Raw genomic sequence first — 144,179 nt, 5'->3', positions numbered from 1 at the left:
CCTCTTCCAGGCCAGCTCTCTGCTATGGCCCGGGAAGGCAGTGGAGGATGGCCCAAGTGCTTGGGCCCTGCACCCCATGGGAGACCAGGAGAAGCACCTGGCTCCTGGCTTCAGATCAGTGCAGTGGGGTGAACCAATGGAAAAAGGAAGACCTTTCTCTCTGTCTCTCTCTCTCTCACTATCCACTCTGCCTGTCAAAAAAAAAAAAAAAAGAAGTAAATACAGCACCATTTAAAAAGAATTATATACCATGACCAAGTGGAATTTATCCCAGGAATGCAAGGTTGGTTCAATATAGAAAAGTCAATCAATATAGCATAAAAGTTAATAGAATAGCTTATAAAAATCACAGGAACATCTAAATGAATACAAAATTTAAAAAGTATTTCACAAAATCCATCGCAAGTACTTGGCAAAACACTTAACCAACCAAGACTAGAAAGGAAATGCTTAAATTAAATAAACCCAGAGTTATTGCTATACCAAGTGTTAAAATACCAAATGCTAACCTCATAACATGAGAACAAAATAAGAATATCTGTTCTTGTCACTTCTGGTCAACAGTGCATGGAGTTTTTACTGAGGGTCATTTAGCAACAAACAAATAGAAGTCACTCATATTGGAAATTAAGAAGTGAAACTGTCTCTGTTTGCATATGGCACAATCTGATAAATAGGATTTCCAAAGACTCTGGAACAAAACCATTTGCACTAGTACATTAGTTTGTGACATTGTAGGATACAAGGTAAATGTACAAAAGCCAGTTGTGTTTCTATATATTAGTAACCAACAAACTGAAAATGAAGGTAGGGAAATATTTACATGCACAACAGTGTCAAAAATAATAAGATACTTAAGGAAAAAACCCAACCAAAGACCTGTAAGGCTTTTACCAGAAAACTACAAAATATTCTCAAAAGAAAGCAGATCTAAATAAGTAGATGTTCAGTGTTCATGAACTGAAAAGTTAAAATTGTGAAGATGGAAATACCTGGTTCCTAAATTGATCTATAGATTGAATGCAATCTTTATCAAAATTCCAATTGCTTTGTGCATAAGTGGGTAAATTGGTCCTAAAATTCAGATGGAAATCCAAGGGACTCCAAATATCCAAAAGCAATTCTTTTTTCTTTTTTTTTAAATTCATTTATTTATTTGAAGGCAGAGTTAGAGAGAGGCAGAGGCAGGGAGAGAGGGAGAAAGGTCTTCCATCTGCTAGTTCACTCCTCTGATGGCCACAACGGCCGGAGCTGCGCTGATCCGAAGCCAGGAGCCTGCTCTAGGTCTCCCACTCAGGTGCAGGGGCCCGAGGACTTGGGCCATCTTGAACTGCTTTCCCAGACCATAGCAGAGAGCTGGATGGGAAGTGGAGCAGCCGGGACTGAAACTGGTGCCCATATGGGATGCCGGCACTGTAGGCAGAGGCTCAGCCCACCACACCATAGAGCAGGCTGTCCTAAAAGCAATTCTTAAAAAAAAAAAAATCAAGGCCAGAGGATTCAAATTTACCAATTTCAACAGTTACTATAAAGTTACAGTAATTAAGACAGCGTAGGACTAGCATAAGGACATATAGCCCAATGGGATAAAAATGAGTGCCCTGACATATATCCGTGTGTGTGTGTATGTGCCCTAGATGTGTGTGTCCCACGTGTGTGTGTGTGGTCAATTGATTTTGGACAAGAGTGCCAAGGTCATTCAGTGGGAAAAGATGTCTTTTCAACAAACATTGCTGGGGCAACTGGATATCTAAATGAAAAATCATACATTGAATCCTCACCTCGTAGAGTATACAAAAGTTCACTCATGATGGATTGAGAACTTCAAAATAAACGAACTAAAACAATAAAACTCTTAGAAAAAAAATAAGGGTAACTCATCATGGCCTTGATAAAGTAACAGTATCTTAGCTATGACACCAAAGCGTGAGAACCTACAAAACAATGTAGATAAATTTGGAGCTGTGGACGGAATTGTTTTCCCCACAGTTTGTATGTTAAAGCTTTACCCTCAATGGGATGGGATTCCGAGAGGGGCCCGTGTGAGATTCCTGGGTTTAGATGTCGTCTTGGGAGTGTGGCTCTCAGGACTGGATTAGGGCCCTTATAGGAAGAGACACTCCCAGGGCCGGTGCTGTGGTGTAGCAGGTAAAATCACCGCCTGCAGTCCTGGCATCCCATATGGACGCCAGTTCGAATCCTGGCTGCTCCACTTCTGATCCAGCTCTCTGCTATGGCCTGGGAAAGCAGTGGAGGATGGCCCAAGTCCTTGGGTCCCTGAGTCCACATGGGAGACCCAGAGGAAGCTCCTGGCTCCTGGCTTTGGACTGGCCCAGCTCCAGCCATTGCTGCCAATTGGGGAGTGAACCAATGGATGGAAGACCTCTCTGTATCTCTCTCTCTCTGCCTCTCTGTAACTCTTTCAAGTAAACAAACAAACAAACAAACAAAGACACTGCCACATGTGGACCCAGCAGGATGGCCTTGTCATCAGTAACCCAGAAAGTGAGCATCTCAGTCTGAGACTCCCAGCCTCGGGAACAGCGAGATTTAAATGTAAAGCTGCCCAGTGTGTGGCAGCTCAGGGAGATGAAGTATAATCTACAGAATGAAAAGGAAGACTTTTAAATCATGTATCTGATAATATATAAGGAAAGGCAAGGCTATGTTTCCCATTGTAAAAATGGACAAAGAATTCGAGTAGATATTTTTCTAAAAGAGATGCACAAATAGCCAATATGCACATGACGAGATGCTCACTAGGGGATGCAGGTTAAATTACCATGAGCTATGAATTCACACCTGGTAGGAGGGCTGTTATTTAAAAAAAAAAAGAAAACAAGTATTGGCAATATGAACAAGTGAGAACTTTCCCGTGCTGCTTTGGGGAGGGTAAAAATGATGCAAATGTGGAAAACAGCTAAACACTGAGTAAGCATATGGCCCAGCTGTTCCTGCTCTTAGACCGCATTTATCCATAAACTTGGACACCAATGCTTATTAGGGAAATATTTTCTTTCTTTTTTTTAAGATTTATTTATTTTACTTGAAAGTCAAAGTTACACAGAGAGAGGAGAGGCAGAGAGAGAGAGAGGTCTTCCATCCACTGGTTCACTCCCCAATTGGCCCCAATGGCCAGAGCTGCACCAATCTGAAGCCAGGAGCCTGGAGCTCCTTCCGGGCCTCCCACGTTGGTGCAGGGGCCCAAGGGCTTGGACCATCCTCCACTGCTTTCCCAGGCCACAGCAGAGAGCTGGATCAGAAGTGGAATGCCGGCCCCAGGGTAATATTTTCTAGTAGCCAAAGAGTGGAAAAACCTCAAATGCCCATTAACTGATGAGAGGGTAAATGAAAGTGGTATATTGATACAAAAGCCATGAAAATGAATGAAATACTAATATGTGTACTACAATGAGGATTAATCTGGAAGATACCCTGTGAAGAAACCCAACACAAAAGGCCAATTTGTGTAATCCATTTAATATGAAATGTCTTCTTGCGTAGGCAAATCTGTATAGACACAATGTAGGTTAGTGGCTGCTAGGGGTTGGCATAGGGTGGGGGTGGGGGAGATGGAGAGTAACTATAAACGGGTACAGAGTTTTCTGAAAGGTGATGAAAATGTTCTGGAATTAAGAGTGGTGATGACTGTACAGTCTTGTATACATCTTCAGTAAGTCAATGAACTGTAGACATTAAGATGGTGACTCTAAGAAAAGTGTAGAAGCAGGAAGTTAGGCCAGGATAACACTGTGGTGGTCTTTCTGATGTGACAACCGGCTGGCTACCCATAGTCACTGGTTATTCACTCAAACATGAATCTAGGTTTCCTTTTTTTTTTTTTTTTTTTTTGACAGGCAGAGTGGACAGTGAGAGAGAGAGAGAGAGAGAGAGACAGAGAGAAAGGTCTTCCTTTGCCGTTGGTTCATCCTCCAATGGCCGCTGCGGCCGGTGCGCTGCGGCTGCTGCACCGCGCTGATCCAAAGGCAGAAGCCAGGTGCTTCTCCTGGTCTCCCATGAGGTGCAGGGCCCAGGGACTTGGGCCATCCTCCACTGCCTTCCCAGGCCATAGCAGAGAGCTGGCCTGGAAGAGGGGCAACCGGGACAGAATCCGGCACTCCAACCGGGACTAGAACCCGTGTGCCGGCGCCACAAGGCGGAGGATTAGCCAATTGAGCCGCGGCGCCGGTCTAGGTTTCCTTTGAAGGTGCATCCTAGATGTGATTAAATTCCACAATCAGCTGGCCGATTATCTAAGGAGATGGGTCTGGACGGCCTGGCTGAGCCTGGCTCAAACAGCCGAAGGGCGCACCAGCAAAGGCTCGTCTTCCCTGAAGAAGAAACTCCTCCTCAGGAAGCAGCCTGAGCTCCTGGCCGGGGTCCCCACCTGCCCTTCCCAGTAGCCTGCCTTACGGACTGGAGATTTGCCGAGCTGGTTCCCACAATCACATCTTGCTGGCAATGAATGAAGTTCCTTGCAACAAATCCCTTCATAGGTCTCCTATTGGTTCTGCTTGTCTAATTCAACCCTGATTGACATACACTAATATCCAAACATGATGAGATCTTACCGAAAAATAAATACTATTACAGGCCTATATCCATTGTAAACATAGACACAAAAATTCTTAGCAAAACAAATAAAGAAATAATAAAAAAAAAAAGGATAAAAATTAGCATTCAGCCAAGAATGCAAGACTGGTTAATCATTCTAAAATCAAGCCATATGATGCCCTTCATTTAAAAAAAAGAGAGAGAGAGACTGAAAAAAAAATCTCTCTGATAGAAACCAAAACCCAAAAGGCATGGATAAAACTCAACGTTTATTCATGATTTAGAAAAACATCAACTTTCAGCAAACTAGGAAGAACTGCCTCTATCTGATGAAAGACAGCAGTGAAAAAGTCTTAAAGTTGCCACTGATGATAAAAAGTTGAAGCTTTTTCTAAGGAATAAGATAAGGATTTCTACTCCACTGCATCCATTCAACATTGAAGGGGCTAAGACAAAGTAGGAAGAAAAACACGAGGAGTGGAAAGAAGGCAATACTGTCTTTCTCCACTATTGTTGGCACGACTGTATCTGGAGAAAACCCCAGGGAATCTACCAAAAATTTAGTTAGACTAACAACCACATTTAGTAATGCTAAGGTAACAATCAAATTAAGTAATGCTAATTTAGTAATTGCTAAGCTTGTTGGAGCAAATTTAGTCATGATATGCAGTTAATATACAAAAGTAAATTGTATTTTATATCCTAACAATATCATTTGAAAAATGAAATATAATAAAACAATTTTTAAAAAGATCTTTTAAATGTATTTGAAAGTCACAGTTACAGAGAGAGAGAGAGAGAGAGAGAGAGAGAGAGAGAGATCTTCCATCTGCTGATGCACTCCCCAGATGACTGAAATGGCTAGGGCTGGGCCAGGCTAAAGCCAGGAACCAGGAGCTTCTTCCAGGTGGGTAGCAGGGGACCAAGCACTGTGGCCATCTTCCACTGTTTTTCTTAGGCTCATGAGCAGGGAGCTCGATTGGAAATGGAGTAGCTGAGACACGAACCAGCACCCTCTATGGGATGAGGGCATCGTAGGTGGTGGCTTTATCCGCTATACCACAAGGTCAGCCCCCAAACACTGTAATTCATATTACCTCAAAAATAAAAATATCTAGAGGTGAATTTAACAGGTACAGTCGTTAGTATACAATACTAAGTACATACATTTCTGAGAAGGATTTCAGAAGATCCAAATACATGAAAAGCTGCACATGTGATGTTTACAGATTGGAAGGTGATACTGTCAAGATGCCATTTCTCTTCATCTCCATCTACATGTTCAGTGCAACATAATTCAAAATCTAAGAAGGCTTTTCTTGCAGAAATTGACAAGCTGATTCTAAAATTTATATGGTAGTGAAAAGGATTTAGAGAAGCCAAAAAATTTTGAACAAGATTCAAAGCTTACTGTAAGTTAACTTTATAAAGTCATAAGAGTTTTGAACAAGGATTTCGAGAGGTACTGTAATGGAACATTAATCAACAAAGAATGATACTGGCATAAAAATATCAGTCTAGATCAACAGAATGGAATAGAAAATCCATAAACAGACCCATAATTATATATGATCAATTTCTTTTTATTTTATTTTTTAGAAGATTTATTTATTTATTTGAAAGTCAAAGTTACACACAGAGAGGAGAGGCAGAGAGAGAGAGAAGAGAGAAGCCTTCCACCCACTGGTTCATTCCCCAGATGACCACAACGGCCCCTGAACCGACCCAAAGCCAGGAGCCAGGAGCTTCTTCTGGGTCTCCCACGTGGGTGCAGGGGCCCAAGCACTTGAGCCTTCTTCTATGCTTTCCCAGGCCATAGTGGAGAGCTGGATCAAAAGTGGAGCAACAGGGACTTGAATCGGTGCCTATATGGGATGCCGGCACTGCAGGCGGCAGATTTACCCGCCCTAGCCCCTATATGATCAATTTAAATTCAGTACACTTGTCAAAGAAATTCAATAAGGGAAAGGAAAATCTTTTCAACAAATAGTGTGGAACAACTAGATGTCCACAAAGGGAAAAGTGAATCTGGATCCTTACCTCACATCCTACACTAAAATTCATTATAGATAGACAGTAAACCTAAATGTGAGAGCCAGCACCAAAAAGCTTCTAGCAGTCTGCATACCAAAATATCTTTGGAAGCTCAGAGTAGGAAAAATTTACTTGGATAACAGAGAAAACTAACCAGAAAAGAAAGCATTAATAAATTGGAACTTATAAAACTAAAGTTTTGCCTAAGAAAGAACATTGTTGGGACCGGCACTGTGGCATAGTAGGCTAGGCCTCCTCCTGCAGCACCAGCATTCCTTATGGGTGTCGGTTCAAGTCCCAACTGCTTCACTTCTGATCCAGCTCCATGCTAATGTGCCTGGGAAAGCAGCAGAGGATGGCCCAAATGCTTGGGCCCCTGCATCCAAGTGGGAGACCAGGGGAAGCTCCTGGCTTCAGATTGGCTCAGCCCCAGCTGTTGCAGCAATTTGGGGAGTGAACCAGTGGATGGAAGACTTCTCTCTCTGTCTCTCCATCTATCTGTCTATAAATCTGCCTTTCAAATAAATAAATAAAATCTTTGAAAAAAGCAATGTGAAGAAAATTAATAAAGTTAATAGATAAATAATAGAAAAATGTTATTTATATATACATGCACATACATATGCAGAGTTTTAAAAATTTCAGGGAAAATGCATATATTAAGAAAAAACTATGCAAGAATTTCAAATTTCTTGCAACAAAATAAATTTATGTTTTAATTCTATTTTTCCATGAGCTTTGTGAAGTACACGAGGGTATGTGTGTGTGTGTGTGACAAAAGATCTTCAGAACATTTCAAGAACTGTACAAGTCAATAATGCAATGATTACAAACCCAATTAGTGAATGAGCGAGCATCACTAAGATGCTGGGTGCAGAGTTCATCTCATGCCTCCGGGGCTAAAACTAAGGAGCCCCGTAAGAAAATCCACTTGATCATCAGGAAGGTTCATTAGGGCTTTTGAAAGAAAATAGCCCTGTGAATTGAAAGCGCACTATGACTTAGTCCAATAATCTTCCGTACATTCTGTACAGAGGCTCTCCAAATAACTTGGGAAAGATGGACCGGATAATCCTCACACTTTGCATAGCAGACAGGTGAGGGAGCGAACAGTTCAGCCCAACCCCACACGGGATGGCCTGCCGCTGGCGAAAGCTAACAGCAGAGCCAAGAACCCAGGGCCCCTGGCTGCTGGCAGTTGGACAAGTGCACGCTGCGAGTGAGGCCAGGGCCGTCCCGTGTGATTCACTGGCCCCTCACTCTCAGGGAAAGTCAGGGCTTGTAGCTTTGCAGGGGGCTCTCGCTTGGGAGGGTGGACTGCCCAGCCGCCTCTGGGAAGCTCCGTGACTCACTTCCTGCTCCACCAGCTTGCAGCCATGAGCCCGGGGCCTCTCCTCCTCCACCAAGCCCTTCCCTGGCCGCTCCCTGGCTTCCAGAGCTCCACCCAAACCCTGTTGAGCGCATTCCTCACTCTGGTCTCCACCACTGAGCAGCACTGGACATCCCAGAGCGATGTAGCTGTCAGTTCTCGGCGGCCAAGCCCCCGTCTGAATCTCGGTGCTGACAAAGTCTCACCATCAGTCCTGGTCTCAGAGCCTTCATTTCTGCCAATACCCAGGCTTCTTCAGCTCTCCAAGCCACAGCCATCACCGGGCACCACCGCGGCCGTGGCGTTCCCCCCACCTCTCCCTCCTCCAAGCTTTCTTTGTCCTCTACTCTTGGGGGACTTAATGTGGGCCACTTATCAGGGGGGTATTAACCCAACAGCACAGCCTCTGAGGAGGTGACATCCCAGGTGAGACTTGAGTGACAAGAGGGACACAGCCGCGTGAAGATCTGAGCGGAAGGCATGAAGCAGTGTTCAAACAGTCCACGGGCAGGGCCAGCACTGGGGCACAGAGGGGTTCAGCCACTGCTTGTGACGCCCACAACCCCATCAGAGCACAGGTTCAGATCCTGGCTAATACGCCCCTGCAGCCCATATGGGAGACTCAACTGGAGCTCCTGGCTCCTGGCTTTGGCCTGGTCCAGACCTGGCTGTTTTGGACATTGAGGAGTGAACCAATGGATGAGGGAAAGTCTCTCTCTCTCTCTCTCTCTCTCCCTCCCTCCCTCCCTCCCTCCCTCCCTCCTTCCTTCCTTCCTTCCCTCTCTCTCCCACCCCTCTGTTTGTCCTTCTCTGTCATTCTGCCTTTAATAGACAGAAATACATAAATAGATCTCTTTAAAAAAACAATCATACTAACCTTCACAACAACTATGGACACACTGTGAGCCAGGTGTACACGCGCAGTTTACAAGAAAGCGGGTTCAGTCTTCACAGCGGTTTTCAGATAAGGCTCAGCAAGGCGTAGGAACTACCCACCAGCACGTGTTTGGCCAGGGGTAGAACTAGAATTAAACCTGATCAGAGGGGCTAGCACCATGGTGCCATAGGTTAATCCTCTGCCTGTGGCGCCAGCATCCCATATGGACACCGGTTCTAGTCCCGGCTGCTCCTCTTCTGATCCAGCTCTCCGCTATGGCCTGGAGAAGCAGTAGAAGATGGCCCAAGTGCTTGGGCCCCTGCACCCGCATGGGAGACCTGGAAGAAGCACCTGGATCCTGGCTTTGGATCGGCACAGCTCTGGCCATTGAGGCCATCTGGGGAGTGAACCAACGAACGGAAGACTTCTCTCTCTCTCTCTCTCCCTCTCCTTGTCTGTAACTCTACCTCTCAAATAAATAAATAAAATTAAAAATTTTAAAAAAACCCTGATCGGAGTCAACATCGCAGGCTGAGCCATGGGCATCCTGCCAGCAAGAGGCTGGGTCGCTCTCATTACTGCTCCCAGAAACCCGGACACTCATAGCAATCAATGGCTGTGTCTGAACTTCTCCCAGGGCGGCAGCTCGCTCCAAGGTTGGGACCTGTACGGGCAGGAGTGGCCGTCCCTTGCAGTGCCATCCTGTTTGTTAGAACAAAAGCCGATGCAGAAGGCAAAGGCAGGATCGGCAGAGCTGGGCCAAACCCTTTGTTTATGTCCCCCTTGGGGGGAAAAGGCGAGGAAAGTGCATTTTTCATGAACCAGTTGAGCTGGGCCTCTTTTTGACTTTATGCCCAAGGACACCACCCTTCTCTGGAAGCTTCTGTGGAGGTGGTTGTGAGCTGCTAGCGGGGGGGGGGCGGGGGGAGCACTTTCCCACATGCATTCCCACTGAAGTTGGCCCTGTCTGCCGGTGGGTGTTCCTGGAGTGGAAGTCCGGGCTCCCCAGGGCCCAGCCCAGCACGACAGGCCTGGGACCTCCATGTGGGCCGTCGTTGTAGTGGGCTGAATCATGATCCGCAAAAGGTATGGCCACCTAACCCTTGGAACCTGTCGATGTGACCTTATTTGGAAAAACAAGATGTCTTTGCAGACATAAAGATCTTGAGATGAAATCATCCTGGATTTACGGTGGATCCTAAAGCTAGTAAGAGAAAAAGGGGGGAGATACAAAACATTGACACACAAGGGATAGGACCACGTGGAGGTACAAGCAGAAATTGGATGTCTGGAGGCCCCAGGAACTGGGAGAAGCAGGCAAGACTCCTACCCTATGGAAGCCTGGCCCCGTTAGCACCTTGACGTCGGCGGCTGACTCCGGAACTCGTGATGGTTCAGGCTGCCAGGTCTGTGGCCATTTATCATGCAGCCCAGGATACTACCAGACAGGCTCCTCGTCTGGGGCCTGCTTTACCTGGTACCTCCCCATCCCCAGGTGTTCACAGAGCGCAGTGCACTTGCTGGGGAGGCTGCCACCTGCTGGGCGCACTCTGACTCTGCAGGCAGAGCCCCAGGGCGGAGAATGAGATGCTGGTGAAGATGGTTCATCTTCAGGAGGTTCTCCCGGCTCAGGCTCTGGGAGGCACCGACTCCCCGCGCCCACCGAGGATGCCTTTGTCGGCCTGGAGGCGGGGCCAGCACCCTCCCTTCCTGCAGGAATCCTCTCTGCTTTCCTCCAGCGCCTTCCCAGGGGGTTCCCGGTGCCCTTCTCTAAACAGGTCCTAGTCGGGACCTCACGTGCTTTGTTAGTGTCACAGACCATTTTCTTCTTCAAGGCACCTGGAGCTTGAGACAATTCCAGTCATTGTGGTCACCTGTTTGCCAACCATTCCTTTCGGTTCATCCCCATGGCTGGCTGGGACCAGGGTGTATGTTTGGATTTTTCTAGTTTCACTTGGAGGACAATTTCCGAGTTCTCGAGGGATGGCGGAGGCGCCTCGTGGTTGGGACTCCAAGTTCAAGGGCAGCATGGCTGTCAGGGCAGGGGGGGAGGGGGTCTGCTGCTGTGGAGCAGAGCTGATGCTCCCGAAGACGTGAGCTACGGAGCGGCACACAAGATGCAAAAGTAACATCCTTTGGTTGGTGTTTGACCTTGGACAGGTTTGTCCTATGCTGCTTTTTCCTCCGTACAAGTGTGAGTGTGAGTGTGTGTGTGTGAGTGTGACTGTGTGTGTGTGTGAGTGTGTTGGGGTGGGAGACAGTCCCTCGCTCCAGAGTGTTTGCCTTTGTTCAACCATAACCATAAGGGAGGGACTTTGAAGTTCTTACTCACCTCCCCCTCAGCTCTAAAGTTCTAAGATTCTAGGAAGCTAATCCCAGGAAAATTTAAGACAAAGCATTCGGGCAGCTTGAGCTAGGAGAGAGCTCCAGGACCCCAGGAAAATGGAAACTTTCATCCCCCGCCAGACCCACTGCTGCCACCAGGGCCTCACAGCAGCATCACAAGCTTTTCTGGTTTATTCCTACGCTCGTCCTGGAGCGGCCTTCCAGGAGGCGCGGGGCTGGGGGCATTGGAAGGTGGGGGTTTGTGTTCCCTATGACGAACTGCACTCAGTTCACTGATTGCTGTGCGACCCCTTTTTGTTTTTTCTCTTTTGCAGATTTCCTTGGAGAAACAGTAAAGCCAAGGACCCGCAATAAAGGCCGGAACATGCATTTGAATATGAAAAAGCAGACAGCAACGCACTGAGTCCCGAACTCGCCTCCAGCTCAGCAGCCCCCATCCCAGGCTCCATCAGACGCACAGCCTGGCGTGCAGACCCCGTGGTCGGATGACCTGTCGACCTTCTGGGGCGGGACTTCCATCCGGGGTGGGAGTTCTGCACTATTCCTCTGTTGTTTTGTCTACGCCGTACTCATGGACTTGGTTTGGAGCGTGAGGCCTGTGAAACGTTCCTCTCTGCAAAGCCGATTCGCTTCCCCCACTTGAGCCTTGTGAGTGCTCAGCTGACTCCAGTGGACAGAGCAGCCCAGGGACAGAGCCCACGGGGTGACTTACAGGAATCTGTGCTTGATGCTCGTTTCCAAGACAACGGCAAAGGCAGAGAGACAGCCTAGGGCCAGTGCGGTCCAGCTCCGGTCTGGTTTCCCTGGCATCGTTCAGTTTCCTGCACGGCCTCTGGGTGCCAGCCACCGCGCTGCAGATAGACTGACGGACTAAACCGAGAGGAATTCTGTCCTTGACCCACTCAAATGGCTGTTTCCTTTCCTAACGGGGGAAACGCCAGGCAGGGAGCCACTCTGCCTCCCCGCTTCCCAGAATGTGCAGATTCTGGGGGTCAGCAGATGCAGCATCCCTGCCCGAGTCTGCGGTGAGCAGAGCCTCCATCCCTCTGGTCCTGGGGCTGAGCCTGGTTCCTCCAGGTGTGGGGCGCCCTCTGTTGGTGGCCTGGACCCAATGCCCTGGGCCTGGGGCCCTGAAGCCAGGATGCGTGAGGAGCCTTGGCTGTTTCGTGCGGGTTGTCAGTCCGTCCATCCCAAGGCCCCCTGCGTACTTATGCGTGCACAGGGGAAACTGTTGGTCTTCTGGCAGGTTCCAAGCTCAACTAACTCCCCGCCTTTGAAGGAGGATCCCACCGATGGTAAATGGATTGGGAATGGGGCTCATTCTAGACCTGAGTCCTCTCCCAAGGACCTGGGTTGAGGGGTTCAGGCCCTGCGCGGGCCCTTGGCAGCCGCTCTCTGTCTCCCAGAGTTCCCGTCCCGAGTGGGCAGACCCGACCCCGCGCTGCGTGTGAATGTCTCTGGGGAGACGCCCGCTCCTGTGCCCGCTACTCAGGTACCTCTTCTCCCCCTCCCCAGGTGAAGGAAGACCAGGGAAGGACTAGGCCCCAGCTGAAGCCTCTGACACCTTCCTTCCGGCCAGACCTCGGCTGCGGGGCCCGTCGCGCCTCTGCTGCCACCGCCCCCCCCCCCCCCCGCCCTCCATTTAAAAGCCAACTCGTGCGCGGGGCTTCTTGGTCACACGGGTGCAGGCCCTTTCTGGGCTTCGGCCGAGAGCGGTGCCAGTCCCGGAGCTGCGCGCATGGCGCCCTCCAGAGGCCAGCCCGTGTCACCGCAGCCTCGTGGGGCTCAGCAGGCAGAGCGCGTGGTTCTGGCCTAAGTTTAACTTTTTTTTTTTTTTTAAACTTTTGTTTTAACACAACGGCTTTATTGGGCTATCATTAGTCTACCGTACAATTGCTCCTGTAAAATACACAATCCAGATGGCTTTTGGCATATTTGCATTCCTGCAGCCATCACTGCAGAACTACCTTAGCGCATTTCACCCCAGAAAGAATCCCGACCCATTAGCTGTCACTCCGCGTCCCCATTCTCCTTCCCAGGCGACCTCAGCCCTGGCCAGCCCTGACCTAGTGCTGTCTCTACTGGATGTGCCTCTTCTGGGCGTCTCCTGTGAATGGAATCGCACACTACGTGACCTTTTGTCTGGCTTCTTTCACAAAACAAGCCCTTGCTCCTAATTTCATTTGCAGATTGACCGTGCAATTTATCCGCCCAACTGGGACACTTTTAGGGAGAGAGAAATAATTACGATGTGACAAGCGGATGCACCGGGGCCGCCCCCATGCGTAGCAACAGGTGTGGCTACCGCGCCTACCGAAACGGTTAAATAATGCACCTCTCCCGCCCACTCTGAAGCGCCCGCCCTCTCCGCGCTCAATCACCTGCGCTAACCTCCAGCCTCACCGGGACGGAAGTTAATTTACTTCCCGAATCGCTACCGTTCTGCTTACAGCTAGAGCGTCCGGATGATTTATGGGAGGAATAAGACGAATTTCCCCCGAAGAGATGAGAACTGGCAGTTTTATTTTTCGTTTAGGAAGTATGAAATTTGACTGCACCGGGTGCAAACTGCAAAAGCAACGCAGACGCAGAAAGCAAAACTGTTGTGACAAATGGCGAGGGCTGTGGGGCACCGGGGCGTCAGAACGAGGTGGTGCGGGCTTAATTGGCTGGGTCACGCCCGGCGGCTCTGAAAAGGGCGAGGTAATTATTTATTGTTGTGCTGTTAAGCGCACCTGGTCCGCCTCATCGCTCACTGCGCAGTCTCTCCCCGGGTCTTTTTTGGAGGGATGGGGGTGGAATTCGTGGATGTTTGTAAGCAAACGAAAAATACATTATTTTTCAATTGTAAGTATGTGTTGGGTAGAGATGGAAATTAAGCCTGATGTGCAAAACTGGCCCTCAACTGCTGACCAATGAGCAGGGGAGGCAGTTCAAAGATAGACATTTTGTAAAAGTTTTGTTTGTTTGAAAAAGAGCAAAAGAGAGAGAGAGAGAGAGAGTCCTCTTCTATCCACTGTGTCTCTTCCCAAGTGTCCACAACAGCTGGGTCTGGGCCAGACCACAGCAGGAGCCTGGCGCTGCCTTTGGGTCTCCCACATGGTGGGCAGGGACCCAAGAACCGCTGGACGCTGGATGGGAAGCGAGCCAGGACTCAAACCCCAGCTCCGTGATGTGGAACGTGGGCATCCCGAGTAGCATCTTAAACTCCAACCCCAGCGCGAGACATTTGTAATCCTGGAATCCCTCCTTAGGCAATCAACCTCGATCAAATAAGGAATTCTCTCTGTCACCAGACACAGCATCCGGGCCCAGTGCATGCAAGACGCTCTGCCACACTCCCTCCGCACTGAGAGCAGAATATATGGAGGCTGCCTTGGGATGCTGCCAGGCGAAAGGAAAAAGTATATACAGTAACCAAGAAATCATCTCCCCCTGCCCCGTCCTTGGCTCTGATCAGGCCCTGGCGTCAGCCTTAAGCCTAAATTCTCCAAGGCACCGAAGGATTTGTCTCCGAGTTGTGTTCCACAGTCACCGGCAAGGCCGATTTGGGCCACCTGTCACAGCGTGGTCAGGGGTCACCCCAGGGCCTGCTGGTTTGGTGCAGGCTCTGTCCCGGAAGCCAGATGTCGGGTCTAGATGCCTCCAAGCTGAGCAGGCCCCTCGTGCCAGTCCAAGTGCTGGCCCTGGATGCAAATGTGCCCCCCTGGGATCCCCAGCAGCCTTTGTCTGAGCGTGTTTTGTGTGTGAGCTCCTCCATCTGGCACCCCTTCTGCCACCTTGTCTTCTGTTTCCACCCCCCTCCCTTCACAATTTCTCTTCCAGCTCTTTCTGAACCAATTATGCTACAGACAGATTCAGTGGGTTTCTAGGCCAGATGCTCTACAACATCGTCTTTGGAGTTGAAGAAGGGTAGGCTCCCAGGCAGCCAGGGCGCTCAGAGACCCTCGGCATGCTAGGACAGAGGGGCGCAGACCCCTTTCTGATTCCGGCACACTCCCCAGATGCGTTCATCAGGAATCAGGCATTGCTGCTGTAAGAGCACGGAACACACTTTAAATGTCTGGCCAAGACCACCTGCAGCAGGTCTTTCCTGGATCACTATGCCTCGTGGACTTGGCCACCGGCCACTTCTAGGAGAGAAGAGCTGATTTGGAGGGCGTCCATCTCCCAGCCACGGACCAGATCCCCCCTCAAGCCTTGTCTGCACCGTCCCCTGCCTTGTTGCTCCCTCCCTGCTGTAGTGCACACTCTTCTGTATTCTCAAGGTGTCTGCTGTGTTTAAGATAGGACCATCTGGGGCTGGCGCTGTGGCATGGCGGGTAATTCCTCCACCTGTGGCACCAGCATCCCATATGGGTGTCGGTTTGAGTCCCAGCTGCTCCACTTCCAATCCAGCTCTCTGCTATGGCCTGGGAAAGCAGTGGAAGATGGCCCAAGTCCTTGGGCCCCTCACCTGTGTGGGAGATCCAGGAGAAGCTCCTGGCTCTTGGCTTCCTATTGGCTCAGCTCCAGCCATTATGGCTATCTGGGGAGTGAACCAATGGATGGAAGACCTCTCTCTCTCTCTCTCTCTCTCTCTGGCTCAGCCTCTCTGTAACTCTGCCTTTCAAATAAAATTAATAAATCTTAAAAAAAAAAAAGATAGGACCATCATCTCTTTCTTCTTCTCTGAGGACCAGAGAAGGGTGTACAAGGGATTGATTTCAGGACTTTTCATAGGCATCAAACTCCACTGGCTCTCAAGTCTCTTCTATCAAGCGGTGTAGTGTTTGCACAAACCCCACGCACAGCCTCCTGCATACGTTAAATCCTCTCTAGATCACTTAGAATACCTGATATGGTGACAACGCTGTGTGCGTCATTGGAATGTGCTGTTTAGGACATAATGCCACAGACAGCCTGCACGTGATCGGCACTGAAGCCCGTTTTTCAGAATATTTTGGATCTGTGGTTTGTTGACTCTGTGTATGTGGAATCCATGGCTACCTGGAAGGTTAACCGTATATATTAAAAGTTGGATGTTATTCGGGCCGGTGCCGCGGCTCACTAGGCTAATCCTCCACCTTGCGGCACTGGCACACCGGGTTCTAGTCCCAGTCGGGGCGCCGGATCCTGTCCCGGTTGCCCCTCTTCCAGGCCAGCTCTCTGCTGTGGCCAGGGAGTGCAGTGGAGGATGGCCCAAGTGCTTGAGCCCTGCACCCCATGGGAGACCAGGAGAAGCACCTGGCTCCTGCCATCGGATCATCGTGGTGCGCCGGCCACAGCGCGCCTACCGCGGCGGCCATTGGAGGGTGAACCAATGGCAAAGGAAGACCTTTCTCTCTGTCTCTCTCTCTCACTGTCCACTCTGCCTGTCAAAAAAAAAAAAAAAGTTGGATGTTATTTAACGAACACTCAGGCTAAGCTGCAAACTAGGGGCCCTTCTGGTGGGAGGGAGCGGCATTTGGGCAGGCCCTGCAGAAGACAGAGCTCGGGTTGTTCACTCCTGAGGTTGGGGGTCTCCAGAGTGGCAGCGTCCACATCTCCAGGAAGTGTGTGCAAAATGCAGACTCCCAGGCTCTACCCCAGACCTCCCGAGTCACCGCCTTTCTGAAAATGTGTTTTTGTTTTACTTGAAAGGCAGGGAGACACAGAGAGACAGATACAGAGAAATCTTCCAGTCCCTGGTTCACTCCTCAAATTCCCACTAACTACTAGGCCTGAGCCCGGCTGAAGCCAGGAGCTCCCCCTGGGTGTCCTCCGTGGTGGCAGAGGAACCCAAGTACTTCTGCCGTTTACTGCTGCCTCCCAGAGTGTGCATTAGCAGGAGCGGGGTGGGAATGGAGTAGCTGAGATTCGAACCAGGAGCTTCACTGACGGGTGCAGGTGTCCAGGCGGTGACTTTGCCGTGGCACCCAACGCCTGTCCCTGGGTCAGAGGCTTTCAACCAGACATCCTGATGATTTGCTCGCACATTAAAAACTGAGAGCGCCGCTCGGCTCCACACCAAGCTCTATGAGCTGGGATTCATAGGGACCTGAAGGCTTGAAGCTCCTGCCTGGTTCTCACTGCTCGTGGCAGCAGCTGGACTTGAACCGAGGTCTGCTTCCTCAATCAGTGGGCTTCTGGTTTTGGCCTTCCCGAGGGACCTGCTTCAGCCCTTGCCTTTCTCTTTTCTCTTAAAGACACAGCGCCGATTTCTAGCTATACGTGATCCCCATGTAGAATGGCAGGGCTTTGCTCTGCCATAGTGGGCAAGGGCAGGAATTGTGGACAAGTGCTGACGTCTGACAAGTCAGAGGGGATGGCTCAGACACAAGGCCTCTGAAAATCATAAGCACACCGCTCACACCTCTCACCCCCAATGCCCAATCTCTGTCTGGGTTAATAAAGCGACTTGAAGACCTCAGCTGCTTGTTGAAAGAGCATCATCATGGTTGGTGTTTCTTCCAGCAGTCTTGGAGCCGAGCACTGGGATCTGCGCTCTCAGTGAGACCAGAAACATCTCAGGCAGGGTGCACCTGCTGCCCAGGGCTCTCAGCTTCATAGCACCACCAGAACCAGCGGCCACCATGTTTTCCCACCATAGTGGCAAAGGCCAAAGAAGGAAGAAGGTCCTGCCCCACTGCCTGCTCGGGGCTGAAGTGAGGACGGCCACTCAGGCAGCCCGAGGGGCCCCCTCAGAGGCTCTCTGGCATCTCTTATGCCCAGCCCCGGGCCCCGGCCACCCCTGCCTTACTGGCGGCCGGAAGCAGCGTCTCCGGAGCCCAGGGGCTCTGATCTCCTGGTGTTCTGCTCCCTGACGCAGCTGAGTTGCCCTTGGGGGAGGCGGGTATCCCTCCTGACTTCTGTCCTCGGCTCATCTATGATGGCAGAAGATGGGTGATGCACAAAATCTCAGAGATGCATTTCACAAAACGGGCTGCTCTATGCCCTGATTAAACGGCTGCCACCCACATCCATGGCTGCAGGCGGAGCCCCAGCGACAACCAGAGCCGCAGGACCCAGCTCTGGACGCTGCTGTCCACCTCTGTGCCTTTCTAGCCAGAGGGTTTGAGACTGGGAGGAGGGCGGGGGGGGGGGGGGGCGAGCTCCCAGGACGGAGCCAGCCGCCGAGCCGCGACAGGAGTCCAGCCGTCCGGATGCCGGTCCAACATCTGATCCAGGAGACAGCACGTGTGAGTGTTTGCCCAGCGAGAGGCACATTCAGTGTGACTAATGGGCGGAAGTGCCGACCGCAAGCTGCCACGGGGCGGAAGCCACTGCGCCAGCGCCATCTGCTCACGCTGGTGGCCCTCTCTGGCCGCCCCCGCGGTTCTGTCCAGGAATAAAGCACCGGCCGGCCTTGCTCATCCTGGCCGCAGGATTGCAAGCATTCAAGGAGTGGCCTCAGGTCCTCGCCTCGGGCCTCTGGCTGGCTCTGGGTTCCCGTGGCTGAGAGCAGTCACTACAGAGAGGTGAGAGGGCGGAAGGAGGCTTTTGGGAAAAACGAGCGGCCTCTGAGCTGTGAGGGTCAAAGACCAGCTTGGAGTCTTGGCTCTCCACCTCGTCCTTGGACAGAGTCTGTGCAGTCCTCGGTTTTCCTTGTCTGCGAAATGGTCACAACGTTAAGGATCTCACGGGCTCTCTCAATGAGAAAATACAAATGTAATTCCCTCGTGCTTATTAGGTACCTGGTAAATGTTTGCAGGCTCTGGAACCTTGCTCTTTGTCACTGTGCGGGACAGGAACAGGGAGCACCCGTTCAGGTCTTCCATTAGGAAGAGCTGTCGGCTACTTGGGGAGCTAATACTTAAGAGATTTCCTGGCGCACCAGTGGGCACCATTTGATGGCAACTGGGCCCCAAAAAGTTGTGTTCATGGCAGCGCGCTGCTGTGTTTACAGGGACCCTAGTGCTGGGCTCGCTCGGATGGGAACTTGAACATGGAATTCCTTTCTACCACGGCGGAGTTTGAACACTGAAAGCATTGCCCCGGGTGGGGGAGGGGGGGGAAGGGTTGGTTCACATAAACCAGTACCGGGCCACCTGCTGGTCAGGCACAGCTCTGGGGCTGGTATGCTCTCGGTACATTCTCCAAGTTCACCTGCTGGAAGCTTGATCCCCAAGGAGTGCTGTGGGAGGTGGAGCCTAAGGAGAGGTGGCTGGGCCGGGGGAGCAGAGACCCTGGGAGTGGATGACTGTCAAAATCACAGCGGTGGGGCAGCTCCTGCAAGGGGCAGGGGTGATCGTAGAAGCGGATTCGCCCCTCGTGCCTCCTCTTTGGCGGGCGCTTCCAGGGGAGGCCCTCGCCAGGTACTGGCGCCATGCTCCTGGACTTTCCAGGCTGCAGAACTGTAATAAATAAACCTCTGTTCTTTATAAATTACCCAGACTCCGGCATTCTGTCATGTTAGCAGAAAATGAGCTAAGACAAGGTATTTTTGGGTAGATGTTGATGGGCAAAACTTAGAACTCCCTCTAACCTTGCTATCAGGTTTTCGTGACGATGATTTATTTTCTTTATTTGAAAGACAGACTTAGAGAGAGAGGGCGGGAGAGACAAAGAGAGACATCTGTCGTTTGCTGATTCACTTCCCAAATGGCCCTAATTCCCCGGGGCTGGATCAGGCTGAAGCCAGGAGCCAGGAGCTTCTTCTAGGTCTTCCACAGGGGTGCAGAGGCCCAAGGACTTGGGTCATCCTCTGCTGCTCTCCCATGCGCATTAGCAGGAGCTGGATCGGAACTGGAGCCCCTATGAGACGCCAGCATCACAGGGAGTGCTTTATCCGCTGGCCACAATGCCGGCCCTGCTATCGAGTTTTATTGCAAGCAAATGTCACTTCAAATCCTGACACATTTGTTTTAAAAGAAACTAGCTATTTATTAACAAAAGGGCACACATATCACATCGTATTATCTGTTTGGTGAGGTTGCTGGTATCCTAGCTCCCTGTGTGTAGATCCAAAGGCACACACAACAACACTCTGAGGCAGGCTCCGTTGCTTCCACGGTCAATGTCAGACACAAGGGCTCTTCCAATGTTAGACACAGGGGGCTGCTTATGCATTGAGCCTGAGCATCGGCCTTTTAAATCCAGGGTATCGATGTTTTGGTTGACTCACACGTCTTAAACGCCTTGATCGTCTTCATTCAAGCCTGTTTCTAGCATGCATCACGTTAAATATTCAGCACCCACTCTCAGCGTGCAATATCCTTTCAGACATTCGCCATCCTAAGCACTGTTCCAGATGTGGCCGCCAGAAGCGTTTGTTGCGCCTTTTTCTGGAGAATATCATTTCCGGGGTGCGGATTCTCAAAGCTGGTAGTTGACGTCCCTTGTCAGCCACTTGTCAACCCTGTGTACGTACTAGCCTGTGGGAAGAGGTTGAACATGAGTCGTGGATACCCAAACAAAGGGGGCAGTCCCGTGGCTCAGCATGGACCCCACACAAATGAGCATTGGGGGCCGCTTGTCCCATGAGGCCAGCTCTGTGATAAACACCATGGAGCCTCATTTGTCTTTAAGTCATGTATGAGGTAGTACAAGGGTGTGTGTGTGTGTGTGTGTCTGTGTTTAACCTTCTAAAAGTTCATGGAAAAGGCATATTATGAATAAAAAGCTATGGATTTCAATTTTTTTTTTCACCAGAATGAGTTTATCTTTTACTTCCATTTGTGGTGAGCTTTTTGAAGTTCCCTTGGACATGTGGACACTTAGATATGGCAGAGGGAGAGAGAGAGAGAGAGAGCGAGAGAGAAAGAGAGAGAGAGGAGAGACTGTATCCCCAAGTTCAGGGATGGCACCATTACTGGAAGCCAGAGCACTCAACAGAGGGGCTGGATTGTTTCGGGTGGTGGACAAGCAGAGGGTGAGGAGTAGGGGACGCCCCAGTCTGATGTGGGGCCAGGCCTGGGGGGCCACTCCCCTCGTCTTCCTGCCCAAAGGCACAGCCCAGGGCAGGGGCGGCTGACCCTTGAGTTGGAATTCCCTGCGGTCAGGTTCGTCCTACGCCCTTGGTCACCCAGGCCAGTTCTCCTGCATCCTGTGGGGACCGGCTGCCCCCGTTGCCCACGCTCTCGGCACGCAGCATGGGGATGGCTCCGTCCTTACCCGCCAGGTTCTGTGGGGTAAACGGATGCTGCCACTGGCCCTCTGTGATGGAACTCAACCCCTGCTTCATGTGCCACATGGTTCACGATTTTTCAAGCGTTATTGAAGTATTTGGGGAAATTTTATTTGGACAACTAAAGTGATTGAAAAGAAAATTAAGCACATTTTAATTATAAAATATATATACAATATATAATTTGAATGTTCCAGGACAGTTGATTAAGTTTTTTAAAGATTTACTTATTTATTTATTTGAAAGTCAGAGTTACACAGAGAGAAAGGAGAGGCAGAGAGAGAGAGAGAGAGGTCTTCCATCCACTGGTTCACGCCCCAATTGGCCGCAATGGCTGGAGCTGCGCTGATCTGAAGCAGAGAGCCGGAGCTTCTTCTGGGTCTCCCACGTGGGCGCATGGGCCCAAGGACTTGGGCCATCTTCTACTGCTTTCCCAGGCCATAGCAGAGAGCTGGATGGGAAGTGGAGCAGCCAGGTCTTGAACCGGCGCCCATATGGGATACCGGCACTTCAGGCCAGGGCATTAACCCACTGCGCCACAGCGCCAGTCCCAGTTGATTAAGTTTTGAAGTACTCTGGTCTGGGCTGGTGCTGTGGCATAGCAGGTAAAGCCACGGCCTGTGTTGCCGGCATTCCATGTGGGCACCAGTTCGAGTCCCGGCTGCTCCACTTCCCATCCAACTCTCTGCTATAGCCTGGGAAAGCAGTAGAAGATGGCCCAGGTCCTTAGGCCTCTGCACCTGCATGGGAGACCCTGAAGAAACTCCTGGCTCCTGGCTCCTGGCTTCAGATTGGTGCAGCTCCAGCCATTGCGGCCAACTGGGGAGTGAATCAGTGGATGGAAGACCTCTCTCTCTCTCTCTGTGCCTCTACTTTCTCTCTGTGTAACTCTGACTTTCAAATAAATAAATAAATAAATAAATAAATAAATCTTTTTTTAAAAAAGTCCTCTGGTCAACATCTACATGAATTTCAGCAGAATAATTATTAAATAATAAGACTTGTATAATACAGTAACTCTAAACTTGAGAAAACCTGAATTTTAGATGAAGGATTTTCAAAAAGTTTGTGGAAAGTGAATATTATAAAAAAGCAAACGATTTCAATTTATTCATAGCAAATAAATTTATCTTTTAATTTCATTTCATGCAAATGTCTTTCCCTTTTATTTTCTAATTATTTATTTTTCAAATTTATTTGTAAGGCAGGAAAAGAGAGAGGGAGAGAGAGAGTCTCCCACCCGTGATTCACTCCCAAATGTCTACAACAGCCAGGGTCCTGCCATGGCTGAGGTCAAGAGCCAGGGCCTCCACCCACGGCTCCTAAATGGGTGACAGGGACCCAGCTACCTGCACAGTCACAGCTGCCTCTCAGTCGCGTCAGCAAGAAGCTGGAGGCAGGCAGGAGAGCCTGGCACTCCCGTGTGGGACACACACACTTTTTTTTTTTTTTTAAGATTTATTTATTTATTTGAAAGAGTTACACAGAGAGGAGGCGTGGCAGAGAGAGAGAGAGAGAGAGAGAGAGAGAGAGAGAAAGAGGTCTTCCATCCATTGGTTCACTCCCCAATTGGCCACATCAGCCAGAGCTGCACCGGTCCAAAGCCAGGAACCAGGAGCTTCTTCCGAGTTCTTTCACACAGGTGCAGGGACCCAAGGACTTGGGCCATCTTCTACTGCCTTCCCAGGCTGTAGCAGAGAGCAGGGTCGGAAGTGGAGCAGCTGGAACTCAAACCCACACCCATATGGGATGCTGGCACCGCAGGCGGCAGCTTTACCTGCTACACCACAGCACCAGCCCCAACACACACATCTTGACCACCAGGCTGGAGATCCCTTCCTTCCAGGAACTTCTGGAAGTGCCTTTGTGTGTTACTTTTTAAATTCCAACTGTTTCACGGCTCTCAAGACAATGAAACCCCGACAAGAACCCAGGCAGAGAAGGGGAAGCAGGCAGCAGAGATTTCCAGGGAGCATTTTTTCCTCACGCTGTCCTCTGAGTCGTGCTCTGAACTGAGCTTCACTCTTCGAAGGAGAGAAGAGACCTTGTGAATTCTGTGTCTGATGGGAAAGGCCCAATTGCCCGGGCTGAGCTCCGGATTGCTGATCGAGGTGAGTCGCTGCCAGCCTCTCTCCTGATGAGTGACCTTCTGTCTCGATCCCGTCTCCCCTGGAGAGCTCATCTCCCCCTGGAGCCCAGGCCCCCCACATCTCTCCCTGATTCCTGGCTCCCATCTTGCCCCACCCCAGCCACGCCCTCCGGAGGTTCCCGGGAGAGTCAGACTGTACCCCTCCGTCGTCCTCTGCCCCTGGGCTTCCTCCTGCAGCAGGCCTCTCCCAGGTCTTGGCCATTGCTCCCGCCTTCACTGAACACATCCGCTCTGAAATCCAAGGTCATCACAGGGCTGCCTTCCCAGATGCACGAGAAAGTGGCCGCAACAGCACGGTACCTGGCTGTGTTAAGAGGTCTGTAACTCTGGCCTGGAGCCATATCCAGGACGTGCCACCCAGGAGACCATGAGCCCAGCTGCAGGGGGCCCCAGCTCCTGGGCAGGGGAGGGCGTGGTCAGAGCAAAGCAGAGCGGAGCTGTGAGGCCGCCAGGGCTTGGGACCCAGCTGAGCCCCGTGTCCACCGGGGCGGGCTCCCCAACCCCTGTGCGGAATGCACTTCACTGCCTTCGGGGAGACGCCCTGCCCCCACCTGGCCGTGTGCACGAGGGAAATGCTCCGTGGCTGTTAGTGCATCGGCTGGGTCTTGGCAAGCAACATGCTCCAGCGGTGAAGAAGGCATTGCTGGGTGAGCCAAGCGGGCTCTGCTGGAGGGAGCCCTGCCTGCCAGCTGTGCCAGCCCTGGCAAGGCTCCTACCTCGCCAAGACTCAGCTTCCTCCTTCGAATTGGGACTGTGACTTGAGTGAGATGCTCGGGTCCTAGGTGTTGCGTGCAGTAAAATAACAGGAGCTGGGGCCGGCGCTGTGGCACAGCGGGTTAAAGCCCTGGCCTACAGCGCGGGCATCCCGTATGGGCACTGGTTCTAGTCCCGGCTGCCCCTCTTCTGATCCAGCTCTCTGCTATGGCCTGGAAAAGCAGTGGAAGATGGCCCAAGTCCTTGGGCCCCTGCACCACTTGTGTGGATGGCAGGCAGCGAGCAAGTGGCAGGAGGCCATGTGGGAGGGAGGGTAGGAGGGAGGGGGGTGCGAGCCATCTTTGTGTCAGTGCCTTGCCGGAGACTTGTGGTGACAATCCCATGTCCCAGTGGCACCTGTCTTTCCATATAGTCCCTACCGGGGCAGCACTGACCAGCCCACAAATTATTCCAAGAGCCTCCCCATCCTCGCAGAGCAGGGAGACGGGCCAGTCAAACACACAGCCCGACCAGGGTGGCAGGTGCCGCAGCAGGAGCATTCCCAGGGGCCACAGAGCACGTGCTGAGGACAAGTGACATCCCTGCAGGACAAGGGAGCATGGGGTAAGTGAAGAGGTAAAGCGATGGTGCCTCATTCCCGAAGCCCTGTGCCCGCGGTGCTCCTACCTGCCTGGGCAGCACCTAAGGGAGGCGCCAGCAGCCTGGATGTCTCCATTTGCTGGATGCTGGCACAGGGGCGCACATTTGCGAGCTTCCGGTCACTGCTCAGCAGGAACAGGACCCACAGTGGCAGCTGCCCAGGCCGACTGGGGCGTCTGACTCCTCCCCTAGCTCTGCAACCATGAAGCCCAACTCCAGGCCTTCCGTGGTCCACAATGGTGGTAGCCACTGGTGATGCAAAAATAAATAAGTAAATAAAAAAAGGAAGTCACACCTTAGCAGGGGCTAAGAGACAAGCAGTTGCCAAACAGTGATGGGGGGGTGGGTGGCGACCAACAGGGTGCCGTGGCAGCATCCCCTACGGTTAGGGCTTAGGAAAGTCCCCTGGGAGAAGATGACCTCAAGCAGTGCACAAGGAGGCATCACGGGCTGCACACCTGGGGTTGGGCCCCCAGCTCCCATCTCCACCTGCACGGGCAGCTGCCCTGTGGTATTTGCATACAAAGTCCCCATGCACCTGCTCCTCAGTCAACACCGGAAGACTTTTCTGCAGATTCTGCAGCTGGTTTGTGCTCAGTGGGCATCCGGTGTGTGTGTGTGGGGGGGTGGCTCTGCAGGGAAAGACCCTCAAGACCAAGTGGGGACGGCTGCAGAGCCTCAGTCTCCCACCACCCCGGGATGGAGCTGTGGGTCTCCCCGGGGTGCTGGCCTGGGCCTTTGGAGTCTCTGGGTGGCCAGGGCACACGTGGGGGCAAGACCATTGCATACTCCAGCAGGATTTCTGCGGCGTCTTGCATCCTAACCTGACTCTCGTTCCCTCGAAAAGACGGGAATTTTTTAAAATGCAGCTGAGGCACCGTACTTAGCTCCTCCATCCTCTGTTGCTGTGAGCTCGAGACCACATCCAGTCCCATTCTGCCCCAAATGGAACAGTTCCATTCTGCAAATGGAACCCCCATCTTGCTCCTGTTTTGAGTGAAGCTTCCGGGGGCGGGGAGGAGAAGTTTGGGTAGTCTAAGATTATGTCAATCATTTAGCGCCTGGTTTTATGAATAAGCATGAGATGCTCTTTTGTCCCATAAGGTATGAGAAATCTGCTGGAGGTCTCTTGGAAAGGTGTCATGGTTCCTAAAAAGGGTACAGAGAAGTAATCTTCCCTCTCCTTAAATGGGACATGATAAATTGATGTGATGATTGGAGCTGCAGTAGCCATTTCATAGCCATGAGGGACCTATCCTGAGGATAAAACCCACAAAATTGAGGATGACCAAGCAAAGAGTGGAAATAACTCATGTTCATGCTGATAATGTTTGTCCACTGAATTAACCACCCCTATGTTTTGTCCCTTCATCGTTTAAGCCAGGAGTCAGCAAACTATGACACATAGGCCAAATGTGCCTGTTGCCTGTATCATTTTATAAAGTTTTATTGGACACAGCCATGTGCATTTGTTTCTGTTTTGGCTATAGCTGACTATGTGCTCTAGTGGCAGAGTGATGCAGTTTCAAGAGAAGCCAAGGTGAAATATTTCCTACCTGGTACTTCCTTGAAAAAGGTTGCCATCCCCTAACTTAAGCCTTTAAGGGTAGTTCCTCTATGACGTGAAACCCAGAGCATCAAAAACCCAGAACCCTGCAAGTTGGCCTATGCTAAAGCTCTCCTTCTTGTTTAGTTTTCGCTGTAAGAATCCCGAGCTAGTGGGTGGGTGTTTGGTGTAATGGATGAGAACCCTCTTGGGAGGCCTGGATTCAAGTCCCGGCTCTGCTTCTGGTCCATCTGCCTAATTATGCACAGCCTGGGAGGTGACAGATGAGGGCTCAAGTGCATGCATCCCTGCCACCCACGTGGAAGACCGAGGTGGAGTTCTGGCTCCTGGCTTCAACTTGACCCAGCCCTGGCCGTGGTGGGTGTTTGCACAAATGAACCAGAAGATGGAAGATATCTTTTTCTTTCTCTTTCAAGGCATAAAACTTTTTTTAAAGTTTTATTTTAGGCCGGGGCCGTGGCTCACTAGGCTAATCCTCCGCCTTGCGGCGCCGGCACACCGGGTTCTAGTCCCGGTCAGGGCACCGATCCTGTCCCGGTTGCCCCTCTTCCAGGCCAGCTCTCTGCTGTGGCCAGGGAGTGCAGTGGAGGATGGCCCAAGTGCTTGGGCCCTGCACCCCATGGGAGACCAGGAGAAGCACCTGGCTCCTGCCATCGGATCTGCGCGGTGCGCCGGCCGCAGCGCGCCAGCCGCGGTGGCCATTGGAGGGTGAACCAATGGCAAAGGAAGACCTTTCTCTCTGTCTCTCTCTCTCACTGTCCACTCTGCCTGTCAAAAAAAAAAAAAGTTCTATTTTAAAAAAATGAATTATTGGGGCCGGCACTGTGGTGCAGCAGGTTAAAGCCCTGCCTGAAGTGCCAGCATCCCATATGGGAGTTGGTTCAAGTCCCTGCTGCTCCACTTCTATTTATTTATTTATATATTTGACAGGCAGAGTTAGACAGTGAGACAGAGAGACAGAGAGAAAGGTCTTCCTTCTGTTGGTTTACCCCCCAAGTGGCCGCTACGGCTGGTGCACTGCACCGATCCGAAGCCAGGAGCCGCTTCCTCCTGGTCTCCCACGCGGGTGCAGGGGCCCAAGCACTTGGGCCATCCTCCACTGCACTCCCGGGCCACAGCAGAGAGCTGGACTGGAAGAGGAGCAACTGGGACAGAATCCAGCACCCTGACTGGGACTAAAACCTGGGGTGCCGGTGCCGCAGGCGGAGGATTAGCCTAGTGAGCCATGGCACCGGCCAGCTCCACTTATGATCCAGCTCTCTGCTATGGCCTGGGAAAGCAGTAGAAGATGACCCAAGTCCTTGGACCCCTGCACCCGCATAGGAGACCGGAAAGAAGCTCCTGGCTCCTGGCTTCGGATCGGCGCAGCTCCAGCCATTGTGCCATTTGGGGTGTGAACCAGTGGATGGAAGACCTCTCTCTCTGCCTCTGTCTTTATCTCTCTCTGTAACTCTGTCTTTAAAATAAATAAAACAAATCTTTAAAAAAAGCCAAAAAAATTAAAAAAGAATTGTTCATTGTACAGAATTCAGTCACAAATTCAACAAAGTTGTCAGTATGGCTCTCATCTTTGTCCCCTCCTCCTTGACACACACCGTTCCCCTCATGTCCACGCCGTCCCATTCTGGCTTTTTTTCCGCCATTCTATTTACAGTCTGTCTCTTGGTATATGTGTCTTCTGTACTTAGTCATCACACACTTGGCTCCTCAAAGTCCAGTCCTACCCTCACCTCCCTCCTTGCCCCTTACCTCATACTCCATTCTTAGAAACCTTACTCTAAACTCAATGGGCTGCAGTATTTCTCCATTCCTGTGGTTCTTGCAATAGTAAGGACTATATTTGCAGAGATTGGAAAACCCTAAAACCACTCTCTCAAATTCGATAAAAGCATGTGTCTTACACAGACATCGGTAATCCTGGTCGGGTGTGGCGGCATGAGGATGACCAGAGAACAGGGCTCCTTCTGTCTTGTCTCTCTGCAAATGTCAGCACGGTCTGCCATTGTCATGACCCCACGTGACTTCTTGGGCTGCAGTCATCAAAACTACATTTCTACCAGCAGGAAAGATTGAGGCAGGAGACTGGATACATGCTTTCTTTTAGGGAGACTTTAAGGAAGTCATACAAGATACCTATCGTTCACTGATTAAAATTTAGTTGAGTGATCACCTGAGCTTAAGGGAAGACGTGATGGGCCAGCTAAAAATTACGTGTCTAACACTAACCAAGAAGGGTAACTGGGTGGACATTAGGAGACAACTGGTAGCCTTTGCTACAACTCCCCAGTCTACACCTCCAAGCCAGACTTGTCCGTTGCTCCTGCCACGTTGGAATCCAAAGGTCCCAAACCCAAATGTCCGAGGCCAAACCTGTTCCACTCCTGGCAGTCGCTTCCCCAGTGAAAGTTGCCATAATCTATGCAGCTGCACAAGCCAGAAACTTAGAAGCCATCGCTGACTCCTTGGGTAGATAGTCTGTCCACACCGCGTCTTCACTGGGGTACAATGTGATTCCCTGCCCCACGGTCTTTGGCCTCCTGTGGCACATTTAGGCCTTGTCCTTCCAAGGCTTGGAAGGTACCTTGTGTTTTGGCCTAGCCTCTTGCCCGTCTACCATTCAACGTGGGAGGGCTTGCCCCTTGCAGCTGCAGGTCCCACTCCATTAAATCCCATGATTGTATCTCAACCAATCTTGTAATCCAGTCCTTGTCTCCATCTCCAGTGTCATTGTCATCTTAGCTAAAGCTGCTGTCGCTTTTTGCCTGGGCCACTGGAACAACTTCCTGTCTGTTCTCACAGCTCTGCTCTGATTGCTAGCATTCAGTTCTCTTCCCAGCGGCCAGAGCGCCCTTCGCAAAAGGCCGATCTCATTTATACCAGGGCTGGGTCTCACCATCGTCCTGGCCGCGGGTGGTTCTGCTATTCCCACCCATGAGCAGAGCGTAACCCCAGCCACAGCAGCGGATCTCCCCCACCTGCGTATAGCCACGTTACTACAATCTCTCAGGGCAGGGCTCCCAGCCCGTGTGGGGCTCCCTCTTCTGGAATGTGTCTCCTTTGATCCAAGCTGTTTCTCTCCCCCTTGAGTATATAAACTGTTGGAGGTGGTGCTCTGGCCTTCAGTGAAGGAGGGCATGGAGCAGACAGATGGACGGTAGCAGGAGAGGCAGGTCGGTGACTCAGACAATGCTGCAGCACGGGGTCCCCCACTATGGCCCATCAAAGTGGCCAGTGGACAGTTACTGTCTTCTGAATGGCCAGGGTACAGAACTGCCTTGTCCTCGGAACCTCCTACCAAAATTCAAACAATTCTCAGTGGGCTTCTTCCTCGTGAACCACATGTTAGGCAGCTGAGTTGACTGCTGATCCCTGGGTTCTAGGAGAGTAGGGTTGGGGAGGCAAAGGAGATGAGGGGAAAAGGAGGAACAGAGGGGTGGGGGGGGGCAGAAGCGGTGGCAGACCCCTGAGAGGGCAGCCACACCACCCAAGGTGTCACCAGCATCACACTCTTGCCAGGCTCCCATCCAGCAAAGATCATGTCTCAGCTTTGATCTCGCCCCACCCCCACTCCCACCACCACCCAAGGAGCAGAGATACAAAAGCAGGAGAAACTTCTCTGGAGGTGAATACGAGCAGAGAGACAGATGTTTTGTATTGGACATTTCCTCTTGGAACACTTCTCTCATTTATCCATTCATGCGATGCCGGTGAGCACCGACGGGGTGCCAGGCACTAGCAACACACAACGAACAAAACAGACACGGTTTTTACCCCATAGAAAAATGGGTGGGAGCTTCTCCCAAGGGCTCTTAGAGATCCGGCAGGGGTTGTCCTGGGTCTGCCTGGACAGACCTGTCTGCCTGAGGTTATAACTTCTAGGAGGGGTGGGGGATGGGAGCTTGGGCGACAGGGAGGAAAGCGCCAGCTTGCTGGGAGGCGAGGGGAGCCTCGGTGGGAAAGGAAACAGCACTAACCCGATCCTTGTGTTTTCCGTTGGGGGTGACAGGGCACGGGGCGGCGTGGATGCTACACTCCTGCAAACGTCTCCTCTGCAGTGAGGGGTCCGCGGCCAGCCTGATGCTGGCCTGAGGCTTCCAGGCTTTGCTGGAGACAGAACACACGGCCGTCCTGCAAAGCGGAGTTGAAGTGCTGGTGACACGAGAAGCACTTCCACTTGCTACATCTTGCTTCACTGGGCTCACCTCCTTTGGGTCCTCAGCTCCAACGCCTACCCATTTGCAGGAGTGTAAGGACGAGATGAAATTTCTTTTCCTACGTTTGTCCCACATCCTCCCTCCCAGGGCCCTGACAGGGGCCAGGTACAAAATAAAGCCCCCTACGACTTCAAATACAAACTATGGAATCTCTGTCAAACACTGCTCCGCGGTGGAAAGTCACTGTTTGTCCCTTAGCCTTTTCCCATAACCTGGTCAGTTGTACAAAATAAAATCTACAAAATCAGAACACCGAGACGACAGTTGTATCCTTTTTTTAAGATTTATTTTATTTATTTGAAAGGCAGAGTTAGAGAGAGAGGTAGAGACAGAGAGAGAGGTCTTCCATCTGCTGGTTCACTCCCCAGATGGCCACAATGGCTGGAGCTGTGCTGATCCAAAGCCAGGAGTCAGAAGCTTCTTCCAGGCCTCCCATGTGGGTGCAGGGGCCCAAGGACTTGGGCCATCTTCCACTGCTTTCCCAGGCCATAGCAGAGAGCTGGATTGGAAGAGGAGCAGCTGGGACTTCAACCAGCACCCATATGGGATGCTAGCACTACAGGCCAAGGCTTTAACCCGCTGCAGCACAGCACCGACCCCAACAGTTGCATTCTTTTTTTTTCTTTAAGATTTATTTATTTATTTGAAAGTCAGAGTTACACAGAGAGAGAAGGAGAGTCAGAGAGAGAGAGAGAGAGGTCTTCCATCTGCTGGTTCAGTCCCCAGTTGGCTGCAACGGCCAGAGCTGCACCAATTTGAAGCCAGGAGCCAGGAGCTTCTTCTGGGTCTCCCACACGGGTGCAGGGGCCCAAGCACCTGGGCCATCTTCCACTGCTTTCCCAGGCCATAGCAGGAAGCTGGATCAGAAGTGGAATAGCCAGGACTTGAACTGGCACCCATATGGAATGCTGGCACTGCAGGTGGCACCTTTACCCACTATGCCACAGCACCAGCCCCAACAGTTGCATTCTTAAAAGTTCTCTTTAATTTATGACTCTCCCTTATTTCTCAGACTTTTGTGGCCCATGGCATTGCTGGCTAAGCAGGAAAAACAAAAAACAAAAAACAAAACAAAACAAAAAACACACAGAAACACTGGTCTTGAACACTTTGAGAAGAAAAGGTGAATAGTTAAGGTCTCTTGGTCTCAAAAAGGGTGTGGAGCAAGGGCTTGGAATTCTCAGCAGGATGAGGGCAATCCTGGGAGCCCGGTTAACAATGTCTGCCACAGAGGTCAAGAGCAAGTTCTTCCCTCCCTCCTCCACCCCCACCCAGACTATGGGAGAAGGGCAGCGCTGGTATGGAGCCGGAGGAAGTGCCGGCTAGTCAGGCAAGGCACCCGGGCTGAGGTTGAGAGCAGCCAACTGGAGAAAATTAACATCTTTCTCCATGGTATGGGGCTCTGCCCTGCATGCTCCCTGGTTGGCACTAAAGAAAAGCTTTCGAAAGAGCTGTGTGCCAAGCGGTGTGTACTTCCTCCGCCATCCAGGTCCCTTCCTTGCGCTGAAGCCCTAGCTCAGATCACCCGTACCCTCTTACCCTCTCTACCGCCAGCTCCAGGGGATGTTTTGTCTTGTAGATGCTCTACTGGACAAACAAGGGCACTCCAAAAAGTTCACGGGAAATGGAGTTCAAAGATAAATTTATTTTGGTGCAAAAACTTTTTAAAAATGCGTGCATACTGTGCTCATTTTCCTTGGGCTTTTTGAAGACCTGGCCTATGAATGGATTTCAACATTCTTTGCATCAAAATAAACTTGTCTTGTGATTTCCTTTTCCATGAACTCCTAGAAGCACCCTTGGCCTTGGCCTCTCCTTCGGCAACACACTTCTCTTGTGAACGGCTGAGCCTCTCTCTCAGAGGCGAAGATGCCGCTCCATCCCTGTCTTGCTCTTGTCTCCTTGACTTAAGTCTTGCGTTCTGCCATCCCCCACATGTTGGACTTCCTCAAGCCTGATCCCAGGCCCTCTGCTACTCTCTACATTTGCCCTTCAGATGGTTTCATTCAGCAACATTGCCACTTAGGGCAGGTGGCGTGGGGGCAGCTGTTGTGACACCTGCATCCCATATCCGAAGGCCAATTTGAATCCCAGCTGCTCCTGTTCTGATGCAGCTTCCTAATGCATCCTGGGAGGCAGCAGAAGATGCCACAAGAGCTTGGGCCCCTGCAAACTATGTGGGAAACCAGGATGGAGCTCCGGGCTCCTGGTTTTAGCCTGGCCCGACCCTGGCAGTTGCGGGCATCTGGGGTCTGAACCAGCAGATGGAAGATTCTCTGTCTGCCTTTCAAGCAGATGAAAATAAATAACCAATAAAAGCCAAAAGCAAACAAAAAAATATTTCGACTGAGATGTCTCGCAGGCATTTCAAATGAAGATGTGGAAACAAATTCCTTGAGGCCCCTTCCTCGTTCCAAACCTGACTGCCCCCTTCCTGTCTTAGTGGGAGACAACGTCATACAGCTGGTGAGAAAGTGCTCAGTCCCCGGGCGGTCCTGGACTCCTGGCACTTCTGTCCCTCTCTACCTAATCTGACAGCAAGTCCTATCGGGCAACCTCCCACATCTATCTGGTCTGATCGTCTCTCCCTTCATCTCCACCCCAGCCATCCGGGTCAAAACCACGGCCGCACCCCATGTGGTTGATGGACCGGCTTCCTAACTAACCTCCCTGCTTCCTCTCCTGCCCGTTCCCACCCTTTCCCCACAAAGCAATCATTGAAAGGCAAATGATGTCACTTCCCCACTTCAATCCCTTCAGCCATGTTCCGGTGCCCTGGAGAAAAGTGTTCACAATGTTCGGCCTGTTCTGGCTTCATTTAACTTTACGACCTCATCCTGTGACCGTCTCCTGCTCTCTCACTCTGCACCGGTCACAGAGCCATTCCTCAATCCTCAAAATGCATAAAACTCTGTCTGCCCCAGGGCCTTTGCACTCATTGGTTTTCCTGTCGGAAACACTTATCTCTATTTTCTTGGTGGTTACTGTCTTTTTCTTATCATTTATCACTCAGCTCAACATTGAAACCACCTCCTCAGAAAGAAGCTGGCTGGTCACACCATTCCCTGCCCTAGGGACACAGCTATTTGTCTTTCAGAAGAAATAACCATTTGCTGTTATTTATATGTTTATTATGCCTCACACAGGGAAAGTCACATCTATCAGGTTCTCCATTTGTCCTCAATGGCAGATGAAATGTGCTCAAGGAATAGTTTGTTTTTTTTTTAAAGCTCTATTTATTTATTTGAAAGGTAGAGTTACAGAGAGAGAGAAAGGGGGAGAGAAATCTTCCATCCACTGGTTTGCTTCCCAAATGGCTGCAATGGCCAAGGCTGGGCCAGGCCAAAGCCAGGAGCCAGGAGCCAGGAGCTTCTTCCTGTCTCTCACGGGGGTTCAAGGGTCCAAGGACTTGGTCCATATTCTGCTGCTTTCCCAGGTGCATTAGCAGAGAGCTGGATTGGAAGTGGAGCAGCTGGGATGCGAACCGGTGCCCATATGGGATGCTGGCACTGCAGGTTGTGGCTTACCCAGCCCCAAGGAATAGATGTTGAATGAATGCAATGAACTAAGATCAATGATAACTAATACAATTCCTGTCAGGGCTCTAATTTTGAGTAATGAACTATAAATGTTTTTGTGAGACTTATTTTGGGAAATATTTACACAATCTGGAATTGGGGCCATGTTATGTCTTAAAATGTACTCAGAGGGGCTGGTGCTGTGGCGCAGTGGGTTAAAGCCCTGGCCTGCAGTGCGGCATCCCATTTGGGGGCTGGTTCGAGTCCCAGCTGCTCCACTTCTGATCCAGCTCTCTGCTGTGGCCTGGGACAGCAGTAGAAGATGGCCCAAGTCCTTGGGCCCCTGCATCCACATGGGAGACTCGGTAAAAGCTCCTGGCTCCTGGCTTCAGATTGGCCCAGCTCTGCCTGTTGAGGCCAACTGGGGGGTGAACCAGCGGATGGACGACTTCTCTCCTCTCTCTCTCTCTTTCTTCCTCTCTCTCTGCCGCCACTCTATAAGTCTGCCTTTCAAATAATAAATAAATCCTTAAAAAATAATGTACTCAGAGAAGTCTATGCTGCGTTAGTTTCTCAGAGGACGAAGCTACCTTCCTGTAGCAGGCATTAGAGGAGGAAGATCGCCAAAGCGAGATGATGTCTGACTCCATCCAAAGTGATCCCAGCAAGCTGGGCATTTAGCAGTTTGCTACTGTGAGGACGCGGACTCTGCCCCGGAACCTGTGTTTGTGAGCAAGAGGAAGATAAAATAACCCTCTGGAAACAGAACCACATCTTGCCTCAATAAAACCTCTCAGTCTCTGACAGCTCCTCTGCCTCCCCAGCCCCCGCGAGAAAAATCACAAGGAATCACTTCAAAAGAATTATTTAGAGCTAAGAAAGAGACGGGATTCTTTGAAGAGGGTGTGAGGGGATATTTGAAGATAGCTGTCTCCTTGATTCAGCTGAGGTAAGGTGCAGAGAGCTTTGTCAATGGCAGCAGCATTTTTGACCAAACCATGTTCATCATTAAAAAATATACCATCCCGGCCAGCACTGTGGCACAGCGGGTTAAAGCCCTGGCCTACAGTGTCAGCATATCATATGGGTGTCAGTTGGAGTCCCGGCTGCTCCACTTCTGATCCAGCTCTCTGCTGTGGCCTGGGAAAGCAGTAGAAGATGGCCCGAGTCCTTGGGTCCCTGCACCTGTGTGGGAGACCCAGGAGAAGCTCCTGGCTCCTGGCTCCTGGCTTCGGATCGACTCAGCTCTGGGCATTGCTCCTCCTCCTGGCCCCTTATCTCTGCCTTTTCCTCTGCTGTGTGGTCCGAAAATCATCAGGGCAAGGAGCCGTGGGGAAACAAAGCAGGGCCGCCTTAGCTCCCCGGGTTTCAGAAAGTAAAGGTAAGCTGGGGGCAGTGGCTGTGCTGGAGCCGCGTGCCTGCCTGGGGCTCCAGACACTTGTGATCTTGGAGACTGCTGCTCATGGACCTTTGGTGGGTAGAGAGACGTGGCCCAGCATCCGCTCAGCGGGATCCAGTTTGCTGATGGTGAGACCAGTGCGAGGCCCCGTTAGCTGCCTCCCCTGCCCACAAACCAGGCTGCCTGTGCCCCTGTCATTTCAGCCCTGTTGCTTGGGAGGGCTCACCACACAGCTCCAGGGAACACCCCTGCTCCAAAACAGATCTAGAATCTGCAAGAGCAGCCCCTTGTAGTTAGAGCCAAGTTCACATCCATGGGCCTCCCAGGTGCTGCTGCTGCTGGGGCCACACACCCCTGCTTGTGTTCCAGTACCTTTTCTTGTTGCTCAGGGGCCCTTCCCGGCACCCCTGCACCCCTGACTGCTCAAGGATGACATTCTCAGTGTCTGTCTCCTTTTCTTTAACCTTTGGGGTCAGACTCAGAGCCAATGCTTGATTAAAACAACTCAGAGCCTGCCAAAGGTCTGGAAGAGATGGCTTGATTACTTAATCCTGTACACCTGTGCCGAGCTAATTGCACAGCCTGTGGAGAGACCATGCGTGTGCTGATTTTCCACCTGGAGAGCTGGACCCTTAGCGCCTGAGAAGCCAGGGAGTGAACCAGCGGATGGAAGACCTCTCTCTCTGTCTCTCTCTCTACCTCTCTCTGTAACTCTGTCTTTCAAATAAATAAAAATAAATCTTAAAAAAAAATATACCATCACGCCTCTTTGATTTTTATGATTGAACTCTGAGAAATGATCAGCGTTTATTTCATTTCCAACGATGCCATGACGTGTACTTCATTTTATGTAGCACTCCCGTTATTTTTCAAACGTTTCCTTTTTAGTGAGTTCGCCTTTAATAATTTAGTAGTGAATGATAAATTTACCAATTAGAAATGCTACTCTTGCTCTCTGTAGGACGTTGATAATTTCTCTGACGCGCAAGGCATTAGCTATTTGTTTTCACGGGTTGCTTTCCAAGTTCGTAAATTCCAAATGCTTAAAATGATCAGTACCAGTGTCCCTATTTCAGCATGAGTCTAAAAAGATGCTGACCACACAGCAGCTTCTGAGTTCTCCGGCAGCCATCACAGCAGTTGCAGGCGGCAGCGGACAGGGGGCGCTCTGCCCGCCACGCCCTCAAGATTTGCTGGTCAAGGCTTCCGTGGCCCACCTGCTCCGCTCTCAGCTGGTGGCGGGCCTGATTGGAACCGAGGCCACGTGATTACTCACCCAAGGGTAGGTATGCCTCTCTTGTTACCATCCCAGTAATCCTGGCACATAGGTAGTTTCGGGACTGGTTTGCAATTGAGGACTCCAGGGCTTAAACATTTTTAATTTTAAATATTGTATTTATGTATTTGAGAGGCAGAGTTACAGACAGAGGGAGAGACAGAGAGAGAAGTCTTCCATCCGCTGGTTCACTCGCTAAGTGGCCACAGCAGCCTAAGGTGGGCTGATCTGAAGCCAGGAGCCAGGAGCTCCATGCGGCTTTCCCAGATGGGTGCAAGGGCCCAAGCTTTTGGGTCATCTTCCGCTGCTTTCCCAGGCCATCATCAGAGAGCTGGATTGGAAGAGGAGCGGCTGCTGTCCATATGGGATGCTGACGCTGCAAGCTGGGGCTTCGCCTACTGTGTCACAGCTTTGGCCCCGAGGGTTTATATATTTTTAAGTTGTATTATTTATTATTTTATTTGAAAGACAGAAATCTTCCATCCACTGCTTCACTCCCTAAACACCTACAAAAGCTGGGGCTGGGCCAGGCTGACAGGAACCTGGAATTTCATCCAGATCTCCCACGTGGGTGGCAGGGACCAAGGACTTGAGCCATCACCTACCGCCTCCCAGGGTGCACATCAGCAGGAAGTGGGAATTAGAAGGCAGAGGCAGGTCGCAACCCCAGGCACCCAGTGTGAGATGTGGGCATCACATGTAAAATCGTAATTGCTGCACCAAATGCCAACTCACTTTGAAAAAAAAATTTATAGATTAAAATATTATTATTGAATTACTTTCATTTTATTAGAAATATAGAGAGAGACAGAGACGGGGGTATAAAGAGGTTACACCATTTCTCCAGATTCTGCATCTGGGGAGGGTGAGAACCGGGAGTGGATTGCATGCCCCACACTAGCAATTCCCGTTGTGTGTGTCCCACGGTATGGCGGAACCCCCAGAAACTGCGGAGACCGCTCGGCTCCCTCTTTGCTAAGAGAAAGGAGAGCTCCCAGCGGTTCTGCGCCGTGCCGGGACTCTGCAGGCGTCTCAGAAGCCAGCTCAAGGCTGCGCAGGCTGACGCGGTGCTGTTCACCGAGCAGGGCCCGGCTCACAGGGCCCCGTTGCCGTGGCTCGGTCTGAGCCGACGGCACGATGGAGAAGGGTGGTCTCTTTCCTGCTCTTGCCTTCAAGGACATCTGGAGAGAATCTTGTCTCTGAGAACACCTAGGGAGGCTTTTCTCAGAGCTGAACTCCTGTACGTATCAAAACCCCGGTACCCCTGGAACTGCAGGCACTCCACCGCTGCCAGCACCGCTCCCCGGCCCACCGGTGCTGAGTCTCGGCGGCTTCCTCCTCCACGCAGATCCTCAGCGACCCTGGCAGGGAGGGGAGGAGTGGCGAGGAACACATAAGATAAAAGCTAAAGCGCAGCTTTGTGCTGAGAATCCCAAGGCTCTCCTATGCACGGTACTATAAATAGTGGAAAGAAATATCTTTAGGGTATTTCTGTTTTTACAGTTGTATATCCCAACCACCAGTTACTAGGTACTCAACGTCAACTTGGGTCAGGATGTTTTGTATGCTGTTTGTTGGGAACTGATTTTTAAATGCAGTTTCTAGAGCTGAAAAAAAAAATCCCTATTTGTTTGTTATTTATTTATTTAAAAGCAGAGCAGCCGAGACAGAAAGGGGGCAAACTCTAGAGAAAGAGAGCACTTCCACCCACCAGCTTATCCTCCAAATGGCCACAACAGCCAGGTCTGAGCGGGACTGAAGCCAGAAGCTGGGAACTCCGTCCTGGCCTTGCCCGTGGCTGGCAGGGGCCCAAGCACGTGGGCTGTCCCAGGTACGTCAGCAGGAAGCGGAGTAGCTGAGACTCGAACCGGCTTGCTGACACAAGATGCCGGCATTGCACGTGGCGGCTCAACACATGGCGCCATAACACCAGCCCCAGGTTTGTTTTTATTCAGCACATATCCTATCAGATTGTTGTGTTTGCTTTTGTTTTCGACTCCAAGTAAAATCTATTTGCGGCTAAATTGAATAGGTAAAATGTACAAGTCATAATGGAGCAAACATGTGTGACTGTACATAAAGCAGAACGCCTTTGGAAATAGAAGATGTTTGAACAATTGTGTGCACCCAAAGTGTTGTGATACACAGAGTTAAATCTCTCTTAGGTAATGGCAGATTGCAGGAGCTGTCACATCTGGCATTTCCACAGACCTAAAACAAATAATATCAGCTTCTTAGCCTAGGAGTTTTGATTTTAATTCAAAACCACTGAGACCCATACTGGGTTTCAATGACATGCAAATGGTCACCAGGCCTTGTGTGTGCCCAGGGTTACAGCTAAGAGAGCCAAGGAGCAGAGTCCTACCAAGCCTTGCCATCAACGGTCAGTCTGCCTGTTAGGTAAATAAGCACGAACGAATCAGAAACCCATTTAGGTTTGGGTGTAGGTTCTATATGTTGGAGAAAGTAACCTTCTTCCACTGGAGTTTTTTAATATTATGATTATTTTATTGAAACCATAAAATTAAGATTTTGCTAAATTCTTAAGCAACTGAAGCCTCAGGCGATGTTTGCACTGTTTGGAAGCATAGATGCTCTATTCCAAGTAACTATTCTATTCCCTATGCAAATTTAAAAAAATCGAATGATTTAGGCTGTCAACTAGACCTAAAGAGCTATTTTCCAGAAGTAAAGGCTTTAATAACAAACATTTGAAACAATTTAAAAGCACATCAACACAAACAATGCTAAAATGTAAAATGTCTCAGAGCTATGGCATTAAGCAAAAAATAAGTTGCAGAATAACGCCATCACTTTTATTAAAAAAAAAAAAAAGAAGAAGAAGCAGCAGCAGCAGCAGCAGCAGCAGCACAAAACACCGTGAATGCAGGTACTTGTATGTTCCAGACTATAAGAGTTCCTGAAAGGAAAGAGGAGATAAGTGGCTTGCACTGTGGCATAGTGGATTAAGCTTCGGCTTGCAGTGCCAGCATCCTGCATGTGTGCCAGTTCAAGTGCCAGTTCGAGTCCCAGCTACTTCACTTCCAATCCAGCTCCCTGCTGATGGCCAAGGAAAGCAGTGAAGGAGGGCCCAAGTGCACCCGATGGAGACCTGGAGGAAGCTCCAGGCTCCTAGCTTCAGCCTGGTCCAGCTGTGGACGTCTGGGTAGTGAACCTGCAGATGGAAGAGCTCTCTCTCGTCCCTTCTTGCTCTTTAACTCTGCTTTTCAAATAAACAAATAAATCTTTAAAAAAAAATACATAGGATCTCGGGCAACAGGAATAAAGCCTGCTCCATGCATTACCCAAAGAATGCCCAATTCTACCTCAAAGGAATCACTTTTTTTTTGAGCGCTGTGTTGTCTTTTGCTTAAAGTAACACACTCCAGCAAGAAGAGTTTAGGTGGGAAGGAGCGAGCCCTCTGGCTCGCTTCCTCATATAGCACAAACTGATTTGCGGGCACATATTTGTACCTGTTGGACCTCTCAGTTGCAGAGATGCCCACTTGCTCGGGTGGACGCCCAAAGATCCAGACTCCAGACCAGTTGATGCAAAAAGCACGAGGTTTTTATTGAACGTTTGCGCAAACGGGCCCCCACCTCAGGCAGTGAGGAGCCCTGAGCGGCAGTTTCACACAGGTTATATAGGCAACGAATTAGCATATTCCTAATGCGCATGCGTAGGATTGGTCAGCTCAGAGGGACCATTAGCATATGGGAAAATGCTGGCGAAGAATGCTGGTGGAGAGTGCTGGTGGAAAATGCAGAGGTGGCACGGGATTGGCTGGTTCGGAGGGACAATTAGCATACCGGAGAATGCTGAGGGAGAGTGCTGAGGTGTTACAGGATTGGCCGGTCGCAGTGACATCCTAAGTGCGCGCCTAGAGACTCTCCGGAGGGGAGGGGCAGCTCTGCTCTGGGCGCGCCCAGAGGTTTCCCAGAGGGGAGGGGCAGCTCTGCTCTGGGCGTGCCTAGAGATTCTCTGAAGGGGATTGACTTTTCCTTCCCAGAGAACGTCCTGCCCGCTAGACTCTGGGGAACATCTAACCTCTTAAGAAGCCCCTGATATTTGCCCAGGCCTAGTTTCTTGTCCCTCCCCCCATAAGGGTCCTTCAGTACCCAGCTCAGTCTCTGTTCTAGGTCCAGCACGAGTTGTCCGGGAACATTCAGTTCAGGCTTTCACACTTGACTTTGACCTTGGAGACCGTTCTCAACTGTTTACGGCAACGGCCGCACTTCTTACTCCAGAGCTGGTTTGGGGCACCCCCATAACAGTTTGGGGAACTGAGACCAGAGAACAAATTTGCCTGTCTGGGTCACACACCTGCCCCACGTGCTGCCTTCCGAGCGTTCTGTTGCTGGGACCTCAGGCATCCTAGCAGCTTGGGGGCAGGCAACGTGAAGACCCCAAGGTCAGATCCCCTGCCTCCCTCCGAAGGCACCTGCAGCACATCAGCAAACACGAGCTAGCCCATCACAGAAAGACAACGGGAAGGAAGTTCGCACGTGTTGGGTGCTTACTGTGTGTCGGCTTCTGCACAGATGTGAGCTCATTGAATCGCAACGGTGTGAAAACCTGCCTGGAGACTGGGTGTTCACAGTGTGTGTTTCACAGGGAGAGGCTGGTGTTGGGGGAAGCCGAATCATGCATCCACACCCATTTAACTGCTTTGTGATGTGTCTGGGATTCGAAAGCGCCTGTCTCTGGCTTCCACCTTGTCCACAACCCCAGCAGGCTCTAAGCCAAGACTGGGCAGGTGTTAGACGCAGGAGACCAGCTGAAGAGGGTGCTGCAAATGGAGAAAAAAACAGAGCCAAGAGTTGCCAGGCAACCAAGGAACAGATTGCGGGGTTCTCATCTGATAAATAGGTCACAGCAATTCATCAGGACAAATCCACTTTCCAAGAAATGTGTTACAGAAATCTCTTGTAGTAATGAGATCGATATAATTATGTTCAATGCTCCTCACCTTCCAGGGACTTTCTCATCTCCCTCCCTTGGCCAAGGGGCACTGAGAGGATGTGGGTGCAGCAGGGGAGGGAGCCAGGGGGCCAAGCCCTGGGGAGAGTGAGTGGCAATTACTGGAATAAGACGCCAAGGAGAGGCCAGGCCAGGCTCCGAGTGACCCGGGCATGGGCGGGTCTCCAAGCTGGATAGATCTGGGTCGAAGAGATCAAAGCAGATGGAATCGGGGGGAGCCAGGCAAGTTGGGCTTGTCCTGTGCCTTATTTGCTATTGTTGCTTTAATAGTTGCACCCCTATGGCTTCCTGATGCACCTCTCAGACCCTGTGCAGATGCAGGCAGTAGGGGATTCCAGCTGGCCATTTTTGACATCATCCCGTGATTATGGGTGGGCTATCAGCGCATCCCCTTTCCGACTCTGAAGGGAAGGGCTGGGTGTGACCTCCCACCGGGGCTGGCCGCTTCTGCCAAGTCAGTCATCCCCCAGGCTCCACAACACTTGCTCTTCGCCGCTAACTTTGGCAGAGCCGCTAATGAAGCCTGGTCGTCCGCCTCCTTTGGAACAGGGACCGGGAGCAGGTTTGGACGGTCACCAAGTGGCTCTGGCCATGGCCTGGAGGCCCCAGGCCATAAGCCGGGTGATTGAACATATGCAAGTTGTTTGCTTTGTCCCTAAAGCCCTGACCACGTTTGCAGGCAGACTGGCCTTGTTAGAGACCTGGTTCTCTTCCTTCTCGCTGTGTCTGGCCCTGCCCACGCCAGGGATTTGCTTCCTGGTAATTAAATTAAACAATTGCACATGTGCACCGTCAACCTTGCGGGTATCAGGAAATCAAGATGTCACAAAATTTGAAATAAAATGTGTTTATGAGCAGGGTGGCATTCTTGAATTGGCAAGTGCCTTTTCTTGGAGTTTCAGACTCAGCTTTAGAGTTAGGCGAGCACGTGGTGCCCACAAGGCGCAATGTGCACAACTTGGCGGCGAAGGAAACAGGATTTCCCCAGAGTCACCGCTGGTCAGTGGAAGAGCTGAGACCGAGCCAGTCCCAGACTCTCTGTGCTGTCCGTCGGAGATGATGGGAGGCGGCGGGGGGGGGGGGGGGGGGGGAGCCACAGAGGACAGAGGAGGCTCGGGGGGAGAGATTTGGCTCAAGATCTTGGATTAGAGGACCCAGTGGGAAGAGGATCAGGTGTGGGGGAGGAGAGTGTGGTAGGGGCAGGCAGTGGTTAGACCCCTGGCTGGGACACCCGCAGTCCGTATTGGAGGCCTGGGTTCAAGCCCTGGCTCCACTCCCGATTCGGCTTTCCTGCTGTCGTGCACCCTGACACAGCAGCAAGGCGGCAGCACTCGTGTCTGCCAGGTGAGAGGCTCGGGCTGAGCCCCTGCATCCCGACTTTGGCCTTTGTTAGCGTTCTGGGGAGGGAACCAGCAGATGGCAGCTGCCTCTCTTTCTCCCCACCTCAAATAAACGAATAGTGAGCGTGGAAGCAGGGGCTTGGGGCAGGAATGAGTAAGGGAACAGCCCTGGGGCCAGAGAAGAGGCTGGCCTGAGAGGTTTTTGGGGGAAAGTGTAAATGAAACTTGGAGAGGAAATTGAGATGAATTCATAATTGCAAAACCCAGGCTCCGTGCTAGCTGCTTAAAGGAGAAAGGGCTTAGCACATAGCTGTCCCCTGGTAGTCACAGGGAATTGGTTCTAGGATCTCCCTAAGATACCAAAGTCCATGGATGCTCAAGGTCCTCATGTAAGATGGCTTGATATTTGCATAGAAGCTACACAGAGGCTCCCACCGACTTTAAACCATCTCTACCTTACGAATGATGTCTACTACAATGGAAATGCCAGGCAAACTGTTGTCATGGTGCATTGTTGTAGGAACACTGGCCCCCAAAAGTCTGTACATGTTCAGTACAAATGCAGTTTCTTTCTTTTTAGAGTGTTTTCAGTCTGTGGCTGCCTGAATTTCAGCATGCTATGAAGAAATTATGCATAGATTTCAAAACATTTTTTGCTCCAAAATAATTTTATCTTTTAATTCGACTTTTCACAGAGCTTTATATATTTTTGAAATATTTATTACCTTATTTGAAAGGAGGACTCACAGAGAGGCAGAGGCAGAGAGAGAGAGAGGTCTTCTATCTGCTGGTTCCTCCCCAAATGGCTGCAAGGGTTGGAGTTGGGCTGATCCAAAGCCAGGAGCCAGGAACCAGAAGCCAGGAGCCAGGAGCTTCTTCCAGGTTTCCCATGTGACTGCAGGGGCCCAAGCACTTGGCCCATCTTCCACTGCTTTCCCAGGCACATTAACAGGGAGCTGGATCAGAAGTGGAGCAGCCGGGACTCAAACCAGCACCCATATGGGATGCTGCTACTGCAGGCAGTGGCTTTAACTGCTATGCCATAGCACCAGCCCCGGAGCTTTATTTATTTATTTTTTTAAAAAGATTTATTAGGGCCAGTGCTGTGGCATACCAGGTAAATCCTCTGCCTACAGTGCTGGCATCTCATATGGGCGCCAGTTTGAGTCCCGGTTGCTCCACTTCTGATCCAGCTCTTTGTTATGGCCTAGGAAAGCAGTAGAAGATGGCCCAAGTCCTTGGGCCCCTGCACCCTCCTGGGAAGACCCAGAGGACGCTCTTGGCTCCTGGCTTTGGATCAGTGCAGCTCTGACCGATGGGGCCAATTGAGAAGTAACCCAGCGATTGGAAGACCTCTCTCTCTCTCTCTCTCTCTCCCTCTCCTATATTTTTGTGTGACTCTGACTTTCAAATAAATAATTAAGGAAAGATTTATTTATTTTACTTGAAAGGCATAGTTAGAGAGAGAGAGAGGGAGGGAGAAGCAGAGAGAGAGATCTTCCATCTGCTGGTTCACTCCCCAAATGGCCATGATAGCTAGAGCTTGGCCAGGAGTTTCTTCCAGGTCTTCTATATGAGTGCAGGGGCCTAAGGACTTGGGCCATCCTCCACTGCTTTTCCAAGCGCATTAGCAGAGAGCTGGATTAGAAGTGGAACAGTCAAGACTCAAACTGGTGCCCATACAAGATGCTGGTGCTGCAGGCGGAGGCTTAACCCGCTGCACCACAGCGTCAGCCCCTCAAGGAGCTTTTTGAAGTCCCTTTGCACATCAGCAGATCTCCAACGAGGACAGCGCTGGCTACCTTGGAGTTCTCTTCCTCTTTCTTCCATCACCTTGCTTCATCTCCTGAAAGTGCAGAACCCTGTAGTCAGAGAACTGAGGTGTCAATCTGAGAAGGTAGAGAGCTGGTCATAGCTGAGAATCCAGTGCTGTCCCGGAAGACAGACTCAGGGTCAGCTCTGAATGCAAGCGAAGAGGAGAGAAGTGCACATGGCAACCAAGGAGGTCACATCCACGGTGCAGGCATGGAGATGAACCAACACAAGAATAACTGTGCCCCTGAACTAGCGGGTTGACAGTGGAGCAGAAGAGGGCCTCGAAGACCACACACAAAATCTCCCCGGCAGAATGGAATCCACACCCTAACAGCACAGCCCATGTTCTTGGGGGCTTTGATGCTGAACATCCCGTGCCAAGGCAAACTAAGGAATCTCCAGGCCGCCAGAAGAATACAAGCCGACTGTAAATGAGACTGGCCTCAGTCCTGCACGACTACAGTCAAAGATGCACAGGGCTGGGAAGGGAAGCATTGCCTAAGATCCTTATATCCCGTCAAGACAGCTCTCAGATGTGAGGACAAGCGGCAGGCGGCTCCAGACTGTATCATGAATCTTCTTGGCAGAACATTTTATCATAAAACCGTAGCAACTGGAGATGAATCATGATTTAAAAACCAACCAAACCCATCAGGATATTGAGCTAAAACAAAAACATGATAAATATATATCAGTACAGGGGCTAGTGCTGTGGTGTAGCGGGTAAAGCTGCCACCTGCAGTACTGGCATATGGGCACTGGTTCGAGTCCCAGCTGCTCCACTTCTGATCCAGCTCTCTGCTATGGCCTGGGAAAGCAGTAGAAGTCCTGCACCCGTGTGGGAGACCCAGAAGAGGTTCTTGACTCTGACTTTGGATCAGCACAGCTCTGGCCGTTGCGGGAGTGAACCAACAGATGGAAGACCTTTCTCTCTGTCTCTCCCTCTCACTGTCCATAATTCTATCTCTCAAATAAATAAACAAAATCTTTTTAAAAAACCCAGAAACATGATGAAAATATATCAGTACAGAGCAGGATGTGTAGCAAGATGGAAACTATTGAAATCATATCATCCATGAGTTTTGGAGGGGGTCAGATGAGAGAATTAACACCTCTATTTTTTCAGAATAGGCTTGATCAGCTTGGCCTAACACTGATGTGTTGATGCAGTAAATGCAAGCTATAGCCCCAGCCCCTTCTCTCTTTCCTCCCCATAACTGCTCTTTCCTTAACTCCGGGGGGATCATTAGGAAACAACCCCTCTGTGGGGAAGACATTTTTATGTGACAGCCAGGGATTCCTTCAGTCTCACTTCAGTTTCTTTGACAAATTCAGCTCCAATTCAATGCCTAGAAAATTAAGACCAGCTGCTAGTCTGCAGTCCCAAGTTGACAGGGGGAGTTTGCTTGTTAACTGTTCCAACTGTCTAGAGGGAGAGCAAACACACAGCGAGTGTTTCAGTCATGCGTGCGGAACCAGCGGTCACATGAGGCATCTCTCCATGTGGAGACCCCTTGGCACAGCTTAGAGCCGGTGCTTTTTTTTTTTTTTTTACAAAAACAATAAAGTAATTTATAATTCACAGCACTGAAAAAAAGCGGAGGGGCATGACCGTCTGAATCACGCGGGGTGATGCGAATTTGGACGGTGCTTGTGCAATGGGCTTGGAGAAAGCCCGGACTTCAAAGGCACTGGCAGAGCTTCCAAGGCCCCTCGCGTCGTGTTCTCGCTCAGCTTTTCCAGCCGCATCTTCCCTCATCCCTCCCCATGAAAGTCCCGTGTCCCGTGCTCCGGCCGCTTGGGGCTGCTCCTAATCTGCTGGCTGGCTCGTCCTCTCGCACTTTCGTGTCTTTGTGTTCCAGCAGCTTCCTGTTCCTACTTCCTGCCTAGGTACCTGCTTTTTGTTTTTTTAATTTTTCTTGTGGCAAAATAGGTATAACACACAATTCACCGTATTGGCAATTGTTAAGTGTCTGATTGGGGGGGTCTTAGGACTTCCACCATGTTGTGCAACCATCACCACTCTCAATTTCCAGAACCCATTCATCTTCCCAAGCAGAAACCCGTTGAAACTCTCAGTCTCCTTTGTCCCCTCTCTGGAGTCCCGGCAACACCCATTCTACCTTCTGCCTCTATGGAGGAGAGGACTCCAGGGACCTCCCAGGAGTGGAAGTCCTGATAGTAGTTGTCATGGCTCACTTTACTTAGCAGGATGCCCCGAAGGTTCATCCATGTAGTAGCATGTGCCAGAATCTCCCTCCTTCTCCAGGCTGGCTAATATTCCACGGTGTGTCATTACCACACTTTGTGCAGTCACCCATCGACGGTCCTTTGGGTCGGCTCCCTCTTTGGGTATTGTGAACAGTGGTGCTGTGAAGAGTGATCTAGGAGCCAGCAGTGAGTTGTCGTGGGTTAAGCCACACTCTGCATCACCTGCATCCCATATGGATGCCAGTTTGAGTCCAGGCTGCTCCACTTCTGATCCAGTTCCCTGCTAATGCACCTGGGAAGGCAGTGGAAGATGTCCCCACGTGCTTGGGCCCCTGCTACCCATGTGAGAGACCTGGATGGAGTTCCAGGCTCCTGACTTTGGCTTGGTCTAGCCTTGGCCATGGCAGCCATTTTGGGAGTGAACCAGCAGAAGGAAGATCTCTCTCTCTCTTGCTCGCTCTCTCCTTCTCTCTCTCTCTGTAACTCTGCCTTTAAATTAATTAATTAATTAATTAGAGCAAAACAAACCCCCCCCCACTGATCTACAAGCCCTACTGGTTTTCAAGGGTTCCACTTAGACATCGTCTTCTGGAAGCCGTTCCTGATTTTCTTATTTGGCATGCCCTTGTGTTCTCATGACATCTAGTGCATTGCCATCCTCTGCAACTGGTCTACCACAGCCTCCACTTTATGCACACTGCTTGCCATCTTCCCTGCTTAAGAGCAGGAAGCATTTCAGAAACCCCAGTGGCTCACGGAATACTTAGAGCACAGGCCGCTATGCGTGGGAGGGGTTCCTTGGCTAAGCTTGCCACAGCTGGGCCAGGAGCATCAGGGCCCATGAGAATCCCATAGACGCTCTAATATGCAGACCTGCCAGAGTCCAAAGCTGGTCCGGGAAAGAGGAACACAAAGTTACAAAAACAAGGAAATGAGAGAGAGAGTGAGGCCAGGTCTCTGAAGCTGTCAGGGTGGGAGAACCACAGGCCACGCGGGGTGCTGGCCTCACATCTCTTGAGCAATTTCTGTTGCAGAGCATTTGTCAGAACTCTCCAGGGAAACAGAACCAACAGGATGTGCGGGGGAAGGGACAGAGAGAGAGAGAGAGAGAGACTGTAAGGAACTGGCTCGCACTGCTGTGGAGGCTGGCGAGCCGTGAGAGCCCCGGGCGGAGTCAGCAAGCTGGAGTCCCCGGGGAGCTGATGGTGGCAGGTCCAGTCCGGATGCCTGCAGGCCTGAGACCCAGGAAGAGGCAATGTTCCAGTTGGAGTTTAAAGGCAGAAAAGAGCTGAGCAGGCAGGAAGAAGTTTTCTAACTCTGGGCGGATTGGAGGTTTGGGTTCTGTTGAGCATGCCCACGGATGGGTGAGGCCCGCCTGCAGCGGGCAGGCCCCTTTGCTCCATCAGTCCACGCGAGGCTCGGATGCTCACGCCGCAGCACGCTCACAAGCCGCACATCTGGGCGCCCTGGCTGTGTGGCTCAGTCACATGCAGCCCCAACAGCAACCGCTCAGAGCTGCCCAAATCGTGCCTGTGCCCAGGTTTCTGGGGCTGAGATGGGGCAGTGACATTCAGAGGGGAACCTGCTTACCTTGCAGGGAGGTGGAGAGAGCTCCTCCCTCAAAGGCAGCCCCTCGGCCTACACCACCGCTGCAGGCAGAGGCCACCTGTGGACTCAGGGTCAGGGTCATGGCCAGCTGGCTAGGAAAACTCATCTGAAGATAGGAAACCGAGAACATCAAACGACGACTATTGACTTGAATCTTATTTTGAGAAAATGGAATTCTAAAATTGAGTTAAACTAAACTGGGGGAAAATGAGGAGAAAGCAAGCTACACTTCAACTCCTTACCCTGCCTCGGGTGCGGAGCCCGGGTCACACACACTTTCCTTCCAGAACATTCCGCTGAAGCTGCCTCCCAGCAACTGGAGACAGGGCAGCTTGCTGAGTGAATAGTGAGCTTATTTGTCCCTTGGAGAAAGAGGACTGGAAAATACAACACTGGAGCTTTCCATGGGGAGAGGTGTTCGTACCTGCGTTTCAGAATTCAAGGGAAGGAAGGGCGTGCACCGAAGTTGAAAGCTTCATCTTTGTCTCCTAAGACTTTGGGTGGTCAACAGGTGCTTCCATTGAGAAAGGCCAAAGAGTAAAGTCTGCAAGAGAATGACTCTCTCTCTCTTTTTTTTTTAAGATTTTATTTATTTATTTGAGAGGTAGAGTTACAGACAGTGAGAGGGAGAGACAGAGAGAAAGGTCTTCCACCCACTGGTTCATTCCCTAAATAGCCGCAGCAGCCGGAGCTGTGCCGATCCGAAGTCAGGAGCCAGGAGCTTCTTCCGGGTCTCCCCCGTGGATGCAGGGGCCCAAGGACTTGGGCCATCTTCCACTGCTTTCCCAGGCCAGGGCAGAGAGGTGGAAGGGAAGTGGAGCAGCCGGGACTCGAACTGGTGCACACATGGGATGCCGGTGCCACAGGCAGAGGATTAACCCACTATGCCACGGTGCCAGTCCCAAGAATGATTCTTACAAACAAATTACTTGGCTGGAAAGAGGGAAGTTGCAGAGAAAGTGTGAGAAGTATTTGTGGCTGTACGAAGGGAAAGGTATTTGAGTCAAACAGAGTTTGAAGAGTGTAGGGCAACAGGCAGAGCAATGAATAAAGAAGATGAGGTATATATTCACACCAGGGTATTAAGCAGCCACAAATAAGGGGGTGAAAACCTAGTACCAGCGGCAAAATGGAAGGTCCTGGAGATCTCTATGTTAAGTGGAATGAGCCTAGCACAGAAAGACAAATATTGCATGTTCTGTCTTGTATGTGAAAACCAAGAAAGTCAGCCTCAGAGGAGGAGACAGTGGAGGGGTGGTCACTGCAGGCTAGGACGGGCAGGGCAGAAAGGAGACAGAGGGAAAAGGGGTACTGGGGACCCGAACAGGAAGAGATAGGAGGAACGAGTTTGGTGCCGCACAGCAGGGCCGGCGGTCTGCGGTTTACAAAACTCCTTTATAGGTTTGAGAAAAATGAGAAGAGAGTTTGGAGGCTCCAAACACAAAGAAATGATAAGGAGATGGAGATGCTAATTACCCATTACACACTGTATATGCCTTTTGAAATAGCACACTGTTTACCTCGTAAATATGTATGGTTATTATATATTAACGAAAAACTCTTTTTTAAATGTAGGGGAGCCCAATTGAGACGAATCCTCCTCTCCTGGGAGGCCATATTTGTGGAAAGACACCTGAGCTTTGGGGAGGTGCGGGAAGAAACAAACACTGTGAAACATGAGGCAAGCGCTCAGGGTTGCGTGTGTCACACGCGTCATCGCCAGCTGTCTGGTGACGTCCTAGGTCTCATGCTGCTAGTGAGAGAAGGCCATGCAACTCACCTGAGTTTACCTCGCTCTTGCAGTAGGCCTCACAAAGATGCCTACGTTCCAATCTTGGCACCTGTGAAAATGTCACATTACACAGCAAACAAGAGGTCAAGTCACGGATGAAATTATGGCTGCTCATCAGTTGTCCTTAACACAGAGTTTATCCTGGATTCTCCAGCTGGACTCCAAGTCATCACAGGGGTCTTGAGAAGTGCAAAAGGGAGGGAGAGGATGGGATCAGGGTGGGGCATTGTGTGCACGACTCAACCCACCGTGGCTGGCTTTGAAGGTGGAGGATGGGGCCATGAGCCAAGGAACGCAAGTGGCCTCTGGAAGCTGGAAAACCCAGGGAAGCTGATTCCTCCTTAGAGCCTCCGTGTGGAGGTGCAGTTTCATCATCACCTATGTTTGAGTCCAGTAGGATGTTTTCAGACCTCCGGCCTCCAAAGTTGGAAGGCGAGCCATTTGCATTGTTTTAACCAAGTTTACGCTAATTCGCTAATTCGTTACAACAGCAACAGGAAACTCCTAAGCATCCCTGTGATCTTTTATTTTTTTTTTAGGTTTATTTATTTGAAAGGCAGAGTTACAGAGAGGCAGAGGCAAAGAGAGAGAGAGAGAGAGAGAGAGAGAGGTCTTCCATCTGCTGGCTCACTCCCCAATTGGCTGCAACAGCTGGAGCTGAGCAGATCCGAAGCCAGGAGCCAGGAGCTTCTTCCAGGTCTCCCACGTGGGTGCAGGGGCCCAAGGACTTGGGTCATCTTCTACTGCTTTCCCAAGCCACAGCAGAGAGCTGGATCGGCAGTGGAGCAGCCAGGACTAGAACTGGCACCCATATGGGATGCCGGCACTGCAGGCGGCGGCTTTACCCGCTATGCCATAGTGGCAGCCCTCCCTGTGAGCTTTTGGTGTCATGTTGTCTTTCCCATGGCCAGCTGTGACTCTCTTGTCCATCCAGGCCATTTAAAGTTGTGATGTATATCACATATAAATACAAGGCATTTTCACACGTAGCTTTTCATTTGTCCCCACAACACTTCCTACAAGCGCAGTGGGGTGAGCCTGCTCTTTCTAATACTTAAGGGAACTGAAAAATGGAGTTTACATGAATTCCTCAAGATCATGCAGCTTTTACCGACTGAAATAATAACATGGGATCGTGTTGATGTCTTCAGGGTGCCGACTGCTCGGCAGGCCAAGAAGGGAGGAAATAGGAGCAGGTAGGAAGGGACAGGGCAGCGTCCAGGAGGTTCCCGGATGCGCAGGGACGTGCAGGGTTCAGGAGTACGGGGAATGGTGAGGATCAGTGGTGAGAGGGCGCGCCTAAGCCAGGAGGCTGCCTGTGTGGTCTCGACGCTCCAGCCAGCTTGTAACACCACCCTGTAGTGCCTTCACTTTATTCCAACCTCCTTCCCTGTTCCGGCTCACTCCTAGTGCCTTGGGATGGGAACTTCCAGAAAAGCCTTAACGTGTTAGCTTTTCCCGAGTCTATTTCGTTGCGACCCTTAGCTTAGACAAAGCTATGGGATAGTCACACTTTAGTTGAAGCATAAAAGTGGTTCCTTGGAGCCGCTGAGTATGCGAGGAGATTTATGATTAAGTAGGGGTCCCAGGAGCATCAAGATTGGTCTTGCAGGGAAAAAGGCAGTGAGGGGCTGCCTCAGGGGGAAAACTGGGTGAGTAAGGCAGGAAGATAACCTTGTGCAGCTCGCTCCTGCAGAGCCACACGGTAGGGAAAGAGCAGGGCGGGGGTGTCCTTTTCCCACAAACGCCGGGGATGGGCTCCGATGAACATGTCCGTTCAACAACAGCTACGCACGCCTTTTAAAGAGCAGGGAGGAGGGGCGTAACTAACTCAGGGGAATGCTAACTACAGGACAGAACCGACACTGGCGCCACTCTGCCTCTCCAATCAGCTTGAAGGGCACGTAGCTTTCCAGGTGGGCCTGATGGGCCTGGGCCACACCCGGGAGCAGTTTGCCCGATTGGCAGAAGGCGGGGGTGGGGAGAAAAGTGCTCTGGTGGGATCGCTCACAACCTTGCCTTGGAGAAGAGCAAGAATGGACAGAGAAATCCAGCAGGGGTGGAATCAGGGCTGGAAAGGAGCATAGACTCATGGCACTAATTCATCCTAAGACCGACGCCTGATCCTCTGCACCTCCCCGCAACGCAGGGCCCAGAGCTCTCCCTGGGGCCGGCACTGTGGCATAGTGGGTAAAGCCATCACCTGCAGTGCTGGCATCCCATATGGGCTCTGGTTCGAGTCCCGGCTGCTCCACTTCTGATCCAGCTATCTGCTATGGCCTGGGAAAGCAGTAGAAGATGGCCCAAGTGCTTGGGCTCCTGCACCTGTGTGGGAGACCTGGAAGCTCCTGGCTCCCGGCTTCGGATCAGCCCAGCTCTGGCCATTGTGGCCAATTGGGGAGTGAACCAGTAGATGGAAGACCTCCCTTTCTCTGCCTCTACCTCTCTGTAACTCTGCCTTTCAAATAAATAAATTAAATCTTTCAAAAAAAAAAATCTACCTCCTTGAGAATTCTGTCCATCAGCTTTGGCCACTGGCATATATAATGGCAACTGGCATTAGATATAATAACATTTTTCTACATAGAGGCCCTGCAGATATTTGCAAACAGGGATCTCTTTTCTTTCTGTGGGGGTTAAACTTCCCCATTTCCTCTGATGGCCCCACCCATGGCATCATTTCTAGATCCTCAGGGTCCTTCTCGGTCCTCTCTGAATGTACCCAGGTATGTTTATGAACCTTGAAATGTGGAACCTGGGACGGAACAGCACGTTTCTTGTGATCTCTGTGACAGGAGCGCACTCCTATTGCTTGTATGCGGAGATTTATTGTTTAGTGAACAAAGTGTGAGATCAAATGCACTCTTTGGGAGCCATTCAACCCTATTGAGCCATAGCTAATGTAAAAAAATAAGTTTTGAAACAACTTCCTCTCTTCAGGTCAGAGCATATATCCTAGGGGTGCTCTGGTTATTTGATTTCCTTTTATTATTAAAAAATGTTAGGATGAGCACAGTATGGTGAACTTTAAAAAATTATCCCAAGGAAGAGATTTTTTTAAAAAAAAAAGAGATTTATTTATTTATTTATTTGGAAGTCAGATTTACACACAGAGAGAAGGAGAGGCAGAGAGAGAGAGAGAGAGAGAGAGAGAGAGAGGTCTTCCATCTGCTGGTTCACTGCCTAATTTGCCACAGTGGCTAGAGCTGTGTTAATCCGAAGCCAGGAGCCAGGAGCTTCTTCCTGGTCTCCCATGTGGGTGCAAGGGCCCAAGGACTTGGGCTATCTTCTACTGCTTTCCCAGGCCATGGCAGAGAGCTGGATCAGAAGTGGAGCAGCTGGGACTAGAACCAGTACCCATATGGGATGCCGGCGCTTCAGGCGGTGAGTTTACCCACTGTGCCACACTGCTGGCCCCAGGAAGATACTTTTTAAAAAAACAAAAGGCTATTTTTTATTCAGCATTAAAACTCCAGTGCCAGCGTAGTTGCAGGCATAAAGAAAACTCTAATAAATATTTGATGAACAAATCGATCTTTGTCAAAAATAACAGACACAGGACTAGGGAAAATGATATCAGATGGAAATTTGTAGCTAAAAAGGAGTGTAGACTTTTAGAACTGGTAAATACACACATAAATGTAAGAGCATTAGCAAGGAGCTGGATCGGAAGTGGAGCAGTCAGGACTCGAACCAGTGCCCATATGGGATGCTGGTGTCACAGGTGGCATCTTTACCTACTATGCCACAACTTTAGCCCCTAGATTTTTATATTTAAAGCAAGAACATACTACATGAGGCTGGCAATGTGGCATAGTGGGTTGGGCATCTATCTGCAGCACCAGCATCCTACATGAGTGCTAGTTCGAGTCCTGGCTGCTCCACTCCCGATCCAGCTCCCTCTGATGGCCTGGGAAAGCAGTACAAGATGGACCAAGTGCTTGGGGCCCTGCACCCATGTGGGAGACCCAGAAGAAGCTCCTGGCTCCTGGCTGTGGCCTGGCCCAGCTCCGGCCATTTCAGCCATTTGGTGAGTGAACCAGCAGGTGGAAGACCTTTCTGTCTCTTCCTCTCTCTGTTTGAACTCTGACTCTCAAGTAAATAAATAAATCTTAAAAAAAAAAAAAAGAATATACTACATCAAGTTTATAGGAAACACACTTTGAATATAAAAATACTAATGGGTTAAAAATATAAGTACAGAATGGAGTGGGCATTTGGAGCTGCATGTCACATGCTGACTGGGACAGCCCACCTGTGTCTCATATTGGGGTGCCTGGGTCCAAGTCCCAGTTCTGCTCTGATTCCAGGTTCTTGCTTGTTACACCCTGGGATGCAGCAGGTGATGGCTCAAGGAGTTGGGTCTACGCTACCATGTGGGTGATCCAGATTCAGTGACCAGCTCCTGACTTGAGCCTAGCCCAGCTCTGGCTATTGCAGGCATTTGCAGAATGAACCACAGGATGGGAGATTGTTGCCTGCTTCTTTTTCCCTTTCTGTTTCTATGTCTTTCAGATAAATAAAATAAATATGCAGAAAAGATACACTTGGAAGCTCCAGTTGTTAGAAAGCTGCATGGGAGATAAAAGCATCAGGGAAAAAAAGGAATTTAGGAAAAGTAATATCAGAAAGAAGGAAAGACATTTTGTGGGGCTGGTGCTGTGGTGTAACAGGTAAAGTCGCTGCCTGCAGTGTCGTTATCCCATATGGACGCTAGTTCGAGTCCCGGCTGTTCCACTTCCCATCCAGCTCTCTGCTATGGACTGGGAAAGCAGTAGAAGATGGCCCAAGTCCTTGGGCCCCTGCATCCACGTGGGAAACCCAGAAGAAGCTCCTGGCTCCTGGTTTCAGATCAGCACAGCTCTGGCCGTTGTAGCCAACTGGAGAGTGAGCCAGTGGATGGAAAATCTCTCTCTCTCTCTCTCTCTCTCTCTCTCTCTCTCTCTGCCTCTCCTCTCTCTGTGTAACTCTGACTTTCAAATAAATAAGTATTTAAAAGAAGAAAAAAAAGAAAGAAAGACATTTTGTAATGCCAAAAGGTTCAAAGAGATATAGCAATCTTGATTGTGTACGCACCTAATTACATAGCTTCAAATGAAGACTAACCAACAAAAAGAAGAATTAAACAAACCCAGATTTATAGTTGGGAATTTCAACAGTTCTTTCAGTAATAACTTGAAAGGTAGACAGAATATTAGTAAAACCTGAACAACCATATCAACAAATTTTATTTAATTGATATTTATAGAACACTACACACAAAAATTGTGAAATATATTCTGTCCATAATACACCTTCTATCTAAGGGCTCATGGAATTTTCACCAAGGTAGATCCCGTGTTGGGCCATGAAGCAAGTTTCAGTACATTTAAAAGACTTGAAATCATACAGAAATGTTTTCAGTCTCTAATGGAATTAAACTGGAAATCAATAACCAGGATAGTTCTACTTGGTAATTAAACACATACTGCTGAATAACCCGTGGGCAGAAACCACAATGGAAACTAGAATTCTTTTGACTGAATGAAAATGAGAACGCAGCGTATCAAAGCTTGTGGGACGCAGCTTAAGTAGTACTTAGAAGGAAATTTATGCTTTAATGCTTACATCAGGAGGGAAAAGTCCATCTAAACTTCTGCCTTAGAGGCTTGAAAAACGAAGAGCATATTAAAATAATAAATTGAAAGAAAAAGAAAAAAACAGTAGAGATCAATGAAATAGAACATTTGTAAGTAATATAACCAATGAAAAAGGCTGCAATAAAATCAGTAAGATAGCTGGGAGAGAGAGAGAGAACAAGCGGGAGAGAGAGAGAGAGAGAGAGAGAGAGAGGGAGGAATTACCTGTATCAGAAGTGGAGAAAGGTCACATTGCCACAGATTTTACAGGCATGAAAAGGATAACAGGTAACTATTATTTACAACTTTGTCAATAGGTGTGCCGGTTGTAAAATGCACACTCTTTTTGAAAGACACCTAATAACCAAAACCGAAACATGGCAGAATAGAAAATATGAATGGTAGATTGATCGTGGTGGCAGCTGCAAGGCTGTAGATATTCGTCAAACACATTGAATTACATACTTAAAACAGATGTGTTTTATCGTATGTAAATTATACCTCAATAAACCTGACTTAAAAGAAGACCTAGAAGGATAGGCTTCTGGCACAGTTGGAAGCCTACATCCTGTGTTAGAGTGCCTGGTGTCAGCTCTGCTGCTTTCTCTCTCTCTCTCTCTCTCTCTCTCTCTCTCTCTTTTTAAAGATTTATTTATTTATTTGAGGGGTAGAGTTAGAGAGAGAGAGAGATCTTCCAAATGCTGGTTCACTCCCCAAATGGCCACAATGGCCAGAGCTGGGCTGATCTGAAGCCAGGAACCAGGAGCTTCTTCTGGGTCTCCCATGCGGTTGCAGGGGCCCAAGGACTTGGGCCATCTTCCACTGCTTTCCCAAGCCATAGCAGAGAGTTGGATGGGAAGTGGAGCAGCCAGGACTCAAACCCACTAAACATCAGCCCACTACATATCGCCCGCCCCTCAGCTCTGCTTCTGACTCCAGCTTCCTGCTGATGCACACCCTGGGAGGCAGCAGGTGATGGCTCAAGCACTTGGGTTCCTATCACTTTCTCTTCTTTTTAAAAAACTTTAAGACATACAACTTTCATGTATTTTATGTATACAGATTTGGGAACATAGTGATACTTGCCACCTTGCCCTCCCTCCTGCCCACACTCCCACCCGTTCTCCACATTCCTCTCCTTTTCCCTCTCTTAAGTCTTACATTAGTCTGCTTTCAGTTTACTTTATACTCAAAATTTCTGTCTCTCTGCCTTTCAAGTGAGAATGGAAGTTTTTTAAAAATTAAAAAATACAAGACATCAGTCACAGCTGGAATTGTTAAGCAGGGAGGGGGTTTTGCTTTATTTGCTTGGAGGACTGCATGTTTCTGGGCTAGAGGAAGTGGCCCAGGAGAAAGGAAGAAATTCAGGAGACACAAGCAATCGCTAACTTCCAGACATTTTTGATAGAGGGAATGGGATCTACGGTACAGCTCGAAAAACTGGTCTCAAGGAGGAGCGGCTAACAGACGACGACGCAGAACTTGCATGCAGATCCTGACCATTGCACACATGGTGGGGGAGGAAGGACTTGGGGAATTCCGCTTCTGTTTGTTCCCATTCACGCTGGAACAGAAAATGAGGGTGGAAGAAGAGGTGTCAGCACCCTGGGGTCTGCACAGAAGTCAGGACGTGGCGAGGGCGCCAGTGGCCGCACCAAGCCGTGCACTTAAACTTAGACCAGTGAACGAAATTTGTGTTTTTCTTTAGTCCTATCTGGCTGTGCAGTTGGGAGTGCAGAATGGGTCAAGAGTTGGACTTAACCAGGTTTAGGATTTTGCCTGCAAAGCAGGAGAGGGATGAGAGAGCTGAGGGTATTTGCAAACAGCAGGATTAAAAGAGCGTCCATTGCATTTAGCTCTGTGGGGGAGGGAAGGAAATACACCAGGAGGGGGCCAAAGAGGGAGCCCAGTGCTGTGGCGCAGCAGGTTAAGCTGCTGCCTGCTACACCAGCATCCCATATGGAAGTCCCTGCTTCTCCACTTCCGATCCAGCTCTCTGCTATGGCCTGAGAAAGCAGTGGAAGATGGCCCAAGTCCTTGGGCCCTCACACCCATGTGGGAGACCCTTAGCAAGTTCCTGGCTCCTTGTTCCTGGCTTCCGCCTGGCCCAGCCCTGGCGGTTATGGCCATTTGGGGAGTGAATCGGTGGATGGAAGAATTGGTAGATGGAAGATCTCTCTCTCTCTCTCTCTCTACTCCCCCGATAACTCTGCCTTGCAAATAAATAAATGAGTCTTTAAAAAAAAAAGAAAATAAAATGCACGAGGAACAGGGAAATGCTGTAGGGTCGTTGGCTACGGACAGAGGCGAGGATATTGGGGTGCCGGGTGAGTGACCCAGGAAACGGGGGGAGGTTTCACACTGAGATGGTGGTGGGGCTGCTGCCACTGGTAGTAAACAGGTCAAGGATGTGAGAATGGGCAAGGCCACAGGGCGGATGGGAGGACCCGGTCATGGAGGGACCACCTGTGTGGATTCTGAAGTCATCAAGAATGTAACAGGAAGGAGGGCTGAAGGGAGTGGGGTCCTTGGATGAGGACAACAAGGAGGGGGACCGTGATGGGGGGAAGTGGAGGTGCTGATGTGATGCAGTGACACCCGGAGCTGCAGGCAGGATGGTGGTCCCTTGGGAGCAAGGAGGCCCGAGGAATGCCAGGATGTGGGAGTGAAGACTCCCGCCTCCACCAACGTCTCTGAAGAGGCTGCATAGCAACAGGCTGGGCTCTTCAGAGGCGTCCATGTCTTAGGAGACGAAAGGCCTCCAGGAGTTCTGAGTGAGAGAATGACACGGCCTGCCAGCTGCAGGACACTGCATGCCAGCGGGTTGGATCTTACGTGGTAGGGAGCAGAGGAAAGAAATTCTAGGACATTCCTGGGGAAATGGGGGTAGAATTTGGTACTGGCTGTGTTATAGATAGTACACTTTGAACCCCATGTTACATTTCTTGGAGAGAACTGGGATGGAACAGACCCATAGTATTTAGGAATAAAGCATCAGGAGATGTGCACTTAAAAAAAGATTTATTTATTTATTTATTTGGAAGGCTGAGTTACAGAGAGAGAGAGAGAGAGAGAGAGAGAGGTCTTCCATCTGCTGATTCACTGCCCAAACGGCCACAACAGCCGGAGCTGTGCCGATCCGAAGCCAGGAGCCAAGAGCGTCCTCTGGGTCTTCCCAGGAGGGTGCAGGGGCCCAAGGACTTGGGCCATCTTCTACTGCTTTCCCAGGCCATAGCAGAGAGCTGGATCGGAAGTGGAGCAGCCGGGACTCAAACCGGTGCCCATATGGGATGCCGGCTCTGCAGGCAGCAGCTTTATTGGCTCCGCCACAGCGCCAGCCTTGAGTTGTGCACGTTTAAGAAATTCACTTCTTGCCTCCCAACTCTCTGTCTCTATCACGTGTATCTAATTTCTCTCTACATAGAAACAGAAAAAAATGTGCCGAATATGTAGTTAAGAAATATATAGATTAGATTATTTTATAATTTTATGTTTCAAATTTTTTACATAGCTGGGGAAAATTTTTTAAAATGTATAGTCTTCATGTAATCAAACATTGGTAGTTTCCTACAATTTCCCCTATGTGAGGAAACATTTGAAAAAGCATGTGGGTTCACTTTTGAGCTCCAGTAAGCTCCAAGGTGGACAGCGCTATGACCATTATATCCCGAGTCTTGTGGATTTTCTGGCACACTGTAGGAACTCAATCCTTGTTTCTTTTTAGATTGTTTTTATTGAGATCCAATGTATGCCCAGAGATTATATGCAGTAAGTGTACTCATCTATTATAAGTAGACAGCTTAATGAATTTTTTTTTTTTGACAGGCAGAGTTAGTGAGAGAGAGAGACAGAGAGAAAGGTCTTCCTTCCGTTGGTTCATCTCCTGTATGGCTGCTACGGCTGGTGCACTGCGCTGATCTGAAGCCAGGAGCCAGGTGCTTCCTCCTGGTCTCCCATGCGGGTGCAGGGCCCAAGCACTTGGGCCATCCTCCACTGCACTCTCTGGCCACAGCAGAGGGCTGGCCTGGAAGAGGGGCAACCGGGACAGAAACCGGCGCCCCAACCGGAACTAGAACCCGGGGTGGCGGCGCCGCAGGCGGAGGATTAGCCTAGTGAGCCGCGGCGCCAGCCAGTTTAATGAATTTTTACATAGTGGTATTAAATTAGTACCAGGTAAGGCTGGCGCCGCGGCTCACTAGGCTAATCCTCCGCCTGCGGCGCCAGCACCCTGGGTTCTAGTTCCAGTCGGGGCGCCGGATTCTGTCCCGGTTGCCCCTCTTCTAGGCCAGCCCTCTGCTGTGGCCCAGGAATGCAGTGGAGGATGGCCCAAGTGCTTGGGCCCTGCACCTGCATGGGAGACCAGGAGAAGCACCTGGCTCCTGCCTTTGGATCAGCGCGGTGCGCTGGCCGCAGCGGCCATTGGAGGGTGAACCAACGGCAAAAAGGAAGACCTTTCTCTCTGTCTCTCTCTGACTATCCACTCTATCTCTCAAAAAAAAAAAAAAAAAAAAATAGTACCAGGTGGCCACAAACATTTCGATACAGGACATTTTCAGCACCTGGAGAGCCCCCTCATTCTCTCTCCTGGTTAACAGCCACCACTCCCCACAACTGAAGGTGGTCACTGATTTGACTTCCAGCAACTATTTTTGCATTTTATTTAAATGAGCGCATCCAGTGTGTATTTCTTAAATGCCTGGCTTCTTTCCTGGATGCGGCATGCTGCAGGAGTGGGCTGTTTGCTTCTGTTGCTTTGGTGCGGCTCACTGAGAATATCCTGCTATTTCAGAATCCATTCTGTTGCAGATGGGTATCTGGGTTGCTTCTGGTTTGTGAAGACAATAACTGAGAGTATCTTGCTTCTTATGAACAAGCACAATTTTCTGTTGGCTACTTATCCGGAAGTAAAATTGCTGGAGCAGAGGGCGTACAAAATGTTTAGCTCTGGCAGACACTGTATACAAGCCCTCAGTGACATGGTTGTTCGAGCATCTACGCGTCTAGGAATATATGAGCGCTTCGTTTGCACCCACATGCTTGCTAACACTTAGTATTGTCGGGTCTTTTCATTCTGGCCATTCTGGCAGAATGTAATGCTATTCCATGTGGTTTTCACACTGGACATTAAACAAGTAAATGAAAATGGCATGCCAACAAAATGGAGTATCACATAGCCATAAGGTATGCTTTAAGAGAACATTTACTATGCTGGGGATATGCAAAGATGAAAAATAATATATAAACTATGTAGTGTATTTAATTTTTTAAGATTAATTTATTTCTTTGAAAGAAAGAGAGAGGAAGACACACACACACAGAGAGATAACCACAGATAACCTTCCATCTTCTGGTTTACTCCCCAAGTGGCCACAATGGCCAGGTCTGGGCCAGGCTGAGGCCAGGAGCTTCTTCTGAGTGCAGGGGCCATCTCCCACTGCTTCCACTGCTTCCCCAGGCCATAAGCAGAGAGCTGGATTAGAAGTGGAGCAGCCGGGACTCGAACCAGCACCCATATGGGACACCAGCACTGCAGGTGGTGGCTTTCCCTGCTACACCCTAACACAGGCCCCTAAAATCTTATTTTAATGTAGGCATAGGAGTAATCCCTCCAGACGCCAAGAGCTGATTTGAAGGTGGACATATGGCACATCAGTTGAGGTGCTCTTGGAACGCCAGCTTCCATAACAGAGGGTCTAGGTTCAAGTTCCAGCTCTGGTTCCTAATTCCAGCTTTCTGATAATGCATGCCCTGGGAAGGCAGGGACTGACGGCCCAAACGCTTGAGCCCCTGCCCTCCATGTAGGAGACAGGGATGGAGCTCCTGGCTCATGGCTTTGGCCTGGTCTTGTCCTAGCTGATGCAGCCATTTAAGGAGTGAGCCAACCGATGGAAGATTTCTGTCTCTGCCCTCTCTCTCTCTCTGTCTCTTTGCTTTTCAAATAAAAATGAAAACAATTAAAAATTTTAAAAAGAGGGCCATGTTAAAGCAGAATCTCCCAGTGGGCAGGATCGGCAGGTCCAAACCCCCACCGGCAAGCCAGCAAACAAAACCAAGAGCAATGTGAAAGGCATCCCTCCTTCTAATTCATGTTGTCAAAATGGGCTTTTGGAATCCAGGAGATGCCACCCAGGCTGCAAAGGAAGAGCCCAGGAGGAGAGCACACTGGGAATGCCTGGGGCCTCAGAGCTGGAACATGAGTTTTCTAAACAAACTGCACTAATGGCTTAGGACGAAACCGGGAGGAACACCGGCCCCTCTGCCGAGCAGCCTCCACCCGAAGAGCGCAATCTAGATTTGCCTGCTCGGTTCTACCAGGAATACTGCTAGGCCAGCCTTAAACCAACCCCCGAGCAACTGTAAGCACTAATTGACCCAGCAATTCCTCAAATACCAAATTACAAGCTGAGCAGAGTACCTAGCACTTCCCTATTAAATACGTGAGTTCTCTAGTAATCATAACAATAAAAAAAAAAAAAAAGAGGGTCATGAAGGCAATTCTATTTTCAAAAACAGTTGATTCTGGGTGATGACATTACTTTTTTCCCTTCAGACTTTTCTATAATCATGAAATGTTCTACAATGAGTAAAAATCAATTTTTTTAAAAAACCTTTTATTTATTTCAAAGGTAGGTTGACAGAGAAACAGAGCAGTCTCCCATTCACTGGTTCACTCCCTGAATGGCTGTAACCACCAAGGCTGGGCCAGGGTGAAACCAGGAGCCGGGAGCTCCATCTGGGTCTCCCATGTGGGTGGCAGGGACCCAATTACTTGGGCCATCTTCCACTGCTTTCCCAGGCACGTTAGCAGGAAGTGGAGCAGCCGGGAATTGAACTGGTGCCCATACGGAGTGCTGACGTCTCAGGAGGTAGCCTAACCCACCAGGACACATCAACCCCAGACATCAATTTTATAAGCAGAAAAAAACAATCAGGCATATATACTAAGGCATACTTGCCAGTTCACTCCCCAAATGGTTATCAGCTGGTGCTGGACCAGACTCAACCTAGGTCTCCCAGGTGGGTGGCAGGGACTCAACTAGTCCAGCCATCACCTGCTACCTCCTAGGATGCACATTAGTGGAAGCAGGATCCCAGTGGAGGGGCCGGGACTGGAACCAGGCACTTGGATGGGAGGTGTAGCCATCCCAGGCAGTGACTTAAGGGCTTCGCCAAACACCCGCTTCCCAAGAGATTTTTTTTTTCTCTTAGCAAAGAGAACACAAACTCATCTTTGTATTTTCTGACCTTTTCGCGAGCTCATTTCAGAAAGCTTGGAGTACATGTTGGCGTTGTATCATTAGAGACGCTTTGGACTGAGACAGGGAGAACCCCAGCAAGTACACCAGGTTACCCAGCAGGTGGTCTGGACGCTCCAGGGCCCGTGGCTTCTCCTGCTGCGGCTCCCGCTCGGTGAAACATCTTCACAGAGCAAGGCCCACCCAGCGGTAAACACATCTGCGCTCTAACCGCCAACCAGCCACATCAGAGCTGGGGTAAGGGCCAGGCTTCCTGGAGCCACAGGAAAAAAGCCAGGGCCAGTCCAGCTGGGCAGCCGCTAGAGTGTGCTAGTGTTAGCCACGCGAGCTCACGAGGGCACACCCACTCCCCTCCTCGGCCGGCTCCTAACTCCCGCTGCCTCCTCCTCTCCCTCTGGGCCCGAATGAACCCAGGAATAGCTCTTTGCTTCCCTTAGCTCTGCTAGCCCCGTTGGGTGGCATTCTCAGCAGGTCGAAGAGCTACAGACTCTGAGCAAATAAGGCACCAGTGGGTTCTGCTCATGAAGCCACTGTGCTTGTCTGAGCAGGCTCAGAACAGAACCCCCCAAGCCCCGGGGCTGGCGTTGTGGCGCAGGGACAGTCCTTACTTCGCCCCAGAGCTGGTCCCAACCTTCCCTAAGACTTCTTTCTGTTGAACGGCTTGTGTGCGTGTTTTTCTACCTTAGTAACTAACAAACCCCACCTCAGATTCCCAGCCAGCTTCCGTCCTTAGGGTCAGTGTGTCCAGTTCTGTGTCCTGTCCAAGCTCTTAACAGGAGGCAGCCGAGGCCACGTCTCACTGCTGAATTCCTGCACCCTCTATTCAAATGCATGTCTTTGGACACAGAACCATCCACGTATTTTCCATGGCCTTTCTGTGAGCTATTTTTCTAGTCCACGTTGGTGCCCAGCACGCACTGCGCATTTCCCACATCCAGCCCGAGGCAGGTTTGCCGGGCACTGGTTCTTAGGTAAAGTCGTGCTTTAAATATCCACTGTAAAGTAACCCTCGTTACTTTACAGTTACAACCCTACCGAATAGGATGATTTTACGTAGGAAAATCTGAGGCTCCCTTAGTAGCTGGCTCAGTCACCCAGCTCAAACCCAGGCCTGACTCCCAACTCCAACTATTTTTGTGGGGTTTTTGATTTGAAATCTCAGGTGCTACTGGATGCCTACAAGCTTCTCCCGCCACGCCGTAGACTTCCCATCCACCCAGTAAGCTTCAAGGCATGCTTCTGGAAGGTCGGAGTCAAATACTGAACGTCGGGATATGCAGTAGCTACCTTCTCAACCCAGTCACGCGCTCTGCCACTTTAGGAAGTTTACCCGGCCCCTCGCTCACTGGCCAAACACTGAAAGAGAGTGACACGCCTTCTCCTGAATGTCGATTTACAATGTCTACTCTGTATTTCTTAAAAGCTGTCATTTTGAAAAAGAGGCAGAAATATAAACATTTGTCCCTATGGTCAAGGACCACAGATGAAATTGTTTTTCACTCTGCAGTATTGGTTTACAGCTGGAAACCTAAGGGCTGGATGTTTCTCACTTCATCTCAGCCATCAACTGTTCCTGAAGTCAACCATGCCCCTACCCTGTGCGGACAAGAGCTGTAACCCGTTGCAGCCTTCCGGGGGGGTGGGTGGCCAGGTAAGCCAGCAGTCCCAGAGTCACCTGCCCCACCTGGGCCACAGGCCCTGTGCCTAGGAAACCGCCAGGAGTCTGCGGTTTGTTTCTGCCGTGGTGAGAGGCTATGTACTATGTACTATGTACTACACCTCTTTAACGCTCCCACCCCCCGCCTCAATCACTCTGCTAGTAAGTGACTCTAGTAGAAGATGATAATGGGAAAAAGTAGAGTGCCTCTAAGATGGGGCTCTATCGACGGGGATGGGAGGAAGGCACGTCCATGCTGGTTGATCACTTTCTCTTTCATTTAGGTAAAATAAAGCCACAGCAAAAGCTGAATTTTACTGAACAAGGTAATAAAATATATTGGAAAAAAAAGAGGAGAAAGATAGCAGAGAGGTAAAGGACAGGAAAATATACCAACATTATGAATGGAAGTCACTTAAAAGAAGAGAGAGATTCTACAATAGATGAAGAAAGTTTTAATTTCTTTTCACATTAAACACTGTTTATCACAATCAGCTAACAGAAATTACTCTGACATTGGTCACGATGACTTCATAAAACTAAGGATAAAAGTTTTGTTTAGGAAAAAAACCTCCTTTAATGTGAATGGTGATGTTAGGTTCTGTATTTTTCATAAGATACAACTTATCTTAGAGAGAAAGCAGAGTTCAGACTAGGAGACAGGCTGAGGTCTGAGTGAAGGAAAGCTGCTCTCCCTGCCCAGGAGCCCTGGGGGAGAAGAGCAGAGAGAGGGCAGCGCGCGTGGGGAGGGGCGCACCAGCGCACTCAGGCTTCCGTCCCCAGCTGGATCTCTGCGGCCCTCGCCTTCAGGGAACAAAGCTGCTGTTTTTGGCAGAAGAATTTTCAATGGTAGCCTTGGAAAAGATCAATCATATTTCATCCATCAGCCAGTCCAAGGAGTTATTTTCAACGGGACAGCTGAGTTTTTTTCACATATACACTATTAAGGCATTTAAATTTTTGGTGTTTTCAGTATATAATTTTACTGATATTTTTTATTTTTTTCATTTTGTACAATATGATATTAAGTGACATAATTCTTTCTCTATGAATGAACCAGTTTATCTCACTTGGCAAATTCTAAATCGAGGTCTTATTAAAGGGAAATATATAATGTGGGAACATACAGAAAAATATATTGAAAACCAAGAGAGAATATTTAACCGTCATTAAAAAATCATAATTAACTGACAATCTTTATGGAAAAACAGAAGAGTAATTAGAATTAAAATAGGTATTAAAAATAATTACCAGTAGTTTGTCTTACAAAAGAACAGAGCCATAAATGGCTTCACTGCCCAATTAAGTAACTACCAGATTCTTCTTCTTTCAACACCAACAGAATTCACATTTGAGCTGGTTAACAAAGCATATAAATATTTAACATCTCCCGACTTATAACACTTTAGTGAAAACAGAGGCTACATAATTCTATCCGTTGTGTGACTGCACACAAATTAACTAGATTAAATATCAAAGACACACTGGGAATATTCCCAAAACCAAGAATAGAATATTAATTTAATGAATTTTAAAGACTCAGAAATAAAACTAGAAAACATGGATGAGACGCTGCATTAAACAATTAACCTAATCAAAACCTTTAAAATTACCACCAAAATGCACTACAATATTTTTTATTTAGTTTACATAAAGAATCTATAAGTACAGGTTGCAGAAAGAAAATGTTTAGTGCTATTTACATTCGTTTTAAAACTCTGCTCTATACAAATTTAATTCTGATCAGTATGAACAGTATCTTCGTAGATCTACTGCATATAAAGCCTTTGCATCAAAGCATTAACAATGAATAAAATAACCTGATTACATTTAAACAAAGCTGACCATCTGAAACCATTTACACTTAATGTTTGTAAGGGTCATGGACACTTCTTAGAAGGACAGAACATAATGTCAGCCTGCAACTTCATTTTTAAAAAGGCTAAAGTTATTTATACGGATTATTGTTCTATATTCTACACGCCAATCTATATTTAGGTTCTATAGTTAGGTATTTTATAAGTCTTTTATTAAATATATTCTACATATTATTTGTAATTTCATCCAGGAAGAATTTCTTCCCAGTGAAAAAATATAAAATCTTTCATATTTTTACAGGTTTAGATGAAACTAGCTCATGCTTTAGTGCTGTGCAAATTGTTTTTAGCATATCAATCTTTAAATTATTGGTATAAAATAAAAGGGCATTCTTAATCACGTATGCCTCTAAAAAATCAGTTTTTGATTTTAATACAACTGCAAGCACTGATACCCAATGCAACTACATAAAGAAACAGAACTAGGTATCATGGAGGCGCATCTTTGAATGGCAAGAATTCACCTGAACTCTCTAATGAGTATGCCCGACACAGGGACACTGTTACAGATGAGCAAGCATTAAGGACAATTTCAATTTGCTGATATTCAAATACATAAAACTGATCAGTCAACGAGGTTTTCTGTTTCCGCCTCTGGGCAACTGGACCCCCTCCCACATGAAGGCTCAGAGGTGCACGCCCCCCTTCCTGTGCTGTCCCAGCAGGCACTCTGCTAGCCAGGACTCAGTGCGCGTGCTGAGGAAAAGCTTGGTTTGGTCAGCCCTCTCCCGAGCGCTTTAGCGACAGGCACGTTTTGTTTCTGTGTTTCCATTAGTGCAGGGAGAAGTCACACTCAGGGCAGCATCCTGAGTCTGCACGCTGGATCCACCCAGCATGTGACTCCCTCTCCCATATTTTTCCCTCTCCAGTTGGCCCAGTCATTAATTAACTTCAGTAACTGCTGGGTGTCTTCCCGTGGGGAACTGTACGTATTTCTAGGTACCACAGACTGTTATCAGTTCTCCTGATGAGGCAAATAGTGTCAATCTTTTTTAGTGCAAACTGTATTTGGAACACCTGATTTGTTAGTTCTGGTGATGAAAACTTTCGTGGCAGCAAAGTGGTTTCTGCTACGAGAGGGAACTTGTTAACTTTCTTCCTGGAGATTGACTACTTTCAAAAACCAATATATTTTAAAACTGCTCAACACAAACAATAATACAAGAAATAAGAAATGATAGTGAAGAATGTTCCTGGTTCTCTTTAGCTCCACGAGCGAAGACGACAGTCCGTGAGTAGTTCAGCTCTGGGATGCACAGGCAGGCTACGCCGCCAGGTCTCTGGCCCCACGGCTACAGGATCACACAGCAGTTGCTCTCGCCTGTCTTCTCGCGGTTCCTCTGACCTAGGAGCAGAAGGAAAGCCGTGCTCACCAAAGTGCCGGGACCAGGGGTGGCAGCAGCAAGGCAGCCAAGCACAACAAGAACTGTCTTGTTTCACTTTCTTTTTATGTTTGCATTTTTTAAATTAAAAGGCCAATACATGCTTTTTTATTTTAGCATGTTTCCAAAGTGGTTATTGGCTTGACAAGCTCTATTCATGAGCTGTGAAGACTTCCTTTCTCAGAATTTCCAAGGAAAACCCAGCCACCACTGAGCGTGACGTCTGTCTCTGTGACTCACCTTGGGAGTTTGGCTCTGGCAGCGTCTCTCTGGCCACCAGATGCATCACTGTCGTTTTGCCGAAAGGAAGTTTCAATGCTACGTGAAAAGTAGGAATAAAACCGTTACAAATACGTTGACCCACTAAAATCACCAATCACAGCCAAAACCATTTAAAAAAATCAATTGCTTTTTGTATGACTTCCTCAACAGATGGAACTTCTTATCAAATGGAGCATCTCCTCTACAGAATTAAATTAGGTTCATATTTTCAGAAATAATATTTACGATTTAGAAATCACTCTTCCCAGATATGGCCATTAGCTTGACACAGATATCCACATTATTTAGGAAGAGGATACAAGAAAATATACAATCAGTTAATATCAGAGATCGCCTTTAGAGGAGAAGAGAAATAGGAGTAAGAAAATTTTTAAACATACTTTTTGTAGATAAAGGACAAAAAAATCTCATATTAAGAGACATGTCTCTCTATATAATTACATGTCTAATTAGCTGCCTAACAAAATTACTGCACTGAAAAGTGACTTTAATGTAGAAATATAAGAAATGACAAATTATTTTAAGCATTTATTCTCTACCTTCTATTCTTAAATTAGAAAATAATTTGAAAAGGTTATATAAAAAAGAATGTGTTTGCATTACTAATAATCACTATTTTCTAATCAAGTCTTTAGATGTTTTTTCACTCAAAAGTAACATTTACTATGTAATATTTCAGACAGAGACAATATCAAAATATCCATCCACACATCCATGAGCTGCCGAAGCGAATACAAACCGTTCTGTTGTTCTGCGTACAAAAGCAGTCAGTGTATCTCACTTCAGAGTCGTCCCTAGCTGGGATTCTGCCGTTCTGACACCTCAAACTGCCTTCCCTTCACTAACTACAAACTTCAGTAAGGCCTGGACCAAGACTTGAGCAAGTTCTGATCCTCCTGCTGCCTGCCTTTTCAGTCTTGTCTATTTTAATCAAGGTGAGTTTCCATCTTATTTACAATTGGCCAGCCATTATTTAGCCCATTAACCTCTGAGGTTCAAATGAAGCAGGATGGCATGTACATACACACACACACACACACACCTTACTATGTCTGATTGAACATGAAAATGCAAACAAGTATTTTTACAGAATTAAAAGTTCACCAAAGTTTTGGTAAACATGTTAAACTCTGAAATGAACTTAAATTGTGCATGTAACAAGCCATGAATCACTCACATCCTCCTCTTGACAGCATGGATCTAGACCTGAGCTAAAAATGGTCTTCACTCCTGACCAACTGCATAGCTCTGAGGGAGTCATTTACCTCTCCCTAAGCCTCCACTTCCTCAACCTAAGTTGTAGACGCATTACTTGCCTCTTACAGTTGTGCCCACTAAATGCAGCAATCTAAGAAAAGTAGCTTGGCCAGGGCTTGGCAAAAACAAACAAATAGAAAAAGCATTAACTATTACCACCATCATCAGCATTTTGTGAAATCAAAGGGAAACAAATCTCAGAAAACAGGCAGGTGAACGGAACTGAAAATTCAAAGAAATGCTGGAAAGGCCTGGAAAGTTGAGCGGCTTACCATCTGAAGTTACAAATTTAACTGCGCAGGGATGATTATTTTTCTCTGCCATTTGAATTTGAACTAGAAATGGTACTTATTGATGCTTATAACATTAAGGATGAAGGAAGAGAAATACTAGAATCTAAAACATGGTCTCATTCCTTCACTGTGAATGCTTCCAATACTGGGCAATATATGGAACAAACAGAAGCTTTCAACCTTTAATGTATATAAAAAAATTACCTGGTATATCAATTCAGTAGTGAAACTGGGAGATGAGGGTAAAGGGAGAGGGGGACATACATAAATCTGTATTTTAAAGAATTTACTTGAAAGACAGAGAGACAGAAATACAATTATAGCGAGAGTGACAGAAATCTCCCATCCACTGATACACTTGACAAGCACTGAGCCTGTCCAGGCCAGGCCATGCCAGGCCATGCCAGGCCAAAGACAGGAGCCTGGAACTCAATATGGGTATCCCATGTAGGCGTAGGGATACAACCACTCGAACCATCCATCACCACTGCCTCCTCAAGGCACACATTAGCAGGAAGTGGAACCAGGTTTGGAGCTGGGACTCAAACCCAGGCACTCCTACATGAGATGTGGGCATCCCAAATCTGCCAATCACCATAGAAATGTGCATTTTAATTTAAGTACTGGGGGGTTTCTCATGCCCATGTCTCAACACTGTATTTCAGGAAACACTGAGCTGGGATGTACCGAACATCAGGGCTTCAGCTGATCATCTTGAACTTCCAGTTAGGAAGGCTGTCACACCTTTCCTTTAGTGGACTCAAGTTCTGTATGACTAAAAGGTTACACCCCAAAGGGGATTCTGGGCAGTTAAAAGACTTAATTGCCAAAATTTCCGATCTGAAACTTACTAAACACAGAATCTCAAGATAGCAGAGAATGCCCACGCCTCCTCCTTTAACCTTTCTCAGTGACTGAATTCCACCAATGGCTGAATCCCTGCTACTTCACAATCACCCACGGTTGAACATCACCTATGACAAGGCCGTTACTCTTTCCTGTGGTGCATCATTCTTTCTCTAGGCAGCTCAACACATTCAAACATTCTTTCTTATACTGAATAGAAAACTGACTGCCTTTGATTTCTAGCTATGGGTCCTAAGTCTAATTCACAGGGCTACGCTGAGCAAGTATGGGGCACTGACAAGCAAGTCTAAGTCTTTTTCCACACTGGCCATTCAAAACAGCGGTTACCCAGTGTGTTTTGTCATTCACATTCACAAACACAGGAGGAGGTAGGTGTTTGGCCTAGTGGCTGACACTGATGAAGATACTTGTGGGCTGGCATTGTGGCATAGGAGGTTAAGCCACTGCCATCTCATACAAGTGCCAGTTTGAGTCTTGGCTGCTCCATTTCTGATCCAGCTCCCTGCTTAGTGGTTGGGCCCCTGTCACCCATGTGGGAGCCCCAAATGGAGTTCCAGAATCCTGGCTTCAGCCTGGCCCAACCTCCACTGTTGCAGCCATTTGGGGAGTGAACCAGCAGATGGAAGATCTCTCTCTAATTCTATTTATTTCAGATAAATAAACAAACAAATGTTAACAGTAATAAAAAACAAGATACTGTGTCCCACGGTAGAGTGCCTCAGTTGGATACCCATAGCTACTGCACCAGGGAGGCAGTGGTGATGGTCCTAGTGACTGGGTTCCTGCCACCCATGTGGGAGACCTAGACTGAGTTCCTGGCTCCCAGGTTTGGCTCTGACCCAGCCCTGCCATTATGGGCATCTGCCTTTCCCTGTCTCTCAAGTAAATAAATCAAAGATTCTTAAAACCACCACAGGGTCACTGGCTGTGCTCATCAACTTGAGAGAACCATCTACACTCCTAGGTTCCCTCACTAAATCACCATGGTCAGAAATGGTTCGTTTTGCTTTTTAAAAGATTTGACAGTGACAAAGAGTTACACTAATAATGATATATCAATTTGTTCCTTATCCTAAAACAAGTTTTTAAAAAATATCAGTAAAAATTCCTATCTCAGAGGGAATGAATATTTTAACATCAATTATTATTTTTATTTTTTGTTTATTTGACAGGAAGAGATATAGATAGGGAGAGACAGAGAGAAAGGTCTTCCTTCTGTTGGTTCGCCCCCCAAATGGTCGCTACGGCCAGCACTGCGCCCATCCAAAGCCAAGAGCCAGGTGCTTCTTCCTGGTCTCCCACGTGGGTGCAGGGGCCCAAGCACTTGGGCCATCCTCCACACTGCCTTCCTGGGCCACAGCAGAGAGCTGGAGTAGAAGAGCAACTGGGACCAGAACCTGGCGCCCATATGGGATGCCGGCACCACAGGCAGAGGATTAACCAAGTAAGCCATGGCACCAGCCCCTTAACCCCAATTATATGGTCTTTAATATGAACTTGGAATTGGAAGGACACAACAAAAAGGAGTGGAAATTGCTTACAATGGTCAATATTCAAAGGGGAAAGAGAAATCTAAAGATTCACTCGTTTATCAAGAAATCAAATTTAACCAAAATTTACAAATTTTTAATCCACACGAGATCTTGTGTGAGCCACAGAGAATAAAAAAAGACTAAAACATGGCCCCACCCTTCATGAATGTACAACACAGCCAGGATGCGAACAGTCAATGACACTGAGGCCTGGTCTATCCACGCAAAAACCATACACCAAAAGCCTCTATTTTAAAATGGAAAATACTTTTTAGGTCAATTTTAACACTGCCACTCAAGCTTGATAAAGTGTGATACTACATCTTGAAATGTTCCATTGATTTGGTATTGTCATAAAAGCATCTGCGTTCATCTACTCTAGAACTTATCACATAGTGGATTTTCTCTCTCTGTCCTATGTAATACCTGAGGGCCTTGAATGGAGAGATTCTATCTTACTGTGTTCAGCACAGTGTTGGCACGTAAGTATTCAATGAATATATGCTGAATGAATGAATAAAAATATTCTACTTTTAAGGAAAAACAGTTGAAATGTTTCATTGTTAGGTTCAGAGAAAAACGACTATACTGAAATAAAGGTATATTAAAATAGATCATTTCATTTGCCCACAAATTTTCAATTATCTGAGTATAAGTGAAATACATTTATTAAAACAAAACAAGCAGGGCTGGTGCTATGGTACAGTAGGTTAATCTTCCGCCTGTGATGCCGGCATACCATATGGGTGCTGGTTCTAGTCCCAGATACACCACTTCCGATCCAGCTTTCTACTATGGCCTGGGAAAGCAGTAGAATATGGTTCAAATGCATGGGCCCCTGCGCCCAGTGTGGGAGACCTGGAAGAAGCTCCTGGCTTCTGGCTTTGGATTGGCGCAGCTCTAGCCATTGCAGCCATTTGGGAAATGAACCAGCGAACAGAAGACCTTTCTCTCTGTGTCTCCCTCTCACTGTAACTTTACCTCTTATATAAATAAACCTTAAAAAAAGGCAGCAATATTTATTTAAAAAAAAAAAAAAGCAGCTCTGTTGATAGCAGAAAATGCTCCCTCCTAAGGGGGCACTATTGAGCTACATTTCTCCAATCACATATAAAGAACAGTAACAGCTAACAACCAGTGTTTACCAAGCACCACTTGCTACTCTAAGGAGTCTAAGTGCTCTGAATACATAAACTAATTTCTCTCTCCCCATCTAGGTGGTAGGCACTATTGTTATTACATTTTACTGATGAGGAAACTCATTGGCTAAGACACTTGCCCAAGGTTACACAGCAAATAGGCAGTGGAGTTAGGATACAATTGGGACAGTCTGGATCCCAAATCTGCTCTTCCAATCTCCTAAAGATACTGCTGCTCTTGGGGGGCCAACGCTGTGGGTAGAGCACTGCCTGCAGTGCTGGCATCCCACATGGGCACCAGTTCGAGTCCTGGCTGCTCTACTTCTGATATGGCTCTCTGCTATAGCCTGGGAAAGCAGTTGAAAATGGCCCAAGTGTTTGGGTCCCTGCTCCCATGTGGGAGACCCGGAAGAAGCTCCTGGCTCCTGGCTCCGGCCTGGCCCAGCTCTGGCTGTCGTGGCCATTTGGGGAGTAAACCAGCAGCTGGAAGACCTTTTTCTCTGCCTCTCCCTCTCTGTAACTTCAAATAAATAAAAAAAAGATACTGGTATTCTCCTAAGTCATTTACATTCATTCTCACATAATTAGTAATTATATCAGTTGAAATCAAATGGAAAATATTCCCTCATTATTACATTTGAAAACCAATTATCATAAATTTTTTCCAATTAATATCTCCAGTTTTAACTTCAAATATTACATCTAAATTATATTATTCAGAAGTGCAATAAAATTATACTTATAAAAGAGTAGGTATGAACTCTATTATACAGGGACAGAGTTTATTTCATTAAGTAAAACACACGAATCATAGAGTTAAATTAGATCTAATAGAATGCAAAATATAAAGGAGTACCCTTACCAAAAATAGTCAGAAGTCATAGTTTGAATTTATTATTATTTTTTAGTAAACTGAAGATATTAACATTCAAAATGAAGAGAGAAAGCTACACACCATGAACATTAAACCCATTACAATGGTGGTTATTACCTCCTAATGTGACGTTTCCATGTAGAAATCGTCCTTGATAAATAAGTCGTAGAATATTTGGACTGCTGACCTGCTCTTCTTCCCAGTCTGAAAAGAATCCAGTGATCTGGTTAGGTGCATTTCAACACATAATTAAGGTTTCAAAAATTCATAACTAAATCGGTTAGAGTATGTCAAAGAAAAGACCTAGAGCTTCCCATAAATGAGATACAGGTTGAGCATTCTTAACCCAAAAATCCAAAACTTGAATGCTTACAATCTACAGCTTCTTTTTTAAAAAAATATTTATTTATTTACTTGAGAGGCAGAGTTATATAGGCAGAGAGACAGGGAAAGGTCTTCCATCGGCTGGTTCACTCCCCAAATGGCTGTAATGGCCAGAGCTGGGCCAGGCCAGAGCCAGGAGCCAGGGGCTTCCTCCGGGTCTCTCATGCGGGTGCAAGGTCCCCAGTACTTGGGCCATCTTCCATTGCTTACCCCAGGCCAATATCAGGGAGTTGGATCGGATGTAGAGCAGCTGGGACTCAAACCAGAGCCCACGTGGGATGCAGGTGCCCCATGTGGATACCTAACCTATTATACCAATGTGCTGGCTCCAGAATCTGCAACTTTTTGAGCAATGACACTAAAAAGCCCCTGCACCCATGTGGGAGACCCAGAAGATCCTGGCTCCCGGCTTTGGATTGATGCAGCTCCGGCCGTTGCAGCCATCTGGGGACTGAACCAGCGGATGGAAGAACTCTCTCTCTCTCTCAGCCTCAGCCTCTCTGTAACTCTGCTTTTCAAATAAATATTTAAAAAAAAAAAAGCTTCAGAGTTTGGAACATTTCGGATTTTGGATTTTCAAATCTGGGATACCCAACCAGTAACCACTGAGGTCTATTGTAAGTATTTCAAAATCTGAAAAGCTCTAAACTCTAGAACATTTCTTTCCCCAAGCATTTTGGATAAGCTGCACTGGCTCTCACTTATTCTCCTCAGCAAGTGCTACAAAAATACTAGTTTTAACTTCTTAAAGAATACTAAAATGTCCCAAATTGTAACCCATAAAAGTTTATAAAATGCAATTGAGTTAGGAAAAATCTAATCCTAGTAAAAGAAACATCCTTTGAAGATTAATTTCAGGGGCCAGCACTGTGGCGCAGCGGGTTAAAGCCCCAGGCAGCAGTGCCGGCATCCCATATGGGCACCGGTTTGAGTCCCAGCTGCTCCTCTTCTGACCCAGCTCCCTGCTAATGAGCCTGGGAAGGCAGCAGAGGATGGCCACAGAGTGCTTGGGCCCCTGCATTCACAGGGGAGACATAAAGTAGAGACTTCATGATTTTTGAGTTTTCAAAATGATGAATTTGAGTTGGATAAAGTCACGGCCTCTCAGGGACTTGAGCCCAGCAGAAATTGGGAGAGGGAGAAATGAATCTCATTCATTCCTTGCTCCAAACCCTAGGCCTTTCCCTTCCCCTTCTCTCCTTCTGACAAGCCTTTTTGTCTTTTATTCCTCCACTCCCAGATTTTTCCTCTTCTGGAAGAAATTAATAACTTCCCTAATTATTGTTTAATAAAATATTTCTGACCAAGATGGAAACGTTCCATAGACATAAAGGCGAATGACAGTAACCATTTAATTTAGAGGGGAGAAAGGTGAATATTCCAATAATATTTAAAATACTATTTTAAGATGCAGAGACTTGGGAGTCTCACATTGCATTATCGTACACTGCACTGTCTTATACCGTGTCACGACGTCCACATCCTGCACTGGTTTAATATACGATTTCTCTTTCCCTCTCTCTAAGGATCTGAAATTGAGAGAGGCCTCGGAACAAGGCTTACATGAGTATTGTCAGGCATTATCAGTATTTCTCCAGTAACAGCTCGGTGCCAGATCTCTGCCCATTAGCCATATTTCCAGTAAGCTGCATAAAGGTCTGCTACAGTAGAGGAATTCCTTCCAAAAGCACATTTTACAGAGTATTTTCCTCTACTGATTTAATGTTTACTACACCTTTGTCATTAGCATCAATATGTACACTTGTGACCTTCAGTACTTCACACAACACAGCAGATCTATGAAACTGCTGAGTAGATTTGGCAAACAGAATGAAAATTAAAAATTCTTCAAGTAATATTAAACTGATACATTAATACTCAACACCTATAACAGTTCATTCACTTCAGAATATGCATTGGATTCTTAGCTTTATTTATCATTAATCAGAACTTTGTAAGGAATTAAAACTAATTTTAAGTCAAATAATTATGAAAGTAAAAGCATTTTTCACCGCAAGTTATTATATTGCCCAAATAAAATTTTCTAAATATCCATGTATCAAGTTATCTGTACTCCATCAAAGCTCCATAAAAGTGAACTTTTACATCATACTTAGCACAACATCACTCCTTCCATTTATGAAAGTGCCTGTCATACTGACAGCTACTTATCCCGCCTGGTTATCAGGAATATGCAACATTCTCAGCTCAAATTTCATCTACTTTAGCTTTTCTGAAATTCCTTCTTGCTCTGTTAGCTTTACTCCCTTCCTTTTTTTAGGAACTAGCCCCCTGGTTACCAACAGGAAGAAAGACCCAGTAATTCAAAGTATTTGTCTAAATCAGAGTTTCTTAAACTCAGGACTGTGGGTTCACAAAGCCATGTTCTTATGATCTCAAAGTCCTCATCAAGAATTTTTTTTAAATGATGTTTTCATTTTAACAATAATCTGGAACAGATTATCTGGATGATTCAAATAATTACTTTATAACCAAGCGTAGCCTTGGGATTTTAGAGCCCATGAATGCACGAGGTTTACGACTGTACTGGCGCCGAGCAGCCAGCACTCCTTTAATTGTCAAGAGACTAATGAGAAAAGAACAGAGGTTCATTTACTGCATATATTCTAAGAGAAGACTGAATGACAATTTGGTACACTATGAATGAAGGTTTTGTTGTGAACCTACAGATAACCTAGCCATTACACGCAGGCCATACTCAACAGCACTCATGATACAAGCAGTGGGGTTGCCTTTAGCAAAAATACATTATTGGAACATTACTGTTAATTTGAACATTATTAGTTCTAGAGTTACAGTTGCATTTTCTTTATAGATCTGTTTTAGTTCCATGGATATAGTTTTAATTGGGTTTTCTGTTTCTACATTTAAAATTATACATTATAAGTAATTTAAGTCACTACTAGGGAGAATCTGTAAGAATTTTTTTTCCTATAAAAAGATTCCACATATTATTTAAGGTTAAGAAACACTGAACTAATTTGATTCACTTTTTGTATATATACACTGTTTTCTCTGTTAGAAAAAAAAAAGTCTTGTCCTCTAAAAGTTCAAATTGCTTCTAATAATGTAATATCAGCTGTTTAACAGTCATAGCCCTAATCGTATATGCCACAAAACAGGCCAAAAGGACACCTGGAGAAGTTTAAAGGAAGAGAGTAAATCAAAGATTCATTCAAGGGAGGGAGGTCAGAACCATCACATAGAAAAGAAATCAGAGAAAGAAGGAGAACCCCACACACTCTCCAAATTTGCTTGTTATAAACGCTGGCTTGAAAGTGGAAAGCAAAAATGGACTGCACATCTTTGTCACATTTTAGTAGTTCAGAGAACATGAACTGACACAAATTAGACGTTAACTGTGTCTCACGCCGAACTTTTAAATAAGCTTTGTACAGAGTAGACCAATGAGAACATATTAGAAACTGTGAAAGAAAGCTTTTCCTTCCTTTCACTTTGTGTTTGATGCAAACAGGTTTATGGATATAAGTACAAATATATTAACTATTTTGTGTTTTGCTCTTTAATACTTTCCACTAAGGCAAAAAAACAGGGATTTTGTGCACTGGGCTCCTTCATCTTTTGGAATGAGATAGCTGAAATACAAAATCTAGGGAAGGATACAATGATCTCCTTTGAATGAGGCTTACACCTTCAATTATTTGTTTTTCGATATTTGTAATATTTTCAAAATGTGAAACAAGGTAGAACATAAAGAACTAGCATTATTTGTTTTTAAGAGAAAAACCCCACTCACCCATTGGCCAGTTGTCATACACATGCTTTGCAATGTCAGAAGCAGAATCATTAGGAGAAAACAGGAACTCTTTTGTTTTTCCGCTTACCAAGATGAGGCGCAAATTTATCTGAAAGAAGAGAGTGATTCTTTTACTGTAAGTCTTAAAAGATTTTTAAGTTAAGAACATGATTCACAGGTTTTTTTTCCACTTCAATCACATTCTACATATTATCAATGCCAACTTGTGGTTTTACTTACTTAATTCTAAAGCTTTTTTTAATTCAAAGAACAGGAATTTTGCTATGATTTTATTTTCCATTGACATATGTGTATGTATGGCACATATGTATGAGCAAAGGAAAACTAAAGTTTATTGTACTTTCAAATATAACTACCCCAACAACGTTCAGAATTGGACTTTTGCAGGTTTTCATTATTACCACAGAATACAAATTTTGCATGTCTTATCCTAAACAGAAATATATCTGTAACTAAGAAAACAAGTATTATACTTATACCTTTCAAAAATTATACAGACCCAAATTAACCAGAAACTATAATTTAAATTATTTCATCATGATTAAAAGGAATCTATTAATACCTGCATACCAAGTACACAATCACTTATTATTTTAGTAGCTGGTTGGGGAATGTGGAACAATGGATGTAAATTTACCCTCAGAGAAAAATCTGAGGGAGAAAACAGACTTGAAATGTTTGAGACATACTGGATTCACACTTTCAAGTGAATAAGCATTCCTATACCATCCTCAATATATTTTTCAAAATGTTCACTTTTAAATTTTTATCTGGCATAATTGTTATTCGTAAAAACTACCAAACCTATTCATTTCTCCATAAGTCATAGAAACATGGCATGGTTTCCTACAGCTCTGGGCCTCTGATTAGGGGGTAAAGACGACCTTCCTGGAAGCTGAGCCCCGGGACTGGGCAATCTAGCCTCGCTTCTTTTCATACAGAACAGAGAATGGCATTGTACCAGTTGAATTGTGCCAGGTCCCAGGTTACACCCAGGCTCTCCTCTTCAGTTACAATATTGTTTTCCTTATTGAAAATACCAGAAAATCTTTTAAGATGCCAGAGTCTACAATAAATAAATTGGCAGCTACTGAGGAACCATCTAGATACTACTGAAAGGCCAACAGCACTCCCAGAGCCTCACCACTATGAAAATGTGTTGAACGTTCTAACTATCTTCTCCAGAAATAAACAACTCTGCATTCAGTGGAATGCAACTGGACTCCATATTAGATGAGTGGAACTGGGTTCCATATAAAACCTGTATTATAACTATCGATACTTCAATAAAAACTCATTTTAAAAAATTTATATTCATCTTCTGATATATCCAGTAATAATTTTTTACTGTTTTTTTCTAATCAGAATGAAAGTACATCAAACAGTCACATACAGGAAGAGATCTGATGAAATCACAACGCTGTAAAATAATATGATCCAGAAACTGTGTGTTCCATTTGAACAAGTTCAAGTTTGCAAAATGATTAAACAGTAAAATAAATAAAAGTACCACCTTATTTCTTATAGCAAATAAGTAATAAGTGATTCTTCAAAGTACCCAAGATTTATGCCACACAATGTAAATTTTAGTTCTCATAGATCTGTTATTATTCATGGCTATCTCTTTACATATGAATATTAACAAAGATATAAAGCCTTCAGTCATTAATGCCCAAGGAATTATGTGCTTTAAAATAGTCTGGCCATAAATGTTTACTTAAGCAGGGAAAAAATAGAACTATGTAAATTATATGAATCTAGTATTTTTGGGAATAGTTTTCTAAGTTTAAAATTAATTTCCTTTAGACTTTTATTCAAATTATAATATTTAAAAATAACAAAAGGAAAATTTAGTCGTTAGAACCTATAAAAGCACCAGTACAGTGTACTTTCAATTCTCCCCGCTGTCCACGACTACATTAGTGGAAAGCTCAATGATGGTAGTCCCTACCATGGAAATCCGAGCAGTTGTTAGGAACAGGAGACACAGGTCTAGGTGACATGACCTGAGAAGATGCCCACGCTATATCCCAGGAGTGAAAGCTAACTGCCTCGTCACTACTGACTGACCAGTATCTTCTAGAATCCTTGTATGTTGAAGCCCTGCTCTTCACAATGTACTACACGTGGAGACAGGGTCTTTAAGTACTTCTAACAGTTTACAAATCTAAAATACAAAGCACAGTTTTGCTTATACTTTAGTAGTATAAACCTCTCTCTCTCACACACTTACACAGACACACACACAAATCAAAGTCTAGAAGGATGTACCAAATACTACTAACAATAGTGACATCTGCATTAAAGTTGGATTCTAGTTTCTTCTTTATGTATTTCGGAATTTCCTATCTTTCATTGAATATGTATTACTTTTAAAAGAGAATATGACACTATTTCAAAGAATATCCTTAGTCATCTCAGGATATCTCTCACATACTATTAAGATTTTAAAAATTGGCCAGCGCCGCTGCTCACTAGGCTAATCCTACCCCTGAGGCACCGGCACCCCGGGGTTCTAGTCCCGATTGGGGCGCCGGTTCTGTCCTGGTTGCTCCTCTTCCAGTACAGCTCTCTGCTGTGGCCCAGAAGGCAGTGGAGGATGGCCCAAGTGCTTGGGTCCCTGCACCCACATGGGAGACCAGGAGGAAGTTCCTGGCTCCTGGCTTCGGATTAGCACAGCACGCTGGCTGTAGCAGCCATTTGGAGGGTGAACCAAAGGAAAAGGAAGACCTTTCTCCTTTCTAACTTTGCCTGTCCAAAAAAAAAAAAAAAAAAAAGACTTTAAAAATTGTTAAATATATCAAGTGCTGTATCAGGATGGGCTTCCAAAGCAATTTAAGTATTTTCTTGCATAGATATTCCCCTTGAGGATATAAAAAAAAATAAATAAAAGCACACTATCAACTCTAACAAATGTATCATTTGGGTGAGGGGTGTTCATAATGTGGCTGGGCTATACACTTTAGGGGCACAGGGCATTTGAGAAATGTCTAATGCCTTTCTCTGAATTTTGCTGTGAAACCTCAAACTGCCCTAAAATAAATTGTCATCTTTTCTCTATAGCTTTTTTTTTTTTTTAAAGCTAAGCATAGAGATACAGGACTACAATGTTTTAATATGAAGTTATAAGAGTTTGTGAATCCTCTGAACACTATTCAGTGAACCTAAGTTAAGGCCTTTTGTTCTAGAAGTTTGGCATTCCCAGTTACTCTCTGAGTTCCTTTCAGCAGCTTAAAAACAAAACAATACACACACATCTCCATCTAGAAACATTCTGGGTTCACGCCGAAAAGTTCTCAGCATTCCCTAATTTTAAAACTGACACACAGCACTGTCAGCAATGCACAGGATCCCTCCTAGGCACACCGGCCTGCTTCACACGCTTAGGTTCTGTCTAACCCCCAGGAAACAGCTGAATCTGTAACTTAGGGTGGAGGCTGAAAGTGGCTTTAGGCTCTAAAAGTCAGAATAAAAAGCAGCAAGATTTATCTACTCAGGGGGCAGCTGACTAAGCCTCTGGGGAGGGGGGAAGGAGAGAATATGACAGCTCTCAAGAGTAAGTCAGTAAGTACATAAATCTTAGAATTTACTAAGTCAGTTCAGGGAAGAAGCTTCCATTCCCATTACAAAGAGCAACAATAAACTCTCAGCATTAAGCTTTTAACTGAAATAACAAATTGCCTGAAACATTCTCAGAGCCTGCCGCATTCCAGCATTCCAGGTGGTCAACCAGTATTTACTGAATTTCAGTTTCTCTCTCAAGAAGCAAGTGCAGTCTGGGAAGGTCACAGCTAGGATTTTCAATGCTGGCTTCAGAGTTCTGGACTCCGTAACAATGACCAGTGCAGTATACAGACTGGGACGGGACAATAATGCTTTCTTAGTAATGCTGTGGACAGGTGGAGTTCATACATGTATACACCTCAATCTTCAATTTGTTGTGTTAGCAACATGCCACAGTTACTATAAAGGCTATCATTTATCAAAGCATTTTGAAAAGTAAAATTCTGAGCCACCATATCAAGATATGTAATATTGGGACTAGTTTTTCAAATGAAGGCAAAAACTGGACTATTGATATGGGAGATTAACAGACTGGTCTTGACTTAGTTTTATGCTTCTACTGATGGGGACAAACTTGCTCCTACACTGGAAACATGAATCTGCCTCAGAATTCAATTATATCTTAGGATTCAAGTGCATCTTAGGATTGTACGGAGAAAAATCCTGACTTCCTTCAATTTCCTCTAGAAGAAATCTTGAAAGTAATCACCCAGATAAACTCCGAGATACTCACTCAGCTGGTCACTAGTTAACTGTTCCTCTTTTATAGCAAGGATCTCCTTGGGCTTATTCCTAAAATCATGTCAATTATAGCTTTTTGCAGTAACCGTTTGGTAATTTCTATAAATATAAGCTAGTTCCATGCAAAACATTAAATATTAATGAAATATCTTTTTAATTCCTTGAAGCTAAGCTAAATCAATCTATAAAATACATGTAAAAACCTTTGCTTGTGGGGCAATGGGATCTTCTACAAATCAACAGTAGGTTAAAAATATGACATGCATAGCTTAAAATATGATACACTTTGTATTCATACTTGTCTAAAAAGAAAACTTAATCTGGACTCTGAATGACTTCGTAAGAGTTCTGGAACTCTTATTATTTAACAAAATTCCCAGGAGATAGAATTTAGATCTTCTGAATGAATATGTATTTTATAATTATTTTTGTAGCAAAACAAATCTAAACAAGACTACTAATGAAGAAGAATGGCCATGATCCTTTCCTGCAAGACCAGTAGAAGAATGTTCCAGTGCATGTTTCAGGTTTATCAAAGTTTTAATTCAAATTTCCATTCTACTTGATAGAGTACATCTACTTGGAGAAATCTCATCTACAACTTAATTCACACAATAATTTGTTTTTAACTGGTCAGGGTGGAGAAAATGAGGGGAAAGAGACAGGAAGAATGGAAGGTGGAACAGTCATTGGAAATAAAGCAGGCAATCAAGGTGATGGACCACACCTTTCACAAAGAAATAGACAGTACTGCTTCCCACAAAGAAACCAACACACTGACCTGAAAGACTTCCCTCTTCTCTTCTGAGAGTTTTTAAGATGAGTACTGGCGTCCTCCCCTTCAAATGTGCGGCTTCCTCGTGGGCAATGATGCAGAGAAGCACCTCTGCCCTAGCAGCTCTCATTCCCGCCATTCTGAGTGAATGCTAAGTGGTAAGCGGGGAACGATGTGGGACCCTCTTTGCAAATCACTTCTTAAAAGCCCTCTACTTTTCTCAAGGAAATTACGCTGAGGGGAAAAAAGTTTATCCCAGATGGCTGCAGCCTGTATGGTTCCCCTTGCATGATATTCTCAACATGACAAAACTACAGGGACGCCTGGTGGCAGGTGTCGGGAAGGGGAGGCGGAGGCAGGGCTGCGACTTCTATACAAGGGAAGCCTAAGGGGCCTGGTGATGGCACTGTTCTGCATTTTAACTGCGGGGGCAGTCACCTGTCACAGAACTATATACAACTAAAGGCAACACAAACACACAGACAAATGCCTGTCAAAGTAGACAAATCTCAACAGCCTGTGAGTTTTATCAGTTTGTTTCCTACTGTGATATTCTACTGAGGTTATGGAAGATGCTACCATTAGGGAAAACGGGGTGAAGAGTATGTAGGATTTCTCTGAATTACTTATAATTATCCCAAAATAAAAAGATTTTCTAAAAACTGCTAAATTTTTCAGAAATTCATATGGTGTTTATTGTGTGTCTTGCCTTTGGTTATTCATGTTATTTGCATTTGAAGATGAATAGTGCCTTCAAAAAATAATTCTGTATATTAAAATAGCTACTTGATCTAGAAAAAAAAGGACACAAACCTATCTGAAAACGAACAGGCAAATTTCTTTTTCCTAGAGTTATGGGTTTATAAATGGTATATTTTGAATTTTTGTTAAGTGTCCCATGAAGCAAAAAAAAAAAAAAGACTGAGGAAGAAGAGAGACATGTTCATTTTTCTACTCATTCAAATTCATGGGGCAGGTATTGTGGTGTAATGGGTTAAGCTGTCACCTGAGATGCCACCAGCCCTACTTGAGTATTGGATCAAATTCCAGTTGCTCTGATTCAGACCCAGCCCCTGCTAATACATCTGGGAGGCAGCAGATGACAGCTCAAGCACTTGGAACCCCAACTCTCACGTGACACACCCAGATGGAGTACCTAGCTCCCAGCTTTGGCCTGGCCCAGCCTTGGCTGTTGCAGGCATTTGGGGAGTGAACCAAGGGATGGAAAACAGAGTGAGCTCCCATCTGCTGGTTCACTCCCCAATCGTCTATATGGTCAGGGCTGGGCCAGGTTAAAATCAGGAGCTGGGAACTTAATCCAGGTCTCCTCCATGGGAACAGGAACCCAATTACCTGAGTAATCAACACTGCCTTCCAAACTACATTAGCAGGAAGCTGGAGTTAGGAGCTGGGGCTGGGAGCTGAACCCAGGTACTCAGATACAGGCCATAAGTATCTTAACCACTAGATTAAACAACTGACCCCATCAGCTTTCCTTCATTCATTTATTCAAACATTTTCTGAAATAGAAACTGTGCTGGATGCCTGGATTACCAGAGATTTCAAGATTTCATAACCTTGAAGCTATGACAGATAACTATGGGAGAGAGGAGCAGCCAGGATATAAAATTTGAGTGTTGACCATCTATCGTTTGTTGAATGAATGTTTAAAATGACTGGCCCAGTTCCAGCTGCTGTGACCATTTGGGGAATGAACCAGGGATTGAAGACCTCTCTCTGTCTCTCCCTCCCTCTGTAACTTTGCCTCTCAAATAAACACATACATCTTAAAAAAAAAAAAAAAAAAGGTAAAAAATAACGACCTCTACTGAGTGGCTTACTATAGCTCAGATAGTGAACTTTTAATTGTCATTATTCCTTTACATACAACATGTTTATATATAATACATACATAAAATACACATACATGTAGTTATATTAGGTACTATAATTAATCTAGAAATGACTTAGAGCATACAGGAGAATCTGCCTAGATTATATGCAAATAATAGGCCATGTTATAGAAGGGACTTGAGCCTTCTCAGATTTTGGTGTCTGAGAGGGATCTGAGAAGCAACTGTCAGTGCATACCAAGGGAGGACTGTGTCTGCCAAGTTCTTGGGGCCTTTACACACATTGTTCCTTCTGCCTGCAGAGCTCTGCCCCTGCACCTCCTATCCCAGCTCACATGCTCTGGTGTATTGCATGTGACAGAGGATGACAAGAGAAATCCCCCTGAGCCTAATTATTTGGATGAAGCCATCAAACTAAATTTTTGAAAAAGGGAGTAGCAGAAGAATTTCAAAATAGAACTGGAGGAGCCAAGAAAGCATTTCTCTTCCCCACCGGAATGGAGCAGCAATCATATTTGTAAGGAAGTCATATTAGGCAGCCATAAAACGGATTTTGACCTTTAAGAAAACATGTCTGAATCCCTGCCTATGAACGTACTTGTATTTGATGGCTTAGGAAATGCAGCTGTAAACTAAAGTACACAGAGATTTGCTCAACAGAATGAAGAAGCTAGGGGATATTTTTCTATACTCTCTTCAGCACTTAGCACAATGTAGATTCTACTACATGTTAAATAGGAAATCTTTATAGGTGAAATTTCAGTGGGACCACTTGTTTTTAATTGTAGAAACACTTACCCACCATAACAGGAAGATAAAGCAAAGTCAGAGAGTTTTTGAAGCTTAAATTTCCATGTAAAAATTTTACAACTTCTCATTTACTTGGAAAGTGAATTTCCAAACATTTTAATGCATAACAAAATTCAGGAGGAGAACCACAATTTAAAGCAATATTTATTATTTTATTAATTTATGATCATTCAACTATTTAACATAATTCGAACGCTGAACATGAACAAGAAACTGCTATAAAGATGAAAGAACAATAATGGTAAATTACTTGCCTTTTATCCAGATTCAATTTTTTTCTCCAACTTGGTTCATAATGTAAGTACATTTCAAAGTCAAAGTATGCAGTTCAGAATTTGTAAGGCATTTAGTGCCCAATATATGGTAAGTACATAATTAGCTGGCTATTATCACAAGTTATATATCATCACCATCATAATCATCACCAATTTAGAAAACCACATAACACTATACAATTCTCTTTGCTTAAGTACTTTACAATGTATATTTACTTTAAAATAAGTCTGGGAAACTTTTATCAAATCCATGAAAATACAGACAATATATTTTCTTCAGAATTCTTGCAAATTATTCTTAAAATTACATTTTTTTTTCAAGTTCTAAATCCTTTAAAGATATGAAACACACTGTTCTGAAATTAAATTATGGCCTGCATCTCTTTAAAAACTGCATGTAGGATACTAACCAGCTGCTTTAATGTGTTATCAATATGCAAAGGCAGCAGTCTAATTTCCTATAGGTACTATCGGCTAAATAACAAACCTGAGCCAAACCAGAGTACTTTTTCCAGGACACTGGATTTGTATCTAGGCAAACTTTTGTTTTGAGCAGTTGCTTCTGGTCTCATGGCTCACTGAATTAACTGCTGCATCAGTACAACTGTTTCTGAAGCGCCAAAGCTTGTTTCACAAGGACTGAAGATATTAAACTAGAGACGGTAGGAAAAGGGCTGGCAAAGGAACAGAGGGGGAGAACAGATTTTTCCAATATATGTGATATATTTTCACATCTTTTGGGGAGATGATCATTCTGCCTACCTCCTGTTAATGCAAACATGATGACAGAAGTTCTATGGTTAAGACAGCCAGAAATCATGGGGAAGGAAATTCATACTTACTGAATATCAGTTAGGTACCAGAAGTTTTCCTTACACGTATTATGTCCTTTGACTAGTTCTAGCATGTGTCCTATGTCAACATCTAATAGATAGTACTTTTAGTTCCCTCTTATCAACTAGGTATACCAATAAATCCTGGCATCACACAGAAAAATCTTAGATGGCGGCCAGCATTGTGGCATAGTGGTAAAGCTGCCATCTGTGATGCTAGCATCCCATATGGGCACGGGTTCAAGTCTTAGCTGCTCCACTTCCAATCCAGCTCCTTGCTAATGTACCTGGGAAAGCAGAGAAAGATGGCCCAAGTGCTTGGGCCCCTGCACCCACATGGGAGACCCAGAAAAAGTTCCTGGCTCCTGGCTTTGGACTGGCCTGCCTCTGGTTGTTACAATTATTTGGAAAGTAAACCAGCAGATGGAAGACCTCTCTCTTCTCTGTAACTCTGCCTTTCAAATACTTAAATAAATCTTTTTTTAAAAATTACATGCCTCTAACAATAGTCCTGAGTTATTCAATCCTGAATAACTTTTAAAGCTGGACAGTCTCAGAATTCATCCAGTTTATAAACAGGGTCTATCAGAGGCGAGATGGTAGCAAAGCACAATAAAGAGCCCAGATTTTCTCTCTCCTGGGCCAGGATGTGTCCCAGTATACTTCAGTACCACCTCAAAGCACCTTCTCAATACTCTCCCAAGAACTTTTTTAATACTGAATTTCTGTGCTATTCAAATAGTCACTCCATAAGGGCCTTTCTCCTAAGAGTCACAAAACTTTTGCGATGAAATATTCTATAATCTTGGGGCTGGTGCTGTGGCATAGTGGGTAAAGCCTCCACCTGCAGTGCCGGCATCCCATACGATGGTTCGAGTCCTGGCTGCTCCACTTCTCAACCAGTTCTCTGCTATGGCCTGGGAAAGCAGCAGATGATGGCCCAAGTCCTTGGGCCCCTGCACTAGCGTGGGAGACCTGGAAGAAGCTCCCGGCTCCCAGCTTTGGATCGTCACAGCTCTGGCCATTGTGGCCAATTAGGGAGTGAACCAGCGGATGGAAGACTTCTCTCTCTGCCTCGCCTTCTCTCTGTAACTCTTTCAAATAAATAAATCTTTTTTTTTTTTAAGAAATATACCATAATCAGTGTGCTGCTTATTAACTGAAAATTAATCTTGCATTCCTCTGAGCCATGGAATGTGTAAGGAATTCAAGTAGATATTAAGTGAAAAGTGGTTGGAAATGGTGGAAAAATTCAAACAATGTTGTTGCCAGAGGCCAGGGGATGGGATAATAGTTACTACTTAACGGATATAGGTTTAGCTTTGCAAGACAGAGTTTCTCAGATGAATGGTGGTGATGGTTGCGAAACATTAGAAACACACTTAACATCATTGAACTGCACATTTAAAAATAGTCTATATGGTAATATTTATATGTATTTTATCACAACTTAAAAATTAACAAAAAATTTAAGCAAGTTTCTTCACTGCAAGAGGTCTTCTCACATGCCAAATCCTGAGGGTAAAGGAGGCCTACACCAGAGTGTTCAAGACTGTTCTACTTTCAAATGACACTTAAAAAACTAAACACACGAATGTGGGTTAACAGGCACCAGGCTAGCTGCTAGAGAAGATACAAAACATAGCCACTAACTCTACAGTACTTGGTTTTGCTTTTTTTCTCTCATGGCAGGAGGCGGTGGGGCTAATACAGACAGGCCACTGACACGCAAGTCTGCTTACTCATTTTTAAATTTGATGGGAATGGTGTATTGCCATAGAAAGAAATTTTACTTGTAGAGGCCAACTCTGTGGCGCAGTGGGTTAAGCCACTGCCTGCATTGCTGGAATCCAGAATGGGTGCTAGTTCATGTCCCAGTTGCTCCAGTTCCAATCAAGTTCCCTGTTAATGGTCTGGGAAAGCGTCAGAGGATGGACCAACTGTTTGGACTCCTGCACCCATGTGGGAGACCGGTAGAAGCTCCTGGGTCTTGGCTTCAACCTGGTCCAACCCCAGCTGTTGCAGCCATTTGAGGAGTGGATGGAAGATCTCTCTCGCTCTTCTTGTCTCTCCCTTTCTCTTTGTAACCCAGCCTTTCCAATAAATAAATAAAAACCTTAAAAAAAAGAAATTTTACTTGTCATGTTTCCATGTCAGTCCTATAGTACTGTACCTTTAAAAATGCTGAAATAACTATAATGAAAATAGTCAACTTGTGTGTGACTTTCTCCCTATTATACTATAATGGAGAAATAAACATTTCTATCACTGTTCTATGGAAGTGTAAAATATACCCAGAGATGAGATGAAACTAAAATTCACATTAAACAAGCACCATAAAAACATGAATTGAATAAGGCTTAACTCCCCACATCCTTTTCAGAAAACATGGGGGGAAGGATTTAGACTTGATGCCATGGCTGTGGTTAGAAAGGAGAATACTTTTAATGAGTGCCTTTGCCTTATGAAAAAGAAAACTAATGGTTCTCAAAGGAATTGTTCTAGATGACTGTTCAAAGTCTCATCTGCCACTAGTATATTAGCCCTAAACAAAAGGGCATGTTATTTAGAAATATAAAAATTTTATTATATAATAAAAGTAATATACATAGGACATATAAACATTCAGTAATGATAAAATCATTCCTATCAGTCACACTTTACACTTGAATTAATAAAGCTGGAATGATGTAAGCTCAATGTCTTTATTCCCTCATCATCAATTCTTTATCTTTGATTCACTATAAACCTGTGCTATTGAAGTCATGCTCTGAAATCCTACCTTTAAAGGTCACTTATGACTAATAAAAATGTAAAAAAGCTTCCTCATATTCCTTAGTTTTTTGGCAACACAGCACACAATTTAACTCCTTCCTTCTTAAAAATCTTCCTTCATTGAGTTTCTGTAATTCCTGAAGCATGTTTTTGGAACATGAGATATTCTAGAGGAGAAAAGGGTTCAGCAATCCATACAATGCCACTTCAGATAGCCTCCTCTTGGAGACATATGCCATGCATGGTTTCTAAAGCCCAGAGAATTCCTATACTTTTAACATGGTTCCAATATTTAACCACAAAACCATTTTTCTTTCCTACCCCACAGATCTAGCTTTTGGTAAAACATTACCTAGGAAAGAATACTCCTGCTTCTTTAAGTCTATGAGTCTTGCTTTTTGTTGTTGTTTGTTTGTTTTTTTTTTCCTTTCATAACAAAATATGGGCTTTTCCAAGGTTCCCATATTAACATTTCCCTTTCTTACTACTCCATCTTTGAGAGACCTCATCCACTTCCAAGGCTTCAACTGCCACCAATCTGGAATAGTCACACACTGTATGGTGATGTTTCAGTCATCATTGGAGTACATTAGAATGGAGCCGAAAGACTGCTATTGTCTAGTGACATCATATTCATCACAAGGCCCCAGAGCAACACATTACCCCCATGTTTGTGGTGATAACACACTGCCAGTCATAAAAAGCAAAGCACATACAATTATGTACAGTACATGATTCTTGATAATTACAATAAACTGCTAGTGATGTACATATTTATTTGCAAGGCAGAGTTAGAGAGAGAGAGGCAGAGAGAGAGAGAGGTCTTCCATCAGCTGGTTCAATCCCCAAATGGCTGCAATGGCCAGAGCTGCAACAATCCAAAGTCAGGAGCCCGGAGCTTTTTCCGGGTCTCCCACGCGGGTGCAGGGGCCCAAGGACTTGGGCCATCTTCCACTGCTTTCCCAGGCCATAGCAGAGGACTGGATTGGAAGTGGAGCAGCTGAGACTCAAACTGGCGCCCAGCACTACAGGGATGCCAGCACTACAGGTGGTGGCCTTACCTGCTGTGCCACAGTGCTGGCCCTCAATCCTTATTTTAGAGTGTATTACTACTTATACAAAAGTTAAAATGGGGCATGTCATGTCATCTTGGCAACAGACTCATCCATCTCCTCTTCACTGCATCTCTTAATTGCATCATTTTCTTGTGCTCAATTTAATCTCATGTTGTTTTATGTTGTGTGGACCTAGGAACGATAGGCCATATTATACATACACACACACACACACACATGCAGCCTGGATGTGTTGGCTATGCCACTGAGGTGTGTGGAAGTACACTGAATGGCATGCACACAATGGTGAAATTGCCCAAGGACACATTTCTCAAAAAGTGTGCACACTGTAAAGCGAGGCATGTTTCTATTCTCAAACTGATTTTCTATGGACAACAACTTTCATTTCCAACTGTCGGCTGACCATTTCCAATTAAGTAGAGCTTACTGTCCCCTTAAAATTGATTAGGCTTAAAAGTAAACCTATTTCTGCTTAAATAACAGCTTAAATTTTCTGACTATTTCTAAATTCTCCTGGTCTCCTCAGTCGTTCAGGCTTGAAAATCTAGGGTCATCATTTAGTCCTGCCCTTTTTCTCACCCCTCCTTATCCAGTTAGTAACTTTCAAATTCTCTGCTGTCAGGGTCTCGGCGGAACTCATCTTGCAAACTGCCACTCTTCCCAGTAAACTGTGTTCTAGTTAGTTAACATATCCTCATCGCTTGAAAGTGCTACACAGTACTTGGCACGAGGCATACAGTTAATCAATATTCTACTCTGAAATACGTACTATTATCTTCACATTACAGATGGCAAACTGGAACCCTGAGGTTAAGTAACCCCTAAGAACACAGAGTTCACAATTCAAACTCTTCAGTCCAACTATTAGTATTTCTCTACCCAAAGTCCTATTTCAGCCAAATTAACACGTTCATTATCCACCCCATCCTAGCAAGAATCACCAGAATGACTTCCTGATTGCTCTCATTTTATTCTGAGGCCTCCTTCTAAGCCTGTGAGAGCGCACAAGCCCTTACTACTCTTTCTTTCTTTCCTCAGAATTTCTACTCCATCATTGCTGTCACCTATCACTGGTGAGTTGTCCATGCCCAACTGGGAACAATTTTGATTTGATTCTTGTCTCACTATTATTAAGAATAGTGTGTCCTCTTTTACTGCCACTTTAAAGGTTAACTTTAAGGTCATTCTAGATATGCCACACCAGTAACTGTAGCAAGATACAGTTTATGTAGGTGTCTTAATTCCTCTGGAAAATCCACCTTAAAACTTCTTGTACGTTTAGCCCCAAGAACAATGTACCCTGTATGTGGTTCCAGAACAATTTTGGAGACGATGTGCTTTGGCTACAATTTGTTTCTCAATTAAACCCTGCTTTTAGATAAAAAAAAAAAAAGAGAGAGAGAAAAAATGAATTTTAAATAAATCATATACTTAATCCCAGTCATAGCACCTGAAAAAGTAAGTAGTTACTACTATGTTGGAAGGAAGAACTAATATTGTACCAGAGTATGCCAGGAGGCAGGCAATATTCCTAAAATATTTCAATATTGTACCTGTAACAAGATATTTTAGGTATAAGCAGGAAATGAATCTACCAACAGTTACCCTGAAAAGTTTTCTAATTTTCTTTTTTTTTGCTGGCATGCACAGTTAAGAATATAATAGACTATTTCCACACATGGAATACATGTTCTGAAACAGACCACACTATTTTAAAAAAATTGCCCTAAAGTTGGCTAGAAGAAAAAAGTTTAAAAATCACCCTATTCTTTACTACAAGTCTGTCAGTCAACTCATTATTCACAAGTGATAGCAAGCTCTCCTATTTAAGAAGAATACATTTTGTTTGTCTATGAAGAAAACGATTGTTTCCTGCTGCCTGTGCTTTGCTGTGCTATTCAGCTTGCACAGACAATTTGCATCAACCTGTGACTAGTGATACTGTCACTTAGTGGTGCCCCAGATAACCATGACCTCATGTGCTCTAATATTGAGAGTCTCGTTATAAATTAATGTCTCTGAACTACTCATGAATTCTTACTTGCATACATGGCTTTTACTAATTACTATTCATTAAAATTTCAAGTCCTTATCATTTATCAATCTACTTAGGATTGGTGTGACAAACTATCCAGCAGGAGAGCTCTGCATAACAAGCAGGAGGAGGCAAAAGTGAAAAACGTCGCTGTGTGACATTAAATACAGTTATCAATAGAATATAGCATAAAATTCTGTGTCTATGCATATTTTCTAGGCTAAGAATGCTAATTAACAAAATCATTAAGTGCTAGTCACTGGAGGTAAATACATCATAGCATTTTTAAAGTGAATGTTCATAAACTATACTTGTTAAGAATATAAATCCAGCAGCATCAAACACTTAGTATTATTATAAAACAGAAAGCAAAACAAAGGGCAAGATATAGCTTCCAAGACAGGAAATAAAGACGACTATATTATACATAGGGGTCTATTAGAACAGCTTTGCTACTTTATGAGAGTTGGGAACTTTCTATAATGAAAACTAGAGAGAAAGACATGAAAAGGCAGAGTTCTCCAAGTGAGAGGGAAAGGAAGGATCTCTGAGTCAGTGACCAGGAGCTGAAGTGTGGACTACTTGTTGACTCCCAACTTGCAGACAATTAAGGTCAACACTGGCTGCCTTGTGTTGGCACAGGATGGTGAAAGAAAAATCCTGTCCGCTTACCAAAGTATAAATGAACAGATCAGTGGGAAATTTCCTTCCTAGTGGAAGAACAGTGGACACATGGCTGCAATTACACCGCATTAACTCTCAAATTATAGACGATGCCTCTTATCACAATGACTTGCAACTTAGCTTCAGAGAAATTAAAATGTTTAAAACTTATGTTACTCCTTGTGAATCATACTGGCATTCTTGAAATTGCACTTCTTGTAAGTCAATAACATGGCCAAAACTGTTCCAAGACAACAGATCCAAGCACAAATTAAACAAAATGCCACAATCTCTATCAAGTCAAAACTTCCAATTGTATATAAAATCAGGATTTAGGATGTCTTTAAAAAGTGTGTTATGAGTGATTGTAGTGAGAGATGGTTTTTTAAAATCTTTTAAGTTTTTAATGCCAGCTTAAAAAATTTAGTTCTGTTGATCAGAAAAGTCTGAAAAGAGAACAGAAATAACGATTAAAAGACAAAGGAAAAGGAATGTTACAAGTGGTCTAACAGAAATAGATAATAAAAATTAAACTATTTGCTAAAAGGCTAAAAATAGGAGTTGCTTTGACAACACCTGAGATAGCTTTGTGCACTATTTAGAAATTTCCTTCAAGTTTAGTATCTTAAATTAATACCTGACTTACAAAAGTTACAAATTAGAAGTTAATTCTAGTTTTAAAGTTAGCGTTAAGCTTTTATTCAATATACAAATCTGTCAAAATGTGTAATTTATCCATGGCCTTCAAGTAACTACCAGCCATCACTCATTTGTGAGTTCTGCATCAGCAGACTCAACCAAGGATCAAAAAAATATTTGGACAAAAACCATCTGTACTGACCATGGGCAGATTTTTTTTCCTTGTCATTATTCCCTAAGCAATACTGTGTAATAACTATTTATATATCAGTTGCACTGTATTAGGCACTGTAAGTAATCTAGAGAAGATTTAAAGTTTACAGGAGGATATGTGTAGGTTATATGCAAATACCATGACATTTCATAACAGACTTGAACATCTGCAAATTTTATTTATGAGGATCTTGGAACCAATTCCTGACATATATAATGAAGGATAATCGTACTTAGATTTTAAACTGCAATTTTAAATTGAATAGCTTATATTTCCCTTCTAGATATTTCAACTACCCTGATGGCATGTCTTTCCAATAACCTAATAATTCTTATAAATCTATCAAACTAAACATATAAAAATGATGAACCTTAAATTCCCACAAATGTTACAACACTGTAAATAATTTGTAAACCTTTATCCTAAAAATCACAAACAAAATCTGTACTCAATTACATATCTTAAATTGCAAGTATAAAGACCAAAAAAATGTTCACCATTTAGTCATTAGGAGATACCTTTCCAAACCCTCTAGGATGACTATAATCAAAAAGACTGTCAATAACTTAAAAGTTATGCTGAGATTCAACAAGTCCAGGGGCCAGTGCCATGGTGCAGTGGGTTAAAGCCCTAGCCTGAAGTACCGGCATCCCATATGGGCGCCGGTTCGGGTCCCAGCTGCTCCTCTTCCGATCCAGCTCTCTGCTATGGCCTGGGATAGCAGTGGAAGATGGCCCAAGTCCTTGGGCCCCTGCACCCACCTGGGAGACCTGGAAGCAGCTCCTGGCTCCTGCCTTCAGATCGGCGCAACTCAGGTGTTACGGCTATCTGGGGAGTGAACCAGCTGATGGAAGACCTCTCTGTCTCCACCTCTCTCTGTAACTCTTTCAAATAAATAAAATAAATCTTAAAAAAAAAAAAAGTCCAAACCCAGCTACAGTCAAAAGTTGCTACTGTGATAACAAAGTAGTAGTTACATATTCTTATCTGTTAGACATTTGTTTCTGAAGATTTAAGGTGAAATGACCAGACAGCTGGGGTTTCTTTCAAAATACTGGATTAGAAAGAAGTGGCTGGGGAAGGTGGTGTGAATAGGTACAACAAGAATCGTGTATGTTGCTAATTGTTGACGCATGGTAACAGGTACACAGGAGTCTATTAGAATGTCTCTTCTGCTTTTAAGATTTCTGAAAATTTCCACAATGAAAAGTTTTTAAAATTTGGAACTTTAAGGCATTCTTAACTTTCCAGGGACTTTTATTTGATAAGAAAACAACTCTATCATCACAATTTAGCCATAAACTTTTTAGGGTTTGCCTCACAGTGGTAAGTCTTCCTCAGGATCTCAGAGGCCTTGTTGGGATCAGGATGTACTCCTGCCTGCAACCACAACTGCCAGGCTAAGCCTGTTCTCCTGCTGATACATTAATGACTCCATAACTTACAGGAGAAAGCCTTGGTAGACTATCATGAGCTTAAACGATGTCTTCCTGCCCTCAGACAAGACACTCATCTGCTAGAGAGTTGTCAGAGAATATACAAATCACCCTTTTTATAGTCAATAAAAATATGAAAAAAAAAAAAAACTTTCAAAATAATCAAAGACCCAAATGGTGCCCCAGCTTTGATGGAACAGCCCGATGAACAATTGTGTATAGAAACTCTGATCCTCAGATTCCAGTTATTTAGTATAATACCTAACTTTTCTGTCAAATGAAAATCTTTAAACCTTACTAAGATGGCTGCCTCACTGATTAGATTTGGTATTTATTTAAATCATGATGTGTAACTGTCTTCTTATAAAACTACAGAACTTTAAACTTGCTAGAATATGCATATTTCCATGTATTTCCTATCTTTTAGAACTTCAATTCTTTCAGGGGATAGAACGATTTAATCTTGGATTTCTATCATCACTTGTTCTGAATTATGATGACAACGGATAAGGCCATTCTACTAAAAGACATCATTTGAATATTCTTTTAACCTTCCTAAAAGTACTATTCTACTACAGCCACAATACCCCAGGGTTTCACATCCCAGACTTAGAGAAATTACAGTAAGATTTAGAGAAAAACCTAAGGGCAGGAAGTACCTGTCAAAGAAAGTGAATATGGCTTGTTAAGTACCTTTTCTCATTAACTACTGACATTTCAATTATAGTGCCATGGAATAAGCAGTTAATATGTTTATAAATTATTTATAAATTAATTAGTAGAAATGCTTTATGAATGTACAACTTATCAAACAGGCTCTTAAGAAAAGCAATTGCTAATATATTCTTGTTCTCCACATTTTAGAACCTATTTTCTTTGGTTTTTCTTTATTTTTGTCTCCCCATCAAAACTGTGTATCTCTTCAGGTCACAAAGGGAAAGCAGAGGAAATTATGTAAGTCTCACAGCCAAGGAAACAGGCTCAGCTGATGAGTAAAATGTGGTTTGAAGAGTACAGACAGAGTCTTAGAACTGAAGGTCTCTGTAAGATATTTTCATCATGATGTGGTTACCTGTTGAATCCCTCTAATCCTCTTTGAAGTCTCCTAATGCATTATCTTCCACTGGCCAGGACACATTTCTAATGCCACACGAATATTTCCCCATGTATTTTCACAACCTCAACATTTTCAAACCTATCATTTAATTCGCCTTACATACATTACCTATAGGCATTTGAGAGACATTCTTTGTAGCTGCTAATTTACCTCTTGTAATTACAAATAATTACAACGATCAAATAAAACAAATACAACATTTAATGTATATTCTAAGTCCTTAAACTGTTGTTCGTTTTGTATTTATATAGTAAGGAGTAATTAATCTTTCATCAAAGAAAATAGCTGTCCTTGAACTGTCCTTATCCTAACCTTACTCAACTACTTCCTATCTTATTTATGAAGTCTGTCATACATTTAAACCTGTAAATCCTTTGAGAATTAATAAAACACCTATTCAAGTCACATATACTCAACCACAGCATAAACTCCATAACAGCAGGATCAGGACACTTTCTATTCCTTCCGTGTCTGTCTGCTCCTGCTTTTCTTCTCCATTGTTATGTTAGCCAGTGTTCCACAGTGGGTATTTGTGGTAGTAACATATTAAACATCCTTAATGAAGGCATGGGTAAAGTACTGAACCAGCAGATCATCCTCCCTAAAGTGCGTCAATAAAATCATCAGGGGGTCATTAGAGAGGAAGAGAAAAAAGCCTATTACAGAAGAGGCCTTCAATAATCCACAACAACTACTGCAGAGTACCCTAAAAAGAAGAGACTACAGGCAAATGCTTGCTATTGTACCCATTCTGAAGACTCAAGATTCTTTAAACATCTGCAATCATTCTATCAATTTTTTGCAGTATGTATACCATTATTATTTTGATCGCTTAAGTTTGAACAAGGTCTTCCAAGGCACATGACTCATTAGAAAGTATGTAGAAAACAAAAACTTTAAGTGATCTTACTTTCTATTTACAACGATTACAACTTTACTTATTTCTATATACAACTATTACACAAGATACCTGAATTATCTGTCAAATGAGGGAAATTAGAAAGCAACCCCAAGCTTTTAAATACTTAACAAACTTTATCATTCTAGTAATTACTGACATGTGTGAAATTTGTGATTATTTGGAGTGATAAGAAGAGAAATATTTACTCACTGCTTACTATGTATCAGAAATGGTGTTAAGTACAATTACACTGGTAGGCATCATCTTTACTTTCCAGATGAGAAAACTGAGGCTTAACAGGTTAGACAACTTGCCAAAGGTTAAGCAGAAGACTGGATACAACTTTAGTTCTGAACACAAGATCTCAAAACAGGCTTTTCCAACCTCTACACGATATTTTAGACTGGGTAATTCCTTGTTGTGGGAGGCTGTTTTGTGCATTGTGGAAAGTATACTACCATTTCTTATGTCTGTCTATCTATCTATCTGGATATATACTTTGCCATATATCTTCTAAGTGGCAACATCACCTTGGATGAGAATCGCTGGGCTAAGCCTTTAAGTTGTTGAATCATCAAGACCACATTCTTAGAAAAATATAGCGCAACACATTAACTTTATATTGTAAATTATTCAGTAAAAAAGGATTATTCCAAATCATTCAAAAATAAGACTAACAATATATATGGTCATATAAAAAGATCTTAATGGTATCTAAACTCAATAAATTACATTATCACACATTATTGTCTTTGCTTTCAAATACAAAGACTGTAAGAGTATGAGTCTGTGGCAAAAGCAGGCCTTTTTGAGGGTGATTTTTCAAAGTAGTCTCCCTGGACCAGCTGCATACAACTGCTGCCATTGTGAAGCTGGAGGTGAGAGTGGAAATAGCCCCTCCCCCCCATCCCAGTGTCAAATCTTACATTTTGAAAGTAATTGCAAACCCAGTAACCCAGTTTAGGACCACTTTCGTTTTCTGTTCTCGATTACCTCCTTTCTACATCATATTCATATATAAACTTTCCTCATTATTTTACAAATCACATTTCCCTTTTTTTGGGCCTAGAACAGTATTATGCAGTTTATCACCATTTTATTTCAGATCATGTTTTGAAAGTTTTTTCTTATTTTTAAAACAAATCCAGATCTCAAAAGACAAATTTGTCACAATTGTGGATATTGGGGGAGGCCAAAACAAAACAAACAAAACAAAAACAAAACACCTCCAAATTGGGAAAGACTTGACCTAATAGCAGAATCAACAGATAGAGGGTAAAATTTCCTAAGATGATGGAGGGGTATGTTAGTAAATAAATCACTGAATTTCACATGTAAATTTAAAATATTTTTTTGAAATTCTAGTTCTGACATCTTCCTTGAATATGAAGAGATACTAACAAGTAATGACTGATGGGTTAAACTTCAGTCTCTCATTTTTCCTTCTAACTTGAACTGAATGAATTAATGAGTTCTGTTTAAGATGATCTTCAGGCTATGCATATAGTCTGTGCAGTATATGAAATATAAATGTACGTAAATGTTGTATAGTATATGAAATACAAATGAATTTCATGTTTAGAGTTGTATCCCATCCCCAAGATATCTCATTATATATATGCAGATATCTGAAGTAAAAAAAAAAAATCTGAAATCTGAAACACTTCTGCTTCCAGGTATTTTTATGATGGGACAATTCACCTGTACCACCAACATCAGTGCTATAGAGTTTTTTTTTTTTTTTTTTTGGACAGGCAGAGTAGACAGTGAGAGAGAGAGACAGGTCTTCCTTTTTGCCGTTGGTTCACCCTCCAATGGCTGCTGCGGCCAGCGCATCATGCTGATCCAAAGCCAGGAGCCAGGTGCTTCTCCTGGTCTCCCATGCGGGTACAGGGCCCAAGGACTTGGGCCATCCTGCACTCCTGGGCCATAGCAGAGAGCTGGCCTGGAAGAGGGGCAACCGGGACAGAATCCAGCGCCCCAACTGGGACTAGAACCTGGTATGCCAGCGCCGCAGGCAGAGGATTAGCCTACCTAGTGAGCTGTGGCGCCGGCCCAGCGCTATAGGGTTTTAAAAAATATTCATATATATGAATTCACTGAATATTCATACCATCCTCATTTTCTCATTTTGTAATGACTCATCCAAGGTGACATGCAAGACAGGGCTTACATATAATTAATACTCCGTTCAGAAGACTATTTTGAAGCTCAAGTGAGATAATAGGTATGTGAAAGTATTTTGTAAACTCAAACTTTTTGCACAAATGTAAAGTAGCATGTTGTCCATGTTCTCTTATTAGGGAGATTATAGAGGTTGAATTCAATGAGCTCCAAAGTTATGTCTCAATACAATACTGAAAAGCAGTTTTCTTTTCTTGTTAGAAAAGTTAACCATAAGGAATTGCATTCTGAGGGCAGGCATTGTGGTGCATGTACCCCATATGTACCCCATATCAGAGTGCGAGCTCGGGTTCCAGCTACTCTGCTTCCAAACCAGCTTCCTGCTACCATGTATGGGAAGCAGATGATGGCTCAAGTACTTGGGACCCTGCCACCAATTTGAGAAACCCATCTGGATTTCCAAGTCTGTCTGCTGCAGACAACTGGCAAGTGAACCAGTGGATAGACAATTTCTGTCTCACAAATAAATAAATCTTTTAAAAAACTGGATTCCAACTACCTTAAGACTATGAGCATTGCTAATATTGTATGATCATGCTCAACAGAACACACAATTTTCTTTTCTTCAGAATAATTTAAGTATCTCTCCATGATACGAATCATGTGTTCAGAAAAGAATTTGAGCACCTACAAAAGACACACAAAGCACACAGAGTGAACAGCACATACGTCTCTGATAACATGGAGCTTACAGTATGGTGACAAACACACAAAAGACAGCTGGAGAGAAAACCCAAGGAAACAACAGGGCTCTAGAATAGGAATCAGGGGAGAGAGAACCTGAGAACAGCCTTTGCTGAAGACCTCATTGAGGAGCTAACATCTGCACTGAGATCTGAAGCAGGTACCAGAAATGCGAGGAATAGATGGCAGAGTATTCAAAGCATTGGGAATAGAATGTAGGAAGACTTCAAGTAGAAATGGGGGGAAAAAAAAAAAAACTTGGTACATCTGAGGAAAGAGAAGTACAAATGTCAGAACAGGAACTGAGGAACAGTGAATGGCACAAAGGAGGCTGAAGAGCAGGCAGGGCTGGGAAGGAACGCACACTGAGAACGTGTTAAAACGTTTTCATCAGGGAACAGCACATGATCCGTTATCTACATTTATCATCTGCTATATGGATAAATAATTCTTTCTTTAGAAAAAACCAGAAGGTAGGAGACCAGTTAGGGGCTGTTAGAATAGTTCTGTTCAAACAGTAACAGCCTGGACAGGGGTGGGGGCAGTGAGGACATGCTTAGGTTAAGGATATATTTTAGGGGTAAACAACACAGCTTGCTGAGGTACCGGGTGTCAGTGATGGAGAAACTGGGGAACGAAGGTTACTGCACACATGCATTTGAGCAACTGGAGTCAATGATGGTGGTCCATCTCTCGGATCAATGCTAAGTTTGAGATGTCTGTAAGATATAAAGAAAAGAACTGCAGATGTACACAACTGGCTAAATGACTTAGGAATTCAGAGGCGAGAGTCTGTCTGGACCAGAAATACAAATTTGGAGGTCATCAGCATTTAAGGTGCATTTGAAGCCTGGTGACTGATTCTGTCACAGAGAATAAAATTAGAGATGAGAGCTCAGACTGAGCCCAGAAGACGACTAACATTTAAAAAGCAAAGAAAGAGCTGGCAAAGGAAACTGAGAGGGAGTAGCAAATGAGATAGCAAGAAAAACCTTAATGTGCATCCATGGGAGCCAAGAGAAGAAAGCGGTGAAAATAGGCCAGATGAAGATGGTGAAGCATCTTTTGGATTTACAATCTGAACACAGTGACCTAGACTAGGTCCACGAGTATGCAGTATATTTTATACACTTTTTTTGCAAATATTTGCTGACTACTTAATATTCTATTGAGTGGAAATATAGGTATTATTTATATAGTGGTAGATTTTTTACACATGAATGAGGTATTTTAAACTCAGTTAAGGAAGATGATTTGCCATTTTTGAGCTGGTACTGTTCACAACACATTCTACTATGGTTGAAATATGGTTGGTCACCACCAAAATGCATTTTATGGCCTAATGCTTCAATGCAGAGGTGCTGGGAGGTGGGGCTCAGAGGGGTGTGTCTGGACCATGGGGGCAGAGCCCTCATGAGTAGATTGACGGCATCTTCCAGGAGTGAGTTCAGAGCTCTCGCAGGACTACATTTGTTACTACAAGACTGGGTTATGAATGCATTCTCTGTTCCACACAAACCACTTGCCTTTCAGCTTTCTGCCAAAAGAGACCCTCAGAAGATGCAAAACACATGCTGGTGCTTTACTCTTGGAAATAAACATCTTTCTTATCCAAATCACCCAATCTCAGGTATTCTATTAGAGCAACAGAAAACAGACTAAGATACAAATATGATTGGGAGCCAGAAGTCTGCTTAGGAAATACTAGCAGCATACAAGACACAGAGGGACACAACACAAAACTACTATTTAAAAGATGACAATTATGTGGATGTTGTATTCTTTGTTCAACATTAACAATTAGAAATTTTGAGATTTTAGAATGAAGACCAAAAGGAAGTACTAAAATTTCTAGTACCTAGTCATGGACCCTTTATATATTTCAAGTCAGTGGGGTGTTAGGTTAAAATAATTGCTTCTCAAATAAAATACTGCTGAGGAAAAGCCTTTGCCTTTCCATCTTTCACTAGCTGCAACATGATATGATGTTTAGAATTACAGTAATCTTTGGGGGCCAGCATTGCGGCATAATAAGTTGGGCCACTGCCTGAGGCACTAGCATCCCTTACAGCACCAGTTCCAGGCCTGGCTGCTCTGCTTCTGGTCCAGCTCTCAACCAGTGTGCCTGGGAAGGCAGTGGACGTTGGCCCAAGTGCCCTGGCTCAGCCCCAGCCGTTGTGGTCATTTGGGGAATGGACCAGCAGACAGTCTCTCTCTGTAACTACGCCTTTGAAATAAATATATCTCAAAAAAAAAAAAATTTGAAAGGATTACAGTACTCTTCAGCCCATGGGGAGACCAGGGCAGGGAGGAACAGGAGGAGTCTGGACCCCCAACACACTCTCTGGCTACTGTCCTCGTCCTGAACTGCCCCCTTCCAGATTTCTTGCTGCAGGAGGAACTGTGAACCCTTCATTTGTTTTAAGCCACCAAGTAGGATTCTTGTAGTTACTAATAACTGCAATGACATGCTGGTTATTAACTGACAAGATGCCACATTTGTTTCATTTCCTTCTGAACAAGTATTTTCTAACAAAGCAATGTTTAACAGCACAGCACCAGGCCATTAGAGCTGTGGTAAAACTCCACAGCAACTAGCAGTGGCCAGTGTGACCTAGTTCTGAATACTAGGGACTGGCAGGGACTTCTAGGAAATTTAATCCTTCATGGACAAGACAGATCTGTGGAGTACGGTGGATGAGCTGTCTCGGCCATGCTCTGCACTCCATCCCCGGCCACTGCCCTTTCTGCTTTAGCACTCACTGTGATACCTGGAACCTCGCAGATCAATGAGCAGGAAGATGAAAAGTCCATCTCAGGGCCGGCGCTGTGGTGTAGCAGGTAAAGCTACATACAGCCTGCAGTGCCGACACCCCATATGGACTCCGGTTCGAGTCCCGGTTGTTCCACTTCCAATCCAGCTCTCTGCTATGGCCTGGGAAAGCAGTAGAAGATGGCCCAAGTCCTTGGGCCCCTGTACCATGTGGGAGACCCAGAAGAAGCTCCTGGCTCCTGACCAGTGCAGTTCCAGTTCCAGCCACGGCAGCCGTCTAGGGAATGAACCAGTGGATGAAAGATTCTCTCTCTCTCTCTTTGCCTCAGCCTCTCTGTAACTCTACCTTTCAAATAAAGTAAATAAATCTTTAAAAAGCAAAATGTCCATCTCCAATAATGAAAAAACCTGGCTGCATGGTAGTTGTTTGCTAGCCACAAACTGCCTTCCTCCAAATCTCCTGGTAAGTGGGGTGATTAAATGTCTAGTGACAGTCATTGTTAACTGTGTTTATGTTTTGTTCACATACACCCTCCTACGTACCCCCCACCTCCGTGGAGCTAAAAGCATTCCTAGGTGACACACTTTATATTTTTTCTCAAACATCCATGTGTTGAGGTGGGTGCCATGGCACAGTAGGTTAAACCTTTGCTTGGAGTTACTGGTTACTCTGCACTATTCTGTGCCTCTGATCCAGCTTCCTGCTAATGCACCTGGGAGGCAGTGGATGATGCCCGAGTACTGGGGTCCCTGCCACAAACGTAGGAGGCCCAGATGGAGTTCCTGGCTCCTGGTTTTGACCTGCTCAGGCATTTGGGGGAGTGAACCTATGGGTAGAAGATCTCTCTTTCAAATAAATAAACCTTTATAAATAATAATAATAATAATAATTAAAGGTCCATGTGTCTTCATACTGTCCTCTTACTGAGCAAAATTTTCTCCCTTACTCTGGTTTGTCATTTCATTTCAAAATACCTTCTCCAATATATTCGGAAATTGTACTAACATTCCCATACTTGGAATACTCTCCCATCTAAACTTCATCAATTTTTAGAAGGCCTGACTGAATTCCTGTGTCCTTCAAGAAGGCTCTCCAAAGGGGCCAGGGATACTCTCTGTTCACCCATTCTCCCGCTCCCCCCTACTCCTCATCTGTAACTTTCTTTTCAAGTCAAGACAGGAACCAGCCAACTCACAATCATTTCCTAGGGTTTTCAGGCTGGGAATGTTGCACTTTGGCTCCTACTATTTACTATCTTCTCTCAAATGCCTAGTTGCAAAATCCACTACTCTTTCTTCGGGAGATTGATTCTTTGCTAAGAGTATAAATCAGAAGATACTGGGAAACTTTCCTAAAACACATATGGCCAGGCACCACCCTAGATCTACTGAGTCACTTTCCAGTTCACATATGCTTAAGACCTCAGGAGATTTTGATACGTACCCCTTGGTAAAATTTTTCTAACTCTATAAAGATTTTTAGAACTGCACTGTTCAATATCGCAGCTGCTAAAAGAAAATAAACAATATAGTGGCTACTGGCATTACTGAGCTATGAGTGATATTCAGTTACTAGAAAACTTTTAAGTATGTTTGGAACTTGGGTATTCAAATTTAGTTTCTGAAGTAGAAATTTTTATGAAATATACAATTTTTCTAAAGCAAATTTAAGATCTGAATTGAGATGTTATGAGTATAGTACAAAAATAAAATACCATTAATAATTATATATTGAAAGCCAAATTACATCAAATTTCATAATTTTACAGAATTTCTAGTAGGGCCAGGGCTGAACACCCTGGCCTGAAACGCCGGCATCCCATATGGGCACTGGTTCGAGACATGGTTGCTCCACTTCCAAGCCAGCTCTCTAATACGGCCTGGTAAAGTAGTAGAAGATGGCCCAAATCCTTGGGTCCCTGCACCCAAGTGGGAGACCTGGAAGAAGTTCTTGGCTCCTAGCTTCAGATGGGAGCAGCTCCAGCCGTTGTGGCCAACTGGGGAGTGAATCAGCGGATGGAAGACCTCTCTCTCTCTCTCTGTAACTCTTTCAAATAAATAAATAAGTCTTTAAAAAAAAAAAGAATTTCTAGGAAGACTTTTCTAACAAGTCTAATCATAGTATTCTATGTTTTTTTGGGGGAGGGGGTCAGATTTTCTTTTGGAAAGTCATAAATTATTATTTTTTTGCAACAAGGAAGGGAATTATCTTTAACAAGAATCAAAGCCTGGATAACACTAAACACAACTTAAAGCAAAAGCAAACTTATTAAAGTAAAATATAACAGTTGTATATAATCCATTAAACTGCTATGTTCCAATTTACTCTGTATTTTCAATGAAAATAAATAAACCTGTAAACAACATAATACTCTCACATGCGAAAGCCAGAGCCATTTTTGAAATCAGATTAAAATCCTACTCAGATGCCCATCAGCAGATGAATGGAAAAACAAAATGTGCTATATATACACAATGGAATACTACTCAGTAGTAAAAAAAGAATGAATGAAATCCCATTTTTTGCAATAAAGTGGATGCAACTGGAAACCATTATACTTAGTGAAATAAACCAGTACCAAAAAGGCAAACTGACATTTTGAGAACTGATTATTGTTTATAGCCCTTGTCTCTATTGTTGAAGAACTGTGTTTTTTATTATTATTTGTTGAATTGTTTACTTAATGGAGGGTTAATCTTGTGATTATAAAATGAACTGAAAGTACGTCATAAAAATTAAAAGAATAAGGAAGGAAGGAGGAGGGAGAGTGGGAGTGTGTGTAGGGTTGGAAGTATCACTGTGCTCCTAAATCTGTATATATGAAATTTCTTCACTTTATTAAAAATTTTTTCTTAAAAGCACTGAAAACCAGACAGGCAAAAAATCCTCAGAAGAAAATGATAGCACTAGTGAATGTTAGTAATACTGTTCTGATTATCTAATGAAATAATATTCAGAGTTACAAAAGAAATGCAAATCAGCCTTCTTGAATTCATTCAAGAAGTTGATTCCTATTCAGTGATTAGATCCAACCTAAAACAGTTGTTTCAGATCCAATTTAGAAGCATTTTTAAAATAAAGAATATGTAATGTTATTTTGCTTTACATTTGTGAAATTACCTCATTTATTTTATAGCCAATGTGAATAAATACGAATTATTCAATTACTTCAAATATGTTAAACAACAACAAGGTTTCTTAGCAGTGACATATTTCACTAGAAACTGAGCCTGCCTGGAAGCTTATAGGTATTATTAAGAAAAACAAATTCATATTCTAACAGAAAACTTAATCTAGGAAAGAAATTCATAGTAACAATGTGAAAGTTTCCTAAAAGCGCTTATAAGTCACATGCATAGATCATTAAATATAAAAAGGTATACAGTTTACAACTAAATCAGATAGCAATCTTATTTCCCAGACTCCAAGCCTAATTTTGCACAAATGGGACAAAAACTAGAATTCTTCCCACAACTGATTGAATGTGAACATACATTCTTTTCTTTTTTTTTTTTTAATAAAGATTTATTTTATTTATTTGAAAGAGTTACACAAAGAGGTAGAGACAGAGAGCGAGTCTTCCATCTGCTGGGTCACTCTCCAAATGGCCACAAAGGCCGGAGCTGAGCTGATCTCAAGCTAGGAACCAGCAGCTTCTTCCCGGTCTCCCATCTAAGTGCAGGGGCCCAAGGATTTGGGCCATCCTCCACTGCTTTCCCAGGCGTGCATTAGCAGGGAGCTGGATTGGAAGTGGAGCAACAAGGACTGGAACCGGCGCCCATATGGGATGCTGGTGCTGCAGATTGGGGCTTTAACTTACTGTGCCACAGTGTCGGCCCCTCACCTATTCTTTTCCAATCACTGGAATAGGCCCAAGATTGAAGGCTGAATAGATGCACATGTTCCACGCTCTCACAGCATATCAGCTACTGGTAAAGTCCAAGCTTGATTAAAGTATGGCCCAGGTGGACTCATCTGAAAATACAGATCTCTAAAGGACACTAAAGTATCACTGAAACACACTGGTTATGTGTGGTTGCAGTTGGTGAAGGTCCAAAACTGAAGAGTATAGAGGTTTTTTTTTTTTTTTTTTAATCAGAGTTAGTAAATTTTACCTAAATTTTAAATGTTCTAAACTTAAAGTTGTCTAGTTAATAAAAACTATTAAACTAAGAAATTAAAACTACCAATACCTGGAAATTATTATCTAAATTTTTCTAGAAAACTGGCTAGTAGAAAAACTATTTAATTAGCTAAGGCATCTGTTTCTATAGAAGTGCTATAAAAAGAAAATAAGTTTACTTCTTTTCTGTTAAACATATGTTGAGCAAATATTTAAGGAATATTATTGGGGCCGGTGCTGTGGTGCAGCAGGTTAACGCCCTGGCCTGAAGCTCCGGCATCCTATATGTGCATGTGTTCTAGTCCCGGCTGCTCCTCTTCTGATCCAGCTCTCTGCTGTGGCCTGGGAAAGCAGCGGAGGATGGCCCAAATCCTTGGGCCCCTGCACCACGTGGGAGACCTGGAAGAGGCTCTTGGCTCCTGGCTTCAGATTGGCACAGCTCTGGCTGTTGCGGCCAACTGGGGAGTGAACCAGTGGATGGAAGACCTCTCTCTCTCTCTCTGCCTCTCCTCTCTCTGTGTAACTCTGACTTTCAAATAAAATAAATAAATCTTTAAAAAAAGGAATATTATTATTATTCCCCAACCATTAGTTCACAGTCAATCAGAATTGGCCTAACCTTGGGCAAACACAGTAACAAGTGAAATGTCAATTTACTATGATCAAGCATTAGGAATTCAAATATGAGTTATCAAGTGGGAAGGTGATGGTTGAGAATATTTCTTATGATAAATTTGATTTAAACTTTTGAGATCACTTTGTTTAGATGTTATAAAATTGTAAAGACATGTACTTGGGGAAATGGCCATGAATTACCAACCTAGACAGATCAAAAATATCAACATTAAGCCAACTTTATCAAAGTTAGAACTTTGTTAACTTCCTAAACACATAAATTTGTGAGGGCCAGAAGCCAAGGAATATGTGCAACCCACAGCTAAATTTTAAAACAAAGATCTTCATTTTATTATTGCTCTTCTGAAAGTCACTTTATTCCCAAATATGTATATCTTCCCAATGCAGAACCACAAAACAAAACTTCAGGCATTACTGATATTTTGCAGGAATTCTTGGTGTTTCCGGTGTTTTTACTAGAAATCTATCATTATGTTACCAGATGATTCTCTATACCTAGAAAAACAGCTGGTGATGTTATTCACATGGTAATTAAGCAGAAGATGTCTAGAAAACTCCCAAATGCAATGAAGAAACTGAACCTTGCCTAAGCTTTTACTTCTGAGGCTACCTCAACTTGTGAACAACTGAATAATCTATACAATCTTAATGTAATCCTTCAATATCTATCTCTGCAGAGAGCCATACAAATGTCACTTATCACAAATTTAGGACATCAGACAGGTGCTCAGGAGTGTTTTCCTCTACACTTTCAGATTGCTATGCTAGGAATTCTCACAGCTTTTCAGAAGTTTTTTCTTTACTGTAATCAGGCTCTGACTTAAAAGAAATGATTTTTTAAAAACATTTTAACTAATTTATTTTCATTTTATTTGAAAGGCAGAGAGATACAGAGAGAGCAAAAAACAAAATAAAGATCTTCAGTCTACTGGTTTACCAAATGCTCTCAACCGCCAGGGCTGGGCCATGTCAAAGCCAGGAGCCCAAACTCCATCTGAGTCTCCCATGTGGGTGTACTGCAGCCATCACCTGCTGTCTCCCAGCATGCACATCAGCAGGAAGCTAGATCAGAACAAGAGGAGCCAGGACTCAATGAGGCACTCCAATGTAGGGGTGTCCAAAATGGCCACTTCACCACAGTGGTCAAATGCCTGCCCCAATATTGTGTTATTTAAAAACACATCAGGGGCAGGTGTAACACATCAGGGGCAGGTGTTTCACACATTAATAGTGGTTTCTCTGTAAACCAAGGATTTAAAATTAGATTTGATCCAGAAAATGTTTTAAACTTTTGCTTTTATTCAGTTTGAGTTACAGAAAAAATAACTTGTTCTAGCCTGAACTGATAGCAAAAGTTTATTTTTAAAATTTGATGCAGCTGCTAGTCTAGCAAATTAGTGTAGTTCATTCAGAAATCTTATTTTAGTCCTTGTTTCAAGTCCCTGGCATAGAATGCCACATTACACCAGCACATAGCTCTGACAAAAGGAAGTTCAAAAACAACAAAAGCTAAAAATGTGAAAACAGTCATATCCTACTTCTTGTTCACATATGCTCACAAGCCTTCTAATTCATGATCAAGTCTAAATTTAGACAAAAGAAAAAAAGGATACTATCACACACATCCTTTTCAGTCAGGAAGAGAAAGTTATAGTATCTGTAAAGCCTTCAAGCCACAGGAATTCAGGGACACTTAGCATCAATTATTTACATAACTACTGTTCTCTCACAGAGCAAAGAAAAGAGAGAACTGTTTTGGGCACTCAACCAGAGGTAGAAATACTATTTATAAGACAGAAACCTAATATTTTCTCAAACCTAATACTTTCTCAAATTAAAGCCAACTGAAGACCTGAAGGATTTATTTTTATTCAAGAACTATTTCTAAATGTTGCAGTAGTTTTTGTAGCCTTTCAAGAAACAGTTACCTTTCTTACAAAGGTCTTAGTTTATACAATACATATGTCCAAGCATGCTTATGCTCAACATTAGTGGCCTATGTATAAGTTTGTATATTTTGATAGCAAAGTAAGACTTTCTGCTCATAGTAAGTTAAAGAAATAAGCTGTCTCATGAACTCTCCCATGCCGTCTAGCCTTCCAACGTTCATCAAGACAAAACTCACTATAAAGCTAAGCCCATTCTGAAATGTCAATTTTTCAATGCCTTCATATTATTATGTTTGATAATATTAGATAACTATGCTAGTTTTTGAGGCTGAAATATGATCATGATTGTTTTCAAATATATATATATATATATAGTATGTTAAAATATTTATCTGGAAATATTAATCATTAAAAGAAGACATGTGTGATTTGTTTCAAAACATCCAAGAGAATCAAACAGAATAGGAATGGACTTAGACAAACTGTTATTACTGGTCATGAGTTGATCATTGCTGAAAGCAGCATATAGATACATGAGGGTTTCATTGTAACACCACACCTCTGCATATGTTTGAAATTTTCTAAATGTGTTTACAAAATCCCACCTTGGTGACTCTCTGAATGTTATAATCTGAAAGACATGAGTCAGATCCCATGTAAAGATAGTCATTTAGCTTTGGGACACAAAATGAAAAACAAAGGTTTTCAAACACTTAGTGGAAATGAGATTAAAAAATTAATTTATTTTGGTGCAAAGATTTTGAAATCCATGAATACAAGGGGTGTCTTCAAAAAGTTTATGGAAAATGTGTATCATGAAAAAACTATACATGGATTTCTAAAAGACATTTTTTCCCAGGATAAATTTATCTTGTAATTCCAGTTTTCCATGAACATTTTGAAGCCTCTTCCCATGTGGTATGAAAGATGAAAGGGCAAGGTCAAGAAAGGTTATCTTGCTGCATATATATATATCCATCCCAAAAGTCCTGGAATAAAGAAACATGGTCATAGAGTACAAAAAAAAATTAATATAAGTCTGTTACAAAGATACTTCTACAAATCCATAAAAAAATTAACCTATCAAGTCATGGGATTAGAAGACTTGATATAATAAAGTACTTATATTCGCAGTAACTGATCCTGGATAACGACTGCTTATTTAAAATAATGAACTGAAATCCTGGAGGGGCAGACACTGTGGCACAGTAGGTTAAGCCACTCAGTATCAGAATGCCTAAGAGTCCCACCCACCACTTCTAATCCAGCTTCCTGCTAAAGAACACTGGGAGACAGGAGATGACAGCTCAAGTACCTGGGTCCTTGCCACCGATAGGCAAGATCAGGATGAAGTTCCTGGCTCCTGGCACTGGCCTGGCCCAGCCCCAGCTCTTACAGCTATTTGGGAATTGAACCAGCTCCAGCTGTTGGGGCCATCTGGGGAATGAACTAGCAGATGGAAAACCTTTCTCTCTGTCTCTCCTTCTCTGTAACTCTACCTCTTAAAACTGTCATTTCTAATGTACTGGATAATTCAAAAACTTTATGGAAAACTCAATTAACATATAATGAGGGATAGGAGTTTGGCCTAGCAGTTAAGGTACCAGTTAAGATGCTGGTACCCCATATCAGAGTTTCTGGGGTTTGATACCCACTTCCAGCTTCTCACTAAAGCAGACCTTCAAAGACAGTGGTGATGTCTCAAGTAACAGTTCCTGCCACCAGCGTGAGACCTGTATTTAGTTTCCAGCTCCCAGCTTCAGCTTGGCCTAGTCCTCGTAGTTCTGTCAGGTAGAAGTCAGGAACTGGCCTATGTGTGTTCAAGAAGGGCCTGAAGACCAGCACCTACTGTGGAAGCTCCAGAAGCCCAGCATCTTGCACTTCAAAGTCTTGCTCAGACCCTGATAACCTCCCAGGTAGTCTCAGCCCTTCTCCCCAAGGAAAGCTCCCAGGAGAATTCTCTCTCCTCAAAACCAAATGGGTTCCTGACCTGCTAACATGAGGCAATAAAACCTTCACAGATGCCCCAAGGGAAGCCCCACTACTGCTCTGCTCAGTGAAAATCTTGGGAGGAATTTGCTAATTTTCACTCAACAAACCCTTCTGCTAGGTCTCACCATCCTTTGTCCTGGAGGAGAGGGGGGAGGTGGGTAAACAGACTCCTTTAAAAACCTGGGAGTCTAAACAAAGACTGAGCACTCAGCCCTCTGCTCTCTGCTGAGCCCCTAGCCTGGCCTGCCCAGGTGTATTCTCTCCATTCAACCATGTAACTTTCTCCCTATCCCTTATCTCTATCTCATGCCTGAGTTCTTTCTTGCATGAAGACAAGAACCCCAGGGCTCCCATGGCCTTTTCTCCAGTGACAGTTGCAGGTATTTGGGGACTGAACTAGTAAATGGGAGTTCTCTTTCTCTCAAATAAATTTTAAAAAAATAAAGAAAAAAACTATGAAGTGTGAGACATGTTTCAGTATGCTGACATGCTTATTACACAAAATCACAGGGAAAAATAAAATACCTTCCCTATGACACAGCAAAGCTGAACTTGTATTTACGGTTTACAGCTATGTCATTTCATAATCACCACAGTTCTTAGGAAACTAATCAAATGGCTTAGAAAGCTTGATGTACTACTATCTTTTGCAGCCATCCTACAAAAGTGTATCAGTAGCATTAACTTAAATCCCGTAAAAGTAATAGCATGGCTACAATGGCTCCGCAGATACTAAGGTTCCCTTGGAACATGAAGACACTGTCCTTTCCAAAAGAACATGCTGAATTCTTTCATTGAGCTAATATTTTCTGTGTGTATCATTTATTCACTGGATATCTATTCCACAGGTAGTAAAGTTTAATACGCCAATAAAAGCCTTTTACTTGCTTTGTTTCTCCACTACAAGGCCATTGAAAAATTGATTTTCTTTAAACTTACTTTTGCTTTATGGTGTTCTACTGGCTTTATTTTTTTTTCCCCCGACAGGCAGAATCAGAGAGAGAGAGAGAGAGAGAGAGAGAGAGAGAGAGAGAGAGAGAGAGAGAGAGAGAGGTAGGTCTTCCATCCCTTCATTCTGTTGGTTCACCACTCCCCCAAATGGCCGCTACGGCCGGCGTGCTGCGCCAATCTGAAGCCAGGAGCCAAGTTTTTCCTCCTGGTCTCCCATGCGGGTGCAGGGTCCAAGCACTTGGGCCATCCTCTACTGCCTTCCCAGGCCACAGCAGAGAGCTGGACTGGAAGAGGAGCAACCAGGACAGAATCCAGTGCCCCAATCAGGACTAGAACCCAGGGTGCCGGCGTCACAAGCGGAGGATTAGCCAAGTGAGCCACGGCGCCGGCCCGTTCCACTGGCTTTGTAAAAACAAAAAAAAAGTCTGAATTACCTGATTGCATTTAAGTCCTCAAAATACATTAACAATACTGTCATTGGAATATGCTGCCTTGGTTGAACATATCTAGCAGGGAAAGTAGCTTATAAACAGGCAGACACTGAACTCAATCAATGAACTTTCTAGAAATGTAGTTTCTGCAAAGTAAATGGAATGCTTAAATGCTTAAATTTTATAAATCATACATTTAGACTTTTATTTACTTTATTTACTTTTGGTAGGTGGGGTGGATAAAATTTTAAATACAAGAAACTTTTTGCTGGCACTGCAGCTCACTAGGCTAATCCTCCGCCTGTGGCGCTGGCACCCTGGGTTCTAGTCCCAGTCGGGGCGCCAGATTCAGTCCCGGTTGCTCTTCTTCCAGGCCAGCTCTCTGCTGTGGCCTGGGAGGGCAGTGGAGGATGGCCCAGGTGCTTGGGCCCTGCACCCGCATGGGAGACCAGGAGGAAGCACCTGGCTCCTGGCTTCGGACTGGCGCAGCGCGCCGGCTGTAGCAGCCATTTAGGGGGTGAACCAACGAAAGGAAGACCTTTCTATCTCTCTCTCTCTAACTCTGCCTGTCAAAAAAAAAAAAAGGAAACTTTTAAAAAATCTTGTGTACCACAGAGACACAACATATAGATATGTATTTTATTAAAAAAAGATTTATTTTATTTTGAAAGGCAGAGTTAGAGAGAGAGAGGGAGGGAGAGAGAAGTAGAGACACAGAGAAGTCTTGCATTTGCTGGTTCACTCCCCAAATGGGTGCAATGGCTGGGGCTGGAGCTAGGCCAGATCATAGCCAGGAGCCAGGAACTTCATCTGAGACTCCCATGTGGGTGCAGGGGCCAAAGGACTTGGGCCATCTTCTGCTGCTTTCCTAGGCACATTAGCAGGGAGTTGGATCCCCAGTGGAAAAGCCAGTATTGGAACCAGCACCCATGTGGGATGCTGGTGCTGCAGGTGGTGACCTTAACCCCCTACGCCACAGCACCAGCCTGGCTGCATTTTAAAAATGGAAAAATGGTAGATATGATATGTTAACAAGAAGCTGATTTTATCCTAAGGAAAGTTTCAGGGGCTGGCACTGTGGTGTGTAGCATGGTAAAGCTACTGCCTGCAATGCTGGAATTCCACATGGCCATAAACCTATTCATGTCCCACTGCTCTACTTTCAATCCAGCTCCCTGCATGGCCTGGGAAAACAGTAGCAGATGGCCCAGGTTCTTGAATTCCTACCACCCACAGCGGAGACCCAGAAGAAGCTCCTGGCTCCTGGATTCCACTTGGCTCAGCCCTGGCTATTGTGGCCACATGGGGAGTGAACCAGCAGATGGAAGATCAATCTCTCTTTCTCTGTAGCTCTTTCAAAATAAATAAATTTTTAAAAAATTCAGACTTAAAGGTTTTCTTAGTGATTATAAACTTCCCATAAAAGGAAGCATCTAAATCTGATCATTAAGACCTCCTCAAATCAGAACACTTCAAAATGAGTCAACTGTGTATACATGAACATAGAAAGTCTAGAGGGCAGAGGGCAGACAGCAAAAACACTAAAAGCATTCATTTCTAAGAAGCAGAATCTTCTAATTTACAAGCTTTATAACAATCCCATTGCTTTTCCGATTAGCAACAAAGTTAGAATGAAGCAATAAGGGGACAGTGCTGTGGTGTAGCAATTTAAGCCACCATCTGTAGTGCTGGCATTCCACATGGGCACCCGTCTGAGTCCAGCCACTCTACTTCTGATCCGGCTCCCTGCTGATGGTCTGGAAAGCAGCAGAGGAGGGCTCAAATGCTTGGGCCCCTGCACCCATGTGAGAGACCTGGAGCAAGCTACTGGCTCCTGGCTTCAGCCTGGCCACTGCAGTCATTTGGGGAATGAACTACAGATAGAGTCAGTCTTTCTGTCTCTTTCTCTCTCCCTCTGCAACTCTTTCAAATAAAAAATAAATTAAAAAAAGCAGTAAGTTTAGATTTTTAAATGAAAACAAAATGAATAGAATATGGCCAAGAAAGAGCAAAGTGGGAAAAGCCACACAACCACTTCCTTTAGGAATTGCTGGTCAGGCACAGTGAGGGATCACAGACAAGGTAAATGTCATGCCTTTTACTATGGAGGCTAAGTTACATTTCACTGATGCTGAATGGCACATTAACATACTTAATAGCACATATGTGTACTATTTTAAAAGTATATTTTAAAAATCTTATTTTCTGGTACATTTTTCAGGTAATTAAAACTTACCCAAGTTATTCAAGTTATCTTGGAAACCAGAAAAGGTTTTTACAATTTCAGGGCAGAATCATTTTTACCCATTTTGACATAGCTGCTTAAACTGTCCCAAAAAAATTCCAGCTGCCTATCTAGTGCTTCTAAAATGACAAATGAAATAAGTAAGCTTTTCTTCCAGAAATGATTCATCAGTTGGCATAATTTGAGAATTAAAAGTATAAGCCTAGCTCTCTGCACTACATGCACCCTAAGAGTGAACCAAGAATAAAGAGCAAATGTTTTCCCAGTTTTTTACTTTTTCTTGGCTGCCTATCCTAATTCCCAATGGCATAAGGTAGACAGTAGTTTGGGGAAGGAAAAAACTGTTTGCTTGCTTCCTATGCCAACTGGGAGTTTGACTGCACCTCTGAAAGGCAAGATGTCCCAATTTTTTAGTAAAACTTTCTTTCTCTGGGTGCAAATTAACAAGCATCAAAGCATGACATGAATAGCTGCTACCAAAAACTCAACTGTGAGGTAAATTTATAATTTTTAATCCTTCTCTTAATTTTTATATTCTGGAGTTAAGAAGACGTCAAAGATAACTTCCAGGTTCCTACTGTACTTGTTCTTTTTAAAAAGATAACTCATCAAGCTTGATTATATGTTGTTCTACATCAAAGTAGACTGATGACAGTACATATAATGATAGAAGCAAATGATGGATGCAGACACCAAAAGAAAAAAAAAAAAAAAACTAGAAAAATCAGAAATTAAAACCCAAGGCTTAGCTTTCAGTGACCATCTGAAACACAAGACAACAAAAATAAGTCAGAGATCTGTTTTGTCCATTGAGAAAATTAACTATGCAAACCATTGTCCAATATAGTAGCCACTAAACTCAGTTCCTCAGTCATACTTGCTACATGGTAAATATTCAAGAACCACATGTAGCTAGTGGCTACTTTATTGGACAATACAAAAAGAATATCTCCAACGCTGTTTAAAGTTCTATTTAACAGAATTGCAGTGCTAATTCGACATTTGTTGAGTATTTTGTATCTCCTAGGCATTATGCTAGGTACAGGGGAATAGAAAGGAAGGAAAGATTCTCTGTCCTCAAGAGTACAGTCTAATGGAGCAAAGAGATGAAAGTATTTACCATTTACAAGTACTTGAGTAGAATAATACTTGTGAGAGAACAATTGATTCTGCAGCCCAGATCTGAGTTCCAGGCCAACTACTTAGGATTCCAAACCTTTTACCTAGCTTCCTTTATCCAGTTTCCCTGCAGACCTGGCCTTGGTCACCTGAGCATTTTGATGGTACAGTAAGCAGTGCTGAGAAGCATCCCTATCTGGAAGTTCCTAGACCATCAAAGCAGAGATGTTGACACCTGATGAGGATTGAGGTTAGTTCTGTCTGTATGGAGCTGCTTTATACTGCTGGCAACCCCTGAAAGAAAAAGCCAGCCTGCCTCTCTGGTTATTCTTCCTTGGTCCCTCCCAGGAGGCAGCTTTGCCTCAAGGGTCACTTTGGTTTAGAGCTACTGGACTTAACTACTAGCTGCCTGATAAAGTTTTAAGACTTCACCAAGGAATTAACAGTGCTGTTGAAGACAAATCTCAGGTGCAAACAGAGTGAGAAGAAAGGCACATTCTGCGGAAATGCTTTCATCTGCAAGGATGCAAGAGAGGAGCATAAACATTAACAGAAAGATCTGTGGGCAAGCAGGGGATCATCACAACGCAGAAAGGGGATACACGCAAGAGAGTAATAGCAGCAGATGAGGCTGGATTGCAGCCACCACCAAGAGCCTTAATGCCACATGGGAAGGAGCCTGGCCCGGACTGACCTATGAGTGATAGCCAGCCATCATTAAGTAGAGTGATCAGATGATGAGATCCATGTTTTTCAAAAGACAAACTTGAGAAAAGGGTGGTAAGCAGATAGTAATGGATAAAAGAGAAAGACATCTAGATAGAGAACTGGTTGAATGTAGTGGAGAAAAGAGGAATTGATTTCAGAGACATTAGGAAAAAAATCGTTGTCTCTTGACTATTGACAGGATCTATCTGCTACACTGGGAATTAAAAAAAATGTATGCTGCCCAAATTAATGAAGAAAATAATGAGATCATATTCTGGTTTCTCTTCAGGTCGTAAAATAATGAGATCACTTAGATCACATAGAGGTCAGAAATAAAAAACACCAGAAACACAAAACTTTAAGGGACTGGCAGACGAAACAGACTGAAAAAGAACAAAGAAATCAAATGAGGTAATATTCCCTCTGCCTAGAATACAATTTCCTAAGATAGCTGCCTGGCTTGCTCCCCATCTCCAGACCCTCAAACACCAACACTACAGACTCCTGTCCCTGGTCACACTACTTAACACTGAACACCAAGGGCAGTTTTAGCACTCCCCAACCTCCTTTCCTGCTTTATCTCTCTCTGCAATACTTCTCACCATCAAATATACTAAACATAAGGAGACTTTTTAAAGTTCAGAGAAAATGGAATTTGAAAATAAAAATATGGGGCTGGTGTTGTGGTATATTGGGTAAAGCTGCTGCCTGCAATGCTGGTATCCCACATGGGTGCCATTTCAAGTTGTGGCTGCTCCACTTCCAATCCAGCTCCCTGCTAGTGCACCTGGGAAAGCTGCAAAGGATGGCCCAAGTCCTTGGGCCCCTGCACCCATAAAGGAGACTAAGAAGAAGCCCCGGACATTACAGCCATTTGGGCAATGTATCACCAGATGAAAGATTTCTCTCTCTCTAATAAATAAATAAATCTTTAAAAAAAAAAAAAGATTCAGTCAAGAAAATAAGACGACATGAAATAAAGGAGGTGAAAAATGGTCAAAAGGATAGAAAAGTAACACACACACAAAAAAATCTAAGAATATAAAAAAGTCCACCTAACAAGCTGGCTTCAGGAAAATCAGCAAGCTTTAGAAACACTCACTTCCCTCAGTAATAAAGGTAGTCAACACTAGACCTATGTGGTAGGCTTGTTCTGACAGTTTTTTGTGGTGTTTTTGAGACTTAAATGTGCTTCAAGTAATGAGCTTGGCACAATGCCTATCAGTTATTTAATCCTGTAATCCACAAACACTTACCAAGAACCTAGCAAACAAAAGGCATCCTACCAAAGTATTGGTTATAGTGGCAAATGGAAAATATATACCTCCTGGAATTTGTGGCCTACTGGAGAGATCAAATGAGTGAACTACAGAGGTCAACAAGAGCTATGGAGGCCAGCAAGGGTCTTGTGACAGAAGTTAAGCAGGTGAGGGCAATCTGAGACATGATTATCTTACAGAAAAGCTAAGATGCTAGTACTCATGCACAGAGGGTATAGAAATACACAGATAAGTAGTCCAGGCAAAAGGACTAGCGTGTACAAAGGTTGAGCATAGCTATGGAAAAGATCCTGCTGCATGTCTATCTAAGGAACTACAAGGAAATCAGACTCGGCCTAACTGAAATACAGTAAGTCAAATGAGGCGAGATCATCGAAAAAGGCAGTCAGACCATGGAGGACCCTGAAAGGCCATGGTAAGAGCTGGGAATTTATTCTTCAATGGAGACACTCGAGCTATTTTTAGAAAAGGTATTACAGGGGAATGTAAATGGAAGTAGGATTAGTTCCAAGACCAAGGCAGAAGTCCAGGAGAGAGGTAGTGCTTCCACTTGAGTTGCAGAATGGAGAGGAAGAGAACTGGATGGATTCCAAATACACTTTGAAATGAATTAGACATGGGGGACAGGGGAAAGAGAGGAATCACAGGTGACTCCTGAAGATGCTGGCTTCAAGCAACTGATTGGCTAATAGTGTTATAGTAACAGTTAAGTACTGCGTTCACTTTAACTACTCTTAGTATTTGAAGGATGGAAGAGAGAACTATCAACACAGCTCAAACAACAAAAAATAGAAGCAAGGCACAAAAAGAAAGGGTACTTAAATCCAGCTATGAGGGAACAGCAATATCAGATTGCATTTCCTACTGAAAACAACTATCAAGGTGAAACAAGAGCTGCAAATGATTCACAGAAAATACACATTATCTTTAACTCCATTTTCTACGAACTTTTTGAAGCTCCGTTCCAAATAAGAAAAATCTCCATTATATAAAGGCATAGAGGGAGAAATCAAGAGCAAGGACATAAGAAGTGAAGATCCCCCAAGAAGGGGAGCTACCTTTCCCCTTTCCCCTTGAGGTGCTGTCAACTACTAGCAAAGGGTCAGAGGCCAAGTCAAAGGCAGCATCCCAGAATTTGTATCCATCTTATGGGACCAGGCAGAGTAAAAGTGGTGCCAGCTTTTGGCACAGGAATCAAAGCACCACTTAGGAAGCCTGTGCTCGCTATCATGAGTGCCTGTTCAAATCCAGGCTCCATTCCTCATTTCAGCTTTCTGCTAATGTGCAACCTAGAAGACAGTGGGTGAGGCTGGAGTAACGGGTTCTTGTCATTTATGGGGGAGACCCAGACTGAGTTCAGGGCTCCTGGCTTCAGTCTAGCTCACCTCCACCTGTTGCAGGCATTTGGGAGTGAACCAATGGGTAAGACTGGTCTCTCTTTTTGCTTTCAAATCTGAAAAAGGAAAAAAAAAACACCCTGGAATTCTATGAATTCTATACTAGCAAGGCAGCCAAGAATTGAGGATCATGGACAAAAAGGAACTTCAAAGAGACAAGTCCAACGTTCTGCTCAGCTCCTGCCCTTGAGCACTGTGCTGAATCACAGATACAGATCGAAATTCAGAGAAACCCAGCAAAAAGATGGCTCTAAAAGGGCTAAAAGCTAAGCAGCTTTTACAATACACGAACTTCAGGACTTGCCAAGGAAGAGGGATCTCGGTAAACACTTCAATCTTCCAACTGAAGTTTAAAAGGGCTATGCAACAGAGGGAGCCCTATTAAAAGTTCTAACTTCAGCTATATTGTTATAGCAATCACTGATGAATTAAAGCGATCAATGTTCTTCTAACCGCCTGCCATAGAATATTAAATATATCTGGAAGAAGATAACCATCACTCACATCCATAATTTTTCATCAGGATGTTAATAAAACATTAGCAGGCATCCATGGAAAAAGAATCAAATGATCAAAAACCAGACAGTAAAAACAGACTCACAGATGAACTGGGTATTACAGTCATTAGACAGGAATTTTGCAAAAATGATTAATATCCTTGGGAAAACAGATGAAAAAAATCATGAAAACTTGAATCCATTTAGTGATTAAAATACAAAAGCCCAAACTAAGAAATCAATAATTAGGCATAACTGCATACTGGATATAGAAGATACAAGTGAGCCTGAAGACAGGTTAATAGAAAATACTCAAAGTGACAGAGAAAAAATGGAATGGAAACAATGAAAAAACTTAACAGTTCCATAATTGTAGTTCCAGAAGGAAATTAGAATTTAATACAAGGAATTAAAAAAATAGAATTCAACAGAAAAAAATAAGGAATTTTGGCTAACAAAATTCCCAAAGTATTAAGACAGAAAACTTCAGACACAGTCAATATATTTTTAAAATTCCATGCAAAATAGTTATGGTGGGGGAGGGGAGCTACACATAAGCATAGCACAGTGAAACTGTTGAAAACTCAAGATAAAATCTTTAAAATAGCCAAAGGATAACCCATTACCCTTCAAAGAAACAACACTTAGACCAAAAACTGACTTAACAAAAACACAGGAAGCCAAAAGACATCTGAAAAAACATCTTGAAGGCGCTTACTACAGACTCTTTAAACTGAAGGCAAGGGGCCAGTGTTGTGGCATAGCAAGTAAAGCCACAGCCTGTGATGCCCAAATGGGCACCAGTTCAAGTTCCAGCTGCTCTGCTTCCAATCTAGCTCTCTGCTAATGCACCTGGGAAAGCAGTGGAGGATATCCCAAGAGACTGAGCCCCTGCACCCATGTGGGAGAGACCCTGAAGAAGCTCCTGGCTTTGGATCAGTCCAGCTCTGGCTGTTACAGCCATTTAGAGAGTAAACCCTCTCTGCCTTTCAAATAAGTAAATCTAAAAAAAAAAAAAAAAAAAAAAAGAATACATTTTTCAGGCAAACAAAAATAGAATTCATTATCAGAAGATTGCACTAAAAGTAATACTAAATAAAGGAAGTTTCCTACTTAAAAGGAAAACTATCCAGCTGCAAATACACAACACAGGAAGAAATGAAGACCTCTAGAACAAAGTGAAGTGAGTAATGACTATATTAAACAATATTATAATTGTTACCATTATTTCATTAACAATGGTTTGGGGTTTAAAAATACAGCAAGGGTGGGCATTTAGTATAACAGTTAAGATGTCGACTGAGATACTCACATCCCCTACTGGAGGCCAGGGTTCAATTTATGGCTCTGCTCCTGATTCCATCTTCCTATAAATGCATACTCTGGAAAGCAGTGGTGATGGCTCAAGTGCCTGGATCCCTGCCACCCACATAGGAGACCTGGATTGAGTTCCTGGCTCCTGGTTCTGGCCTGGCTGAATCACAGCTATTGTGGGCATTTGGGAAATAAACCAGGGGTTAGGAGTTCTCTCCCTTTCTCTCTGCCTCTCAAATAAATAAATAAAATAAAAATTCTAAGACAAAATAAAATAAAGCAGGGATAGGCGTTTGGCTTAACACTTAAGACACCAACAAACCACACTGGAGTACTGAGCTCAATACCCAGGCTTCAGCCCATAGCCCAACTTCAGTCCTTTGGAGCATTTGGGAAAGGAACAAGCAGAAGGGAGCATTCATATTCTCCCTCTCTTTCTCTACCCCTCTCTCCCTCACAAACAAGAATTTTGAAAATAAACAGTGGAAAAGGAGCAAATGGGATTAAGTTGTTGTAAAGCCCTTCCACTGTCTTGGAAGTCATAAAGGCAATAACCTATGACAGACTCAAGTCAAAGATGTATACTGTAATCTCTAATCAATAAAAGAATTTATAATAAATACACTAAACTGGGAAATATGGAATAAATGTTTGATTAATTCAAAAGAAAGCAAGAAATGAGAGGGGAAGTTATAAAAGACTCATCTAATATGGTCAATTTAAACCCAAATAACCTTGTACATAATTATATTATATTTAAAGTAGAGATTATCAAACTGAATAAAAAACAAAACCCAATTATATGATACTTAAAGAAATTAATCTTTGGTATAAGGATAGAGATAGGTTGAAAGGAAAATAGAGAGAGAATCCAAATGAAAAGTCTAATATGAAAGAACAGACTTTAAAGCAAAATAGTATTACTAGATATAAAGATATAGGGTTGCCGGCGCCGTGGCTCAATAGGCTAATCCTCCACCTTGCGGCACTGGCACACCGGGTTCTAGTCCCGGTCGGAGCACCGGATTCTGTCCCAGTGGCCCCTCTTCCAGGCCAGCTCTCTGCTGTGGCCCAGGACTTGGGCCCTGCACCCCATGGGAGACCAGGAGAAGCACCTGGCTCCTGCTTTTGGATCAGCGCTGTGCGCCGGCCACGGCGGCCATTGGAGGGTGAACCAACGGCAAAGGAAGACCTTTCTCTCTGTCTCTCTCTCTGTCCACTCTGTCAAAAAATAAAATAAATAAATAAATTTTAAAAAAAAGATATAGGGTCGAGCCAATAGAAAAATGCAACAATTATAAATTTATTTTCAGCTGATAATCTAGCCTCAAAATATATGAGGCAAAATCTGAGAGAAAAAGAACATATAGGCGAATTCTCATATAGTTGGAGATTTTATTAAATTTTTCTCAATAGTGATATGATAGACTGAACATGATTAATAAACTTGATATATATGGCACACCACACTCAATTTTTGAAAACTGAAAACAGGTGCCAACAAATTATCCACAACTGGAATCATAAGATGAATGGTTCCAGACCACAAGAGAATTAGACATCAATAACAAAACACAGGTGGAAATCTCCCAAATACTTAAATATTCAGCAATGTAACCATGGGTCAAAGAAGAAACCACAATGGAAATTTTAAAATATTCTGAATTAAATAATAAAAAATAATATACACTGGACTTGTGTGACCCAGCTAAAGCTAGCTCTTAGAGGAAAATTTCAGACATAAATGTACACATTAAAAAAAATCTTGACAGTCCGGTGCAATGGCACAGCAGGTAAAACCGCCACCTGCAGTACCGGCATCCTATATGGGTGCCAGTTTGAGACCCGACTGGTCCACTTCTGATCCAGTTTCCTGCTAATGGCCTGGGAAAGCAGTGTAAGATGGCCCAAGCGCTTGAGTCCCTGCATACACATGGGAGACCTGGAAGAAGCTCCCTGGTTCCTGATGGATTCAACTCTGGCTGTTGCAGCCATCTGGGGAGTGAACCAGCGGATAGAAGACCCCTCCCCCCACCTCTGCCTCTAAAGGCTAAAAATTAATGACTTAAGTAGCCATTTCAAGAGACTTGAGAAAGAACAGTAAACTAATTTTTTAAAGCAGAAAGAATTAAAAGTAAAAGCAGAAACCAGTTGAAAGTAAAAAGCAAAATTTAAATCTGAAAATTGGCCCTTTGAAGAGAACGTGATAGGGGCCAGCCAGCACTGTGGCACAGCAGAATAAAACCCCAGCCTGCAGCAACGGCATCCCCTATGGGCGCCAGTTCGTATCCTGGCTGCTCCTCTTCCAATCCAGCTCTCAGCTATGGCCTGGGAAAGTAGTAGAAGATGGCCTAAGCCTTTGGGCCCTGGCACCAACAAGGGAGACCTGGAAGAAGCTCTTGGCTCCTGGCTTCAGATCAGCTCAGCTCTGGCTGTTGTGGTCATTTGGAGAGTGAACCAGCGGAACAGAGACCCCTCTCTCTCTCTCTCTGGCTCTACCTCTCTTGTAACTCTTTCAAACAAAATAAAATAAATCTAAAAAGTGAGTGGTAAAGAGGCACAAATCACCAATAAGCAGATTTAGAAAGCCAATATCTTAGATACTATAAATACCAAAATTATAAAAGGATACTGTGAAAAACTATCAAAATTGACAAAGAAAAACAAAATGTGAAGTCTTTTCTGTATTGAAAAAAAGAGAATCAATAATTTCCAAGAGAAAATTCCAGATGGCTTCACAAGTGAATTTTTTGGAACATTTATGGATGAAATAAATCAATCTTCACAAATTTCTAGAAAATAAAAAATATTTTCCAGTTCATTTTATGAGGTCAGTGTAACCTTGAAGTTTACATCTGCCAGATTTTACAAGAAATTAAAATTGTTAACCAATCTGTTCACAAACAAAAATGAAAGCACTCTAAATAAAATATAACCTAGCACATTAAAAGAATAATAGCACAATGAAAAAAAAAAAACTAGGTTTATACACAAACTCAAGGATGCTTTGAAATTAGGAAACACGCATCTTCCCCCCACCCACCCAATTTATCTTTCAGCAAAGCTACATTTCTAAGAATTTTATCTTAAAAGAATAATCAGACAAGGCATGGAGACATGTTTAAGAATATTCATTATATCAAGGTTTATTGTTGCCTTTCAAAGTTTATTTACTTCAATTTATTTGAAAGGCAGCGCAATAATGAAAGAGTAGGGGGGAGAAGGAAGGGCAGAGAGAGACATAGAGAAAAGAGAGAAATGGACCGTCCATTCGCTGGTTCATCCTCCCAATGGCTGCAACAGCCAAGGTTGGGCAAGGCTGAAGCCAACAGCTAGGGAATCTATCTTGGTCTACCACATGGGTGGCAGGAACCCAAGTACTGGAGCCATCACCTGCTGCCTCCCAGGGAACACATTAGCAATAAGCTGAGTCTTGAACCCAGGCTTCTGAATGTCCCAAGTGGTGGCTTAACCAGCTATAACAAAGCCTTCCCTTGTAATAGCTTTCAAATGCCTGCCATGGTTTCAGGGTGGCCCCCAAAATTCATGTGTTGAAAACTTGTCCCTAATACAATACTGCTGACAGTTGGGACCTTGAAGAATGACAAGGCAAAGAGGGCTCTGCCCTCATGAATAGATTTAAGGCTGTTACAGCAGGAGTAGTTCAGTCATTGCAGAAGTGGGTTAATTAAAAAGAGGAACTGTGTTAGTGTTGTGGCGTAGTGGGTAAAGCATCCCACATGGGCGCCAGTTGGACTCTGGTTACTCCACTTCTAACCCAGCTGTGTGCTAACAGCCTGGGAAAAGTGCTTGGGCCCCTGCCACCCATGTGGGAGACCTGGATGAAGCTCCTGGCCCCAGCCCCAGCAGATATGGCCATCTGGGGAATGAATCAGCAAATGGAAGATCTCTCTCAAATAAATAAATAAAATTTTTTTTAAAAGGGGGGGACAGTTCAGCCCCCCTCTCCTTTCTGTACCTGCACCCCTCCACCCAAGCCCACCTGATGCATTCTACAGTATTAAAATGCAGCAAGAAGGCCCTCACCAGATGCTCCTCCAGAAACTAAGAGCCAAACACACTTCCACTGTTTATAATCCATGCAGCCTGTGGTCTTCTGTTACAGCAGCAGAAAACAGACTAAAACAAATGCCCACGAATGTGAAATTAGCTAAATCATTCATATACATATGTCAAAATCAGTTCAAAATTATAAAGTGGTTCTATACATGTATCATGAGAACATTTTGTCTAGACACAATTGCTGTCTAAAGTACATAAACAAGATTCAATGCCAAACTTTGACAATTTTCTTCAGCACAAAGAACATTTTCTTCCGAAATCTAGTCATAAAAAGATAAATAAAAATCTAGTCACAGAAAATTATCCAAATAAAAAATGCCACTAGATTTGAATCAATCAGTCTATCATATTTAAGCAATTATAAAAGACAAAAACAAAACTCCCTGAAGCAATAAATCCTTTACGAGTCAATCTACTTGTTAGATATATAAACAAGCCAAAGTAGTACATTTACAGGAAAATTCTTATTATATTAATGCATACATACACAAGAGGACTCAAAGTTCCAACAAGTTGACAGGAAGCTCCCTTTAACAACTAGTAAAATAGCCAATCTTGATTAAAAAACATTGCCTTCTAGAAGTTACACATTACAAGCATATATAAAATCAGTTACATCTCTGCTCCACCAGGCTAACTCAGACCAATCAGCAGGGACTTCTTGGATCAAGGTGCGGGCACCTTGATCCGAGGTATTCTGCTTAAAAAAATGGGTCTTGGGAATTTAGCAATGTTTGCTCAGGTATGGGAGGGACAAGAGTGCAGAAATTTTTTTATCACTGTTGCAATCAGAAACAAATTCTTATCCTAGCTCAACTTTACCCGAGCTACATGATCTCAAATTCCTTACCTTCTCTGAACCTAGGCTGTAAGAAAATAAAAATGAGCTGTGTTGAGAATCAGACTGTGATGAGGCCTTCAGAAAACCAAGGGGCAACAAAGTTTCTCCAAGGTCACAGGACAAGGAAGGCAGTGGAGGATGGCCCAAGTGCTTGGGCCCTGCACCCCCATAGGAGACCAGGAAGAAGCACCTGGCTCCTGGCTTCAGATATAGCGGCCATTTGGGGGTGAACCAACGGAAAAAAGGAAGACTTTTCTCTCTGACTCACTCTCTCACTAACTCTGCCTGTTAAAAAAAAAAAAAAAAGACAACTCCAAAATGACCAGCAATCTCCTGTTTGCTGAATGACTGCCGTTTTATGGCTCCTGCCCTCCCCAGCCCCTTCATTTGTACCACTTCCTAAACAAAGGCTGCTGAGACCCACTTTACTCATCCAGCTCTACTGCAGGAATCCCCACTTCCTTTAGTCTCTCATCAGTGGCGTTCACCACAGCCCCTAAAAAAGCCTGCCTAGAACTTCCTCCCATTTCTCTTACTGAAAAACTGAGGCTTCCTCTGGCATGTGCCCTTCCTTTAATTAATTTATCTCACCACAGATGTACTCCTGGTAGTGTTTACCTGGTAGACATGATCAGTTTCTCTACCTACTATCCCAACATTATCCATGTTACTGTGGGGATTAAATAAAATGCTATAAAGTAAAATGCCACACATGGGCCTAGTAAATAGGAAGTACAGTTCTCTCTCCAAAACTCAAAGCCAAACTACAGAGGTAATTTTATTTTTTTTAATCTACCTAGTTCTTCACTATAAAAATTTACATCTAAGCCGGCGCCACGGCTCACTAGGCTAATCCTCTGCCTTGCGGCGTCGGCACACCGGGTTCTAGTCCCGGTCGGGGCGCCGGATTCTGTCCCTGTTGCCCCTCTTCCAGGCCAGCTCTCTGCTGTGGCCAGGGAGTGCAGTGGAGGATGGCCCAAGTGCTTGGGCCCTGCACCCCATGGGAGACCAGGAGAAGCACCTGGCTCCTGCCATCGGATCAGCGCGGTGCGCCGGCCGCAGCGCACCTACCACGGCGGCCATTGAAGGGTGAACCAAGGCAAAAGGAAGACCTTTCTCTCTGTCTCTCTCTCTCACTGTCCACTCTGCCTGTCAAAAAAAAAAAAAAAAAAAAAAATTTACATCTATATAAAACACAGCTAAGGGCCAGGAAAGAAGTCTCACAAATAAAATGAAACATAAGCAACCAAAACAGGTGTGATCAAGATGACAAAATAAAGACTGTGCATTTCAATGTAGGACAATTCCTGAAAATCACACTTGGACACCGTTTGTTCATTTTAAACACACAGTATTCCATAAACATTTAAAGCCTGGTTCCCACACCCATAGTAAATGCATTTCAGCAACTGCAAACAGAGCATAGAAAGGCAATGGGACTGTTAAACAAGACAAGAGACAGGAAACTTAGAAGTATCAAACACAAAAAGCTAAAATACCGGGCCAGTACTGTGGCAGAGTAGGTAAGGCCACCACGAGCAGTGCAGGAATCCCTTATGGGCGCTGGTTCTAGCCCCACTTGCTCCACTTCCAAACCCATTCTCTGCTATGGCCTGGGAAAGCAGTAGATGATGGCCCAAGCCCTTGGGCCCCTGCACCCGCATAGGAGACCTGGAAGAAGCTCCTGGCTCCTGGCTTCGGATCAGCCCAGCTCTGGCCCAGCCCAGCTCTGGCCATGGCGGCCATTTGGGGAGTGAGCCAGCAGATGGAAGATCGATCTCTCTCTCTGCCTCAGCCTCTCTGTAACTCTGCCCTTCAAATAAGTAAGTAAATCTTAAAAACAAAACGTTAAAATATTCAGCAATCTTTTCATATAGTACAGTAGCTTTTTATTTTGTTGACTGAATATCCCAACCACAAAACACAGGAGCATATACCTCTTGTATGTGTGCTTTTTTTTTGACAGGCAGAGTGGACAGTGAGAGAGAGAGAGAAAGGTCTTCCTTTTGCCGTTGGTTCACCCTCCAATGGCCGCCGCGGTAGGCGCACCGCGCTGATCCGAAGCCAGGAGCCAGGTGCTTCTCCTGGTCTCCCATGGGGTGCAGGGCCCAAGCACTTGGGCCATCCTCCACTGCACTCCCGGGCCACAGCAGTGTATGTGTGCTTTTTTATTTAAAAAATATATATACATATAAAACATAACAAAATAGAAATTAAAAGATAAAAATGCTTTAATTTTTCCTTTATTATTTAACCTATTAACTATTTTAAATCCTACTTTGTTTTAATCTTGACAAAATACTATTACTTTTTTTTTTAAAAGATTTATTTATTTATTTGAAACTCAGAGTTACACAGAGAGAGGAGAGGCAGAGAGAGAGAGGTCCTCTATCCGATGGCTCACTCCCCAATTGGCTGCAACGGCCAGAGCTGGGCTGATCCGAAGCCAGGAGCCAGGAGCTTCTTCCAGGTCTCCCACGCAGGTGCAGGGGCCCAAGGACTCAGGCCATCCTCCACTGCTCTCCAAGGCCACAGCAGAGAACTGGATTGGAAGTCGAGTAGCTGAGTCTTGAACTGGTGCCCTTATGGGATGCCGGCGCCCCAGGCCAGGGCGTTAACCTGCTGTGCTACAGCGCCAGCCCCAAATACTATTACTTTTAACAAGAGAGCATCATTATTGAATAAGCCTCCATTTTTTAAATTCTTAATTTTCTAGTGTGTGAAGTTCAGCGTATTTTGAAAGCTGGTTTTGGGAGCTGTCAGTCACAGCTGACACACTTAGCTCACAAGATGCACAGATCCACAGAGAAGACGATGTTGCTTACTGGCTTACCAAACCATAATACTCTTTTCCATTCCATCACCACTTAAGCAAAACTGTGTTAACAGTCAAAGTTATTAAAAGTTCATTTTCCTGATGTCAAATATCTTTGTAAGCTAAATCAAGTACTTCCTGCTTTTGGTGTTCCCAATATATAAGTGGGTCCAAAGTCCACTGAAATTCTTTGTCAGAAAGATTTTAACAGATCTGCTTTCAAATTGTTCTCTTCGTAACAGCTTCTTCTGAAAAGCAGGTTCTTTTCCTTACTCGTTGTTTAAAATGTCAATTTTCTTGAAGAGACAACTTAGTGGTTTTTTTCGTCAAAAATATCTGCTAGATGACATACTATTGAAAACTTCTTGTCATCACGGAAAAAGATCTATGTCTAGAAATCTCTTTTGTAACAAAAATATGCGATCCATATTTAAATTCTCTTAAGGGGCAAGGTGTTCAAGCCAGCAATTAAGATGCTTGCTAAGAAGCCCACATCCCACAGCACAGTAGCAGAGTTTGCTTGCTTCCCAGCTCCAGCTTCCGATCTCAGCTTTCCTTCTAGTGCAGACCATGGGAGGCAGCAGCCATAGCTCAAGTAACTGGGTTACTGCTGACCACGTGGGAGACCAGGATGGAGTTCCTGAGCTCCTGGCTTTGGCCCTGGCTCAGCACATTTGGGAAATGAACCAGCAGATGGGAGCTCTCTGCCTCTCAGACATTTTTAAAATTATTTTTAAAGTAACTGTATAGTATAACAGAAAAATTCTGAGAAACCCCTGGCACTGCTGTTAGCTTCTACATTACAGAATTCCCTCTTCTTCCCTCAAGAAACCACTCACTGTGATAGCCTGAATCGAAAAACCTAGTAAAACCTCAGAGCCAAGCCTTCATTGATAGAAAAAAATCTAGCCCTCCACCATGACTTTGGGGGGCACTACAGAAGTTCTAACATTGTGATTTTCACATTTCTACTGACTTGCTTCACCTGATTTTGTAAATCACTGACCTAGTGAAAGAGACATGCAGCTTTACAATCTATGTTGAGAACTGAGAGCATCTCACTTGTGGCCTGCAGATTTAACACTACACTACACGCACAGGTAACTTACAAACACTACTAAGTACAATCAATATTATTCAGATGGTGGCGCTGAGTCACCGAAAATAAGTTGTGTGCAGTATATTTTACTTAAGTAAATACAACAGTAGCCTAAAAATATTAAATTAGGCTATCTTAAAACACAACCTCCATGTATTCTGAGTTACTAATTCAGAATGACTTATTATCCAAAGTGTCCAGGTTAACAAGAATTCTACAGTCACCTACAATTTTTTTCCCCAGAATGAGAGGAATCTGAAAATCAAAGAGCATATTTAAGAAGTTTATCTGTCAGTTCCCAAAGCACATTTCCTATGAGATATTATGAAAACACAGCCATCAGTTCTTCACCCACTAATTTAAAATAACTTCAAGTTTTATTATTTAAAAAGGTACATTTCATTGTCAATATGATAACAGAAGCAGACATCACAGGCTTCATATTTAACACCTCTGTCAACAGTACTAGTATGGAACAATAATTACATTTTCCATAAATAACAATGAGAGTAGTGCTTCCTGAGTCAAGATATGTCTATTCTACTTTAAAATTTTCAGGAGATGTAACAAATAGAAGATATTTATATCCATATAAACTTGGCATCTGTCAGAGTGCAAAGCACTGAGGGAAAATGGTTCACAGGAAGGAATGCTCACTGCGGGATGGAAGGAACCAAAGGCTGTTTCACAGAGGAGGGCACATGAGCAGCGGTAGGATTCCAGACTAAAAAGAAGGCACTCAACACTGGGGAAAATAATTTGTCATGTTTCTTCATAAAATGTCTAATTCAAAACACCAATATAAGACACATTCAAGGGCTGGCGCTGTGGCACAGCGGGTAAAACCGCCACCTGCAGTGCCAGCATCTCATATGGCCACTGGTTCAAGTCCGGCTGCTCCACTCGGGATTTGGGTCTCTGCTATAGCCTGGGAAAGCAGTGGAAGATGGCCCAAGTCCTTGGACCCCTTCACTCGCATGGGAGACCCGGAAGAAGCTCCTGGCTTCAGACTGGTGCAGCTCCGGCTGTTGGGGCTATTTGGGGAGTGAACCAGCAGATGGAAGACCTCTCTCTCTCTCTCTCTCTCTCTCTCTCTGCCTCTGCCTCTCTGTAACTCTGCCTTTCAAATAAATACAAAATCTTTTTTTTAAAAAAAAGGGACATTCAAGTAAAACAATTTAGAAATACATTAGTTATTAAGGCACTCATTATGCCACATACATACACACATACCCTGCCAAAACCAAGACCTGCGGATGCTCAAGCACCTTTTATTTAATGGCACAGTATTCGCACAGAACCTATACACCTCTGCCTCTGCACTTGAATTCATCACTAGGTGGCTTATAATATCTCATACAATGCAAATGCTGTAATAGTTACACTGCATCACTCAGGCATAATGACAAGAAGTGTCTATACATGTCCAGTACAGATGAAAACCTGATGATCTGCAGTTGGTTGAACCCACAGATATAAAACCCGTGGTTAACAGAAGGCTGACTGTATATGGTGTTTACCTATCCTTTAGCTTCTAATACCTCCCAACTTACCCTAAGAGTCTAGCAAAAGAAAGAAAAATAAAAAGCAGCCTAAGTATAAGAAGACTCTTTTGGCATTAGAGATCTCGGTACACTTTTCTCAGGGTTAATAATTTTCTTTTTTTTAAATTTTTATTTATTTATTTATTTATTTATTTATTTGACAGGCAGAGTGGACAGTGAGAGAGAGAGACAGAGAGAAAGGTCTTCCTTTGCCGTTGGTTCACCCTCCAATGGCCGCCGCGGTAGCACGCTGCGGCCGGCGCACCGCGCTGTTCCGATGGCAGGAGCCAGGTGCTTATCCTGGTCTCCCATGGGGTGCAGAGCCCGAACACTTGGGCCATCCTCCACTGCACTCCCGGGCCACAGCAGAGAGCTGGCTTGGAAGAGGGGCAACCGGGACAGGATCGGTGCCCCGACCGGGACTAGAACCCGGTGTGCCGGCGCCGCAGGGTTAATAATTTTCTATTCTTGGAACTTTTTCCTAGCATGGCCTTTTTCCCTTGTATTTCTGCATCTATCATTTTACTTCAACTTGGAAAAGTTATAAAAGTTTACTACGAAAGGAAATTCATTTTGGTAATTTCCTGTCCACAAGAGGGCTCCAATATTTCTTCCATGAATGGAAAATGCATACCAAAAATTACCATAGGTACTGTTTTAGCACGAGACACAATGAAAGATCTGGAGTTGTCATGATCTCCTTTAACCCCAGAACACAAATTGTGACAATTTCTGCTGCAGTCTACATTAATAGTTTTTAAAGATACAGAGCTCTTCTTTAACTTTAAAGTTTCAAAGATCAAAATTGCTCAATGTCAATTTCTCTCTCTGGTAGATTTTTCAATTTTATGGACATCATAAAGTATAATTTAAATTCAAAGTGCTGAATAGTAGAACAAATGCTGTATACAATACTTTTACAAATGTAAGAATCTATGTCGGCATCCTTCCCAATCCAGAAAGCAAAATTACTACCTTATCTATCCTGTCTTGGGCCTTACTACTAACACCAATAACAAACATTTTCCTGCAGAAGACCGATGGTTATTAACATAAGTCATGCTACAATTATATACAAGAAATAGTGCCCCCTCACGAACTATGATTTGGGTTGATTAAAAAAAAAAAAAGTAAAGGAACTGAATCCTTTAAATACAATGTATAATATTCTGCCCACATATTTTCACATTTTGCACAATTACTACACTGAGAATGTTTAGTACATCTATTCAAATTCAATCACTCTTAGCAAAGGAAAAAAATCAATGTTCTATATAAACACATTTATAATATTTATATGACACATATATTATAGAACGTTCATTGGAAAAGTACCAACTGCAAACTATTTTTTAAGGGTACAGCAAATTTCACTAGAGTGCAACTCCCCCCCTCCAAAAAAAGAGACTATATTTGGATGCCAAAAGTGAGACTCTGTGGTAAACACACAAATTTATTGAATGTCCTGTCTAATAACAAATTTAAATGTAAGTTCTATTTACAAAACAAAAACTGGCATTTTCTGAAAACATGATTCGAAAGTCAGGATCACAGTGGTTAGAAGACCCTACCAAAAACATCAATCGATTTAGCAAGTCCTATAGCTTCAGAATGAATTACTTCTAATGAAAACATGACAGGGGTTATAACTTCACTGCCCCACCCCATCTCTCCAGTAGGATTTTCCTATAAGGCTGACAAGCACCATTAAAATGCAAAAGAGCGTAACATTTGTCTCCGAATAACACATCACACTAGCTGTCAACACTTAGGAAGCTTAACATTTTACTGCACCTAGCAAAAACGCATATACGCATGCTTGCAAGTTTATGGATCGTAATAATGCACATCCTAATCAATTCAGAGTTGTGCTGCAAGGGAAATGTTTTTGATATGGGAGTGGTGACACAGGCTTTGCAAGATCCAAAGAGTGGGAAACTGCTCTCAGTTTAAGTCATGAAAGGTAAACTCGAATTAATTGCTGACAAATATGGAGTATTTAGTCAACAACTTCTAACTGTTACCGGAGAAATTGCAGGGTTCTTCGCGCAAGAAAGAATTCAGGCGTGAGACAGAGAGTAGTGGGAGGTAAAACAGCAAGGTTTATTAGGAAGGAACATCTGTAAGGACGGATGGGCACCTCTCCAGACAGAGCCTGAGAGAGAGTGCACAGTCGCTCAGACTGGGGGAGAGCGGGGCTGCATGGGTGAGTGGAGAGTACACCTGGCCAGGCCAGGCCAGGCCAGGCGGGCGGCTCAGCAAAGATGCAGAGAGCTGAGCGCGCAGTCCAGTTGAGGCTGGGGGTTTTTAAGGAGATGGGTCTTGCTTCCCCACCTCTGCTCCTCTTGGAACAAAGGGCTTTTTGGATGTAAATAGAAAAACTTCTCTTGAAGGTCTGAAACAAAGGACTTTATGGATGCAAATGTTATCAGACCTGAGGAAGGGAGCAGGGTGTTTGAGATGCAGATACTGGGCTGCACCTGGGAGATTGTGGAAGATTTATCAGGCAGGAAGCAGGAGGGGTGAGGGCCTCCACCTGGCAGGTTATCAGGTAGAAGGGGGCAGGGCAGGCAGGATGCGAAATCTGGGCTTCCCCTGAAACATTGTTAGGATGACTTTGAGATGCAGATACATATAGATGTCTTCTCTTTAGACCTGTCACACACACATAAGCTCATAACTGACTTCCTACCTAACATAACCATTATGTACGGTGGTGTATTTCAAAATGAGAATGCTAGGCATATGCCAAATTCAGGTACTTCTTAAGCAAAAATGCCATGTAAGTCACAGCAAATGACGGTTTAAAAGGCTTCATCAAAGACAATGATCCTAACCTCCAGTAAGCTGGCCAGCTAGAAAACAAGACATTAAAAACTACTCAGAACAATCGAACTTGTGCTGTTCCTTAGTACTCACTCGGAAACAGCATCACCGGGGCATTATATGTTTATTACATAATAGAGCTTTGCCCTTGCATATCACCTTTAATCAAGGGATCTCAAAGCACCTCAGAGCCATCAAGGCCTTAACATACAATCTAAAACAGATAGCTGTATTTTATAATTGCAACTGTTAATAAAAGCCTGCCCCTACTTCCCCGTCCCCGGATCCCGACGTCGGCTTCCAAACCCTCCAGCGACTTAGAGACGGTATTCCCCCAAATTATCTCCATGTGTGACGGACGCTACGCACATTTCAGCTTTTCTTCGTCACCGGGCCTGAGGAAAGTATTGGCACGGTCTTAATGACTTAAATCTACTGCATTACAACTTCTGTGGCAGGGTAAGTGGTACTCAGGGAGAACCTATCTTGCACGCTGATGACATAAAATGGAGGTTTTAGAGAGAACAAATCTCTGCTGGAGGCAGCGAGCCCACAGAGCCCTCATCAAGCAGGGGAAGCGGCATCCCTCCCCCACCCCCACCCCCACCCCCACCCCCGGTCCAGAGACCTCCCCAGGCAACTTCAAGAGCAGCGTGGAGGAACCCGCGTCCAGCTTCCCCTCGCAGTTGTCAGGTGGGCGCGCCAGGAAGAGAGCGAACACTACAAGGACAATGCAGGAGCCCTCCTACTCGGAAAAGAGGAAGGCTTCCCGAGGCCACCCAAGAGACAGAACCCCGTGGTTCCTTTGCATTTAAATAGCGCACTAAAAGAGAAATCAAACTCAAGCAAACGTCTCTCCACCAAGGTCGAAATATCCCGCTGAGGAGTCCTTTAATCTCTCTCCTATCTGAAACGCCTGCAAAGGAGGTTTCCTCCCAGAGAAGTATTTGACATTTTAAAATGCAGTCCTCAGCAAAGTTCCTTTTTATTTTTTCGCGGAAATACACACTCAAAGGCTAACTCCGGTGAGCACAACCGCATGAACTTCCATTCTCCACAAAGCGAGTTCTTCCACTTCCTATTAACCGCATTCTCTGAGTCCTTAGGGCTGCAAAGTGTCATTTCACACCCACACAAAGTGCCCGCCGTACGGTACAGCTACACCGTGACTATCTGTCCACAGCCTCACAAGCCTAACCTTTAACAAACAAAAAGAAAAGCGTCAATAAACAAGAGAGTTCTCGAAGCGACCAAAGCTCAAGAGGCCGTTTCTGCAGCTTTCAAAGTCTACGGATGTAATAGCACCACCTGGCACTGCAAATCCTGGGCTAGACACGAAAAGTACCGACAGGCGGTCAGCCGAGAGTTGGGTAGAAAGAAAGAAAGAAAAAAAAAAAAAAAACTACACATCTGAATGTTTCCGTCTCCACAGTCGCCCGCTCAGACGCTGCAAAGCGCTCGCAGCAAGTGCTGTGCACAGCCCCGTTCTTGAAAAAATACCAAGCCTGCGCCCACTGCGCGAGTGACTGAGCGCGATTGTCCCCGGCCACCTCCGGCTCGAGGAGGGCCGGCCGCCCTCGGCTCTGCCCCCGGGCACTGACGTTTCCCGAAGCGTTCGAACACCAGCGTCCCCAGGCTTCTGGCAAAAACAGCCAGCCGTCTCCTCCCCTGCCAGGCTGCCTGGCTACGTTTCTCTTACTTCTTTCTCCACGGTCCTCAGCGATTGAGAGAACACGCAACTACATGAGAAAACCCATGTTCAAAGCAGCCCTTTTTCGAAAAAAAGAGAAATCGGAAGCTCCAACTTCTCCAAACCCGCCACCGCGGTGGCTTCTCGGCAGCCCCCGGCAACCCCTCGCCCCACGCCAGCGTCCCTGCCGATCGAATCAGATGGGAAGCCGCAATTAAATCAGAGTGTCACAACTTCACTTACCATATCCGCCGGGACATTACTGGACATCTTGCCGTTTGGTATGTACTCGGATGTTTACGCCAAAAAAAAAAAACCCAAAACACCCCCCCACACACACACACACAATATAAACAAACAAAAAGACCAAAAGTCTTCGAGCTGCAGAAATAACCCTTCGCGATGTCAACTGGTCCGCGATGTGCTTTCCAAAAATAAAAATAAAAACAAGAAGTTATTTCGGAGCCAACGTGCTGGCCCGGCCGAGGTTCCGTGCGAAGAGGAAACAATCCCCAGGAGCCGGGCGGCAGGAGCGGGGGGAAGCTCTCGGGACAGCGGCGGCCCCCGTCGTCGTCGTCGTCAGCAGCAGCAGCCCTAGGACCGGCCGCGCCAGGTGAGCGGAGCCGAGTGACACACGGACATGGAGCGGGGTGGGAGGGGGTTAAATCCGCCTTCCTCCTTTCCCAGCCCCGGCAATGATTCACACTCGCTCCCGAGTCAAGTCCTCATTAAGCAGGAGAAAAATGCCCCGGCGTGGATGTACATAGATAGCTATGTAGCTACACATCGACGCGTGAGCCCTGAGTGGCCAGCGGCCGCGGACCCCGCCGCACGGGGAAACGGCCGGGGCGGAGAGCCGGGCCGCGCAGAGCCGAGCTCAAGGGCATTAACTCGCGGCGAGCCAAAGCGAAAGCCCCGGGCCGAGAGGCAGGGCGCAGGGCGGCCAGGACACCGCACGGCCCCTCCGGGCTCAGGCCGCGAGCGCCTCCAGGCAGCGGCGGAGGCGCGGGCGCATCGTCTCCGGCCCCTCGGCGCTCCGCTTCTGCCTCCGCCTCCCCGTCCCCGCCTTCTCCTCCCCTCCCCGGCCTCGCGAGCTCCGGCGGCTCCCCGGAAGAGGCCGGGTCCTCCCTCGCCTCAGCCCGGGAATGGTTTCCTCTCCGGGCTTTGTCTCTCCTCCTCCTCCTCCACTTTTCAGCCCGACACGCCGCGGCCGCCTCCTGTCATCGCCTCTCGAACCAACATGGCGGCGCCGGCGGCGGCAGCGGCGGGGGCGGCTGCCCGAGCGCGAGTAGGGGACACCGGGAGAGCGCGGCCCCCTCACAGCCGCCGCCCCCGCGCTCCCTCCCGCGCGGCCACCGAATGCGTCACTACGGAGACCACCCTCGAGCATCACGGGAAGTGTAGTCCACGCGGGGGTGGGGTGGAGGAGGGGGCCGCCGAACGCGTCCTCGGCGCACTTCGAAGCCACGCCCCCATAGCAACAGTTACTAGGAAAGAAAAGCTCCCTTCTTGGGCTGCTGCCCAGGAGTTAGGGGATACCCCGCTTCAAGGAATGCCGTGGTCCTGTGAATTGTTGGTTGTTGAGGCGAAATAATTCTGCAAGGAGACATTCCCTCATGCATGATATGCACACAGCGTTAAAAATACGGTCTGCGGAATCATTCCTTTTCATTACAGGAAGCTTTGCACGTCTTGCAATCGCAAACCGTTTGGTAGCAGGATTTCATCTGGTTCCTCTCAACATTACAGTTTGAAGATCAGAAGCAACCATTGATTTCCAATAAGGTCAGGGAAGTTCAACAGGAACAAGGATCTCATTAAGCAGTGAGAATGTTTTAACATGTGTTTCTTGGCGACCCAGCGCTGTAAAGCTACAATCTAGTTAATTGAAATTACCCCAAACTGCATTAGATACAATAGTGTTATCACGACAAATCTATATCAGGAAATACCTACTACACACTGCATGGGGATTTGACTTACCAGGCTGGCTCCTGAACTCTAACTCCTGTGTAATTGAAGACTTAGGCATCTTCTGCAGGGGCTAATGAGCGCCAGAGAATAATGCCGTTATTGAGAAGACTCAGGTGAAAAATGTGTCTACTCGAGATTTAGGAACCAGACACAGAAACCACAAATGTTCATCTGAATCCTCATTCATCTCTTTCTTAGTCCTTGAGCAAAGTTTTTTTTTTTTTTTTTTAAGCTCAATAAGACACCTGTATAAAATGCCAATGGATTTAGAGCTGAGAGCCAGCTCTGCCACCTACAGCTCTGTGACCTCATCTGTGAAACAGTCTTACCTACCTTCCAGGGCTAAGGATGACTTCATGCATGGGAAGGAACTCACTTGGTAAATCATCACGCATCGTTGGATGTGAAGTGTAACCTAACTCATTCTCTCACTCAGCATACAAGCGTGCCAGGCACTCTGCTAGGCACTCGGAGATGAAAAATGAATGATCTAGTCACTCTCCCTAGGGAGCTCAGTGTCTGGAAGCCTGTGTCATTCCCCACAGCAGTCTCTCCAGATGGGTTCCTCTCTCAGATGGAAACTCACAGAATGCTTTGAGTGCCTGCCTCTGCCTAGCCTGGTTGGAGCAATTCCAAGCAAGACGCCGGCCCCACATCTCCCAGGAGGCAAAGAGATCAAATTCTCAAAGAGATCAAATGGCACTGGAAAGCAGGGACCTAACCTCACCATGACTGGGCTCCAGGACTTTGTCCAGATACTTCTCAGTCTGTTCACGGTGGGGTGGTTTTCCATGGTCTCTGCTATGCTGTGTAGCTCTCATTCTCCATGTTAGCCGCCACAGAGCTGCCATCAGCCGGCCCTCCCGGGAATCAGGGAAGAAGAAAACGCTTCAGTTGCCAAGCCCAGGAGGGATGCTGGAACACATCTGGAAGGGTCTCACTCACAAAGCTGGTCCCTCTCCCGGACGTGAATCCTCTGACAGCCCTGGCCCTGGCTCAGCTGGGCCTAAGAACTACCGGAAGCAGGCAGACAAGAAGCCTAAGATGACAGCAGGTATCAAAGCACCAACTCGCCCTTTTTCTGCTGCTTTTCAACAGCCCTGTAGCCAGGGATGGAATGACTCCCTCTGCCTGCCCAAGACCTTGACATTTTTTTGCCTTGTAATGTTGCTGCTTGCTCCTGCTACCACCACCACCAACCTCTCTGAAGGCCACATCTTTCCCCAGGAAAATCACTGCACCTACCTGTGTTTCCAATTACTCTTTAAGAGAGCTGAGCCATTATTCCCCATAAAACTCATTATAACTCTTCCCTGACAGAGTTAAGGCACAGGGAGCAGTGCAGACGGGAGCCCAGCTGCCCCCAGCAGGGAAGGGTTACATCTCTATACCATGAGTCTATTGTCAGCATCAGTCAGAAGGAAGTGAATGACACAGCATTTTTTGTAACAGGAAAAATAACTTCATAGGAAATCAAAAGACCTGGCTCTGCCATGAATTAGTTGTGTGACCTTTGCCAAAGCACTTTGCTTTTCTGAGCCTCAATTCCATTGGAAGAGCTTGAACTAAATCTCTAAGGTGCCTTCTAGAAGTCTATGAATGTCAAGTGCTAGGAAAACAGAGCATAGCATCCATGACCTGTTCAAAAAAAACAAATAAACAAAAAAAAACCCACCTCTCCCAAGTGATTGCTTATGGATATGAGGGTTTGTTTTTATTTGGAGGAGGGTGATAAAAATGTCCTAAAATTAGATTATAGCAATGGTTATACAACTCCAGATATTCTGAACTGTACCCTTTAAACATATGAGTTGTTTTTGACATTTTAAGTGGTGGCAAGATACATCTAACATAAAAACAAGCAATTTAACGTTTTTTAGGTATATAGTGTCAATAAGCACGTTCACATTGTTGTGAATGTGCAACCATCACTATCAGCCATCCACAGAACTCTTTTTAGATTTTACTTATTTGAGAGGCAGAGTTATAGAGAAGGAGAGGCAGAGAGAAAGGTCTTCCATCTGCTGGTTCACTTCCTAAATGGCCACAATGTTGTACCTGAGCCGATTGGAAGCCAGGAGCCAGGAGCTTCTTCTGGGCCTCCCACACAGGTACAGCGGTCCAAGCACTTGGATCATTTTTACTGCTTTTCCAGGCCATAGCAGAGAGATGGCTTGGAAGAGGAGCAGCCAGGACACAAACTGGTGCCCATATGGGATGCTGGCACTGCAGGCAGAGGCTTAGCTCACTATGCCACAGTGCTGGCCCCCCATGAACTCTCTTCATCTTGTAAAACAGAAACTCTGCACTCATAAGACATTAACTCTTCTTCCACCTCTCCCTCAGTCCCTGGCAACCACCATGCTACTTTCTGTCTCTAAGATTCTTAAACACGCTAGATCCCTCGCATGAGTGGAATCATACAGTATTTGTTTAGTGACCAGCATATTTCACTTAACATGAGCCTGTAGGGGCTAAAGGAACTTCTCTTCCATCCCTCCATTCCAACAGATTCAGTAAGTGAATTTGTTGAAATAACTGACAATACATTCACAGGAGAAAAAAAACATACTTGTTTGTTGAGCACTCATAGGAAACTGAATACTCAATAACCCAATGAGGTCTAGGAGCTTATATACCTTCTTCATAGAAGACAGGAGAATCAGGAGGGCATATACTTTTAGAGGGAGACTAAATGAATTTTAAGGGAGATGAACAGGTTCAAAAAGAGCACATCAAATTCACAGGGCTCTGGGTATGGTGTCAATGCTAGTCTTGCTTTGCTGGGAACTAATCTTTCCTCTCTGATGAGCTTGTAAGAGGTAGCCCAAGACAATTGCACTCCTCTGGAGGGACTTCCCATAGTCACATAAGGGAGCCTGAAAGAAAACCAATACTTGTGTTTCAAGGGAAAAAGAGGATGGAGAGATTGAAGTCCAGGAGGAAGGTCAGAGAGACCTTGAGACTGCCTCTTTAGGCCAGTGTACTTACCATTTACCATATCAAGTGCCACACTATGGGGTTTTGGTTGCTGAACCCCCAGGATCTCTTCAAGATTCATCCATGCTGTAGCATGTGGCAGACTTTCCTTCCTTTTTAAGATTTGTTGGGGCTGGCACTGTGGCGTAGAGGATAAAGCCACCACCTGCAGAGCCAGCATCCTGTATGGGTGCCAGTTCTTATCCTGGCTGCTCCACTTACTGTCCAGCTCTCTGCTATGGCCTGGGAAAGCAGTAGAAGATGGTTCAAGTCCTTGGGCCCCTGCACCCGTGTGGGAGACCTGGAAGAAACTCCTGGCTCCTGGCTTCAGATCAGTGCAGCTCTGGTTGTTGAGGCCATTTGGGGAGTGAACCAGTGGATGGAAGACCTCTTTCTCTCTCTCTACCTCTGCCCCTCTGTAACTCTGCCTTTCAAATAAATAAATCCTTTCTTAGAAGAAGACCTGTCAATATTCCATTGCATGCATATCTCTTTTTTATGCACATTTTGTTTACCCACGCATGCATGGATGGACCCTTGGGTTGATTCCACCTTTTGACTGTTGACAAAGGGGTGGGTTTTATAATATTTAAACCATATTTCAGTAAAATTGTTGAAATATGCCTACCCTGTTTGCTGTGGAAAGGGGTCTAAAATGATTCCCATCTTAGGATTATTCCTGAAGGTCTTCTCCAAGAAACACATAGATTTAACTGAATGGAAACATTACTTTGTGTGAGACCAATAACCTGAGTTGATTGTCCCATGTTCGCCATCCATGGTCATTTACAGAAGATCGAGGAGTAAGTACACGTCACGAGAGGCAGTGGACTGTATGCCACAGTGCCTGGGGTGGGGACCCCACAGGGAAGAACGCGTCCTTATTCTCTGGAGCTTTCCTGGGGAGACCACTCATTTTAGAGATCGCTAGGGGATTCTAGACTCATTGGGTCAACTAGTGAAAACCCTCGGTTTTACAGGCATTTGATAGAATTTGGAAATTAGATTATTATTTACAAGTAACTTACTAACATAACACAGCTCCCAGGCCATGCATCGTGACGGCATAAGGCGGCAATGCCCAGTTTTGTCACAGATTGGCAGCTTTGCTGTCTGCCTCTTACACTGTCATTCGTCTTCCCATCACTGTGTGTCTTGGGTCTCCCACTGTAAATGAACTCTTGAAGGAACAGGGTGGGTCTTATCCATGTGTGTATCTCTAGGAAGTAACATAATGAATAGCACTCAAAGCACCCTGTCAGTAGGGTGTCATTTCACCGAAGAACTGAACATGTGACCTTTCAAAATCCTCCCCAGTTTGGTGATTTTGTAGTTTAGGCTTACTTTTTTTTTTAAAGGTTTATTTATTTATTTGAAAGAGTTACACAGAGAGAGGAGAGGGGGAGAGAGAGAGAGAGAGGTATTCCATCTACAGGTTCACTCCCCAATTGACTGCAATGGCCAGAGCTGTGCCGATCCAAAGCCAGGAGCCAGGAGTTTCTTCCAGGTCTCCCACGCGGGTGCAGGGGCCCAAGGGCTTAGGCCATCTTCCACTGCTTTTCCCAGGCCATAGCAGAGAGCTGGGTGGAAAGTGGAGCAGCCAGGACTTGAACCAGCGCCCACATGGGATGTTGGCTCTGCAGGCGGTGGCTTTACCTGCTACGCCACAGCATCAGCCCCCAAGGATCAC

General features: G+C 45.0%; 1 protein-coding gene across 1 annotated transcript; it reads right to left on the bottom strand.

Moving 5' to 3' along the window:
* Positions 1 to 66,525: 66,525 nt before the first annotated feature.
* UBL3 (ubiquitin like 3) lies at positions 66,526 to 138,598 on the bottom strand. The gene is made up of 5 exons (XM_062194417.1): positions 137,780 to 138,598; positions 78,687 to 78,795; positions 74,642 to 74,728; positions 68,521 to 68,598; positions 66,526 to 68,243 (listed from the first exon to the last, which is right to left on the bottom strand). The coding sequence occupies exons 1-5, from the start codon at positions 137,804 to 137,806 to the stop codon at positions 68,191 to 68,193; spliced, it is 354 nt and encodes a 117-aa protein (XP_062050401.1). The 5' UTR covers positions 137,807 to 138,598; the 3' UTR covers positions 66,526 to 68,190.
* Positions 138,599 to 144,179: the final 5,581 nt, after the last annotated feature.

This window comes from Lepus europaeus, chromosome 6, assembly GCF_033115175.1.
Source record: "Lepus europaeus isolate LE1 chromosome 6, mLepTim1.pri, whole genome shotgun sequence".
NCBI classification, from domain to species: Eukaryota; Metazoa; Chordata; class Mammalia; order Lagomorpha; family Leporidae; genus Lepus; species Lepus europaeus.
The sequence above is the reverse complement of the archived record's forward strand: the minus strand, read 5'-3'. Positions and strand labels throughout refer to the sequence as shown.

Coding starts and splice junctions, on each gene's coding strand:
- UBL3 (XM_062194417.1), bottom strand. CDS start 137,806: ATGTCCAGTAATGTCCCGGCGGATATG. Junction 68,599..74,641: donor TGGAAACGTCACATTAGGAG/GTAATAACCACC, acceptor CTTTTCACGTAG/CATTGAAACTTCCTTTCGGC. Junction 68,244..68,520: donor GCCAGAGCCAAACTCCCAAG/GTGAGTCACAGA, acceptor TTCTGCTCCTAG/GTCAGAGGAACCGCGAGAAG.